Genomic DNA, 144,179 nt, shown 5'->3' with positions numbered 1-144,179 from the left:
ACCTGCTGGCTTTTATACAATTTTTGGGCAATTTTTAGCCATTTTGTCAAGGCACCCCTGAAGAACCGTAAAGGAACCCCAGTATACCTGGACACCCTGGTTCAAAAAGGCTGATCTATACTATACTATACTTTACCATCCATTATTACTAATACAGTATATTGTAATATACTAGGTATAGTATAGTATAGTATAGTATAGTATAGTATAGTATGAATACAATTTAGTCTTGTTCTCCTCTCAGAAAAAGCACAATATACTTTACAATGAGTCTTCAGGTTTATCCCCCCTCACATTGCATGCACACCTCAAGTGTATTAAAAAATTAATAAAATATATATATATTTACTAGATCTCTGGAACACATTCACATTTCCCATGTTTTAATCACTTTATTTATTTTTTGTGGTTACAATATTTTTTTTATTAAGAAGATTAAGATAGAATACATAAACAGCGTAATACAGATATGTTATATAAAATAACAACAATGAATAAATAATTAAAATATATTGGGAATAGTTAACAATAAAAAATAACAAATGAAAAAATAAAAATAAGGGGGGGGAGAAGAACAGAGATAAAGAAGAGTAGAAGAAGAGGTGGATTGGGACATGCTGGGTTTAGGTGAGTGGTGGATATATCCATATCATTTAAGAGAGAAAGCAAAGAATTATTAATATTAAATACTAGCCGACTAGCCGTCGTCATTATACTGTGGCAGGTCAGCTCTCTCCCGCATGTCGGCCCTTTAAACAGTTAGAGCAGGCGCGTGCACCCACTGCACGATGGAGGAAGCCGATGTGCATGGCCGGTGGTTGCGATGACCGCCGGCCACGCGGGATCATGGGCACGAGAGACATAACGGGCATTTGTGTGTGTAAACACACAAATCCCGTTTCTGTCAGGAGAGGAGAGACAGATCGTCTGTTCTTACTAGCTAGGAACAACAATCTGGCTTCTCCTCTAGTCAATCACACCCCCCCCACAGTAAGAAACACACTGAGGGAACACATATAACCCCTTGATCGCCCCCTAGTGTTAACCCCTTCCCTACCAGTGACATTTACACAGTAATCAGTGCATTTTTATAGCACTGATCGCTGTATAAATGTCAATGGTCCCAAAAATGTGTCAAAAGTGTCCGATCTGTCTGCCGCAATGTCGCAGTCCCAATAAAAATCACTGATCGCTGCCATTACTAGTAAAAAAAAACAAAAACACATAAAAACCCCATAAATCTATCCCCTATTTTTGTAGAGGCTATAAATTTTGCGCAAAACAATCAATATACGCTTATTGTAATTTTTTTTTACCAAAAATATGTAGAAGAATACATATCAGCCTAAACTGATGAAGAAATTTGTTTTTGTTTTTTGAATTGGGGGATATTTATTATAGCAAAAACTAAAAAATATTGTTTGGGTACAGCGTCGCACGACCGCACATCAGTTAAAGCGACACAGTGCTGTATTGCAAAAAATTACCTGGTCATCACGGGGGAAATCCTTCCTGGTCTGAAGTAGTTAAGTGTGTTGGTAAAGTCAAGCCATGGATGCCAGATTTTTAAAAAAGTTATCAAGTAGGATAGATGTTAATTTTTGATGAATCATGGTGCCCATAATTATTTGCTTCGCTTCTCTAACATTCAGGGATGGAGTTCTCCAGGCTTTAGCAATAGTTTGTCGTGTGGCCAAAAAAAAAAAAAAAGAGATACATTTTCTCCCTGGTTTTCTAAAGCTCAGATGTGATTTATGTAGTAAGGCTTGTTTTAATCACTTTGAACATGCTGCAAATACATAAAAATAACTGTTGGTATCAGAAATATAGTATGCTCTTAAAGGTTGCAGGAGCAATCTCAATAACTAACAAAGGTGTGTGAATCATAAGAATGGCTAAAATTACAAATTTGTTAGTAATTGAAACAGGAAACATATATTTTTGAACTGTATACTTAGCTGTTTTACTGGAGTTCCACTTTAATACAATTCTGTTTATCCACTCTCTAATAAAACCTCCAAATGAAACTACTTAGATTTAACCAAAGGTCCCTCAAAAAATGTCTTTGTTGTTATTCAAACAAATGTTCTCTTTGGGTATAGGTAGGCATCAATGGACAGATCATTTTCCAGGTTAACTCCACAAATCACTCATTAAGCCTCGTACACACGGTACGATTGTTGGCCAACTGAGCGTCTGATTTTTGTCTTAAGGCCGTGTACCAGGATCTTGTCTTGCATACTAACGGTACACAATTATCGTGCCAGAAACGCGAATGTAGTGACATACTACGAGGAATTGCGGATCTTGAACCCCACTCTTTGGGCCCCTTCTGCTAATTTCGTGTTTGGTGAGCATTGATTCCGAACATGCGTGTTTGTACTTTTGACTTTTGTGTGACGGATTTGTGTACTGACCATATGAAAATCTGATGTCAAACTGATGTCCGCCTACAATTAAAACATTTGTTGGCTGAAAGTTGGACAACAATTGTAAAAAGGAGCGTACTAACGATAAGATTTTTGGACAACAGTCTGTCAACAGACAATCCCCTGCCAACAATCGTACCGTGTGTATGAGGCTTTAGTCTATAGCATTGCGTACAGATTTTCCAAGAAACAGGAACATTTCCACAGGCAATAATACTATCACCCCCTAGGCGTACCCCTAAACAGACCAGTTATTACCTGAGCATTGCATTGGGTCATCAATTTGGGGTGGGTTCATGCTGTTTATTGCCATTCTAAAGCCTCGTACACACGATTGGATTTTCCACAGACAAAACCTTGGACTTTTGTCCGAAGGCGTGTGCCTGGATTTTGTCTTGCATACAAACGGCAAGGAATTGTCGGCCAACAAACATGTGGTTTTTCAGCTTTTTAGCGCCACCCTTTGGGCTCCTTCTGCTAATTTCATGTTAGTAGAAGTTTGGTGAGTGTTGATTCGTGCTTTTCATTTTGTGCTTTTTGGTTTGCGCTTTTCATTTCATGCTTTTCAGTTAGTTTCTGAATGGCCGTTCATCAACCAGACATGTTGTGGAATCGGAGGAGATAACGTGTTATTTATTATTGGCCTTGGAGTTATTGCTTTGACTCAAGTCCAGTCCAGAAACAGGAGGAGGAGAATTTCTTGGTTGCTTTATTAATCTTGACCAATTATGTCGTATGCCTTTGCTGCGGGAGCTCCAGGAGAATAATCCTGCTGTTTTTCGGAATTATCTCCGGATGACAGACCCCTGCTTTCACCAACTCTTGGCATTGCTGACCCCCTATATTAAGACGCAGGACACATGCATGAGGCTTTTATTTAATTTTTTGGTTGAATAATAATGATTTGATTTGTTATAGTTTCTATATTTTTGGGTGCATAGAATGCACTTTTTGGTTAAGTTCTATTGGCATATAGCATGTCTAATTTTATTTGTTTTCTTTTTTTAATGCACAATAAAAAAATTGTAGAATAATACTTGGCTATGTGTTTTACTTCAAATGACAGTTTGGGAGTAGGCAGTTACTGTACATTTAAAAAAATACAATGTAAAATTAACAAGGGACACCAACATAGTTGTATCTTTGATCTTAAAAACTACGGGATAATGGTGTTGTGGTAACTTGCCCAAAAAAAAAAAAAAAAAGCAAAATAATATTATTCTTGATATCACTAGAAAAAAAAACCTTTGAAAATTAGTTTGCAATAACTCCATCAGTATCACCAGCAAAGCAGCTTCATTATTATCCCATTAAAGAAGAAGAGAATGTGCGCTGCTAGTTTACAAGACCGACCGCTTCTGGCTCGTCCTTGCTTCTGAGCATGCGTGTTTAGACTTTTGTCCGACAGACTTGTGTACACATGCTTGGAAAATCCGACAACAGACATTTGTCCGCGGAAAATTTTAAAACCTGCTATCCAACATTTGTCCGTGGAAAATCTGGCAAAAATTGTCCGATGGAGCATACAAACGGTCGGATTTTCCGCCAACAGTCTGTCATCACACAATTCCCATTGGAAAATCTGATCGTGTGTACGAGGCTTAAGTGATTGGGCAGGCTAACTGTCCCACTGAGCAACCTGAACAACCATACACCCACCAGTCAAACCCACATTTACATAGCCCCCAGTCCTCTAAGCAAGATAATCAGCAGATGCCAGGGGGCAACCTACAAGAGCTCTGTCACTTTGATCCACACTTAAAGTGGAGTTCCACCCACTTTTACAACTCTTCAGCATCCCTCACTAAACTGTGCACTGCAAACGAATTGGATATTTAAAAAAAAATGTTCTCAGCACCTACTGTATATATGCTGTATTCATTTTTCACTTCCTCCTCTCTAGCCGTGGCTCATCGCATCATTTCCTGTTTGCAATGCCTTTTGGGAAGGGGCGGCAACTTCCTCTGACACTGCCGTTGCTATGGAAACCCTGACCTGAAACCTATTACACTGCTTGTGCTGCACTGAGCATGTGCGAGATCTGCAAGGATGAGATCCAGGAAGAAATACAGTCTGGCTTCAGATGCCCACACTTAAGATGGCCACGGCCTGCTGTAAGTTTATAAAATAACAAACTACTGCTATAAACTAACAAAACAGACCTTAGTTTACAGACTAACTTTACTAGAATACATTAAGCTTGTGTATTATATGAGTATTTTTATTTAAAAACTATAATTTTGGCCGGAACACCACTTTAACACTTTTTGCAGTTTGCTAAATGGATGCTCGCTTCTCACTTTCAAATCAAGGTTATACATTTGCAACTAGACCACAGCTCTGGGGCATAAGCACACATCACACTAACCTCACTTACTTGCAATCCCGAAATCACACAACGGATGGTAGCAATCTGTCACATACCGCTTGGCAACTTGGCAGGAAGATTTGTTATTAATCCTGACTATAAGGCCTCAATGCACATGGAAGTTAAAAACACCATGTTTTTTTTTGTTTTTTTTGTTATGGATCTAGATATAAATGCATTGTTGTCTATGGAACCATACACACAGCTGTATAAAAATGAGTAATAAAGAAAAGAGCACAGAGTCATAAAATGTTACGTTTGAGTGCTTTAATTTATGGGCGTACGCATGTTTCCGCGCCTATATGTATGTTTTCGAGCGTGTATATACACAAATATTGCAATACTGGCAACGAAGAAGAATTTTTTGCTTCTATACACTTACATGCCTTTATGCTCCTTTACACACATTTATGCAAGGTCTTTACAGAACATTTTACTAAGGATCTTTTTGTCAACAAGATCCTGAGTATAAACCTCAATAAATTCTTACGTCCACGTGCAATTGACCTTAGAGAAAATTTCTTCATAAGGGATAATGGAAAGTATTGCAAGACAAGGTAATCCATATTCTCTTTGGAAGAATGTGCTAATATCGACATTCATACATTTTTTTTTCTGGATAATAAAACCAGCAAATATACAAGGGTTGGGTATGAAAGATTGAAATGTCCATACTTTTTTCTTATTTTTCTTTTGGTTTTTGTTTTATATTTTTAATATATTGGTGATCTGGCCAGTAACCTCCTGTATTAGAGTACCTCCACTCTGGATGAAAGAGCACAGGGGCAATTGTTAGTCTGGCAGTACTAGCAGATTTAAACACACTAACAAACTGGTGACAAACTCCTAACAATTTTTAGGCTGGGTTCACACCACTGTGAATTGGATGTGGAATTTTCCGCATCCAATTTGCAATAGCAGGAGATTTTGACCGGCTCTCTATGGGGACGGTTCACAAATCTCCGCAGCAGGTCTGGTGCGTTTTGCAGAAAAATGATGTGCGTCTTTTGGTCCATTTCAGGTGCGAATTCAGCCCAAAATTCGCGCTGAAATCGGACCTGAATCAGTGAACCAGCACATGCCGAACCCCTGCTATATGTGAACCGAGCCTTGAACTGGTTTAGCAGTTTACCTCCGTTAGAGGCTCTTTACCGAGATTGGTGTAGCGGTGTGTCAGACTGACACACCACACCACCGATCGCCGTGATGCGCGCCCCCATGGGTGCGCAGCGGCTGTTTTCCTGCTGGACGTCATATGACGCCCAGTCAGGATAACTGAACCACCGCCCAGCCGCCATTCTGCTATAGGCCGGACGGGAAGTGGTTAAACAAGAGCTGGGAAATAACCAAATAGAATATTTCTACTCTCTACTCTCTTAAAGAGAAAGGGAAGCAGCATTCATCAAAAGCATAGATTTACCAGCATGTTCTTGTGAGCAATCTTAAAGTATAACTAAAGGAAAAACTTTCTTGTTTATTTTGGATAGAGGGGTGAAGGATTAGAATACCTGTCAGTTTTTATTGCTGTCTGGTAAAAAAAATCCCAATAAGTGTATATTGATTGGTTTGCGCAAAGTTATTGTGCCTACAAACTATGGGATATTTTTATGCCATTTTTCTTTCTTTCTTTTTTTTTTATTAGTAATGGCGGCGATCAGCGATTTTTAGCAGGACTGCGACATTGCGGCAGACAAATCAGACACTTAACTGACACTTTTGACACTTTTTTGGGAACCAGTGACATTATTACAATGATCAGTGCTAAAAATATGCACTGTTACTGTATTAATGACACTGGCAGGGAAGGAGAGAGCAAAGAAACAAGTCCTGGATGGCCACACCGATAAGGCATCTTTATTGAAGATAAAATCCAATACATTCAGTTCATATTAGTAAAGGCAGGGATTAATAACTGACCCGTTTCACACCATGAATTGGTGCTTAGTCCAATTCATGATGTGAAACACTCTTAGTTATTAATCCCTGCCTTTGCTAATATGAACTGACTGTATTGGATTTTATCTTCAATAAAGATTCCTTATCGGTGTGTGGCCATCCAGGACTTGTTTATTTTCTCTCTGATTCATTGCAGAGCCTGCACCTGAGTGTTCTAACAGGGTGTATGCTTTGAGAGGATTTGGGTTTGGAGCGGCAATTATTTTCTACTGGTAGGGAAGGGGTTAACATCAGGGGTGATCAAAGGGTTAAATGTGTGCCTAGCTGGTGCTTGCTAACTGTGTGGGGGGTGGTCTGACTGGATGAAGACAGAGATCAGTGTTCCTGCTTAGCAGGAACACAAGATCTACCCTGTCAGAATGGCATTCTGCCTAGTTTACATGGCCAGATCAGTGTTTTAAATGCAAATAAATATAGTGCAGCGCTAACAATTTCTAGCATGTACTAGATATATATGTAAAAAATATATATAATACTAAATACACATGTGAAACAATAAGTATAACAACATACAAATGTGAAAAACGGGCAGTGCAACCTGTTAAAATTAATCAAAGTGTCTATAATGAAATATGGAACAGCAAATAGTGGAAGTCCATAAGATGTAGGGTAAAGGGATGTCTTCTCCAATAAGAGGGTACCATTAAACACTGGGAGGCATATGGGCACTCAAATGGGAAGGCGACAACCGATACCAAGGCACACAGATCTTCAATGGGAATAAATGGATACCCTTACCAGACCCGTAGGACGCACATACTGTACAGCAGTGCGTCAAATAGGCATGGGGGGATGATCTCCCGTGATGTCCAACCGGATGGTGTCCTATAGGCCGCGGTCACCGGTGAGGGGTAGTAGTCACAGGCGGAAGTTGAACCACTGTCGCACACGTTCTCCGGTTCCGGAGCAGAATGGTCCGAATGAAACAGTTCAAAATGGAGCCTTGTGTGTAAAAGAGCAATATGGGAGCTACACTCCTGGGTCACTAAGGAGGTCCACCAACGGTGGCCACCATTTCAGATAGCTGCAGCCATGGTGTCACCTCTGGGAGCAACCATGCATTTTTCGGAGTATCAATTCCAATGCCAGTCATAACACCCACGTTAAAAGCCTATTTAAGGGTCCACACAGTGGGGTCTGCACCTGGGGATCAACAGGGAGACAGCCACAAGTTTATTGCAGCCAGGTATTGCAGCCTTACCTGGCGAACGTGTGCGACAGTTCAACAGTGGTATAGGACACCATCCGGTTAGACATCACGGGAGATCATCCCCCCATGCCTATTTGACGCACTGCTATACAGTATGTGCGTCCTACGGATCTGGTAAGGGTATCCATTTATTCCCATTGAAGATCTGTGTGCCTTGGTATCGGTTGTCGCCTTCATATTTGAGTGCCCATATGCCTCCTGGTGTTTAATGGTACCCTCTTATTGGAGAAGACATCCCTTTACCCTACATCTTATGGACTTCCACTATTTGCTGTTCCATATTTCACTATAGACACTTTGATTAATTTTAACAGGTTTCACTGCCCGTTTTTCACATTTGTATGTTGTTATACTTATTGTTTCACATGTGTATTTAATATTATATATATTTTTTACATATATATCTAGTACATGCTAGATATTCTTAGCGCTGCACTTTATTTATTTGCATCTTTAGGGGACTTGGTTTGTTTGTGAGCCAGCTGCTTTTGTTGTTCCTTATTTTATTTTGTTTGGTTTAGCGCAGCATTTTCTATATTTTGCAGATCAGTGTTTTGCCTCTCTGGGGAGTGATCGCAGGTGGCTGGTGGACATCGGGTCCACCGGACCCGCTGATTGGCATCCCGTGTGTCCAATCAACGTGCAACACTTACTTTTTTGTGCAATAAACATTGTTAAACGAAGTCACGCTATGGGTACCATCATTGTCTTTCCATGATATCACTGGAGTGGAGGGGACCAAAGGAGATAGCCGTGGGGACTTCAGTTACAGTCATTGGTACTGTGGAGGCTTGCTACCCCTTGGTAGGTAGAGTTATCTGGTGAGTGCAGCACAAGAAGGTGGCACGAGTGTGACACGGAGCCACTGCTCGATTGCATTGACGTTTGGCAGCACCTACTTCACTTATTTGATTCGAGTTTATGGACTTTTTATTTGATGTTACCATGTAGATGTAATACCACTAATGCATAGTTGGTATGTATTGTAGCACTTTCATTGATCTATTGCACTATAGCACTTTAATACTTGGTATAGATACCTATGTGTCAGGAAAGAGGCAAGTACCAGTCTCGCCAATATCGATGCCTTCCTTCGCACATGTGCAGTAGAGCAGCACTCTGGCGCATCCCTGGGCACAATACAGCGAAATGGCTAATGCGCATGCGCAATTCGGCTAAGCGGCTAATGTTTGTGTGCAATTCAGTGAAACGGCTAATGCGCGTGTGCTATTCAGCTTAACGGCGTACGCACGTACGCAATAGCGCGCACAACATGAGCCTCTCACTGGCTTATAAAAGCCACTCTGTGTCATGACCAGATTGCTGGTTTGTCTTTCAGCTCCCCGTTTGTTTCCTGCTTTGTATCCTGATTCTTGATTACCTGTTGTGACCCGGATTGACCTTGAACTGCTCTGATCTCTACCTGCATCTGACTCTCGGCTTGCCTCTCGGACTTCTCCACTTGCTTACTGTGTTTGACCCTCGGCCTGTCTACGGATATTGCTTCCTGTCTCCAGTGATTGACCCTCAGCCTGCTCCTGGACTTTGCTATTGTCTTCAGTGCTCGACCCCTGGCTTGCTCACAGACTTTGCTTCCAATCACCTGTGTTTGACCCTCGGCCTGTCTACGGACTTTGCTATCAATCTTCAGTACTAGTCATCAGCCTGCTGACAGACCTGCTAACAGTCATTTGCACTAGACTGTTCTTGCCTATCTAGAGACTCTTACTAGTCAACGGTGTACGACCCCCATAATTTAATTCATTAGAGCCCCTGACAGTGGGGTTGATTTACTGAATCTAAAGTGCAAAATCTGGTGCAGCTGTGTATGGTAGCCAATCAGCTTCTAATTTCAGCTTGTTCAATTAAGCTTTGAACAAAAAAAAACTGTAAGCTGATTGGTTTCTATGCAGAGCTGACCAGATTTTGCACTCTCCAGTTTTAATAAATCAACCCCAATGTCTTTAAAGACAATGCGTAGGGCTGAGTTTGGACATGGGAATGTGTGCATGCTGCAAATGGAACCTGGTGTGAAAGGATGGATGCAGAACACGCTGTGAGTTCATTTGATTTTTAAACTTTTAAATAAAAAATACTTTTAAACAATATAATACTATTAAATGCTTAAAAACAATAACATACAGAAAAATAAACACAATAAAAACAGCGCTAAACAAGCGTCGGTCTGGCGTCAAATGTAAACAGCAATTGCACCATGCATGTGAGGTATCACCGTGAAGGTCAGATCGAGGGCAGTAATTTTAGCAGTAGACCTCCTCTGTAAATCTAAAGTGGTAACCTGTAAAGGCTTTTAAAGGCTTTTAAAAATGTATTCATTTTGTTGCCACTGCACGTTTGTGCGCAATTTTAAAGCATATCATGTTTGGTATCCATGTACTCGGCCTAAGATCATCTTTTTTATTTCATCAAACATTTGGGCAATATAGTGTGTTTTAGTGCATTAAAATTTTTAAAAAATGTGTTTTTCCCCCAAAAATGCGTTTGAAAAATCGCTGCGCAAATACTGTGTGAAAAAAAAAATGAAACACCCACCATTTTAATCTGTAGGGCATTTGCTTTAAAAAAATATATAATGTTTGGGGGTTCAAAGTAATTTTCTTGCAAAAAAAAATAATTTTTTCATGTAAACAAAAAGTGTCAGAAAGGGCTTTGTCTTCAAGTGGTTAGAAGAGTGGGTGATGTGTGACATAAGCTTCTAAATGTTGTGCATAAAATGCCAGGACAGTTCAAACCCCCCCCCCCCAAATGACCCCATTTTGGAAAGTAGACACCCCAAGCTATTTGCTGAGAGGCATGTCGAGTCCATGGAATATTTTATATTGTGACACAAGTTGCGGGAAAGAGACAAATTTTTTTTTTTTTTTTTGCACAAAGTTGTCACTAAATGATATATTGCTCAAACATGCCATGGGAATATGTGAAATTACACCCCAAAATACATTCTGTTGCTTCTCCTGAGTACTGGGATACCACATGTGTGAGACTTTTTGGGAGCCTAGCTGCGTACGGGACCCCGAAAACCAAGCACCGCCTTCAGGCTTTCTAAGGGCGTAAATTTTTGATTTCACTCTTCACTGCCTATCACAGTTTCGGAGGCCGTGGAATGCCCAGGTGGCACAACCCCCCCCAAATGACCCCATTTTGGAAAGTAGACACCCCAAGCTATTTGCTGAGAGGTATAATGAGTATTTTGCAGACCTCACTTTTTGTCACAAAGTTTTAAATATTGAAAAAAGAAAAAAAAATGTTTTTCTTGTCTTTCTTCATTTTCAAAAACAAATGAGAGCTGCAAAATACTCACCATGCCTCTCAGCAAATAGCTTGGGGTGTCTACTTTACAAAATGGGGTCATTTGGGGGGGGGGTTGTGCCACCTGGGCATTCCATGGCCTCCGAAACTGTGATAGGCAGTGAAGAGTGAAATCAAAAATTTACACCCTTAGAAATCCTGAAGGCGGTGATTGGTTTTCGTGGCCCAGTACGCGGCTAGGCTCCCAAAAAGTCCCACACATGTGGTATCCCCATACTCAGGAGAAGCAGCTAAACGTATTTTGGGGTGCGATTCCACATATGTCCATGGCCTGTGTGAGCAATATATCATTTAGTGACAACTTCGTGCAAAAAAATGTGTCACTTTCCCGCAACTTGTGTCAAAATATAAAATATTCCATGGACTCAACATGCCTCAAAGCAAATAGCTTGGGGTGTCTACTTTACAAAATGGGGTCATTTGGGGGGGGGGGGGGGGTTGTGCCATCTGGGCATTCCATGGCCTTCAAAACTGTGATAGGTAGTGAGGAGTAAAATCAAAAATGTACGCCCTTAGAAATCCTGAAGGCGGTGATTGGTTTTCGGGGCCCCGTACGTGACTAGGCTCCCAAAAAGTCCCACACATGTGGTATCCCCGTACTCAGGAGAAGCAGCTGAATATATTTTGGGGTGCAATTCCACATATGCCCATGGCCTGTGTGAGCAATATATCATTTAGTGACAACTTTTTGTAATTTTTTTTTTATCATTATTCAATCACTTGGGACAAAAAAATTACTATTCAATGGGCTCAAGATGCCTCTCAGCAATTTCCTTGGGGTGTCTACTTTCCAAAATGGGGTCATTTGGGGGGGGTTTGTACCGCCCTGCCATTTTAGCACCTCAAGAAATGACATAGGCAGTCATAAACTAAAAGCTGTGTAAATTCCAGAAAATGTACCCTAGTTTGTAGACGCTATAACTTTTGCGCAAACCAATAAATATACGCTTATTGACATTTTTTTTACCAAAGACATGTGGCCGAATACATTTTGGCCTAAATGTATGACTACAATTGAGTTTATTGGATTTTTTTAATAACAAAAAGTAGAAAATATAATTTTTTTTCAAAATGTTTGGTCTTTTTCCGTTTATAGCGCAAAAAATAAAAACCGCAGAGGTGATCAAATACCATCAAAAGAAAGCTCTATTTATGGGAAGAAAAGGACACAAATTTTGTTTAGGTACAGCATTGCATGACCGCGCAATTAACAGTTAAAGCGACGCAGTGCCAAATTGTAAAAAGTGCTCTGGTCAGGAAGGGGGTAAATCCTTCCGGGGCTGAAGTGGTTAAAGCGGGAGTCCGGCGACCAATCTTTTTTTTTTTTTAGGTCATTGAGACACATTGCTAACCCCAAAATAATACTCACAGTTTGGGTGTAATATTTCCACCTCTGTCTGTTTTCGTACTGAAGAATAACTTAAAAAATGTGATGCTGTCTGTTTCCATCTTGCTTGTGGGCATGTGAAGCCCACAAGCATTGATTTCCTGGATGCGGTGAATGCTGTTCATTCACAGCTTGTTCACGCGCATGATCATTGTTTCCGCACTGAATCTTGGGAAGCCTGACACTAAGCTCCCAGGAGACAGTGCAGCGCCGTGGAAAGGCAATAAACACGCCTACTCCAATGGGAGGAGAGACAGGAAGTGCCACAATAAAGTACAATATAAAGGTAATTACAGTGATAAAAAAAAAAATTGTGCGGCATTTGAACATCTATGCAATTAACTAAAGGGGGTAAGATTAAGTTAAAAATTTGAGTAGAACCCCGCTTTAAAATGTTTTTTCCAAACTCGTCAATGTGGTCTTTTAATAAATGCTCCAGTATCTTCCCGACTATAGAAGTTAAACTAACAGGTTTATAGTTACTTGGTAAAGACTTTGATCCCTTTTTAAATATGGCCACCACATTGGCCCTACGCCAATCCAGTGGTACTATTCCAGTCATTAACAAGTCCCTAAAAATTGGAAACAATGGCTTTGAAATGACAGACCTCAATTTTTTTTAGGATCCATGGGTAGATGTCATCTGGTCCAGGTGCTTTATTCACCTTTATTCAGTCTAAATATTTCTGGACCATATCACTTTTGAGCCATTGTGGATCATTTGGGGCTGTGTCCCTAACACCCCCAATATGGACATAAGCTCCCCCATGCTCCTTTGTATACACAGAGCTGAAGAAAGTATTTAATAAATTTGCCTTCTCTTTGTCCCCAGTCATCCACTCAAGATTATTTTGTAAAGGGCCTACATGCTCAGACCTGACCTTTTTACTGTTAAAAATACTTGAAGAATTTTTTTTTTTTTTTTCTACTATCCTTTGCAATCTGCCATTCGTTTTGAATTTTTGTATCCTTGTAGCATTTAAATTATGATAGTGTTATGATAATGTTCCTTCATTTTTATATTTTTTAAAATTAATTTTCAGACTAATCACACTCTCCATCTACTAGGTCCTCTTTCACACTCACTTTGGGATCACTTCTCACATAGAGGCAGACACCGCCACCCCTCCGTTGTACCCTGTTTTTCCGAAAGAGGGCATAGCCAGGAATATTAATAGCACAGTCATGGGAAGAACGAAGTCAAGATTCAGCAATGCCAATTAGATCGTAGCTCTCCTCATGCACCAGAACTTCCAACTCACATATTTTGATTGGCAGACTTCTAGCATTGGTGAACAAACGCTTTTATTCATTGTCACATTTTGCAAACGTATGTTGCATATTTTTCCAATGGTTGTTTGTAATATAGCTACCTTCATATCATCTGCCATAGCCCTACCCCTGTCTGTTCCCATTCCACCCACCAATAGGAGCTGACCCCTGTCTGACCTGTCTGCCCCATTATAATCTAATTCACCCTCCCCCCACAATCCTAGTTTAAATACTCCTCCAGCCTTCCCATACACACCAGGGGAAAAACCTCTGGGGGAATCAAGAATGAAAAAAGATCTGGGGGTCCTAGTTGATGACAAACTCAGTAATAGCATGCAATGTCAAGTTTCAGTGTGCAAGGCCAGTAAAATATTAGCATGCATTAAAAAGGGTATCTACTTAAGGGCTAAAACTATAATTCTACAACTTTACAAAGTTTGCCATTCAGTTCTGGTCACCAATCCTCAGGAGGGATGTGCTGGAACTGGGGATAGTCCAGAGCAAAGCAGCAAAGCTAATAAGGGGCCTGGTGGACCTCAGTTAACTTATTCTTTCTGGAGAAGAGACGCCTAAGAGAGGCTATGATAGCGATATACAAATATCTTAAACTCTTAACGCAAGCACCTCCCAGCCCTTTTTGAGGTTTATGATGCCGGGAGGCAGGGCTTAAGAGCATGTGACCGCTGTGATTGGCTTTCACATCGGTCACGTAATCCGAAAACTCCCGATCGCTGAGCTTTCCGTTAGGTGCCTGTAAATGTGTCAGGAGCGCGCGCTCTCAGCACAGCTGTATGGACAAAAATTCACGCAAATAGGTGCCAAGAGGCTGTACATTTGCATGCAGCCGGCACCAAGGGGTTTATGGTGCAGTTATCAACATTTATAGATCTCCTATGGTTTAGAGTTCTAAATTTGATGTGAGCATATACAAAGGAAAAACACTGATTGGCTGAAGGGGCTGTATTTTAGGGCCGGGTTCACACTAAAAATTGCATAGAAACACGATTTCTGTGTGATTTGAGTGCGTTACATTTTCATTTTCAACCCATTAATTTGAATCAGCTAAAATTGCACTGAGTGGCACCAAAAGTAGAACACGCCTAAAAAATATACTGCATACAGATCACATGGTACTTCTGTTTGTGATCTACATTTGGGGTGTCATTAGTATTGCATTGATACCCGCTGCAGATCGCAATTGCAGAGAAATTTGAACGTAGACAGAGCATGGGTTTCCCCACACCATGTTCTGGTGTGAACAGGCCCCTACATAGATTGTATCAAGGAAGAAGAATGATCATGCGGTGGATTTTTTAATTCTTTACAACATGTTCACAGTGGACTTTTTATAATTATTTGGACACATAAGTTGGTAAGTAACGCATTTTCCTCTTACATTTTGTCATGTTGAACAATTATTATAGTTATAGTATTAAGTTATGATAATTATTTATCATCTGATTTTATTACACGCACATCTATAAGAGTTTTGATTTAGTGTACACATGATTTTAATTCCATTTACATTTTATTGTTTACTGCTGCACAATTTTTAAGTGCTTAATGTGTTTTTATATATATTTTATAATTTTATATTTAGGGATATACTTTGCAGCCCAAATCTTCAAAATCATAAAAAAGGATAGTTTAAAAGGAAAAATCAGCCCTGGCTGCAATACCGACTTCGTTTAGCATTGTCCTGCACAGTAATTCATTTATGTCACTAGATGTCCTCAGTCTTCCAGTTTAAAAATGTCTATCATTATTCAGCTTGAAAGACTGAGGACATCCAGTGAGTGATGAGCATCATGTCATCGCATCATAACATGTGTTATTGAGAATCACTCTCTTCTAGAGAAGAACTCAAAAGTATGAGGAGCCTGAAGACATCTGAAAACAAAAAAGCAATACAAGAAGACATTAGCATTTCAGATGTTGTGAGCTGCAAACATTTTCTCCCTCTTGCTCTATTACTGTATAAAATGGGCATTTCCAAGCTGTGGAAGTGATTGCTATCTTGCAGCATGTTAAAAAACCTGAAAAAAGATTGAAAAGTTTGAGCCTTTTACATAGCTTGTGCCACAATACAGTTCTATTGTAAATAAAGATTGTAATGCATCTTGGCTTATAAGAGCATCACCTATTTTTCTGAACAAAAAATCTGTCCCTGCACGACCACTAGTTTTTATTTTGAATGTTAACCCATCAAAAGTCTGCATGGAGGTATAATAATGACCACAATCATTATGATATTTTTAATCACTTCCATACTGGGCCTTTTCTGGAACTTTGTATTTACAAGTTTAAATTAGTATTTTTTGCTAGAAAATTACTCAGAACCCCCAAACATTATATATGTTTTTCTTAGCAGAGACTCTAGGGAAAAAATGGCGGTCATTGCAACTTTTTATGTCACACGGTATTTGCGCAGCAATTTTTCAAACGCATTTTTTTCATGAATTAAAAAAAAAAACAGTAAAGTTAGCCCAATTTTTTTGTATAATGTGAAAGATGATCTCTCATCACTCATGGAATGGCACCAAACTTTGGTACTTAAAAATCTCCATAGGCGATGCTTTAGTTTTTTTTACAGGTTACCAGTTTAGAGTTACAGAGGAGGTCTTGGGCTACAATTGTTGCTCTTGCTCTAACGCATGTGGTGATATCTCACATGTGTGATTTGAACGGTGTTTACATATGTTGGCATGACTTACATATGCATTCGATTGTGTGCGCGAGCACGCGGGGACGGGGCGCTTTTTTTGTTTATTTTACTTTTATATTTTTATTTTTACAGTTTCTCTTTAAATTATTATTTTTTGATCACTTTTATTCCTATTACAAGGAATGTAAACATCCCTTGTAATAGGAATAGTGCGTGACAGGTCCTCTTTATGGAGAGATCTGGGGTCTAATAGACCCCAGATCTCTCCTCCAGGCTGGAAAGACCGAGATAAAAAAAAAAAACCTGTCTCGGGCTTTCCAGCCGCGTCCCCGGCATTGTTTACTTCCGCTGGCCCAGACGTGATGTCATAATGTCGGACCTGGGCCTCCGAGGATCATAGAGATGACTGGGGACCATCTGGTCTGCAGAAATCTCTATGCTCAACTTCCGGCGGCGACCGATTCATTCTCCGGCTCGCCAATCGCATGGGCGAGCTGGTAGAAGCACCGGAGGGCGGTGGGAGGAGGATATGTCCCCTCCTGCCACCTGTAAGAATGATCAAGCGACTGAACTATCGCTATGATTGTTCTTATGGTGCAGAGAATCGCCGGCCGAAAAAGATGATATCTAAATGATGCCTGCAGCTGCATCATGCAGATATCCCCACTCAAAGTCAATGACATCATATGACATCCTTGGGCTGGAAGTGGTTAAACAAATGAGTTAAGTGGGAAAAGCAAATAAAATTCTAGGATGGATCACTGGAGGGGTCACTAGCAGGATAAAGGAGGTCCTGCTATCACCTATATAGATCTTTAGCTAGATCTCATTTAGAATACTGGGCTGCATTCATGAAGCAATATCAACTGCTTTAAGAAACGCAGGTAAAATAGCACGTAGCGTTTTTTCCCCCAAATTTTTTTGCCATTCACGAAAAAACGATTCTAAAAATGCCGCATGCAGTATTTTTCCAAAATATGCAGTATTTATCTCATGAAACCATGCGGTATTTTATCTCATGCGATATCCAGTGGGATGGATACAGTGGAGAAGGATTAGAACCCCCGACAGGTTTCATTGCTAATAAAGAGATAAAATGGTTTAAACCGTAGAAATATATAACTCACTAAGTCAGTGCGGTCCCTGCATCATATGTGTTAAAACAAAAGAAAAAAGACGACTAGAATACCAGTCAAAGGGAAGCTGCTTTCACAGGAAACATTTTCAAATATTGAATGAAAATAGTATTAAAAAAAGAAGGGTATTTGTGTGATTTTTTATACTATTTTCTTTCAATATTTAAGTAAATACAAAACATCTTTGTAAGTGTTAAAGTATAACTAATGGAAAAACTTTTTTTTTTGTAAGTTTTGGATAGGGTGGACAGGTGTTAGAACACCTATTAGATTTTTACTGCTACCTGTGTCCTTATTGTCCTTATTATGGAGATTCCCCCTCTCTATTTGTCCTGTTTACTATTATAATTGAAAGTGGAACGAAAAGAAAATCCCAAATTTTGGGTTGTCCCCAGAAAAGTAATAGAGAGAAATTTTTCCAATAAAGACACTAATTTCGGTGACCTGCTGACCACAAGGGATTCCTTTAATTTGCAGGGATTTCCTCTCACTTGCTGTTTTGGCAATGGGACGGGAAGTAAAAGTAAACCTCCCCAATGGGACACAGATGGCAAAAAATTAAAAATAAAACTCACAGGGGTTCTAACCCTTCATTACTCTCTCCAAAATGAAAAATAAAGTTTTGCCTGTAGTTACACTTTCAAGCAGCCTTTCTCTCTGGTCAGTGGGAAGAATGCTCCTTACACTTGTGGTCACCCCCTTATAGAAAGATAAAAAGATTAACAATGTCAGTGGGAACTTGTCAGTGTGAATATATCACTAAAAATAGAAAATAGTTGTGAAAAAGTAAAGCATCCCCACTACATATGTTCTAACAAGGGATTAGACCATTGAGATTTGTATGTACATTGTATTATGTTTGGCATGGCTGGGCGTTTTTTTGCAGCAAATTATGTTTATGCTTGTAATTTAACAAAAAAAGCCTCTAAAAATCTGACAAAATTACAGGAGTAAACAAGTACATTTTACTCCATGAAATGGGGTGGATTTACTAAAGGCACAGAGACTAAGCACTGTGCAAGTCAAGTTGCTCCAGAGCTTAGTAAATGAGGGGAAGCTCTACTGACTTCCATCATCCAATCATGTGCAAGCAAAAATGCATTTTTTTTCCTTGCACATGATTGGGTTTTCTAAAGTGTAGCTTTACCTCAGCACAGTCTATTTGCCTTAAAGTAGAACTATAGGCAAAACTTTTTTTTTTTCATCTTACATAGAGTAAGGGAAGATCTGAGAGAGCCCCTGTCATTTTTTTTGCCATCTGTGTCCCCATTGGAAGATGTCCCCTCTATTATTCTTCTGAGAACAACCCAAAATTTGGAATTTCCTTTTACTTTCACTGATAATTGTAAACAGGACAAATAGAGAGGGTGAATCTCCCTAACGGGGGCGCAGACAATAATAAAAATATGACAAGTGTTCTAATTAATCTCCACTATATCCAAAACTAAAAATAAAATTTTCCTATATTTATACTTTTAGTAAATCAACCCCAATGATTTCCATATTTAGGTTTCTATGCATTACTTTTCAGTGAACTGATTCAAAAGGCAGAGACTACTCAAAATTGGTTATTATATTTTTACATTTCTTAACCGCTTGCCGACCAGTGCACGATGATATATGTTGTCACATTGGCACAGCTGCGCAAATGGGCGTACCTGTACGTCCCCTTTAAGACGCGCCCGCCGTGTACTCCTTGACCGTGCCCGCGGACTCGATGTCCGCCGGTGTCCCGCGATCATGTCACAGAGCGGCAGAACGGGGAAAAAAGATGCCTATGTAAACAAGGCATTTCCCTGTTCTGCCTAGTGACATGACAGGGATCTACTGCTCCCTGTCATCGGGAGCAGTGATCGGTGTCATGTCAATGGTAGCCCATCCCCCCCACAGGTAGAATCCCTCCCTAGGACACAATTAACCCCTTGATCGCCCTCTAGTGTTTAACCCCTTTCCCTGCCAGTGTCTTTTATACAGTAATCAGTGCATTTTTATAGCACTGATCGCTGTATAAATGACAATGGTCCCAAAATAGTGTCAAAAGTGTCCGATGTATCTGCCATAATGTCGCAGTCACGATAAAAATCGCAGATCGCCACCATTACTAATAAAAATAAATTATAATAAAAATGCCATAAATCTATCCCTTATTTTGTAGACGCTATAACTTTTGCGCAAACCAATCAATATACTCTTATTGCGATTTTTTTTTACCAAAAATATGTAGAAAAATACATATTGGCCTAAACTGAGAAAGACATTTGTTTTTTTATATATTTTTGGGGGATTTTTATTATAGCAAAAAGTAAAAAATATTGCTTTTTCTTCAAAATTGTCGCTCGTATTTTGTTTATAGCGCAAAAAATAAAAACCGCAGAGGTAATCAAATACCACCAAAAGAAAGTCCTATTTGTGGAAAAAAAAGGATGTCAATTTTGTTTAGGTGCAACGTTGCACGACCGCGCAATTGTCAGTTAAAGTGACAGAGTGCCGTATCGCAAAAAGTGCTCTGCTCAGGAAGGGGGTAAATTCTTCCAGGGGGTGAAGTGGTTAAATACTGCATGCCTGGACCACTACTTAATTACCACATGTATTTAATTGTTTCTTTCTTTCTGTGAATTAACCCCCTTTCGTGTGGTATATACCCAGCTCTTTCAGCGTTTCGCGGTAAATACCTCAAAACAGCATAGTGTATTGACAGTTTCAGGATTGCATGCGATATTTAGGGAAAATGTGTCCAGACACCAAAATACTGCATGTGATCTCCTTTAGTGAATGGAGTCCAGTGTGTCCAGTTCTGGAGACCTCACTTACAAAAAGATATTGATAAGATAGAATGTGTTCAGAGACGGACAACAACAATGGTGAAAAGTCTGAGGGATAAACCATCAGAAGAGACTTCGGGAACTTAATATGTACAGTCTGGAGAGAAGAAGGGAAAGGGAGACATGACTGAAACCTTTAAATACTTCAAAGGGGTGAATAAGATTCAGGAGGGCAGTATTTTCAATATAGAGCTAAGATCAAGAACACTGGAACATGACCTCAAACTAGCAGGAGAAAAATGTAAGACTTATCTTAGAAAGTATTATTTTACCTAAAGAGTAGTTGATGCTTGGGATTGACTTCCAACAGAGGTAGTGAGTCAGTCAACAGTAAGTAGATTCAAACATAGATCTATACATACAAACATATATATAAAAATAAAAAAAAATAGGTCAGGCTCAGTGGACCACTTGGTCTATGTTTCTATGAATCTAGGTATAAACAAACTTTCTCCTCTGGGGGTCATCTACCCTAACACTTATTATCACCCTTTAGCATCTGCCTCTCCTTAACACTTAACCTACTCCAACATTTAACATTTTTACCTGACCTTAAAATTTCCTACTTGACCTTAAAATAACACCCCCTGCTAACCCAGTGTTTCTTAACTGCAGTCCTCAAGGCACCCCAGTAGGTCATGTTTTCAGGATTTCCCTCAGATGAAATGGCTGTGGTAATTACTAAGGCAGTGAAACTAATCAAATCACCTGTGCAAGATAATGGAAAGTCTAAAAACATGACCTGTTGGGGCGCCTTGAGGACTGAAGTTGAGAAACACTGCCATAACCTAACATTGAATATAATTCCATAACACTTTGCCTATCTCTCTCTCTGCCAAACTTAGTTTTTAACTTATCCCTTGGATTTAAAGTACATCTAATGCCAATTTCTGATTCATTTTGTATACTTGAATAAGGATTCAAATTTATATGTCCCATTTGGGAGATTTCCATTAATTTCCTGTCCTGTATACACAACAGAAAACTAGAGGAAACTCCTCCAAAGATAGGGTAATTCCCTTTTTTAAACAGATGTTACTGGAAAATTTGTACATATTGGTAGATTTTCCCTCTATTCCTGTTCTGGTGACAACTACAAAAAATAGATCCCCTCTCACTTCCAATCCTGGTTCCAATCGTCACCAAGACAAATAGGAAGAATGTATTTCCCTAGTGTGGACACAGAGAGCAGTAAAAAATTGAAAGGGGTTCTATCCCCTCACCGTTCTATCCAAAACTAAAAAACGTTAGATATATTTAATTTGATGTAATTTTATTTAATTTAATTCCTAATCTCATTACCAAGGCAAAAAAACCTTGCAAGCTAATTTAGCACCAGAACTATTGTCCCTTGAATTCAATGTATTAGTGCCGAAACTAAAATTCCTAACCAAAATAAGCACACCACCACTATATACCAATGCATACAGTATATATTACTCTGGTTTTCAGTACACCCATCATTGTTCATGCTAGCACAAGGAAACTTCATGGCCCTCCATTTTATCAGAAGTCTCTCGAATTACTGTGCCTTGCTCTGCTACTTACCTTATGTCCCACAGCAGAGATCAATGGAAGTCAACTTGTCTGGTTGCAATTATAAGGCAGCCTCAAAGCAACCATTACTTTATAGAGGACATTTGAGAGCTTAGGTAAGTTTGCCCCAAACCCTTCCCCAGATTTAAGCTTCCATCTGCTTGAAGGCTTATGCCACTGCTAACCGGGATCTCATTATTCAGGTCTATTCATTATGTCTAGTTAGGTAATTTGGGACAGCCTTCCTGTATTTAAATGATGGTATAGACATATATCATAGTTTTAGAGGGTTTGGATTAATGCATAAGAGCAGTTTATCTTCAATGCAACAGTGAGCACTGAAAAAATGCTTGTTATCACAGAGATTTCTCCACAAGCCTGAAATCTTATTGATTGATGAGATATCATTCTGTTTTTGGCACTGAATAAAACTGTACTGACCATTAAACCAGTAAAGGTCTTGGCCTGCATAGCTGGAGACCTCTAGTGATAAGGACTGGAACTAGCTAGGAGAAGACAGTGATTATTGCTAGTGGCTATAGCTGGTTGTACCCATATTGATTGATCTACCAACTTAGTACATTCAGCCTGCCCACACACGGTTCCTGCTGAACCGGATAAAATTTGAACCATGTATGGCCTGCCTAAAAGTTACTTTTATGGCCTGTTCCCTACACTTAGATAAGGTAACATTATCTGATTAAAGAACAATTCCAGCAACAAGTGAAACCAATTAGCAAGTTGTACAACAAAAATTACAGTTGTCCTAAAATCACAATGTTTCTTTAGTACAACTTAGGACCCCATTTACACATAACACAGTTCACTGGAATGCACAAATTCTCACGTGTTGGAGGCATTGCTTTAGGCATCCAATTCCATTTTGATGGGACTGTCAAAATGGAAACAATTAAGTCTTGCATCTTTTTTTTTTTTCAGTGCAACACAATGTATATAAGAACGATTTTATGGACTTAGGAGCTAAATTGAGGAAAAGGACCTGCAAGGTAGTATTCTCAGGAATACTACCGGTACATCGAGCCACACCAGGAAGGCAGAGGGAGATTAGGGAAGTAAACAAGTGGCTGAAGAGCTGGTGTAGTAAGGAGGGGTTTGGGTTCCTGGAGGACTGGGCCAACTTCTCAGTCGATAACAGGTATTATAGAAGGGACAGACTGCACCTAAATGAGGAGGGTGCAGATCAGCTGGGAATGAAGATGGCCAAAAAGTTAGAGGGGTTTTTAAACTAGGCGATGGGGGGAGGGTCCAGAGGTAGATAGTCAGCGTGCAACATATTCTAGAGGGTAGTATTGGGGGCATTAGTGGTAGGTTGACCAAAGCACATAAACCCAAGGTAAGTATAGTAGCAAGTCCTAGTTGCAGTCTCGGAACACCCAATAAAAGGATAATATGTGACCGGTCTAAACTACGTGGCATGTTCACAAATGCCAGGAGCCTGGCGGACAAGATGGGTGAACTAGAGATACTGTTGTACGAGGAGGATTTGGATTTTGTGGTAATTTCATAGACCTGGTTCAACAGCTCTCATGATTGGCTGGCAAACATTCAAGAGTATACCCATTATCGCAAAGATAGAGAGGGTAAAATAGGGGGAGGGGTATGCCTATACAGTATATCAAGAATAATGTACAAGTGAATGTGAGAAATGACATCACTAAGGGAGCTAGGGAAGAGGTGGAATCCTTATGGGTAGAGCTCCAAAGGGATGAAGCTAAGGTGAAAATAATACTGGGAGTATGCTATAGTCCCCCTAACCTGAAGGAGGAAGGGGAGACAGATCTCCTATCACAATTTGGATTAGCAGCGAGGATGGGAAGTGTTATCATAATGGGGGATTTTAACTATCCAAACATAGACTGGGCGGAGGGAACCGCGCATTCATCTAAGGCTTGCCAGTTCCTAAATGTCTTGCAGGACAATTTTATGGGTCAGATGGTAGACGCACCAACTAGAAATAAAGCGTTACTGGATCTACTGATTACCAACAATACAGACCTGATCACGGATGTGGAAATATGGGGCAATTTAGGTAACAGTGATCACAGGTCAATTGGCTTCAGTATAGATCACACAAATAGGAAACATAAGGCGAATACAAAGACACTGAATTTCAAAAGAGCCAACTTCCCTAAACTACGAACCTTGCTAGAAGGCATAAATTGGAATAAAACCTTAGGAACAAAGAACATGGAGGAGAGATGGGTTTGCTTTAAGAGCATATTAAATAAGGGCATTATCAATGCATCCCATTGAGTAATAAATTTAAAAGAGCAAACAAAAGTCCTGAATGCTAATTTGTAGTCCTGTGAGCCTCCAGGTAATTGACCAAATCTGGTCTCCAAAATAGTGTATCTTTGCAAATGATCAGCTGCTAACGTTACGCATGTCTCATAACCATGCAAAATAGTTAAACCAAATAGTACACACGCTGCGCTTATCAAAATAAAATGTAAGAAATTTCTACTGGAATATTAATAAAGTGATATTGTGCTAAACATACAAAATATACAAAATCTATTAATACTATACATTAATGTGCAATAAACTTCAATGAATGAATAAATAGGTAAAAGTGCTCCAATCAGCCTGTGTATTGCAAATATTCCACAAAGCTTGAGCAATTTTCAAACATTAATAAATAATTCAAAACAAATATCCATGCGATTTAGTGTAGCATCCATGCATTTCAGTGCTGCATCTATGCAATATGGTGTTAGTGCAATGTTCAAACAATAAAAAGTTCAAAAATACAAAAAAACGCATCCATGCGATTTGGTGCTACATCCATGTGATTCTATGCAATTCAGTGCTGTGTTGCTGTGCAATGATCAAATTAACAGTCCACAGATCTTCCACAATCCATTCATGTGTTATTATGAACACAAACTAAAGTGCTGTGTGCTCATACAAGTGCCCCCCCCCCCCCCAGGTGATAGCCCCTCACCTTAGGGCGTGCGACCTTGCAATCAAGCTTGGTCAGAATGCGCCTTAGAACTTCTATGGGTTCAATGTTATATGCAGGGTCCTGGATCGATTTGCACTGGTGCGTCTGTTCCTCACAACAGTCCCGTTTGCACCTCAATATATCAACACAAAAAGGACTTCATGGTGCAGTATGTACTAAATTTATTAAAATCATAAACAAATCCCACAATGGGTACTCACAGTAACAAGGCGCTTAAGGGCGCCACACTAAAACAGCAGAGACGAATGGGCAACAGCGGCCGGTATAGGGTGGCGTGCTAATCTTTCCCAACAGGTTGTATGTATAACGTTCTGTCCTGTCTCCTTCCCCTACGTGTGTTCGATACAAGGGGTATTTCGTATCTTCATCAGGGGGTGATGAAGATACGAAATACCCCTTGTATCGAACACTGTTGCCCGTTCGTTTATGCTGTTTTAGTGTGGTGCCCTTAAGCGCCATGTTAATGTGAGTACCCATTGCGGGATTTGTTTATGATTTTAATAAATTTAGTACATACTGCACCATGTAGTCCTTTTTGTGTTGATATATTGAGGTGCAAACGAGACTGCTGTGAGGAACAGAGGCACCGGTGCAAATCTATCCAGGACCCTGCATATAACATCGAACCCAGAGAGGTTCTAAGGCGCATTCTGACCGAGCTTGTTCGCAAGGTCACACGCCCTAAGGTGAGGGGCTATCACCTGGGGGGGAGCACTTGTATGAGCACACAGCACTTTAGTTTGTGTTCACAATAACACATGAATGGATTATGAAAGATCTGTGGACTGTTAATTTGATCATTGCACAGCAACACAGGACTGAATTGCATAGAATCACATGGATGCAGCACCAAATCGCATGGGTGCGTTTTTTTGTATTTTTAACATTTTTTATTTTTATTGTTTGAACATTGCACTAACACCATATTGCATAGATGCAGCACTAAACCGGACTGTTAATTTGATTATTGCACAGCAACACAGCACTAAATTGAATAGAATCACATGGATGTAGCACCAAATCGCATGGATATTTGTTTTGAATTATTTATTAATGTTTGAAAATTGCTCAAGCTTTGTGGAATATTTGCAATACACAGGCTGATTGGAGCACTTTTACCTATTTATTCATTCATTGAAGTTTATTGCACATTAATGTATAGTATTAACCACTTACCAACCGGCTCCTGTACATATACGTCGGCACTTTGAAGATGGATATCTCGGTAACGGCAGCAGCTGCTGCCACAACCGAGGTATCTATCTTTACAGGAGTCGGTTCTGTGTACGATAATGGTGGTCTCTGCGGCTGGTTCACTGCAAGATCACCGTTATCGGCGGCGGGAGAGGTGCCACCCCCCCTTCCCGCCGCTTACCGGAGCCATCGATAGCGGCGGAGGCGATCGGGACCTTTCAGTGCCTGGGTATGGAGACGAGTGAGGCTAAGATGGCCGCCAAACAGTGTAAAAATAAAAAAAATATTGTAAAATAAATAATTAAAAAAAAAAAATTTAAAACCCCCCCGTCCCGACGAGCTCACGCGCAGAAGCGAACGCATACACGAGTAGCGCCCGCATATGAAAACGGTGGTCAAACCACACATGTGAGGTATCGCCGCGACCGGTAGAGCGAGAGCAATAATTCTAGCCCTAGACCTCCTCTGTAACGCTAGACATGCAACCTGTAGAATTTTTTAAACGTTGCCTATGGAGATTTTTAAAAAAAATTGGGCTAACTTTACTGTTGTCTTATTTTTTTATTCAAAAAAGTGAATTTTTTCCAAAAAAAGTGCGCTTATAAGACCGCTGCGCAAATTTGGTGCAAAAAAAAGTATTTCAATGACCGCCATTTTATTCTCTAGGGTGTTAGAAAAAAAATATATAATATTTGGGGGTTCTAAGTAATTTTCTAGCAAAAAAAACTGTTTTAAACATGTAAACACCTAAAATCCAAAACGAGGCTAGTCCTTAAGTGGTTAATAGATTTTGTATATTTTGTATGTTTAGCACAATATCACTTTATTAATATTTCAGTAGAAATTTCTTACATTTTATTTTGATAAGCGCAGCGTGTGTACTATTTGGTTGAACAAAAGTCCTGGGTGGCTTAACTCCAATGTAAAAATGCATATAAAAGCAAAGGAAAAGGCCTTAAAAAAATTCTAGGTTGAGGGATCATCGTCAGCATTCTAACTTTATAAAGAATGCAACAAGAAATGTAAGGGTGCAATAAGGACGGCTAAGATAGAACATGAAAGACACATAGCAGAGGAGAGCAAAAAAAATCCCAAGAAATTCTTTAAGTATGTAAAGAGTAAAAAAGGAGGACAGACCATATTTTCCCCATAAAGAATGAGGAAGGACATCTGATTACAAAGGATGGGGAGATGGCAAAGGTATTGAATTTATTCTTCTCCTCAGTCTTCACAAGAGAAACGGCGGGGCTTCAGTAACCAAAACTGCAGTGTTCATCCTCATGACACATCACAGGATGCACCTCCATGGTTAACAGAGGACAGAATTAAAATTAGACTTGGGAAACTTAACATTAATAAATCACCGGGACCAGATGGCTTGCACCCGAGGGTACTTAGGGAACTCAGTCAACTAATTGCCAGACCATTGTTCCTAATTCTTACTGACAGTCTACTGCCTGGAATGGTACCAGCTGATTGGAGAAAAGCCAATGTAGCACCAATATTTAAAAAGGGCCCAAAATACATCCCTGGGAATTACAGACCAGTTAGCCTAACATCAATAGTATGTAAACTCTTGGAGGGGATGATAAGGGACTATACACAAGATTTTAGTAATGAGAACGGTATTATTAGCAGTAATCAGCATGGATTCATTAAGAATAATTATTGCCAAACCAATCTATTAACCTTCTGTGAGGAGGTGAGTTGCCAGCTAGATAAAGGAAGGCCCGTAGATGTGGTGTATGTGGATTTTGCAAAAGCATTTGACACAGTTCCCAATAAATGTTTACTGTACAAAATAAAGTCCATTGGCATGGACCATACTGTGAGTACATGGATAGAAAACTGGCTACAAGGGAGAGTTCAGAGGGTGGTGATAAATGGGGAGTACTCAGAATGGTCAGGGGTGGGTAGTGGGGTCCTCCAGGGATTTGTGCTGGGACCAATCCTATTTAATTTGTTTATAAACGACCTGGAGGAAGGGTAAACAGTTCAATCTCTGTATTTACGGACGATACTAAGCTAAGCAGGGCAATAACTTCTCAGCATGATGTGGAAACCTTGCAAAAAGATCTGAACAAATGAATGGGGGTGAGCAACTACATGGCAAATGAGGTTCAATGTAGAAAAATGTCAAATAATGCATTTGGGTGGCAAAAATATGAATGCAATCTATACACTGGGGGGAGAACCTCTGGGGGAATCTAGGATGGAAAAGGACCTGGGGGTCCTAGTAGATGATAGGCTTAGCAATGGCATGCAATGCCAAGCTGCTGCTAACAAAGCAAACAGAATATTGGCATGCATTAAAAAGGGGATCAACTCCAGAGATAAAACAATAATTCTCCCACTCTACAAGACTCTGGTCTGGCTGCACCTAGAGTATGCTGTCCAGTTCTGGGCACCAGTCCTCAGGAAGGATGTACTGGAAATGGAGCGAGTACAAAGAAGGGCAACAAAGCTAATAAATGGTCTGGAGGATATTAGTTATGAGGAAAGGCTGCGAGCACTGAACTTATTCTCTCTGGAGAAGAGATGCTGGAGAAGAGACGCTTGAGAGGGGATATGATTTCAATATACAAATACCATGGCCACTCATTAAAATTAGAAGAAAAGAGGTTTAAACTTAAACTACGTAGAGGGTTCTTTACTGTAAGAGCGGCAAGGATGTGTCATTCCCTTCCACAGGCTGTGATCTCAGCGGGGGGCATCGATAGTTTCAAGTAACTATGTAACTATGTAAGCTTTGCCCATTTAGGGCTTGGAATGCAAAATCAGGTTTTCCCCGAATGGGTGAAGAGGCGATGTTCAGGCTGAACTTTTGCTCGGCTCGAACTGTTCGCCCAACTCTATTTGAAAGTAAACTGCACAATAGCTTAGTGTATAAGTAGAAAACCTGTTGCGCTTCCCCTTTAAATATATGTGTATCAGCAAACGTGCAGTAAAGAATCAAATTGTGACACAACTCAATGCATAATCTTCAAATAAAGAGATAACAATAAAAAAATCTATAAAATACATTCATATGTATAATATTCCACAACATTCAAACCACAAACAGTTAAAATAATAGAAGTGAATAACTCCACAATGAAGAATAAAGTCCATCCACAGTGAAAAGTGCTGCTTAAATAACCTGGGGTCACTTCTGTGCTCCAACACCAAACACGAGTTCTTACTAAAGATATCAGACCTCTGAATGAAGGTCATAAACAAATGAAGACTATCCAAGGCAATTGTCAGATGATCCTCCAAAAACAGGCATCACATCTCCTCAAAGTATCATGTACAGAAAGTGGAACAGGACATATTCATAGCCCATTACTACCATTAATTGTAAAAAGATCCAATAGGCACTCACATGGGGATGACAAAATACAGCATGTACCAGCCAAAAGCCATCAGCCAGCATGTGTGATGACGTCAACCACCCAGGCTCCGCCCAACATGTTTTGTTGCAAGAGGACATCTTCAGGGGCCTATATTTCACATGTCTATCCTGGATCCTGGATTCTATGTAATACCTTATTGCTAAGCAAAAACACCAGGCTTTCTGACCTATTTGCTGGATAATAACCCTGACAGTTTGTGAGAAATGGCTTTTGAGATCAACTTGGACAGTCCATATACTGTATGTATGTACATTGCACACCTCTATAATTATACTGCTGCTGGTTACTGATTCAGTATGGAAAGGTGTCACAGATGTGACAGCATACAGATCTTCCTAGTTTAATCACCAAGTTGGATCAAACAAGTAAAAACCTAAGGGATGGGACAGAACATGAAGTACTGTAACTATAACAAAAAAACTTGTAAAAAAGGTCTACACTCTCCCTGGGCAACAATTTTACATTCATAGATTTAGAGAGATTGCATGATTAGATAGAAAAATAGATGGATAGATATTTTAAGATTAGATAGATAGATAGATAGATAGATAGATAGATAGATAGATAGATAGATAGATAGATAGATAAATTCAATTATTAGGTGGATTGATAGATAGAAAAGACAAAAATAGATAGAATTAGATATGTAGATGGATTTAGAGAGATTACATGATTAGATAGAAAGAGCGACAGACAGATAGATAGACAGATAGGGAGATACACAAATAGCTATAATTAAATATGCAGATATATTTAGAGGGATTACATAATTAGACAGAAAAATATATTGATAGATATTTGATGATTAGATAGATAGATACAGAGAAATTAGATTATTAGGTGGATTGATAGATAAAGACAAAAAATAGATAGAATTAGATATGTAGATAGATTTAGAGAGATTACTTGATTAGAGTGATACATAGATAGATAGATAGATAGATAGATAGATAGATACAAAATAGCTATAATTAGATATGCAGATAGATTTAGAGATATTACATAATTAGATAGATTGATAAATATCTAAAGATTGGATAGATATAGATAGATAGATAGATAGATAGATAGATAGATAGATAGATAGATAGATAGAAATGGACAGATAGATTAGATAATTAGATAAATAGAGATTATTGTGTTCCTTTTTTCCCCAAGGAGTGTATGACTAATTTTTTATGTATGTATGTATGCAGTATGTATGTATCTATCTCTTATCTATGTATCTATCTTACTATCTAACCTATTTCAGTTATCACAGTAACAGTTTACTACTTGATCTATCTATGATGTGATCATAATAAAGATCCTCTCATCTTGTATCCGGTATAGATTTACTGGGACTGTAGAGACAGAAACCAATTCATACCGAATATAATTTCTGACACACTGGGGTTGATTTACTAAAACTGGAGAGTGCAAAATCTGGCACAGCTGTGCATGGTAGCCAATCAGCTTCTAACTTCAGCTTGTTCAATTACACTTTGAAAAAAAAAACCTGGAAGCGGTTTCTGTGCAGAGTTGCACCAGATTTTGCGCTCTCCAGTTTTAGTAAATCAACTCCAAAGTGACTACAACCAAGCTGATAAGTCCCAGAAATGGTGACTACTATGAGGTTGATATGAAAATGGTAAGCTGTGTAGATGTGACAATGAGGGCTGTGTACTGTACAGTATAGATAAGACCCAGGGCCTGAGTGATGAATTGTAAAGTCTCCTGCCATTGTTAGGGGACTGTGTCCTGCCAACACGTGTAGACTGAAGAGGTCAGTGACAAGAGGTCCTCCAATGGGCTTCTCCCTTCACCTCTCCTATGCACAATGCACTTAGAATAGAATGGGTGTCCTAGGGGCTATTGTTTTGAGCAATCCGTTTGAACATGGTCAGGATAACACATCACTGATAACCTGATCAAACGGAGTGGATAATTGAGAAAACAATATTGGTACCCTGTATGACACTTTTCCTTCTAGATGGTTAATGCTTTCCTCTAGTAGAGTGATCTACTTTTCCTAATGCTTTCCTACAGGATGATCTACTTTCCCTAATGCTTTCCTATAGGGTGAGCTACTTTCCTTAATGCTTTCCTATATGGTGATCACTTTTCCTAATGCTTTCCTACAGGGAGATCACTTTTCCTAAATAACCCAAATAAACGGAAGGGTTAAATTATTTCTGTTCTATTCATAACCCGACTGGCTATTTGAAGTGGCTCCCGTTAGTAAATCTAAATGTTGATCGCTGTGCATTCTCTGTCTTCAGAATAAACGGAACTGGTTTACTAAAGGAGAAAAGGCTGTTCACTATGTGCAAGGTGAATAAATGTTCACTTCGAATTTTCACTTACCTTCGTAAATAGGGTGCTATGCTAACTTTGAATACCCAATCGTATGCAAATAAAAGTTTATAAAGCATGATATGTGCTCGCTTATGATTGGATGATTGCAGTGAACGCAGCTTCACCTTACTGACTACATAGATACATAAATATTCACTTTGCTAAAGTCTGTACTACTAGTTTTACTACTAAAAATTATATATATGTATATATATATATATATATATATATATATATATATATATATATATATATATATGTGTGTGTGTGTGTGTGTGTGTGTGTGTATATTGGGAATGTTTTATATGTTAGACATAATAATAAATATAATAACACTAAATACGTGAATACAGCTTCACAATAGCTATTCGAACATTTACTAAATGAAAAGTCTAAAGTATATACTCTTTTAGTATATCAACCCCATGTAACTACGAATTAAGTAGGTATTGTTATTTTTTAGACAAAATAATATTATTAATAATAATAATAATAACAAAAACCCCTATACTTCTACAACATCTTACATAAAAAGACATATACTGTATAGATAGATAATCACTATATAATATTAGATATAAGATCTATCTGTCTATCTATCTATCTATCTATCTATCTATCTATCTATCTATCTATCTATCTATCTATCTCTATCTGTCTAGAAAGAAATACAGATAGATAGAAAGATAGATAGATAGATAGATAGATAGATAGATAGATCTTATCTAATATTATATAGTGCTATCTATCTATCTATCTATCTATCTATCTATCTATCTATCTTTCTAGACAGATAGAGATAGATAGATAGATAGATAGATAGATAGATAGATAGATAGATAGATAGATAACCTCTCTCTCTGTATATATATATATATATATATATATATATATATATATATATATACAGAGAGAGAGGTTATCTATCTATCTATCTATCTATCTATCTATCTATCTATCTATCTATCTCTATCTGTCTAGAAAGATAGATAGATAGATAGATAGATAGATAGATAGATAACCTATAGATCTATATATATATAAAATTGCAGTGTGTATATATATATATATATATATATATATATATATATATATATATGCAAATGATTATTGGGATTATACAAGTAATTAATAACTAGGATCCTGACTATAGTGACACTTAGCTAGATCAAACACAAGGAAGCTAACACAGTCTAATATACATTTTATTGCATTAATGAATTATGTGCCTTTACATCATCAATCATAAGCATGTTGTTCCAGCTTTAATTGTAAACAGAACATATACACACAGAATATGGACCCATTTTCTGAACACTATTAGTAATATTTGTTAATCCTATAAACGATTGTAATACTAATATTTGCACCCAGGCATATGTTAGTTGTATGATCCCATTGTCACCAATGAACTAAATAACTTGCTTGAATGAAGTTGTAGCTCAGCTAAGAGCAGCAATGAGTTTTTTTTATGCTTTGTGCACTTGGTGGCTGGCTTCTGGCGTAACAAGTCCAAAGTTCACCTGAAAGTCTGACCAATAAACAGAGCCAATAAATGTGTTGTCACCAGCATAGACTGGGAGATGAGGCCAGCCTACCTTCTCCTCCTTCCCCTGCACTCTGGATGACTGGCTGCCTTCCCACTCATTTGCATGATTTATATTGCCCGATGGTGGAGAGCATGGCTAGTTAGAAGGAGCAGGCCCATTGTAGGAGCTTCCCTGGATCTTCAGTGGGCACCACAAAAACAGGTGCTCAGTGCCAAGAAGATTCTTTTTTCTCCCCCTTCTTCTCCTCTTTTTTTCCCTTCCTCCCCTTTTTCTTTGTAAAATGGTTTCCAAACTATCCTCACTACAGCAGGAACTATTAAATGCTCTCCTGAATTCTGGAATAACTAAGGAGGTGCTGATCCAGGCGCTGGAGGATCTCATTCCCTCGTCCAGCTTTGGTGTCAAGCTGGAGGACATGCAGATGTCCCCTGGGCAGGACCCTGACACCAAACCGGTTTTCCACACCCTCACCAATGGGCACCATAAGGGCAAGCTTTCTGGGGACGAGGGATCCGAGGATGGGGAGGACTTTGACACCCCACCAATTCTTAAGGAGCTGCAGTCCCTGAACACCGAGGAGGCGGCTGAGCAGAGGGCCGAGGTGGACAGAATGCTAAGGTGAGTGCCTACATACCCTGGCATTGACTTACCGTGTGATAGGGGTTAATTCTTAGTCACTTTGGAGACAGCGATTGCTGGCTTGGCAGGGATCCATTTTTATTTATTTTTATTTTTTTGCTACTTAAATTGAAGATCAATCATTGTACAATATTATATAAAATTATGGTGAACTACACTTGCTCTTATTTTAGCTCCAATACAATCATATTTAATTTAAAAAAACAAAATAGTCTTTATAGTGTTGAAACAGCACATTTTGCATAAGGCGCCCAGCGATGTCTTACTGCACCTCTTCTGTTTTTGTTTTATTCTAAAAAATATTGTTGACATCCTAGAAGTTAAATATCTAACAGGTTGTCTGATTAGGAGTTTTGATACATTAATCCCGACAATAAAACAATAAAAACTCTTTCTGTTCTCAATAACTTTCATAGAGTATCTCTAAACTTGTCAGGTTGTGTTCGTTACTTTTTTGTTTTAATGTATCGATTTTATTTTTATTTAAAAAATAATAATTTTCTGCTGTTTCGGTTCAAAAGTCCTAGCATAAAATAGTCATAGTATTTTACGATTCGGACCAGTGCTGTCTGTACAGGTCACTTTCCGAAGTCTTACTACTACCGCTGCAGTTATTAATATTCGGTGTTAATTTACGGTACAAAAAAAAAATAATATAATTTATGGAATAAATTTATGGAATATATATATATATATATATATATATATATATATATATATATATATATATATATATATATATTTATAATAATGTAATATATATACATGTATATATAGATATAATCCATAATATATATAATGCACTAGGACAATGGAGCTGATATCTATCTATCTATCTATCTATCTATCTATCTATCTATCTATCTATCTATCTAATATATAGTGTGTGTATACTTTTTGATAAACCAGGACAATGGATTTATATATATATATATATATATATATATATATATATATATATATATATATACATATATTCCATAAAATATATAAAATGCACCAGGACAATGGGGACAATGGAGCTGATATGTATCTATCTATCCATCTATCTATATATATATTTACTCCATAATATATATAATCCACCAGGACAATGGAGCTGATATCTATCTATCTATCTATCTATCTATCTATCTATCTATCTATCTATCTATCTATCTATCTATCTGTCTATCTGACTTATATATAGTGTGTGTATACTTTTTTGATAAACCAGGACAATTATACATATATGTATATATATATATATATATATATATATATATATATATATATATATATACTCCAAAGGCGTCCCAAACTATTATAAGTATTATAAGTTGTTTTTTTTTCTCAAAAGTTGCTGAACAATTTTACCAGAGTGTAATATTTGATGAATGTAATATTATCAGTAAGAACAAGTATCTGAATGTTCCTAAGAATATACATTTGTTTAGGCTATGTTCGTTGCATTGATAGCATCCAGAAGGTTTGTCTCTATCCTTTTTTTTTCTCTTCTTGCTGCTTTTTATTGTATAATATTCTTTTTTTTTTTCTAAATAAGCATACATTAATTATATTACAGACGAAAAAGTTTACCCTTAAATTGTAACTTTAAAAAACAATGGTGTGAGTAGTGAGGTTGTGTTGATTCTTTAGTAAATCAGCCCACCATTTGGAGTTTTTGTGTACCCTCCCAGCTTGCCCTCTATGTATTTTCTCTAAGTAATACTACATCAAAAAAAGGCTTGGCACTTGCAGACAGCCAGTCTGTATTAAATGACACCCACAGTCCAGAGATTTAAAAAAAAAAAAAAAGAATTCTTCAACTGTAAAAGAATAGTCGGATAACAAAAATAACTGCCGCCTCTTAGTGTAAGTAAGTGAGCATGTTTTGATGATGTTTACTCTTTCCTTTCAAATATTTGCTTAATACATCTACTTTAACCAGGAAATTCTCCTGCTCTCCAATAAAAGCCAGCAGATCCTGCTGAAGAGTATAAATGGTTGCTTTTAATTTAAAACAGTAATTGCAGTTTGTTAGGGTAATATCTGGGAAAAGATGAAAAAAATGAATGTATCCTACTAAACCTGAATTTTCTAAAGGAGTTAGTTAATTTTTCAAAGAGAATTAGTTGCTATTGGTGGTTAAGTTTTTTTTTCAAGAATAGTCCTGCATAGCAAAGCTGGATATGCAGCTAATTTCAAAGGGCATAAATCAGAGAAGATTTAGTGAACTCATTTAGTCCAGGGCTTGAGGGGTGCTGAGAGAAACTACATGAGCACATTATAGGGGGTGACTAATGGCTTGGCACTAAGTTATGCACAGAGGTGTACTGATCTCTCTACATATACCTGTGTGTAATGTGCCTGGGAGGACTCATGGGAACAAGGACGTGAGCCATACACCAACTGCACTGGCACACACCTTAGACAATGGTGTCAGTAACCTTGCTTTGTTCTAGTGGGAATTTAGGAAAAGATTATTTTATGTATTTATTTTGACCCCATAGAACCACAAATCTTGCAAAACTAAAAAAAGAAAAGCAAAAAAAAAAACAAAACAAAACAACTTTTTAGTAATTCATAGCTATAGCTGTATTGCTTTGTGTAGACAAGCACAAATTACCTTTTTTCTTTTAGATTCCAATGCACAAGACTGGGTGTTGGCAGTGAACACAGACTAGTACTACTTTAGTACATTTACTTTCTATACCGCAGTCTAAAAATGTGCCCAGTTCTTAAGTGCAAATTGCAGAACAATTAGTAAAGTTTCTACACTATTGCTGAACAATCAGACACACATGGGAAGGTCTTTTTAAGTTTTTTTTTTTTTTAATATTCTTTGTGTGGCCCTATTGTGTGAGGAGCACCAAGACAGATGCTGCAATATGATTGTGCAAACTCATTTAAGCTCACCACACACTTTACAATCTGAGTATACAGTCTCCTTTACCAACAATTATGTAGTGCAAGGAATCAATCAAATAATCACTAAGTATGTAAAGAACTAAACGTACTTAGCAATATATATATATATATATATATATATATATATATATATATATATATATATATATATATATATATATATATATATATAAATTAGAAATATCTGTACAAGTGGTTTTTTTAAAAAACTTATGATTTTTATATATATTTATTTGGTACTTTTTGTGCTGTGCATACTTAGTGATTATTTGTTGTATGTCCCTTATAATATCACTCAGCTGCCTTCAATTCATTTCATACAAGGTATGTGAATTAAGGATAATTTTTGAGAGCAGAGTACCTCATACATACAGTATATAATGTGTAGCGTAAGGGCGTGCCTAATTGGATACAAATTGATTGAATAGATTAGGCAGGTCCTGATTGTTTATGTGTTTAATAAATGCAAAGTTGAGTGTATACAGTAGTTAGATTGTAACATGCATGGTGAGCTTTAAATTTATCAAAAGCCTCATATTGTGGGCCAAAGTGAGATTTATAGAGAGTCGTCGTAATATAGGTAGTCAGTTCTACAATGACTGAGCCATGTAATGTCCCTGTCCTGAAAATATTAACTAGTATGTTCTAAGAGATAATAGTTAAGTTTTCCATGTGGAAAAGAAAGAACATATTTGAGTGAAGAAAGACAGCTAATTTTGTCAGTGATTAATCTTGCTGTCTCTGGTTATCCTCCAGCTGACTTTAGTTCTGCATATTCCTAAGGTTTTTTTTTTTAATATATATGCCCCTATAAAAATGCGCAAGTGCAAAGAGCTTCCATAATTTTAGCTTATAATTATTTATTACAGGTACTTAAATAGCGCCATCAATTTACATACATATTATACATTCACATCAGTCCCTACCCTTAAGGCACTTACAACCTAAGGTCCCCAGCTCAAATTCATAAATATTAGGACCAATTTAGACAGGAGCCAATTAACCTACCAACATGTCTTTTGGAGTGTGGAAGGAAACTGGAGTACCCGGTGGAGACCCACACAGGCACAAGAAGAACATGCAAACCCCATACAAGTAGTGTAGTGGTTGGGATTTGACGACCCTAGTGCTGCAAAGCAGAAGTGCTAACCACTTGGCCACTATAATTAGTGTGATATGTTCTTTATTATATTGGTAATGAAAGGATCATGTCCTTTTATTCAGGAAAAAAGGTAATCATTCAAGGGATCTTCATGGGATGGAAGCAGTCACTTCATATCCAGATTATCAATAGTGTTGTTCCGATTCATATCATGGGTATGTTTAACATATAATTCGATGTCCTACTGGAGTTTTTATAGGAAAGTGAATGTGTATTTATTTCTAGATTAAGCAGAATTAAAACTATAAAAATAATATATTCACTGGAGCTGGCCGTAGACACTAGAGGACAATTGGACACATGAGCATGACTTGAAAACCCCCAGGCATCTCTGGTGTATTGCAAATAGTTGTCATTGATAATCATTCATGAGGAGGACTGTTGCAGACGCCTGTGTTGCTGGCTCATCAGTGGCATAATCTTATGGTTGGGTAAAGTTTTCTACCCTGTCCAATGGCTATTCAGCCAGCTGAGCCATGGTTGGTGGTATCTGCAGCTATAGCTCATAGGTAAAATATCTTCATTGGACCCATCCAAAAACATCTGGAATGGGAGACTGCCATCTAATGTCTATGGTCATCAGAATGGCTATTTGATGATAACATACTGTTGGTCTGTAAGGCATTTAGCAAACCAACCAAGAAAATATATTTTTTCTCAGCATTATGATGTGTATTTTATCAGGGACTCCTGGCATGACAATTGAATTTTAAATAGCTGTGAGTATAGCATCAGGCATTTAGTAATCTACTACTATATGTAGTATTGGTGTCACTATTGAATATTTATTTCCATTGTGCGGGCAGAGAATAGTGTAGTAAATCCCCAGCTTTCCTGTGCTTTCTGTCATGTTGTCGGAAATAGAAGGTAATCTCTAACAAAACAGGATCATGGTGCTGTAGAACAGAGCATTTTAAAATGTTTGATATTATATACTCCTTTACTTTCATAGTTTTACTTAATAACAATATACCTCTGAAATACCTAGGAGAGCTAACAAACTAACAAGATGGTTAAGTAGATGATAAAACATTTAAGCCAGGGATAAATATAGAGGTAAAAAAGTCAAAAAGTCTTGTCAAAGTTCTATCTAAATAAAAAATCAGAATTTGTATCTATCTATCTATCTATCTATCTATCTATCTATCTATCTATCTATCTATCTATCTATCTATCTATCTATCTATCTCTATATTTATATACACACACGTTTGTATTTTTCTGTTTTTTACCTGTAATACTACCTGAACCTTGTAATTTTTAAAATATTTTAGTTAGTTAATAAAAGGTATCAGTTTGACAACACTTTAAACTCTAAACTAATATAATAAAACTGAAAAAGACAAGTTCTTCCTTTTTTTAAAAAAAAAAGTAAAATTAGAAAATAATAAAAATACATTATTGGACATTTGACACTGTACCCTTAAAATATCCATGCACGCAATGACAGTGGCCCAGTATAGATGGCTGTAGGTACCTGCTCTCCATTCCCCTCCTCTATAGTGAGGTTTTCAGACCTAAAACATGTTTATGGTACACTCCGTAGATAGCTTGCCATGACGGCAATCAGATTGTGTCTATATGCAAACCACCTATAAAGTCCATTTATAGTGCTTTCTGTTTAAATTCAAAGCTCTATAGCAGAAATGTACATGACGTGTGGGGCTCCATGTACATGCTGTCAAAAATGGCCACACCCTGTGCCCTCTCCCAAACCTTGTTAAAAAAAAAAAAAAAGTCCAAGTTCTACTTACCTTCTCCACATTCCAGTGCTGTACCCGGATTTTTCCTAGATCCGGCACTGGCAGTCCTCTTTGAGTAGAATGGCAGTCATGTTATTCTTTCTTGTGAGTCAGTCTGTCCTTTCCATGCCCCCTGAGGAGCCACACAGATTGGGCTCATAGTACTCCAGGACTGAGCGGTACTTACATGTCATTACATGAGAGCTGCTCAGCCAGAAAAAAATGCCCCCCTTCTCCACCACCACCCCCACAAGAAATATAAGCTGCCGTGACAATACCGGACTGGCTAGAAGACCGCAGGAAAATGTGTAGTTATCGGAAGGGGAGATTTGGGGTTTTAGATATTCACGTTTCAAAATTTTATTCAAAACCAAAATGTTTATATTATATATGGGAGCAATCAAACAATTTTTCCTAGTTCTAGTTAAAATGCGGAAGGTTTAGAGCCTCTGTCAGGTATGACTTGCTGTTTGTCGGCCTATTGGGAGAACTTTCACTTTAGAGTTTGAGTGTACAATCTTCTTTTGGACCAAAACTTAGGCTGGCCACATTTGGATCATTTTTTTTTCCATCAGCCTGTGAGATGATCAAAAAAAAGAACGGCTTTCCCATAGCCACACAAGCTAGGTGGATGGAGGAATCCCCCCCACTGTGCTACAGTATTTTGACAGCAGGGACTCCTTAAATGTCAGAATACACTGATTAGTGCTGCAGGCAATTGGCTGCAGGTGCTGATTGAATGGAAGTTTTCCAACGATCTTATCCGAGAGAAGTCCCCGCTGAACCGGATCAATTTTGATTGATTTATGGACAAGTTTAGAGTGAGAGCCTACTTGATTGAATATGAATTGATTGGATTGTTTAGATTGACTTTACTTATTTACCAAGTTTATTGTTGCTAAATCTAGCAAATTCTACTTGCCTTTTACAATGTTTAATTAGAAGGAAGGTATGTTGTGAATAGTTTGTAATTGTAAATTGCTTTATACACCGGGAAGAATTGTTCCCTGAGGAACACCCAGGCATGTATCTGAAAGTATTTTTACGCACACTGCAAAATCTCTACAACAAAAAGTTATAGCCATTTGTGAACACCTGTGTTCTGTCATACCTAAACTTAAAGAAACATTGGCGCAATCATTGTCTACCTGCTTTTGAGAATGTTAGTTGCCTGGCTGTTATGGGCTTTAATACTTTTTGAACATTTAAGGTTGATTTATAGTCGAACATGTATTGTTTGCAAAATGAGTTTACACTTAGCTTAGTGAATAAAGTAAAGCGTTGCCTTCAATCATACAAACCTATGAAAGCAAAATTCCTGTTTTATTTTTTTTTAATTGTCCTTGAAGACAGTTAGGTTTCTTTGCAAAGTGAATGCACACTTAAGTCTAGTACCCATGAGTCGAATATTGAGTGGCATCGGCCGGTTTCTAATGAACATTCAGCCCAAGTGTACTGCAGCTGGTCCGACAGCTTCTGTCAAAGGGGCATTACAGAAAAAGTTCTGCCGAAAGGCATCCAATCAGAGCTCTCAGCCAATGGCTGAGAGCACTAACCGGTGTGTTCTGGCGGGGGGGTTTACTGTACTAACATTGGATTGAGCGCTTCATTTTTTTCTCGCTCAGCCTGCTGGGTTGAATGAAAAAAAAAAACTACTAGTGTTTACCAGGCTTTAGGCAGCCCCTACAAGAGTATTTTCTTTTCTTTTTACCAGCAGGTTGAAAGAAAGAAAGTAAGTTATTTGATTCCTTCTTAGATTGTAAGCTCTAACGAGCAAGGCCCTCTGATTCCTATTGTATAAAAGTGTATTGTAAGTGTACTGTCTGCCCTTATGTCATAAATCGCTGCGTAAACTGTTGGCACTATATAAATCCTGTATAATGTGGGAGAGGGAATCCCCTCCACTGTGCTATTGTATTCTGACAGCAGGGAGATTGCCCTGCTGTCAGAATTCAATCATCAGAAGTGCTGGCTATAGCAGGTGGCGCTGATTGAGGGAAAATTTTCCAACAGGCTGGTTATACACAAGACGATTGAGAGATTGACTTGTGTACATCCAGCCTGCCCATACATGGAGCGAAATTCAGCCAGTCCTTGCTTTGCAAATTTCAATCCATGTATGGCTAGCTTTAGCATAGTGAATGAAGTGAAGCTGTGCTGGCTGCAATCATCCAAACCTATGCAAGCAAAAATCCAGACTTTTTGCCTTACTTCACCTCTTATACTAAGCAAAGTAAAAAAAATCATTTGCAAAGGGAAGATTCAGTTAGCAAAGTTAACACATTATATTCCTTTAATAAACAAACCCCACTTGACCTGAAAAAGCATGCAGCAACTAAAATCAGAATGAAGTGAAAATTGAAAGACTAAGGCTGGGCATAAATCAGCCAATCAGCCAGAAAAAAAAAGATGTATTCCCCCATCTACACATGGGAGGTGGATGGAGGAACTCTCCCCACAGTACTATTGTATTCTGACAGTGGGGATTCCTCTGATGTCAGAATACACTGATCAGCGTTAGATCTGTGGCATGATAACAGTCATAGATGGACAGAAATTTGGCTGGTCCCTGCTGAACCAGCCGATTTATCTATGGGCAGCTTTGGGTTATTGAAGTCATTGGTTCAGCATGACAGCTGGACAATAAGTATATTCAGAGCCAAACCTTCTTGTTTCTCTCCTGAAAGGTTCCTTTAACCCCCTAGGCACTTATCACTATAAACGCTTAAAATGGGTGCATGGTTAGCAAATATTTGCCAGACTGTTAGCAGAAATTGATACTTCACACTTAGGGGGAGATGTAACAAATATTCTGTAGAGCAGTAAATCTGTATTCACAGTGAAACCAGTGCTAAAATGCAACTTAAGTTTCTCTAAATGAACCACTTTGTTGTGAGTTTTATTTTAAACTGCAGAATGTTTCATGGTGCTTATTTGTTGGTGTGTGCTAACGAGGCATACGTATGAGAACAAATATCTGATTTGCTGATGTAAAGTATGGTTCATTTACTCAACAGGGTGTGTGTACTTATACCATATGTTCACTCTACTCTTTTGTAAAGCTTCAAAATGGAACAAAGACTACAAGAGTGACCACACCAGCCTTTCCACCTGTTAGAGAAAAACAGTGACTTTTTTTTTATTGGCCATAGATTTATATAGTGATTCATAGATTTATAGTGATATATAGTGATTCCCAAAAGGATCACCCAAAACTAGTACATTATCTAAAGGTAATACCTCTGGAATGGTGATGAACCTGTCCAAGTCCCAGGTCTGCATACACCCGCTTTGGCAATTAAATGGAATGTCAACTCTCCCTCTTGGGTCAATAATCTATTTTATAATATGAAATATAACTAGGACAGGGGGAATGCCTTGGAAAACCCCTGAAGTAGTACAAAATCCAAAATGTAAACAGAGCCAGGAATTAAGCGTGAGAGATTTCCCCAGATCTTTCCTCTGCAGTCTTCAAGATATGTAAGAAACTAATGAGTTACATACATACAGCATGTGTGCTTGAACTTTCACACAAACTAAACATATATCTATCTATATATCTATCTATCTACACAATAAATTCATGCTGCCTTTATTTTATATAAAATACAGTTAAAAATTAGCAATTTGGGCAACTGCTATATAAAGGGATAGGACAACATATTTTTAGTGACCATATCATTTAAGTAATTATTGCAATGTTTGATGTGCCATCCATATTAATATATATTTACTCTAAAGTCTAGTACACATGATCAGAAAATTGTACAAAAAATACCGTTTTTCGAATTGATCGTACGATTGTTAGTACACAGCTTTCGTCCAAAATTATCCGAAGGGACAAACACAACATTTTTGCCAGGTAGTACGATTTTCGTTTAATCAGTACAGTTTTCGTCCGAAAATACAATACAAATATAATATAATACATTACATCACTTTTTATTTTTATTCTGTCGTAAGAGAATTTTTTTAACTTTAGTAATCTCTTTATTTTTGAGACTGGCATGCAAAAAACCCCCCAAAAAACGGACAATCATCCGATAATCTCATTGTGTGTACCAGGCTTTAAACACTTTGCTATTATATTCAGTGATTTATAGATTAGCCACTATAAAGAGAATAGATTAGCCACTACCATCTCAACAAGGCAGCAGTTTTGGAATGTTTTTTAAAATATCTTAAACTTTTGAGAGAGCAGCTTATGAGCTCCAACTCAGACTCCTTGATATTGGCCTGCAAAGAATTATTCCATTTGGAGATGATGGAAGTGAAGTTATTACTGCAATAAATAACAATCCAGACACTGATAGAGAGGAAATATGCTGCTGATTAGTCAATTGTTACTAGTGTAATTGTTGCTTTATAGGTGACAGTGAGCCATGTTTACTAAAGGAGTTATGTTCACTCAAAAAACAAAATATGAAATAACGAAGATTCATTTTAATTACCCAAATTACCTGAAAATCAGATGCTTGTTTGTAAATTTCATCTGTACAAAATTAGAGAAGTGAAGTGAGTTTTCACTGTTCTTTGAGCTAATATCCTCAGCTCCTCAGCTTCAGCCCCCCCCCCCCCAGCTTAAATTTTGTCTCAATCAGCAGGAAATGGATAAAATTCAAGCCATGTCTAGCAGACCTAAGTTGTATATTGTTATGCCTCAATCACACTGCCTAGATAAATGTAAATGAATATAAGGCCTCATGTACACTAGCAGCTCCTAAACTTGAGTTTAGAAGCTTTCGGAATTTGTTTGCCAAAGCTCCTAAACTCAACTCCAATAAAGCCTATGTGTCCATCTACACATAGGCCTTTACCAGAGTTTAGGAACTGCTGCATTTAGGGGAGCTTTAACCTCCCTCAACCTGCCTCTGCTGAACATGGAAGAATCGTGTTTAGGATGGGAACGTTTTGACTGCTGGGCGAGGGAAACTGCGAACTGCATCAAAATTGTGGCGCAATTTTGCTGTGTTTTGCATTTTCCTGTGGCTGGCGGTCAAAGTAGGCAGGGTGTACATGAAGCCTAAGTGCGAGTAGTGACTTTTCAAAAGTGTTATTCAAATTCAAAGTTTACCTGTGTTTAGGTTTATTCAGTTTGGCAGTGTTTAGAGCAAATACAATTTTGTGCATCCAACATCCGATAAGACATAGTCTAATCGGATGGTGGATACAGCTAAACGCAGCTAAACCCAGAGACATTTAAAAGCAAGAAAAGTGATCTGGGAGGCATAAAAGTTGTTTATACCTACCTGATAACGTCTCCTCAGAAAAGCTAAATACAGACTTTCTAGTGTGAATGAGGCCTTGCTTCATTGCAGAACTACAGTATGTGGTCCTAAATGCAAGACATGCTCCATTTATCCAAGGGATATTTTTAATAGAAGTCGGACACCATTTGCACAAATGCATCTTTTATTAAATCAAATTAAATTGTTTGGCATAGTAAGCCACAGTGTAAATCTTCACAAAGCAGTATTTATTGTCCAGCTTCATTCATCACTCTAATATACAGTAGCATGTTAAAATATTTATTACTCCAATCATTTGGAGGACAAGTTCCTATTTTTTCCTATTCTCCTGCATGTGATTGATTGTTTGAACTTGACTGTACCCTTTTCATTTCACTTTAGTAAATCACTCTTATGGAGTATATCCACCAATCCTTTTTAAAAGGCAAAACCAGTTATTTTTGTATTGTGTTGTCAGTGGCTACTGCCCATGTACTGTATATTGTCATTAAGGTGCACCTAAAGTCAAATATTGACTTTAGGTTCCCAGGCCCGCACTCTTCTCCCTAACTGGGCAACCTCATTAGAGCCTGAACATCCAGTTATGCTTCTACTTCACACAAAGCCCACCTTCGGCCACATCGAAGAGCTGGAACAAGTGGGGAATCTGCATTATGGTTAGACCTGGAACAAAATTGAATCAATGAACAGATTTTTCAGCACTCGTATTAAGATGTACAGTTGGATAGCAGCTTGTAAGTAAAATGATTGCAACTGCATTGAAGTGCTAGTACACTTTTAATATGTGCACCTTGACTAATCATCATCTGTATGTTAGTAGCTGCACTTAAAATGAGTAGGAATCTTAATATGGGGGTTTGCCATGGACATTTAAGGCCTTCCTTGCATGAACACTTCTGAAGTACATAGACAGTCAATTTTTGCTGTGGATTTACCTTAGCATTACTGTCAGAGTTTTGTACATAACTTTTTGAATAGGAGCTATAGCTTTACCTATCTGTGTGTATTTATTTAAAAAGAAGAAAGAAACATATATGTGTTGTGTATTAGGCGGACCTTGATGAAAAAACCCTACCTGTGTTGTTGCTATTTTCAGTTCATAGTTATCCTATAGCCAGTTTAGATTACAATCTCATGAAGAGCATATTTACCTAAGAAGTTTGCATACATGTTTTAGAATATACTGTATATTGAGCAAAACAATCTGAGTTTATTTACTAAAGAAGTGGAAATGTTAATTTGACTGAGTGAATAGAGTAAAGATATGTACATTCCAATTAAAGATATGTTAAATCCACCGGATTGGACATTCAAAAACATAGATTCGCGATAGGGGAAATTTACTACAACTGCAGCACTCAGAATCTGGTGCAGCTGTGCATGGTAGCCAATCAGCTTCTAACTTCAGCTTGTTTTTTAATTAAATAAGCTTTGACAATGAAACCTGGAAGCAGATTGGTTTCTAAGCAGAGATGCACCAGATTTTGCATGCTCTGATTTTAGTAACCCCCCCCCCATTATATGCTAAGCTAAGTCAACATTAATTTTCCTTGTGAACATTTTCTACTCCTTTAGTAAATTGGCATATTGTTTTCATGGATCAGTTAATAGCCTATTCTTACTGTGTTTCCCCGAAAATAAGCCCGGGTCTTATATTAATTTTGGACACCAAAAACACACTAGGGCTTATTTTCCGGGTAGGGCTTGCCATGCAGGAATCCCCCAGTATGAACATACCAGTAAAAGGATCATATAATGCAAAAGGTGCTGCTGCAATACAACTGTGTAAACACCCTTACCGTACATCGCTTCCATTGCCTGCCCCGAGCTGTCTTCTCCGCTCTGAACACTGTAGGGAGGGGGGCCGAGATGCCCCGCTGACACCTGGCACTTCCATCGCCTGCCCCAAGCCATCTTCTTTGCTCTGAACACTGCAGGGGAGGGGGGCCGAGATCCCCCACCGACACCCAGCGATTCCATCGCCTGCCCCAAGCCGTCTTCTCTGCTCTGAACACTGCAAGGAGGGGGGCCGAGATACCCCGCTGACAGCGAGGAGATCAGAGACACACATACACACTGCACACTGCCGTAACAAAGGATTGTTCCGTGTTTCCCTGAAAAGCACACAAGCATTTCAAACTAGGGCTTATTTTCGGGGAAACACAGTAGTTTAAGCATTTATATGTCTGATAATCCGAAAGGGTCAGTTCAACCAAAAATCATATTTGAGTCATTCGTAGATTTTGGTGAAATCTACTTTTATAGGTTTCTGGAAATTTATCTGTGCTTGAATTCCTGGGTTTGGACATTCATTGTTGTCATTGTAAGGGCTTAACAATCTTCCTGGTAAATCTTTGATTTATTTTATATTATAGATGATGCAACAAAATATTCAAAAACACACAAAGGTGGGCTTGGACAGGAACATAGTCAGGAACTATGACAGGGAGAGATTTCTTCCTGAGTGTCCAAGACATATAACATACCACATCATGACTCACCAGGTGATAACATCACTTTTGGGTGTACTAACCCTTTATTGTCCTTTATTGCAAAATGTCAATGTCTCCATAGGTTGCAATATGTTGCAGTTGTACATTTATTTTTATTTATTTATTACAGGTACATATATAGTGCCTACAACTTATGTAGCGTTTTAACATGTTAATAATTCTGTGCTGTATTGCTCTTAATTTAACAAATTGATTTAACATATTTTAAAAAAGAAATATTTTAGTTCTGTTTCATTTATACAAATCTTTAAACTTTCAGGACAGGATTATGTATCGCCCAGTCCATTAACATAGTCATTATTGGGGTTGATTTATGAAAACTGGAGAGTGCAAAATCTGCCGCAGTTATGCATAGAAATCAATCATCTTCCAGTCTTTTTTTTTTTGTCAGTGTTTTTTTGTTTTTTGTGAACAGGATGAAAGTTAGCTGATTGGCTACTATGCACAGCTGCACCAGATTTTGCACTCTCTAGTTTTAGTAAATCAACCACATTATGTTCTTATATTTTAGCTTGAGGAAAGGAAGTATTTATTTTTTTTATTTATTGTAAACGACGAACGAAAAATTCCCAGCAGTCTTTCTTTAGTTAAATGTAGTTTATTACAGGTGATTGGTTAATAAATACAAATTTGAACAATTTTTTTTATAAATTAAAAAATTGAAATATGTTGAAATAATGTATAAATTTGTAAAAATTGCTTAAAAAATTAGATATAATAATATTATAGACCAGGGTTTCTCAACCAGGGTTCCATGGAACCCTAATATTCCTCCAGAGGTTGTTAGGGGTTCCTTGAGAGCAATGAGCAATTTCTGCCTCTCAGATAAATTCCAACTGACACCATTGATCTTTTTAGATATGTGTTTAGGGGTAATTTATCCCAATGTCCACAAATGTGGCGAGCATTCTTCTCATTGACCATCACACTAATGAATCATGAGTTGTAGATATAGAAATTCTTAGCCGGGAAAGTTATTTTAAAGGTTCCTTTGTGCTGAAAAGGTTGAGAAAGGCTGGTATAGACCGATACACTCACCAACAAAAAAAAATGCATTTAAATAAACTTTAGTTTTTTTTGGACATATGTTAGGAAGCAGGTTGTTAGGTATGTGGTAGTATGTGCTTGCCTTTTATAAGGGTCTGGGTATAAGGGGGTACATTTCACATGATTGGATTTGTTATTTTTTTTTTTAAATTAAGGTTTGACATCCCTACTGTGTCACTGTAGACAGATCGCCAACTCGCAATTGAATGACCTTGGTAAATCAGTTTCCATGATTCACTTCTGTATATTTTAAGTATGCTCCTCTACATCGTACATACGCAGGACATCTACAAAGTCAGCAGTGTTGTTAGGTTGGCACCAAGGTTCCAGCAGCAACCTGTCTGTTCAGGGTGCTGTGGCTATGAGCGCTACTATTACATAAATACTTCTGACTCATTTGTTGGAGAAGAAATCCATCAATCCACTGGTTTCATCATGAGTCAGAATTCTAATTATAAACTCATACTCTGATTCAGCCTACTTAGTAAACTGGATTTCGTTGGGAAAGTTAAAATAAAACTAATTTTTTTTTTTTTTTTTAATTTATATGCAGATCAGGTGTGCTGACGTCTGTTTGATTTCATTTGCTGCATATTTGTTCCGTGTCAATGACTCCGAAAGCATAGGATTTTCAGAACATCACCAATGACAGCTTACATATTTGTCCTATGATACATTTCCTGAAGGCAATGAAAAGAAGGATGAGAAAGAGAACTAACCCCAGAAAAAACAAACAATAATTTCTTCTTTAAATTGATTTTAGTAAGCTCAAAATAGATTGGTGGTGCCATGGGCTTTTGCACTTTGCACATGCTCTTCACATTATTTTACTAGATAAGCCCTACAAAGAATTCTGTTTAGGCTCCATGCACACTTGTGCCACTTGTCATACAACTTTGGACATCATAGTCGCATGACAATTCGTTCCCCATGTTTCCCAATGATAACCATTTATATATGTGTGACTTAAAGTTGCATCGACTTCAAAGTAGTTCCTGCACTACTTTGGTCCAAATTTCATGCAACTTGAGGGCCATAGACTTTCAGTGTTAACCCTCAAAGGTTGCATGAAAGTTGTACCTGAATGTTATACAATGCAACATTTGTGCAACAGTTGTCTAATATCACTGGTCAAAGCCAAAGTCATATTCAAGTCACAAAAATCCAAATTTGTGTCAAAGTTGCACCAACGTTGCACTCCAAAGTCTGCACAACTTTTGGAGTCGTACAAGTGTGAATGGAGCCTTAATGGGAAAATATAATGCATTAAGGTCAATTTTATCAGATTTTTTTGAATGTTTACAAATTAAAAACAAATATTTTATACATCTGTTTAATTACTTTTATAAAACCTTCATTTTATAATTAAACATTTAATAAAGGGTGCTTCCATTACATTTGGTCTGCACATGCTAGATTTTCTAATTAGAAACCCCAGCGAAATCCATGCTAACAGACAGGGAGAGGGTGAGTGTGTGTGCTAGTAATAGATCTGAATAGGAGATCAAATTATAGAAGCTATTCAGGCTATTCACAGCATAGCACTAAAAAGTAAAGTGCAGCTGCTAGTGCTTGTCCTATTCCCCAAAAATAATTAATATAAAATAATCATTTCTAATACTTCAAGTTTAATTGACTTGGAAAATATATTATCTTTTTTTAGTCCCGAATATATAAATACAAAATGATTAAACATTCTTAACAGTCACTTTAAAATGTTAAATTCAGGGAAACAAATCCAGGTAAATGTTTTATATTTATATTATTATTTTTTATAACTATTTATAGTTATTTATTATATTATAATTTATGATTTTGTGTTTCAAACTTAATCATACCTGGGATGTGTACTAGAATCTTGTTCGGACAGATTTAAGTGTGTTATTACTAAGAATTACTGGCCCACAATATAAAATGCCAAATTTCTATGCAAAACAATCATACCGCCAGGGAGGTTAAAGTGATTGTAAAGGCTCTTTTTTTTTTTTTTAAATAACAAACATGTTATACTTACCTGTGCAGTTGGTTTTGCACAGAGGAGCCCGGATCCTCCTCTTCTCAGGTCCCTCTTTGCTGCTCCTGGCCCCTCCCTCCTGTCTAGTGCCCCCATAGCCAGCAGCTTCCTATGAGAGCACTGGAGCCGAGTCACAGCTCTGTGTGTCCATTCAGACACGGAGCTGAGACCCGGCCCCTTCCACTCTCTCCCCTTATTGGCTGACTGACTTTGATTGACAGCCGCTGGAGCCAACGGCACAGTTGCTGTGTCTCAGCCAATCAGTAGGAGTGTCCCGGATGACTTAGACATTCATGGACATTGCTGGAGAGAGATAGGGCTCAGGTAAGTAATTAGGGGGGTGCTGGGGTGGCTGCTACACACAAAAGGTTTTTGATCTTAATGCATAGAATGCATTAAGATAAAAAAAAATCATTCTGCCTTTACAACTTCTTTCAGGACTAAATATTGTAATAAACTGACCCCCTTTCTGAAAAGAGGCAGAAAGCATAAGAAAAATAACAAATCAAGGAATACATTTTTACATTTTACAATTATAAAATCTGTAGGCTGTATAATGGATTTGCCATGATAAAGCCAGTGAAATGTGGACCTATAATGTAATCACAATATACATATATATGGGAAATTCCTTTAAAATAAATACAAACAAAAGCTGCCATTACTTTCCTTCTTCCTAAAGTGCTAGTTGCCTGGCTGCTCTGGATGCAATACTTTCAGAAGCACTGGCCTGGAACAAGTAAGCAAATGAGGAAAATTAGACTTGTTAAAGGAAATGTAAAAGCAGAGGGTTTTTTATCTTAATGCATTGTATGCAACGCCATAATTACCTACCTGAGCCCCATCTCTCTCCAGCGATGTTCAGGATCCCTTCAGCCATCCAGGACACTCCTCCTAATTTGCTGAGACAGAGCAGCTGCACCATTAGCTCCCGCAGCTGTCAATCAAAGTCAGTCAGCCAATCAGGGGAGAGAGGGGACGGGGCCAGGTCGGGGCTCCGTGTCTGAATGGATACACAGTGCTCTAACTCGGCTTGGGTGCCCCCTGTAGCAAGTTGCTGGCTGAGGGGCACTCAAAGGAGGGAGGGGCCAGGAGCAGTCAAGAGGGATCTCAGAAGAGGAGGATCCAGGCTGCTCTGTGCAAAACCAACTGCACAGAGGAGGTAAGCATAACATGTTATTCTTATAACCTCCTCCTTGTTAAAACGAGCCTTTACAATCACTTTAACGTGCGTATTTTTTGCAGGTCAGCGACTAAGAAAGTATTGAAGGTACCAATCAGGTTTAGCATGACAGCCAAGAAATTTGTATTTTCTGTTGGAAGCCTTTCTTAATTTTTTTTTTTTATTAGGCACATGGTTTGTAACACAGTTGAGAAGCTGCAAAGTTATCCTTTGTGGTTGGTAAACCATGTGACCAGACGTTCCCTTCTGCTGTTTCCAACTGTAGTATTGTACACATTGTCTCCTGTCTCTGAGCACATAAACATATGAAAGAGTGAATTATAACACTGAATCATTCCAGAAAGTTAAGATCAGCATGGTCTGTGATATACCATTTAGAAAAATGTAAGTCAAACTTTGCAAATGGTCAGAATTTTGAAGGATTTGGGAAAGAATTAGAGGGGAATTATGAAAAAGTGTCTTCTTTGAAGTGTCTTCTTCTCAACATTGTGGTTAAGTGATAAGCATTCTTACTTTACAGTTATTTTTTTACATTATGAAGAATACAACACATGGAGCTGGAACACATGAAGCTAGATGTGAATATCCATAATTGGGCAGGTGGACATGTACAGAGTTGAAAATTGTGGCAGGGAAATCTCCTGGCTCCAACAATAGATAAACTATCACTTTAGAGTGGACTGTCCTTTAAATTGGCATTTGACCAATCTGGACATAACTTGTGTATATGTTGTTATGTGGCAAAGGCAGATACATTAGTATCTTCAATGTTCATACCTTTTTCTTTCAATAATGTTAAAGTGGAATGTCATACCTAACTTATCTTAAAAATGCTCACTCCCCCCTCCTAACACATATTATGACTAACCTGTGTAAGAAAGATGTATATGCTTACTTATTTTCAGGGTGCTCCAGTCAAGTCACGTGATTTCCCCTGTGTCAGCCAGTGGTGGCTGCAGGGAAGAGGAGAGAGTGCTCAACAATGCTAATGCCTGGATGTGGTGACATAGGTTCCTATTGCCCATCCATTGTTGGCATTCCCTCATGTCCCCTGCAGCCACTGCTGATACAGGAAAGATCACATGACTGGACTGGACTGGCTTAAAAATAAGTAAGTGTATACATCTATCTTACACAGGTTAGTCAGCATAGGTTTTTTGGGAAGGGTGCATTTTTAAGATTAGTTAGGTAAAGCCTGGAATTCCACTTAAAGTGGAGTTCCACCCAAAAGTGGAACTTCCACTCATCAGATTCCTCCCCCCCTCCGGTGACACAGTTGGCACCTTTCAGGGGGGAGGGGGGTACAGATACCTGTATATTACAGGTATCTGTACCCACTTCCGGCATAGATAGCCGCAGAATCTGCGGTTATTTATGCCACTTCCTGCTCCCTCCCCGCTGCCTGCTGGGAAACACACGGGTCCCAGAGGCAACAGGAGCCATCCGTATTGCGCTGCGCGACTCGCGCATGCGCAGTAGGGAACCGGGAAGTGAAGCTGCACGGCTTCACTTCCTGATTCCCTTACCGAAGATGGAGGCAGCAGCACCCGAGGACGGAGAGACGGTTCGGCCTCGGGTGCCGACATCGCGGGCGCCCTGGACAGGTGAGTGTCCATGTTTTAAAAGTCAGCAGCTGCAGTATTTGTAGCTGCTGACTTTTTAAAAAAAAATTTTCGCCGGCGCTCCGCTTTAAGGATGCAGTTAACCACATAAGGACAGGAAGGATTTGCCCCCTTAATGACCAGGCCATTATTTGCGTTACGGAACTGTGTCACTTTAACTGACAATTGCATGTTCGTGTGACGTTGTACCCAAACAAAATTGATGTACTTTTTTCCCACAAATAGAGCTTTCTTTTGGTGGTATTTGATCCCCTCTGGAGTTTTTATTTTTTGCAATATAAACAAAAAAGTGCGACAATTTTGAAAAAAAACCCAATATTTTTAACTTTTTGCTATAATAAATATCCAAAAAAAAATGTCTTCATCAGTTTAGGCCAATATGTATTCTTCTACATATTTTTGGTAAAAAAAATATCGCAATAAGTGTATATTGATTGGTTTGTGCAAAAGTTATAGCATCTACAAAATAGGGGATATATTTATGGCATTTTTATTATTTATTATGGCTGTTACTGATTAAAATTTTCGTGTTTGATTAATCGATTTTTTAAAATCGATTAATCGACTAATTTCGATTAATTATAACGCACATACAGATCCAACTACTTTTAGCTGATTCAGCACCGTTGTTATGGCAACGGCCGAAGCCGGACATAGCGGGGCATGGCTAGGACGTCACATGACATAAACTCAGCCTCACCGTGCCCATAATCTCAGCCTTACCGTGCCCATAATTGCAGCCTCACTGTGCCCATAATCGCAGCCTTACTGTGCCCATAATGCAGTCTCACCGTGCCCATAATCTCAGGCTTACCGTGCCCATAATTGCAGCCTCACCGTCCCCATAATGCAGTCTCACCGTGCCCATAATCGCAGCTTCACCGTGCCCATAATGCTGTCTCACTCTGCCCATAATCGCAGCCTCGCCGTGCCTATAATCGCAGCCTCACTGTGCCCATAATTCAGTCTCACCGTGCCCATAATCGCAGCCTCACTGTAGTCAGTGCTTGTGCCTGGATTACACAGTCTGCGGGCATCTCCCGCTGTGTGTCTCGAAGCTGAGTGTGAAAACTTTGGCTGTGCTGTGAAAAAAGTCCCGCCCTCCTCCTAGATCAGCTCGTGTGATAGACAGAACACTGTGTCCTGCGGAGGAGGAGGGAGCGGAGCGTTGCGCTGCAGCCACAGCTTGGCCCAAAGCGGCCCCAGGGCAGGCAGCCTACCGATCAAAAAAATTTTGATCGATCAAAAAAATTAACGATTAATCGAGGAATTAATCGTTAATTTCCACAGCCCTATTATTTATAGATTTTTTTTTACTACTAATGGTGGGGCGATCTGCGATTTTTAATGGGACTGCGACATTGCAACGGACAGATCGAACACTTTTGACACTTTTTTGGGACCTTTGACATTTATACAGCGATCAGAGCTAAAAAATAGCCACTGATTACTGTATAAATGTCACTGACAGGAAAGGGGTTAACACTAGGGGGAAGTCAAGGGGTTAAGCGCTGTTCCTGATCACTAGGAACAGCAGATCTCTCTCTACTCCCCTGTCAGAACGGGGATCTGTTTGTTTAATACACAGATCCCCATTCTGGCTCTCCGCGGAGTGATCACGGGTGGCCGGGGGACATCGCGGGTGCCGGCCACGTGCATCGCCTCTGGTGTCGCGCCCCCTATCTCTCTTAAATCGGCTGATGTACACCAACGGTGATTCACGCAGGGGAGCCTACCTGCCGCAGTATAAAGATGGCGGCTGGTCGACAAGCGGTTAAACCTATTTTTTGACGATCCTTATATATTACATGGATGTGATGGAAACTCTGATCTTGTAACAGACACATAATTTAGATTATCAAAGTTTCATGTCTTATTGTAGTTATGATTAAAGCCGTGTAGGCTGAAACGCGTCAACTGATTGCATTTGCTTACTGTACACTGTGGTTTCCTGAATAAAAAGCAAGCTTTTAGAGTAATAGCAGATCATCTTTATGGACATAATTTAGATTATACAGTTGTTTTACAGCTGGATCTTAGAAGTTTGCCACATGGGCAATTTTAGTGTGTGGAGCATAAAAAAGCCTTGGGAATATGGGGGTGTGAACATGGCAGAACGAGCTGTGAAATAAAGTATTTTAATATAGTCTTATGTGTATATGACTGTAAAATATATTAGAATCTAGGCACAAAATACCTGACTGGCTCTATTAATCAGCATCAGTTTTAAAGCCTCATGCACGCAGGAGGTTTTGCAAACTCTCCTAGAAGCCTTTCCTTCTGCCATCAGCTTTTACAGGCTTTTCGGCGTCTTTAAGAGCTTGGGCGTTAATTCATTTCATTGGCTAAAATGCTAAACGCGCCTAGCGTTTAGATGCATTTAGCAGCGTTAAGGCCCCTTTCATACTGAAGCGCTTCAAAACTGCCAGTAAAATACTGAGCGCTTTTGAAGAGTTTTCAGGTGCTTTTGAGGAGCTTTCTATTCATTTCAATGGAGAAGGGCGTTTTTTCACCACCCTGCCAGTGCACTGCCCCAGTGTGAAAGCATTCATTGATTTTAATGGAAATAGGTTTTTGTGAGCTTTTCAGGCGCTTTTTTAGCGTGAAAGCACCTGAAAAGTGCCTCAGTGTGAAAGCAGTCTTAAAACCCTTTTACACTGGGGTGCTTTGCAGGCACTACAGCGCTAAAGATAGCGCCTGCAAAGTGTCCTGAAAGAGCCGCTTCTGTCTCTTCAGTGTGAAAGCCCCGAGGGCTTCCACACTGGAACGGTGCGCTGGCAGGACGGTAAAAAAAGTCCTGCTTGCAGCATCTTTGGAGCGGTGTGAATACCGCTCCTCCACTGCTCCTGCCCATTGAAATCAATGGGGCAGCGAGGCTATACCGCCGGCAGCGCTTTGCGGGTGGTTTTAACCCTTTTTTGTTTTTAACCCTTTTTTATCCATGTGTGCATGGATATAGGCTAACATGCAGGGGAATTTAGAGGTAGGGAAAAAAAACTCAGCTATTTTTACACTGGGGCGGTGGGTGCGTCTGTGGCAAAGTGCCGCTATTTTTAGCGCCGCTTTACTGTCAATTTCACGGTGCTATTCAGCCGCTTGCGGGGCGCTTTTACCCCCCGCTAGTGGGCAAGAAAGTGTTAAAACCACCACAAAGCTCTGCTACTGCAGCGCTATGCCGGCGGTATAGCCGCGCTGCCCCATTCATTTCAATGGGCAAGAGCACCGCTCCTTCACCGGTCCAAAGATGCTGCTAGCAGGACTTTTTTTTAGCATCCTGCCAGTGCACTGCTCCAGTGTGAAAGCACTCTCACATTGGAGAGACAGGAGCGGCTCTTTCAGGGCGCTTTGCAGGCGCTATTTTTAGCGCTGTAGCACCTGCAAAGCGCCCCAGTGTGAAAGAGGTCTTAGGGGTGTCAGCTGCAAAAACGTCCAGTGTGCATGAGGCCTTATGAAGGCTAACAGTACCTGCCTGGCTAGTGAAGATTAAACTGCACATTCCAGAATAGTTTAGAGACGCAATTTAGGTGACCCAAAGTTCCATTGTAATAATGGTTCCTTTTTCAAGATAGATAAGCAAAACAATCAATTTGCTGCATGCCTTTGGAAACAATATATCGTTTAAACCAAGAGGACATTTCTTGATGGCATTAGGCGCTAGGTGATAAAACAAGGCAAATATTTGATCATTGTTTAAAATTAAAAAAACAAAAAAAAACAGATCTGATGTAACATTCCTAGTAAACAGAAAATCAGGTAGTCTAACACTAGTAACAGACTGTGAAGATCGCATGAATGAATTCACTGGAATACCGAGGGATCTTGGCAACTGACCATGCAATGGGTGTTTGCTTTGTTTCCCCTACGCTACATTAATTGGCGGTACAACTAGTGAAAAATAGGTAGCATTTTCTCAACCAGGATACAGAATAAAAGCTCAAACTTAAATACTTGTTGTGGGAATAGGCCTGCCCCAATTATGCAGCAGAAATCACTTTAGTAGTGGTGAACCCTTTCTCATGGATTTGGGGATGCTTATGCCTCGTACACATGATTGGACTTTCCGACAACAAAACCGTGGAATTTTGTCTGAAGGGAGTTGCCTCAAACTTGTCTTGCATACACACGGCCACACAATTGTTGGCCAACAATTACGAACGTAGTGATGTACTAGACATACTACGTGGTTTTCAGCTCTTTAGCACCACCTTTTGGGCTCCTTCTGCTAATTTCGTGTTAGTAGAAGTTTGGTGAGTGTTGATTTGCGCTTTTCATTTAGCGCTTTTCATTTCGTGCTCTTCAGTTCGTTTCTGAACGCCTGTTCGTCAACCAGACATGTTGCGGAATTGGAGGAGATAACGTGTTATTTATTATTAGCCCTGGAGTTTTTGCTTTGACATTATTTTTTTGGTTGAATAATGATTTGATTTGGTATATTTTCTATATTTTTGGATGCATAGAATGCACTTTTTGGTTAAGTTCTATTGGCAGATAGCATGTCTATTTTTTTTTTTTAATGCACAATAAAAAAAATTGTGTAGAATAATACTTGGCTAGGTGTTTTACTTCAAATGACAGTTTGGGAGTAGGCAGTTACATTTTAAAAGAATACGATGTAAAATTGACAACGGACACCAACATAGTTGTATCTTTGATCTTAAAAACCACGGGATAATGGTGTTGTGATAACTTGCACAAATAAAAAAAAAAAAAACTAATAATATTATTCTTGATATCACTAGCACAAAAAGCCTTTGAAATTTTGTTTGCAATAATTCCATCAGTATCACCAGCAAAGCAGCTTCATTATTATCCCATTAAAAAAGAAGAGAATTGTGCGTTGCATTTGGATAGTTCATAATTTGCCACGTCACGAATGTTAATTCTCCATTACGAACGCTACAAGACCGACTGCTTCTGCTTCTGAGCATGCGTGTTTGTACTTTGGACTTTTGTCCAACGGACTTGTGTACACACGATCGGAAAATCCGACAACACACATTTGCTGGCGGAAAATTTGAAAACATGCTAGCCAACATTTGTTGGCGGAAAGTCTGACAACAATTGTCCGGTGGAGCATACACACGGTCAGATTTTCCGCCAACAGCCTGACAGCCAACATTTCCCGTCTGAAAGTCCGATCATGTGTACGGGGCTTTAGAGTTGGTATCGCTATCACTTTATCCCTTAAGCTTTGTGTATAGGACAATGTAAAATAAATTAGAATCTAGGCACAAAATACTTGATTGGCTCTATTAATCAGCATCAGTTTAACTGAATTTGCACAATTTCAAACCTGCATTTCAGTCCGACTTCGGGGGGGGGCAATTTAACAGACATCTATGCGGGTTCCTGCACAGATGTCTATTCAAATCACCCCCGAAGTTGCCAAAAGTAGTGCAGGAACCACTTTTGGGAATCAGTGCGGCGCCGCAAAGTCGGCGTCGCATCAATTCGAATGGTGCCATTGCCGGCAATACCTGGCGATTTGACATGTTAAATCGCATGTCAAAATGGCCCGATGTGAACGTGGGCTTAAGGCCTCATGTACATAACGCAATACTGGAAAACACTATTCCATCACGTTTAGACTGTATACTTTTCTTACTAGCTAGATGGGTTTGGTTTTAAGCATGTTGACAAAATAAATGATTCATCTGATATCAATGGAATGCCAAAAGAAATGGCTTGTATAAACAGGTGTATACATTAGTTTTGAACTTCATTACCTAGTGCAGAACACGCATTCCTTTTGTTGGGGGGTTACTGCAGGGTTTTCAAAAAAGTAGATCACTTATTTAATCCCAGTACCAGTCCCCCCCTCCCCCGAACAGACTAAAACTGGTCTACTGTACTATATACCTGATTTACTACAAGCATGCTAGTAAGGGTGAAGCAGTGTTTACACTCTTTTGCAGGCAAGCATAATGCTCACCTGCCCATGCATTTCTGCACACACATGTGTTTGCTGGGTACAACAGCTGCTCTCAATAGTTGATTCCCTGGTTGTAACTCGCTATGGTTGACCAATTTGCAAATAAATAAGTGTGGATTGAATTTCTTCCATTCTACCTAAATTATATGATGAACAAATGTATAAGCATTTGTACAATGTACTTTTAACACTTGTGAAATACTGTACATAAATAAATCCAAAATAATTTTTCATCTTCAAATGTAACAATAAATATATGGCTGGTGACCAAGTCTCCAGTCGACGCACATGCACAATACCCAAACAGTAGCAGAAATCTTCTATATGTTTTTATTATATGTTCGTAACTTTTATACTGTATTGTACCACAAAAATATTTTAGCAAACAAATCTGCATAAAACACTTCAATGCAATACAAAGCAACAATAAAATACATTTCACTGTATATCTGCAATGCCAGTTAAGGCAAGACTGCATCATAGAGGGCACGTCATAGAAGCCATCATAGAAGGCATGTCTGAATTTTTTTAACCTATGAAATGTGTGTCTTTTGTGTGTGATAAATTGCCTCTTGGATTTATTTAGCTAGTGGTTCATTCTGAATGTAGTACCTATTTTTGAATTCCAGCTTACATCTAGCTAACCTTAAAATTACACCCCCCCAATAATGTCAATGCTGACTAATCTGTGCTAGAAAGATGTATATACTTACCTATTTTCTTCTCACTCAAGTCCAGTCACATGATCCAGCTCACCTGTGTCAGCCAGTAGTGGCAGTAGAGGAGAGGAGGGAGCGCCGACAACGGATGGGCCATTGGAGCCTATGGGTGACGTCACAGCTCAAGCTTTACCAGCCATTGTCAAGCTCTCTCTCCTCTCCTCCCCTGCAGCCAGTGCTTGCTGACCCAGGGAAATCATGTGACTGGACTGCAGTGGGCTGAACATAGGTAGGTAAGAACATCTTTTTTTTTACACAGGTTAATCAGCATAGGTGTAAGGAGGGGACATTTTTAAGGCTAGTTCGGTGTAAGCTGGAATTCTACTTTAAAACCCCTGACAGTTTTCTTTTGCTGTCTGTGTTTTCTTGTGGAAAATTTCCCTTCCTTTCTTATAAGCAAGAACTGCATGCACGGACTTTAGAGCATAAAAAAACAAAAAAATTGCCGCGCTATTAAAATGTGAGAAATATATAAAACAATATAAAATGAATAAATAAAGGTGAACAGTCCATAAAGTGTCCAAAACAAATTAACCACTTTAAGACCAGCCTCGTTTTGGATTTTAGGTGTTTACAAGTTTAAAACAGGTTTTTTTGCTAGAAAATTACTTAGAACCCCCAAACATTATATATTGTTTTTTTTCTAACACCCTAGAGAATAAAATAGCGGTCATTGCAATACTTTTTTTTGCACCGTATTTGCGCAGCGGTCTTCTAAGCGCACTTTTTTTTTTGGAAAAAATTCACTTTTTTGATTAAAAAAATAAGACAACACTAAAGTTAGCCCAATTTTTTTTATATTGTGAAATATAATGTTACGCCAAGTAAATTGATACCCATCATGTCATGCTTCAAAATTGCGCCCGCTCGTGGAATGGCGTCAAACTTTTACCCTTAAAAATCTCCATAGGCGACGTTTAAAAAATTCTACAGATTGCATGGTTTGCGTTACAGAGGAGGTCTAGGGCTGGAATTATTGCTCTCACTCTACCGGTCGCGGCGATACCTCACATGTGTGGTTTGACCACCGTTTTCATATGCGGGCGCTACTCACGTATGCGTTCTCTTCTGCGCGCGAGCTCGTCGGGACAGGGCTCTTTAAAAAATTTCTTTTTTTTTTATTTTTTTTATTTTACTTTATTTTATTTATTTTTTCACTGTTTTTTTAAAAAAAAATTTGGATCACTTTTATTCCTATTACAAGGAATGTAAACATCCCTTGTAATAGAAAAAAGCAGGTCCTCTTAAATATGAGATCTGGGGTCAAAAAGTCCTCAGATCTCATATTTAGACTAAAAAAAAAAAAAAAGTCGTTTAAAAAAATGACACAAAAAAAATTGTGCCTTTAAGAGAAGTGGGCGGAGCTGACGTAATGACGTCGCTCCGGCCGTCCTATGGTATGGAGACGGGTGGGGGCCATCTTAGCCTCACTCGTCTCCATACTGAGGAAGGGAAAGGACCCGATCGCCTGGGGGTGGCACCTCTCCCGCCGCCGATAACGGTGATCTCGCAGCGAACCCGCCGCAGAGACCACCATTATCGTGTACAGAATCGCCGGCCCTAAAGGTGGATACCTCGGTTGTGGCAGCAGCTGATATCCATCTTTAAAAAAATGACGTATATATACAGTGAGCGGTCCGGAAGTGGTTAAGAAATCCTTGAAGTTGTATCTCAAAGGATGATAAATGACAAAACATCCAAAGTGTACCTTCCAGTGCGATAATAAAAGATGTGCCCTTACCAGATAACTAGACTCCATGTTATAGGAGCCTAGTAAGACATAGATTCACACATCATGGAGGATCCATGCACTGGATATATCACCCCCGATGACGTCATGTATGACGAAACTAGTAGGATGTAGTCTATGCTCAATACACCACGCTAGTTTCTTTGTGATCTGCAGATTCTTTTAACCCTGGAGCTTTTAAATCCATGTTTTGTTGGACTTGTGGAAATCTTCAATAAACCACCACGGTTTTACACTATGTGTCTCTTCTTTTATATCACATTCATGAGAGAGAGGGAAAGGGAGAAACCAGCAAGGTTGGCTTCAATGCCATTCTTGTTTAAATTCAGTTGATGGATCCTCCATGATGTGTGAAGGTACACTTTGGGTGTTTTGTCATTTATCATCCTCTGAGATACGACTTCAAGGATTTCTTCATTTGTTTTGGACACTTTATGGACTGATCACCATTATTTATTCATTTTATATTGTTTTATATATTTCTCACATTTTAATATTGTGGCGATTTTTTTAGTTTTTTTATGTTTTTACACAAAGTGTTCTGTTGTGTGATTGCCAGCTGCTTTTTTTGATTATTCATCACTAATCTTCACCTGCACAATTACTACATTTCTTTCTACTATATGGATTTTAGAGCAGCATGGTTAATAAAACTTTAGAACCCACCATTGCCTTGGAGTGCTGCAGTCCAGGGTTTAATTATCATTAATACTGCTTTCTGCAGGGAGTATGTTCTCGTACGTTTTTCTCCACAACCCAAATGAATGTTAGAGTGCTTTCACACTGAGGCGTTGGGGACGTCGGTGGTAAAGCGCCACTTTACCATCATTTTAGCGGTGCTATTTGGCCGCTAGCGGGCGCTTTTAACCCCCGCTAGCAGCCGAAAAAGGGTCAAAACAGCTGCCCAATGATTTCAATGGGCAGGGGCGCTTTAGGAGCGGTGTATACACCGCTCCTGCTGCTCTGCATAGATGCTGCTTGAAGGACTTTTTTACCGTCCTGCAAGCGCACCACTCCAATGTGAAAGCACTCAGGCTTTCACACTGGAGTGAGAGGAGAGGGACTTTAGAGGCGCTATGCAGGCGCTATTTTTAGCGCTATAGCGCCTGTAAAGCGCCTCAGTGTGAAAGCAGCCTTAGGTCAACATCTACCAAAATAAGTTTGTGTCTTGTTAACTGAGGTGGAGACTTTAGGTTGTATTATTTCAGGGCAGCAATTAATGTGATAAGTCTAATGCCCTGCACACACGATAGAATTTTCTGACAACAAAATCCATGTTTTTTTTCCGATGGTTGTTGGCTCAAACTTGTCTTGCATACACATGGTCACACAAAGTTGGTCGGAAATTCCGAACGTCAAGAACGCGGTGACGTACTATGAGCCGAGAAAAATGAAGTTCAATAGCCAGTGCTGCTCTTCTGCTTGATTCTGAGCATGCGTGGAACTTTGTGCGTTGGAATTGTGTACACACGATTGGATTTTGTTGTCGGAAAATTTGAGAACCAGCTCTCAAATTTTGTGTGACGGAAATTCCAATGAAAAATGTCCGATGGAGCCTACACATGGTCGGAATTTCTGACAACAAGCTCCTATCAAACATTTTCCGTCGGAAAATCCTATTGTGTGTACGGTGCATTAGGCTCCAAGCACACTGGGCTTAAAAAAAGTCTGTTCTCTCGGGAGTAAAAAACGCTCATATAGAGCATTTTTTGTACAAAGTTTAGACAAGTTTAGGAGAGTGTTACCTTTTTTCTGCCTCCACGCTCTAATCAGAAACGCAAACCAGAAGGGTTTTTTGTTCTTCCTCGAAACTTTAAACTCAAAATATGCCTCTTAACGTCCTAATGTGCATGGACACATAGGATAACACTGAGCTGCTTCTACAGGCAGAACACATAACTCCCGTAGAAGCAACGTTTTTTAAGCCAGTGTGCATGGAGCCTAAGTGCACGCCAAAGAACTGTAGAATTTGTTGTTTCTATACAAGTGAATTTGTCTTCATATCAGCCTCTTGTAGTCCTTTGCACACTGGCACCCAGGCAGGGAACTGGAGGACCAGCATTCTAAATAGGTCAGACTCGTCTTGCACAGTACTGCCAGCAGACCTAGAAAGGAGGGGGAACACAGAGATTACATCATAACTGTGCTGTGACTTTATTGTCCAATTACAGGCTTTACTGGGTCTTGCATAGCTTAAAGTGGGGTTCCACCCAAAAAAAAAAAACTACATGAAAAATCCTAAAAAAAAAATACAAAAAAACATTTAGATTTTTTTTTTTTAACTTACCTCTAAATGCCTGTTGCTAGGGGGTCCCTCGTAGTCTGCCTCTTCCAGTGCCTGGGCTGGGGACATCACTTTCCCCTCGGCACAGGAAGGGCTCGGCTCTGCTCCCTCCCTCCTGTCAATCATCTGGGACCCATTAGAGGTCCCAGGTGACTGAGCAGCCAATCACGGCGTGCGGCGCCGCTCGCGCATGCGCAGTGGGTGCCAGGCTGTGAAGCCACAGCCCGGCACCCACAGTTGCAATGCCGGCGCCGCTGAACGGAGGGGGAGACGAGCGGGGCTTCGATCCCCCGCATTGCTGGACCCAGGGACAGGTAAGTGTCCAATTAAAAGTCAGCAGCTGCAGTATTTGTAGCTGCTGACTTCTAGTTATTTTTTTTTTTTGACTGGAACTCCTCTTTAACTGCACTGTAATCTGCAGAGAGGGCTGTGATGTTTGTAAGGAGTGTCTGGATCACAAGTGTTTGTGTTTTATTTTAGGGAATGGCAAAATATGTTGCCCACAACATTTAATCAAATTTCAATTGTCATATGTCCTATACAGTTTAGAAAAAAAAGAAGCATCTACTTGACAAAGTCATAACATTTTTTTTCTTCCATTTCTATTGTACACATCAGGCCTGGTGTGTTTCTTGAACAGCTTCTACTTTATCTGTACACCCCTATAGTTCTTAGGCTGCCCAAAATTGACTGGATAATATACAGTGATTATCTCAAGACATTAAGCAGCACATCAAACTGGAGGTGCTAGTTATACTACAGGGAGTTTTTCAAAAATTCTTCCATGTCCATGGTTCCTTGTTTTGTGTAGAAAAATGAAGGATTGGCCATTTGGTGAGGATTGGGGTAGTTTCTCAATATACAATGAGACATGAGAGCACGGACAGATAGCTTGCCACCAGCTGTTCTTGAAGCGATAACTACCTATCTGTGTCCAGTCTGAGGCCCTGTGTCAATAGAATTTTGTTAATGTCAACTGCTTCTCTACCCATACAAGTCTATAGAAATGCAAACGCAGGAAACAGAACAAGGGTGCACACACCGCTTCAGGCAAAAATAGACACACCCGGTCCAAGGTGCTTATACCGACTCATCACCGTAGGCAATATCAAGAAAAGAAGAAAAGATTGATCGCACACTTGAATCCAAAAGATACTGTAGAGATTTCTTTATTGTCATGAGCCAGACAAAATTGCAATGATGATCAATTAACGCGTTTCACACGAAAAGAACCGTGCTTGTTACAAGCACGGTTCTTTTCATGTGAAACGCGTCAACTGATTGTCATTGCAATTTTGTCTGGCTCATGACAATAAAGAAATCTCTACAGCATCTTTTGGATTCAAGTGTGCGATCAATCTTTTCTTCTTTTCTTAGGAATGCAAAAGCAGCTTGACACATTTCAAAAGGAGGTTAACTGTAGGTCAAATTCACCTGTCAGTAAAGTGTAAATGATTTCAGAATCATCCCAAACTGATGTCAAAAGCAAGCTGAAAGTCCAGGAACAAATGTTGTTGGACTAATTCTATAGTTGTTGGTCTTTGCAACCTATAAGGTGTGGCATGTATATTAGTAAATCATCTTATGCCATGACATTGACATTGACTTCTTTGTCTTTTCTTCTCTACAGTGAGGATCCCTGGAGAGCTGCAAAGATGATAAAGGGATATATGCAGCAGCACAATATTCCTCAGAGGGAGGTAGTTGATATTACTGGACTGAACCAATCACATCTTTCCCAGCATCTCAACAAAGGCACTCCAATGAAAACACAAAAACGTGCTGCCCTGTATACCTGGTATGTGAGGAAACAAAGGGAAATTGTCATACGTAAGTATAAAGGGGAACTTGACTGTTTCTTCTTTTTTTCTATGGCATGGTTCACTTTACTTAAATAGCAACATTTTTTTTTTGTAATAGTTGAAAAAAATCCTTTGACCACAGTGTGTATAGAGCAGTATGAGGTTTTCTACTGCAGAATGGAAACATTGTGTATTCTTTATACCTATACAGAGAAGTGTGTGTTTTGAAAAAAAATTAACAGGTGGATACAGCATCAGTCTGATACTGCACCTGTCCTCCGCTCCCTCTACATCAGTGGTTCTCAACTCCTGTCCTCAGGACCTAATAACAGGCCAGATTTTAAGTATTACCTTGGGGAGATGACTAGAATACTGCAATCACTGAGCAGCAAATGATATCACCTGTGATGTATATCTTGCAAACCTGACCTGTTAGTGGGTCCTGAGGACAGAGGTTGAGAACCACTGCTCTACATCCAGAACTGAGCGATCAAAGACTGCTGATCGCTCAGTTCTAAGTCTTCAGTGAGCAGAGAAATATAGAGAAAGAGATCAGTGCTAAAACAAAAAAATTGCTGCTGGCATTAGAGGAAACAAATAAAAATAATGTTGCGCTAAGTGTAACAAAGGAAACAAAAAGTGAGTCTATGAGTCACACAGGTCACACAGATGTAATGTCTGGATAGTTGATACACCAAATGAAATCTTCCACCATGTGATAAACCACCACCAATTAAGGATGTGCTCTTACCAGAGAGCATTGACCACCTATTACTGTGGGGTCAAAGAAGGCTTAGTATCTCAAATGCTCCATCGCCATTGGTAGGTCAAGATATGGTCATACATACATGCTTTTTTTTGTCAGCTGCCACGTAAGTGCATTACTTCTAATAAAAGCCCTGTTATTGATATTTTACACTATTGTGGTGTTTTATCTCTTGCTGGGGTGTGCTATTTGGTGCGTCCACTTGGAGCAAGAGGACCTGTGATTCTCTCCTTGCTTGCCTGGAATGATCTTCCCTGTCTTCTGTACGTTGACCTACCAATAACGATGGAGAATTTGAGATACTAAGCCTTCTTTGAGCCTCCGTAATAGGTGGTCAATGCTCTCTGGTAAGAGCACATCCTTTATTGGTGGTGGTTTATCATATGGTGGAAGATTTCAGTTGGTGTATCAACTATCAAGACACTCATTTACATCTGTGTAACCTGTGTGACTCATAGACTCACTTTTTGTTTCCTTTGTTACACATAGTGCAACATTATTTTTATTTATTTCCATTTTTTGATATCTCACTAGAGTGTTGCAGCTTATATTCACATTTTTATCACAAGCGCAGTTTATTTTTGTTTTTCATTCAATAGAGGAAGCACACACCGCTCAAATGAACAAAAAACCTCAAAATTGCAGCACTAATAGTGCATGAAAAAGTATAAGTGGTCAACAAACAAACAACTTATATGCAATAGTTCTTCATTGGACAATCGTAACATTGATAAAGACCCACAAAGTGTAGAAATAGTCCACAAATGATAGTCCATAAAAATGTGCAATAATCCTTCACATGTATGGATATGGAAGAAGTGGCCAATCACCGGAGATGAATGCTGTCTCAACTAAGAGAACACCTCACTCACTTTGTGCACTACTAGTGCCCATGTGATTCTTCAAAGGGAAGAAAGGGAGTCCACTCTTCTCTATCTCTATTCTCTATCTGCGCTTATTATTAGTGATGATAATAAGTAAAAGCTGTGAGTGTATTGCCCAGGGCTCCTAGAGTTCTCAAAAGGAATAGATACTAAATATGTGCAATGCCTAGTACACACAATGAGAAAATCAAAAGAAAAAACGCATTTGGAGCGATCGTCCAATAATCTATTCATTAGTACACAGCGTTCGAGAGCCAATCACAAGAGTTCATGCGAAAATATCCGAAGGGACAAGCACAAATTTCCCTTAAGATAACAGAACAAACGATTTTCATGTAATATAGTATTTGTACAAAAAAAAAGTCAAGTGACCAAGGCCGTGCATGCTCAGAATTGAAAGAATACAATACAACACAATACAGTACATCACTTCCGAAGTTGTATTCTGTGGTATGAGAACATATTACATATTAGACTAGCATGCAAAAAGAAAAAAAAATGGATGATCCTTCCTCCAATATTCTCATCATGTGTATGAGGTTTAAAAATATCTAAATCATTGAACAACAATTATCACAATTGAAACATTGAAATTGTAACAGTCATAATCAGCTGTAACTATATATATATTTAAATGCACAAGTTAGTTAGGCCTTGTTCACACTTGTAGTCAGGTGATTGAACCATGGTTTTACTGCCCCCAACTGCCCCCCTTAAGCTGCAAAGGCAGCTGGGCGGAGTTGTACACATTTTGCGGCCAATGCTTGTCAAGTGGTATTTCTGGCAAATGTGACCCATTCAAGTAAATAGGGCTCCACTGCAATCACTCTGCAACTGTATGCAATGCACATGGTTGAAGCAAAGTGGTGCAGCCCTACAGGATTAAAATACAGCCCAGCCACCTGTCAAACCATCTCTAAAAAGTGATCCACAACGGTTCACTCTTCAGAGGGCAGGTGTAAATGAACCTATACAGTATCTTATAAATTACTTTTTATTTATTTTTATTTTTTTTGTTTAAGGTATGCAACATCACATTACAGCATGACATAACAAATCATAGCTGGTGATACACGTTAATAGGAGCGCATATAACATGGATAACAAATTTATGGAAATCAATATAGTAACAGACAAAGTTCCAACACATCGATATAAAGTGTCTATTGACTTTAAACAGTAGTCTCCACAGCAAGTGTGTCTTATATTGTGGTGGAAGACATATAGAAACCAAATGACTCTTTACTCACAACAAAAAGTACCAATTTATCTTTTACATACTGTGTGTCAAATATTTTTTTAAAACATCTAGAATCACTGCCTATTATCCAATACTAATGTACTATATAACCTATTAAAATGGTAAAATATGTAGCAAAAATTCAGTAATTTACCAAATTGTGCTTGTTGAATCTACAAGGCCATTTCCAAGACCAGATAGAAAAAAAAAAGAATCGCAAATAAAAAAATCACAAATGTCCGTGTTCCCAAATTTAGGACGTAGAAGAAAGATGTGGGGTATTGGATCTCCTAAAGCAATACGCGTTCTCAGTCCGGTCTTACAGTAGTATTAAACCCATTAAACCCAAAACCAAAAATGTAATACAGTACATTGCAGCTTACCCGTCATTAGATAGTAGCTGCATTGATTTGCTTTTTTTTTGCCTTTTTCCCTCTGTTTTCCCCTGGTGGTCTGGCCAGTACAACACCTCCTGCTCCTAATCTGGATGAAGAAGCATTGGGGCACTGTGGACAGCAGCATTGTCAATATGGGAGGAAAGGAATGTTAGATGTACTAGCAGATTTAGAGCTAAACTCAAGATAACATTGACACCAGGTGAAAAAAAAAAAAAAAAATATATATATATATATATATATAAAGCCTAAAAAAGAAAACGAATGCAGCCACCAAATCTAAGTATTGGTAAGCTGCAATATGATAAAAAAATGTGCTCTTGGGTTTAATACTGCTTTAATCAGTATATATGGAATGTTTCCCCTTAGGCAGCTTTCTCAGGAGTGATGGCTGAAAGCTGGCTCTTTGCTCAAGTAGAGACTGGATGCTGTCTTAACTGCCACCAGGAGCAATCATACTAATTACCCATTAAGATCCCTCATTTTTTTCATTCAAGTGCACAGTTTGTTTAATAATACCAAGCACTGATGAAATGGAACCTTGGAACCTCTGAAATGGATTGGCTTTTTATGAACATAAGAGTCTGAAAAAAGTTTAAACCTGGATTTTATGTGTTCAGCAATAGGCACTTTCCTCCTTGCAAACCTAGTTACAGTGCTCCCAAAGCTTTTTTAAACCTTAGGTCTTTTTTGGCATCATACGTTGATTTTAAGACTTGGTCGATAAACATAGTACCATTCTTTTTAAACCTAATGATATTTTTCACAGAGTGGAGTAAACAACATGGAACACATCAAAACTTAAATGGAGAGGGACAGTAGGGCAATCATTAATGTTCACCAGTGCTAAGGTGGTTAAAGTATTCACACCTCTTGACATTTTCCACATGTTGTCATGTTACAACTAAAAATGTAAATGTATTCTATTAGGATTTTATGTGATAGACCAACACAAAGTGGGACATAATTGTGAAGTGGAAGGAAAATTATGGTTTTAAGAATTTTTTACAAATAAATATGTGAAAAGTGTGGCGTGCATTTGTATTCAGCCCCCCTGAGTCAGTACTTTGTAGAACCACCTTTTGCTGCAATTGCAGCCCTAATTCTGTTTGGGGATGTCTCTACCAGCTTTGCACATCTAGAGATTGACATTTTTGCCCATTCTTCTTTGCAAAATAGCTCAAGCTCTGTCAGATTGGATGGAGATGTCCGTGAATAGCAATTTTCAAGTCTTGCCACAGATTCTCAATTGGATTCAGATCTGGACTTTGACTGGGCCATTCTAACACATGAATATGCTTTGATCTAAACCATTCCATTGTAGCTATGACTGTATGTTTAGGGTCGTTGTCCTGCTGGAAGGTGAACCTCTGCTACAGTCTCAAGTCTTTTGCAGACTCTAATAGGTTTTCTTCCAAGATTGCTCTGTATTTGGGTCCATCCATCTTCCCATCAACTCTGACCAGCTTCTCTGTCCCTGCTGAAATAAAGCATACCACAGCATGATGTTGCCACCGCCATGTTTCACGGTGGGGATGGTGTGTTTAGGGTGGTGCAGTAGTTTTCCGCCACACATAGTGTTTTGCTTTTAGGCCAAAAAGTTCAATTTTGGTCTCATCTGACCAGAGCACCTTTTTCCACATGTTTGGTGTGTCCTCCACATGGCTTCATGCAAACAGAAAATGGGACTTCTTATGGCTTTCTTCCAATAATGGCTTTCTTCTTGCCACTCGTCCATAAAGACCAGATTTGTGGAATGCATGACTAATAGTTGTCCTGTGGACAGATTCTCCCACCACCTGAGCTGTGGATCTCTGCAGCTCCTCCAGAGTTACCATGGGCCTCTTGGCTGCTTTTCTGATTAATACTCTCCTTGCCCGGCCTGTCAGTTTAGGTGGAAGGCCATGTCTTGGTAGGTTTGCATTTTCGGATGGTGGATTGAACAGTGCTCCGTGAGATGTTCAAAGCTTGGGATATTTTTTTTATAACCTAACCTTACTTTAAACTTCTCCACAACTTTATCCCTGACCTGTCTGGTGTGTTCCTTGGCCTTCATGATGCTGTTTGTTCACTAAGGTTTCTCTAACAAACCTCTGAAGGCTTCACAGAACAGCTGCATTTATACTGAAATTAAATTACACACAGGTGGACTATTTACTAATTAGGGGACTTCTGAAGGCAATTGGTTCCACTAAATTTTAGTTAGGGGTATCAGAGTAAAGGGGGCTGAATACAAATGCACAAATATACTTTTCAGATATTTATTTGTAAAAAAATTTTGACAACCATTTATCATTTTCCTTCTACTTCACAACTATGTGTCACTTTGTGTTGGTCTATCATATAAAATCCTAATAAAATACATTTACCTTTATGGTTGTGACATGACAAAATGTGTAAAATTTCAAGGGGTATGAATACATTTTCAAGGCACTGTGAGATTGTTGTTTATAGATGTATGCTAAACCACCAACCATTTCAAAATAAAGAAAACATGTGGAAAGTGGCTGTTGACATGACATGCTTTGACATCTTTTTCTAAGATTTGTTTCACTAGTTAAGAACAAAAGCTGCATTGTAGTGAGCTAAGTGGGTAATTAAAAAAAAAGGGACTGATGATAGTGATAGTTTTCTAATGTATAAAATAGTGAGCTAAATTATGTTCAGAGGTTCTGCTCTCTAAAGTGGATCTGTGTCCAGACTATGGACAATAAAGCTGAACTCCAAGAATGTTTTAATTTTTTAAACTTACATTAGTCTGGCTTAGTTACATCTAATGCCACGTACACACGAGCGGACTTTCCGGCAGAAAAGATCTGATGAATCCGTCAGACATTCCGATCGTGTGTGTGGGCTTCATCGGACCTTTTCTGTCAAAAAATCTGACGGACCTTAGAAATAGAACATGTTTCAAATCTTTCCGACGGACTCGACCCCTATCGAAAAAAACGTTTGTCTGTATGCTAGTCCGACGGACCGAAAACGACGCAAGGGCAACTATTGACTACTAGCTATTGAACTTCCTTTTCTAGTCCAGTCGTACGTCATCACATTCGAAATGATCGGACTTTGGTGGGATTGTGTGTAGGCAAGTCCTTTCGTCGGAACTCCGTTAGAAAGTCCTTTGGAGTTCAGTCCGACGAGAAGTCCGCTCGTGTGTACACGACATAACTCTTCATATCTCACATCCGGAGGGCTGCTGGGGGTGTACAAATTCACTATAGTGGCCTGTGCTACATGCAGTCAGCGCTAGTCTCTTCTGGGTGCTGCTGGAGTGACTTGCCTTCTATATATTGAACACAGGAGGTTGCTCACTCAGCACTTCTGCCATTCAAAGAACATCTATTTTTTGTTTGCAACAATTCAAGATATTCTCTGATTTGATCATTTCAAATACCTCTCTCCGAGGTATGGTGTGTTGCTGAATATATCTCTTTATCATCTTTGCAGCTCCCCAGAAGGAAAAACAATGAAGTCAATGTCATAACATGAGATGATTCACCAATATACATGCCACACCTTATGGATTGCAGAGACCAAAAACTGTGAAATTTTTCCAACAGCCTGGGTCAATGGACTTGCGGTTTTTGTCAACGGACAAATGCAGCTTACTTCGGCATCAGTTTGAGATGCCCCTGAAATAATTTTGAATTAGGTGACAGGTGCTTTTTTTCTGCAGTTAGCCTCCTTTCCAATGAGAATTACAAAAAACATATGCCTAGTACACACAATGAGAATATAAGAGGACAAAATACTGCTTTCGAAGTGATGGTCTAATAATCTGATCTAGTACACAGTTTTCGAGAGCCGATCACAACAGTTCAAAAATCCAAAGTGATAAGCACGAAAACATTTCTGGTAGGATAATAGAACAAATGATTTTCATGTAATGTCATGTACAAATCATGTGACCAAGACCACACATGTTTGGAAATGAAAGAATACAATACAATACATGAAATCACTTCTGAAGTTGTGTTTTGCCATTACAAGGTTTTCTATATGAGACTAGCATTGGAAAAAAAAAGGGACGATCATTAGTCCGATATTCTTATCACGCGTATGAAGCTTTAGTGTATGGCCTGCATAATGGCTGCTATAGACCCCAGCTACCTGACTTTTTGTTTTTGAATGCCCTGGGCAATTACAGCCTCTTGGTGTTCTGAGAGCAGAATTTGATTACCCTGTGTCCTTTCTGTTTGTGCTGCTTTATATATGTTTGCTGTGGCTAGACATTTTTGCCCTTTCTTTACAGAATTCAACCAGACAGTCCAGGGTTGTGGAAATATGACAGACAAAAGCAGTCAGGATCAGCTGCTGTTTCTCTTTCCAGAGTTCAACCATCAAACTCAAGTCACAGCGCAGTCTGATGATTCCTGCTCAGAGCCTGCTAACAAGAAAATGAGACGGAACCGTTTCAAATGGGGACCTGCATCCCAGCACATTCTCTATCAGGCCTATGAAAGACAAAAGAACCCCAGTAAAGAAGAAAGAGAGGCTTTGGTTGAAGAATGTAACAGGTAACAGAGAAATGGAGAAATGGGAGCTCCTATGGTATATGTACAGTAAATTCACCTGTTTGAAAATTTAAAGTAACATTAAAGGTTTTCTTTTTTAAATGACAAACATGTTATACTTAACTACTCTGAGCAGTGGTTTTGCACAGAGCAGCCCTGATCCTCCTCAGGTCCCTCACCGGCGCTCTCGGCCCCTCTCTAAAAACTAAATCTGCTACCAAATTAAAGCCCAATCTGTCCCTAAAAAATATGTATAATGCATTAGGCTACAAATGCTAAAGAAGCATAATGAATGGAACCAACCATCACCAAAGCAAAAGTAATGCTCTGAGACTCAAAGGGATTTAGGGAGAAAAAAAGCATAAGGACTCAAGTTATCAAAGACACAAGAAATAGCATTCTTCATCAGGTATTATACATATTAGAAGCTACGTAATGTTTTCAAAAATTGTTGGGGATCCTGCCAACTTTACCAACCCCACTCCAGAGAGCCATCCTCTGTAAGCTCCACTACCCATATGGCCTAGATACTCGGCAGACTGTATGGTCTAACAAAAAACCATTATGGACCTTAGAAAACATTGCTTATAAGAAACGCAGCTTTTTAAGACACTTGTGATGGAATTGGTACCTCAGGGAGAAAAATTCTTGCAAAAGAAGTATTAGGAAGGTTATGGGTGATAAAACCCCTTAAAGTCTATCCAATCCTGTACAATCAGTTGTGAGTGGTTGTGTCTTTTACATTGGCTTTTTAGAAATATCCCTAGAATTCAAGGCATGGTTTGAACTCTGCAGCAGACAGCTTTTACCCAATGGATGAATTTTGCACAAATATTGACTCATTCATGGTTACTCTGCTTATAGAACAAGAAAAGAAAATAGTTCAAATGTTTTATGCTCTGTGCACTCTTTTGTTGCTTATGTTTACAGAGCAGAATGTTTGCAACGAGGTGTTTCACCATCAAAGGCTCATGGATTAGGATCAAATCTGGTCACAGAGGTTCGTGTTTATAACTGGTTTGCTAACAGGAGGAAAGAAGAAGCATTTCGGCAGAAATTAGCCATGGATGCATACAGCTCAGGATCCTCACATCCACACAATATGACTTCACTTATGTCACATGGCTCTCCGCACCATACTCAGTCAAGTTCTTCTCCTCCAAGCAAATTGCAAGGTAAGAATTAAAAAAAAAAAAAATAAATATTGGGTATAATAAAAGTTTAAAGTCTTTTGATGACACATTTAAAGATTTCTGTCAGAAAAATGAAAGGTAAGAGATTATAATGCCGTGTACACACGGGCGGACTTTTTGACCGTGTGTGGGCTCCATCGGACCTGCAGCGGACTTTTTCGGTCAAAAATCTGACGAACTTTAGATTTGGAACATGTTTCAAATTTGTCCGACGGACTCGAGTCCGGTCGAAAAATCCGCTCGTCTGTATGGTAGTCCGACGGACGAAAACCCACGCTAGGGAAGCTATTGGCTACCGGCTATCAACTTCCATATTTTAGTTCGGTCGTACTTCATCACGTACGAATCCGTCGGACTTTGGTGTGATCGTGTGTAGGCAAGTCAGCTCATTAAAAAGTCCGTCAGAAGTCTGTCAAAAGTCCGTCGGACCAGTCCGGTCGAAAAGTCCGCCAGTGTGTACGTGGCATAAGAGAATAGAATACATGCAAAAACTGCTCTTCTGTATTACACAGTATACAAAAAGAAATTCAATGTTGTGCAAAGCAGCAACTCAACTGTGAGATACTTAATACAGTGTGATAAATCATAGATTTCTGTGCTGCGTTATCAAAATTAATACAATATATCAGTGGTCATCAACCCTGCCCTCAGGGCCCACTAACAGGCCAGGTTTTATGTATTTCCTTGGGGAGATGCAGACTAGAATACTGCAATCACTGAACAGCAAATTATATCACCTGTGATGTATTTCAGTTATCCTGCAAACCTGGCCTGTTAGTGGACCCTGAGGACAGGGTTGATGATCACTGCAATATATCGAATACTGTTATGAATTGTTATGCACCCTAAAAATGAGTAAACAAGGAGGAGGAGCCAGGAGCGCCAAAGAAGAAGAATAGGAGGATTGGGGCTGCTCTGTGCAAAACGATTGCACAGAGCAGGTAAGTATGTTTGTTATTTAAAAAATGTTTAAAAAATTAGCATCTAATATCACTTTACGGCAGGAAAACATTGAGAGGGGAAAGCTTTCCCATGTCATTGAGTCAAATTTACTGAAATGCCAACATTGAAAATGACCACAAGTTCATTTTACTATGCATTACTATTTTATTCTGCAATGGTTGCTTTAGGCAAATTTTATTTTACTTGATACTAAGATTATTCCAGTGTTGTTTTTTATAGTTAGGTATTGCAGTATATGAGGGATGACTAAGATATAGCATGGAGCGCCATCAACATTTGCTCTTTGTAAACTGCCTGTTGCAATATTTGTAATTGCTTATAGAATTCTTTATTGAAGTGTAGACAACTATCAAATTATTTGCTATTGATGAAAAAGTCTCTGCGTATGGCCAGCGTTAGAAAATCGTAAAGTGACCCGAATTATAGCCCTGTGTAAAATATGCACCAGAGATGGCTTTATTTGGTAGCAGGAAGAAAGGGAATGAGTTGTTCAGTTCAGTTGAGTTGTGTAGCACGTTAGTGAATGCTAAAGAACAGCTATGGACATTTTTGCACTTAAGCTTATTAAATGAGACTAATGGTGTCCCTGCAATGACAGAATTCACTCTAATGCGCTCCATTAATCACTCCCCTTCCAAAGACTGATCACATCAAAATTAATAATGAAGAGGTTATCTTTATGGTCAGTTTGGAAGTCTATGGCTGGATTAAGGCTGTTGGAGATGTATTTCGCTTCATGAAGTAAGGAATGAAACTTCCCCAGCTTCGTGTGTTTTCGGAGGCGTGGTGCCTGTCTGGAATGTTCATTTGTGTAACATTGTTTAACCTTTTTGGTGCTGCTCACAATTTATATCATAGCGCATTGCTTCTTCCAGGAGGCCAGCAGGCGTTCAGTAACAGTCATTTCTATTGGAATGCACATGAGGTCATCAGAGGAACCAGAAAGTGTCAGACCAAGGGGGTAGAAAAAACACACAGCTAAAATGATTCACTGTTTTCATGGCTGAGAACTAGCAATGATATAGTCTTTGTTTTAATGATACCACAATTAAAAGGGCAGAAGGCTTTTGCTTTACTTGTGCTTAATAAAAGTAAGCTAAACCCAAGAACAAAAATCCAATATGTTGTAGCTTACCAGTTCTTAACTGCAGTGATTGCATTCATTTTTATTTTTTAGGCTAAGAACATTTTCAGCAAGTACACAAAATACCTGTCCTGTACCTGTCCTTGTCATTTCCTGTTAATTGAAAGCACAAACAACCTTATATTTTTCTGTAAGCTACTAATCCCATTGCCCCAATTGTAATGGAAATAAACAAAGGCTCGCCCCGTATATGCAGTGTGGAAGTGAGCATAGCCACCCAGAGACAATGAGTATGTTATTTGCATTACCAGGTGATAATAATGGAAAAAAAGCTTGAAAAAAGATAACAAATGCATTGTTTACAAGTTCAGATATGCTTCAAAAAGCCCATGGTCATGATACATTTCTTGCCAGATCTAGCTGAATGCCATTGACATTTTAAATCAGCTAATCTCAGGGAACTAGTAAATAGTTGAGATTAATCAGTGCCTGAGGGTATCTGACCAAATTCACTTTCCAGATTCCAATTTCATATGCATATGTGTTCATTTAATTCACTCTATTTTTAAAATATCAATAATGCTAGCATCCATTCTTATGGATCTCTATAGTTTTCTTTTTAGTTGGGTCATTCTGGTTTATAGTCTTGAAAAAAAACTGGATGTGCCTGACTTTAAATTAAAAGGAGCAGACTGAGAACATGTCTGCTCAAAAATGGACTGTGGCCAAATTTAGTTTAATGCAGACTAAAGCCGACCATAGATGGGTCGAAATTTGGCTTCAGGAGGGACTGGCTGAATTTTGATCCATGTATGACTGTTCCTGTTTGGGAAAAGTCGATCTAATGATTGACTTCTCACAAACAAGCTTGTTGGGAACTTTTTGTGTCATTTCTAGCTGTTATTTGTGTTATTTATATATGGGAATAGTTCAAGGAAGGATTGAGATTACAAATATTGTGTATAATTTTTGGTACAGGATCTGCATGTCTACAGGCAACCTAAACTGGTATATTAAACTCTAATGCCCCGTACACACGGACGGAATTTCCGACAGAAAAAGTCAGATGGGAGCTTTTCATCGTATATTCCGACCGTGTGTATGCCCCATTGGACTTTTTACGTCGAAAATTCAGACAGACTTAGATATATATTCTATATTTTTCCGATGGAACAAATTCCTATCGGGAAAACTGCTCGTCTGTATGCTGTTCCGACGTACCAAAAATGACGCATGCTCTGAAGCAAGTACAAGACGTCGTACGTGTTGTCCCGTCGTACAAGTTGTACATCACCGCGTTCTTGGCGGTCGGAATTTGGTGTGACCGTATGTATGCAAGACAGCTTGAGCGGAATTCCATCAGAATTCCGTTGGAAAAACCTTCAGAGTTTATTCTGACTGCAAAACTGGTCGTGTGTACAGGGCATAAGTAGTTCAACATAAGAGTCAAGTAACTGGCATTTTGTGAGAGGTGGCCAGCAATGACATCTGACTCCAGCACAACAACCTAGACCAGGCTTCTTAACTTCTATACATTTAGAAAATCCTTGAGATAGCTTCAAATAGCATTCAAGTCTTGAGGAACCCCTGCCAAAATGATTAAACCCATAGCTTATGATTCATTAATAAGATCAGTAAGTTGCAAAAAAATTTAAATAAAAGAACAAAGAATGTGAGCTTCCCACTGTATTTGACACCCAGGACAGATCATTTTTACCACCCCCACTCTATACAATATTTTCAGTAATAATCTTATGATGAAAAAATTGTCTTGTTCTCTTATACCAATGGTCAGTGTAGACGTGACCCCCTATATTAGTGGTTTGTGAGAAAATTCCCCTTTGTATTGGTGATCAGTGCAGGTGGGGGCATAAATTCACCTCTGCTCATTTCTCAAGGAATTCCTAGCAACCTCAAGAGGAATTCTATGGTGTCACAGGCTGTTTTAGGCTGGATACACACTAAAGTTTTTCTTTGTTCAACCCAGCGCAATGAACGAAAAAAACAGTAAAGATCGCCAAACTAACACAAGTGATATTTGTGTGGCGGGACTTTGTGTTTTGTCAGGGAGACTGCCCCCGCCAGAACACACTGATCAGCCTTTGAAGCCATTGGCTGACAGTGCTGATTGGATGCTGATTGGTCTCTGGTTTTCCAACATGCCCGTTCGACAGAAGCTGGTTGTAAGACTGGCTTCTGTAGAAAAGACAGCTGTGCACACAAACCGAAAGTTGCCCGGCTCCTGCCCAACTGATTGTTAATGGATGATTTTTAGCTTGTATGTATCCAACTTTAGACTAAAGACCTTGCAGGATGAAGGGTAGTGCTCCATAAAAGTATATGCTTCACTACAATTGTAGCCCAATATAGAGTGGTCTGCACTTGATGGTTCTGACCAAAAGTGGTCAGCCAGAAGTGTCTTTGGACACCTGGAAACATAAGTGTCATGTTATGTCTATGGGTTGCCTTCTGCGTGACATTTATTTTGGTGACTAGCAGCATCTATATGCCATTATTTTAGTTTGTCCAGGTGATAAGATTCCAGACTAGAGGTCTGAGATGAACAGTAGGTCAGGAGGTATTGTATGATAGCAAAGCCATTGTCCCTTTACCTGTAATCTAAACACCAGCCAAATGAGAAGTCAAACAAAGGAAAGCAGTCTGTGACAAGCACAAAGGTTAGCATGGGGTCAGGACAGGGTTACTACACACATCTCTCTGAAGAGCTGCCCAGTATATTCAAACATTTGTGTGTTAATTCAACTTCTCTACCCCTAGGTGGGTGTTCAGTGAAATGTAAATGAAATGAGGCTGACAAATGAAGAAATCCAGTCTACTGTCTTTACATGTGCACAAACATAGTTATTGATAATAATGGGAAATAAGTGGATTAACGTCACCAGAGATACACAAACACAGATAGTAGGCTCATCAAAACTTTTTTTGAACCCAACAATTACAGGAAACCTACACTGATAGAAATAAGAATACTCGTTGGCTGTGTCAGTACTTTCTCATTCACTGACCTGGAACAAGTATGCACATTAGAAAGCCAGAGTGAAGGCAGAACTACTCATCTACATATCTACATATACTTACTCAAGGTCAATGCCTCTGAAAGAATTGAAGACTGTGGTTTAGCTTCATGTGTAACAATGACAACCTTCATATTCTTTCAGTACAGGTCTCCTTTAAATACACCTTGCAGACATTTTGTCAACTTTGGTGTCCCTATATCTTTATGTTCTAATTACTAGTTCCCTACTCACTGCCATGTTATGTACAGTGCCTTGTATTCACCCCCCTTGGCTTTTACCTATTTTGTTAAATTACAGTCTTTAATTCAATATTTTTTTAATCTGTATTATATGTGATGGATCAGAACACATTAGTCTAAGTTGGTGAAGTAAAATTAGAAAAATATATTAGATAAAACTATTTTTCAGAAATAAAAAACTGATAATTGGCATGTGCGTATGTATTCACCCCCTTGTTATAAAAGCCATTAAAAGCTCTGGTGCAACCAATTACCTTCAGAAGTCACATAATTAGTGAAATGATGTCCACCTGTGTGCAATCTAAGTGTCACATGATCTGTCATTACATATACACACCTTTTTGAAAGGCCCCAGAGGCTGCCACAGCTAAGCAAGAGGCACCACTAACCAAACACTGCCATAAAGACCAAGGAACTCTCCAAACAAGTAAGGGACAATGTTGTTGAGAAGTACAAGTCAGGGTTAGGTGTTAAAAAAATATCCAAATCTTTGATGATCCTTAGGAGCACCATCAAATCTATCATAACCAAATGGAAAGAACATGGCACAGCACTGCCAAGAGACAGCTGCACACCAAAACTCACGGACCGGGCAAGGAGGGCATTAATCAGAGAGGCAGCACAGGGACCTAAGGTAACCCTGGAGGAGCTGCTGAGTTCCAGAACAGAGACTGGAGTACATAGGACGACAATAAGCCATACGCTCCATAGAGTTGGGCTTTATGGCAGAGTGGCCAGAAGAAAGCCATTACTTTCAGCAAAAAACAAAATGGCACGTTTTGAGTTTGCAAAAAGGCATGTGGGAGACTCCCAAAATGTATGGAGGAAGGTGCTCTAGTCTGATGAGACTAAAATTGAACTTTTTGGCCATCAAAGAAAACGCTATGTCTGGCGCAAACCTAACACATCACATCACCCAAAGAACACCATCCCCATAGTGAAACATGGTGGTGGCAGCATCGTTCTGTTGGGATGTTTTTCAGCAGTCGGGACTGGGAAACTGGTCAGCATTGAGGGAAAGATGGATGGTGCTAAATACAGGGATATTCTTGAGCAAAACCTGTACCACTCTGTGTGATTTGAGGCTAGGATGGAGGTTCACCTTCCTGCAGGACAATGACCCCAAACACACTGCTAAAGCAACACTTGAGTGGTTTAAGGGGAAACATGTAAATGTGTTGGAATGGCCTAGTCAAAGCCCAGACCTCAATCCATTGGAAAATCTGTGGTTAGACTTAAAGATTTCTGCTCACAAGTGCAAACCATCCAGCTTGAAGGAGCTGGAGCAGTTTTGCAAGGAGGAATGGGTAAAAATCCCAGTGGTAAGATGTGGCAAGCTCATAGAGACTTATCCAAAGTAACTTGGAGCTATGATAGCCGCAAAAAGGTGACTCTACAAAGTATTGACTTTAGGGGGGTGAATAGTTATGCACATTGACTTTTTCTGTTATTTTGTCCTATTTGTTGTATGCTTCACAATAAAAAAAAAAACATCTTCAAAGTTGTGGGCATGTTCTCTAAATAAAATAATGCAAATCCTCAAACAATCCATGTTAATTCCAGGTTGTGAGGCAACAAAACACGAAAAATGCCAAGGGGGGTGAATATGTTTGCAAGGCACTGTATAACCGTGACGAGATGTGGAAAATCCAATTAACCTATACTTATGAGGGCCACCATACGTGTTATAATCCGACCATACGATTTTTTACAAGCAACTTTGGATTTACCAAAAGTATATAGTATGAGGACCTACCTAACCTATCCAACCAATTTGTATAAAACCAGGCAGGACCTTGCGCTACATAGTTATTGGTAGATATAAAGGTTGTACAATTAGACTGTAATGTGTTTGGTGAGCTTAAGAACACTGTAACTATACAAAAACTCAGGGTAGGCTTATTTATCTTTGAACATGTATGATCACTTCCAGCTCAGTTTGATGTAAGTACCTTTCTGACATGACTTGTTTCTACAGTTTATTAATACATAATTGGCTGAAGAGGTATTTGCAATGTACACTGACCAATAACGACATAAACTAAATATCAATATTATTGATAGCCTAAGGTGTATCTCCACTTTTGAAAAAGTTCATAAAGGAATAGTGAAAAGTTTAGAATCTATGTCGAGTTTTTACTGTTGTCTCCATTGGAAATATTTACCCTCACTTCCAGTCTTTTTTGACTGGTGCCACCAGAACAGTAAGTGAGAGTAAATTTCTCAATTGGTGACTCAGTTTACAATAAATAAAAGTGGCAGAATCTCTAGCCCAGGGATCTCAAACTGGTGACCCTCCAGCTGTTGCAAAACTACATGTCCCATGAGGCATTGCAAGGCTGACAGTTACAAGCATGACTCTCACAGGCAGAGGCATGATGGGACTTGTAGTTTTGCAACAGCTGGAGGGCCGCCAGTTTGAGACCCCTGCTCTAGCCCCTATCCACATCATACAGTATAAAACTAAAGATACGTTTTGGCTGGACTTCCACTTTGATGGCCACAGAGAGGGATGCGCAGGCTTAGTCGGATCAATAGAGGTCTTTCTCTGAAGCCTTGTAAATATACAAATACCATAATGCAAGAAAAACAGGCTGCTTATGGACTGTTACCCTATTATTGCATCTTTCAAAAAAGCATAATTTGATCTCCCATATATTATTGAAAATATTGAATGGGCATTAATGACTTGTTTTGTATGATAATATACATTTTTATACATTTTATATAATATTAATAATAATAATATTGACTTGCCTTCTGTGCAGTGAAGGAGCTGCTTTTCAAAAGGGACAGCATGTAGCCACTGGACTGCTGTATTTAACGTTATATCTATAAATGAATATGAATCCAGTATAACTAACAATTTCAAATTTCACTTTACATACCATACTATAGTAAAGTATACTACTGTATATACTAAACTTTAAACACTACACTAGATAATTGTTTCACTTTAAATCAAAATCTAAAATCTAAAATCTAAGCAATGAGAAAAAAACCCAGTAGGATTGTTATCTATCAGACTTGCTATGGCATGTGACTTTTGCTGGCGTTTGAGTGGGTAAAATGAGCTTTTCATAGAAACTGACCTGTGAAGACCTGTTTTTGTACTTGGTAAAACACCAACACATTTGGAATATCTACTCACTACAGTTGTTTCTGATAACATTGCCACTATGGCTGTCTATTTTATATGTCTATTTTATATATAAAAAGCTTGAAAGCAGAGTAAAAAACAAACCCAAATAGCAACTCAATATGTTTGTAATGTGTAAATAGGGTAATGTTTTTTAAAGGTACTTTAAAGCCTTGTACATACCACTAGTTTTTTTTTTCATTCAACCAAGCAGGTTGAATGAAAATAAAAACTGACAGCTCGGGTCGGAGCCATTGTATTAACAATCTGATGTTAGTACAGCGATCTTCCCTGCTGTTCTATTGTGTTCTGACAAGGGGACCCCCTCTAGCCAGAACACCTCGGTCAGCGCTCTCAGCCAATGGCTGATCGGAAGACCTTTTTCGGTCATGAGCCTTCAACAGAAGCAATCTGAACAGCCAGCTTCTGTCGGACTGGCTGCTATATATACACAGGCCGAAGTTCGGCCGGTTTCTTTTGAACTGGCCGATGCAAGATGACATTCTGCCCATGTGTACAGGCTTTAGACTATTAGGAAACTGTTGTGTGATTTTGAGACTTTGGCTGGTGATACACTAGTAGATTTTTGTTTGAAATATTTAATTTTAAAAACATTCATTCGATTTTATCATTAGTGGGGTCAAATTGTTTTCAACAGCAATGAGGAGAAAATTCCAAGGAGCAGGATGGATAATTTTTCTTTCTGATGAATTTCTAACAGTGTATGTGCTTTTGATTCGGGGAAAGTCCATTCATTTAAAATTTAATTCTAAAGGAATGTAATCGAATGTACTGAAAGATATTGTACAAGTGTTTGTATCTACAAATCGACTGGTGTATGGTCAGCTTTTTTAGTGACCTTGCAACTGACACTAGGATAAGTCCTTATACATTGATAATTCGTGTGGCATAATTCATATGTATGATAAGCTCTACAGTATACTGAATAATTACAAGACTACATTTCACTGCTATTTAAACCATGTAAATGAATAGACAGTAATGTTCTATTTTGTAAGGCATGCAAAGCACAGTAGCCAAAATTTTTATCTGCAAAAGAGATGAGAAAGGTGCATGGCCTGATGCATGATTCCTTTTAAAGCATTTATTTCAAACAAAATAGGTATGTACAGAAAATATCATGTATTCATAGGTGGCTAGGTTACAAGAAAAATTGTAAAACAACATTTTTATCTTCAGTGGCTAAGAGCAGTTAATTGATGTCTGATTGTCTTTCATGGGTAAAAAATTCCAAAGTGGTAATGTGTCCCATCACTAAAGCTGGGTACACACAGGAGGCAATGGCCGGTTCAAAAAAAAAAACTGGACGACATTTGGCCTGTGTGTATGGCGGTCTGTCTGACAGACGTGCATGTTGGAAAACCAGCATTCAACCGACTCCCGGTTAGCGCTCTCAGCCAGTGGCAGAGAGCGCTGATCGGAGTGTTCTGGTGGAGGAGGCCATTACAACACAACAGCTCAGTGGGGGAGATCGCTGAACTAACCTCGCATGGGTTGCATGAAAAAAACTGTTAGTGCGTACCCGGCTTATAGACTGCTCTTGTGCATCCCAAAGAAGTAGGAAAGTTGCACTTTTTTTCTTGTGTGCCCAGTTTGCTGCACATGTGCCCTTTGAGCCCAGTTTGCTGCCCATATTATCTACAGGGGTTGATTTACTAAAACTGGAGAGTGCAAAATCTGGTGCAGCTCTGCATAGAAATCAGCTTTCAGTTTTTTTTGTCAAAGCTTAATTGAACAAGCTGAAAGTAGAAGCCGATTGGCTACCATGCACAGCTGCACCAGATTTTGCACTTTTCAGTTTTAGTAAATCAACCCCTCAGTTTGAACCTTAGCAACCAATCTTCATTTTCCCAATTAATTAATTCAATCTTATATTGCTTAAGCTGTATTATACGCCAGAGAAGAAATAACCCTTCTAGTATCATAGTTTGGTTCAAGTGATTTTATTACATTATATAAAAATGCGCATGTAATTTATAGTGACCCTTATCAGTTTTTCGGGTAAGAACATATTATAGAGTACAGGTGCTTCTGTTGCCTTTGCTGTCAGAGGTGTGTTTATGGCCTCTATAGTGTACAAGTATTTACTACATGTCATGAAGAGCAATATCCCTAATCCATTTCTCTTGTTGAATGTCTAGGTGTTGCATATTATTTTCTGTTAAAAATGTAAAAATGTATGTTCTTTGTTTTTTAACTGTTTGGGCCACACTTAGCCTAAGATATGGGAAAACATCTTTTGGCAGATCTTGGAATGACCAAAAGGTGACCTTAATTCAGGAATGTTCCACATAAAAGAATGACAGAAGAGAAGTTCTGCTCTCTGAGACAGATAGCTTTCAAGATTCCCCAAAACTGAGCACTGTCAGCAAAGTCAGCTGTTTTCAGTGTTGTTCACTCGCTGTGCTATAATACACCAGCATGTAGCCTTCTGTTGTCATGGCATTGTTGCCTTTATGCATAGTCAAGACAATTAAATGGCACCTTTGTACAAGTCTTGTAGTCTTTGATGTGCCCTCACTCTTCCATTGCGTACTCAGTCACACCATGACACCCTTTGTTTTGTTTCTCTTAAAGGGACTGCAATTACTGTACAAGTGTTCATTTATCTTTACCCAGAAGGCCTCTTAGACTCGTAGTTTATTTTACTGGCACTAGACTGAGACAGCAGGAGCTGTCCTAGGGTATAGGAGGTATAGTGGCAACCTATTCTGTGGCTCTCTTTCACCAGACAGGAGTGATGGTTACCTCCATAATACAGTTACCGAGGTCATGCTAGGTCGGGGTGAAAATTGATTGAATTAGCTGGAGACTGGTGCGCGCATTGATTAGATTCCATAAAAGAAGGACATTTACACAGGACATTTGTTTGTTTGACACTAAAGTGCAATGATATAAATATGGCTTCCTGGTAAAATAGGGCAAACAATTTTTCGAGCTTTTTCTTAATGTTAGGGATATGAGTAATATCAGTGATAAAGGTGAAAACTAAATAGGAGACAAAAAAGTTTAGAAAAAAGTGACATTCTACCAATAGTTGTGTAAAGTGTTATACATATAAAGAATTTTAGCGGTAATGACAAATATAATATTTGCATAGATATTGCAAAACAGTGTTTGCACATTTTAGGTGAAGGATAGGTTTGCTAACGTTAAACACATGATCTGATGTTTATGAGGATAGCATTTTAGGTTTGTTCATTCCAATGTGTTTTTCTGTGCCCTTTAAATACATGAAACTTGCATGTAAATTATTACATATAGGTATTATGATAGTTGTCACACCACAAGCTGCAATAAAGGCTTCCAAAGAGTAAGCACTTCAAGAATTCATTGTATGCTTTCCATTTACTTTTTTTAATCATTTGCTAGATCAAGCAGTAGTATTTTTCTAGGCTGCACTAGTTTCTCTGTGTATTTGTGACAGGAGACAGGTTTGACACCAACACGAGTTTTAGGCAGGAGCATAGACAAAACCATGTAGAAGATCCCTCTGCTGGAGACAGCAGATGATCAAACCTGCAGATTCCACCAGATACTGAAGGAGATTTGTATACCCCATTGCTAATGCTCCAGCCGATGTTTTTGTACCATTGGTATTATGGAACAGAACGCAAACTGGGCACAAAAGAAATAAAAGTGCAGTTTGCCTACTTCTTTGGGATGCACAAGAGCAGTTAATACAAAAGTGATCAGACCTAATTTTAGGGACCTGCATGCTACTCTTATTACCTTAAGATTTATATAATCTACTACAGAACATTTGTTCTACTTAAATATCTGATAAGAACATTGTTGTATATTATGTTGTAGCCAATGAAATTATGCTTCTGGATTTGTCAAAACAATAAAGCTTCCCTAATTTTGACAAGCTACCCCACTTAACATACCACTGGTATAATTCTAAGTGTTATAGTTAAACATATTTATATAGAGGATATATTTAAGAAACTTTATTCTTAAAGGAAGACAAATTTGTTGAATGCACAGCAGGTTTCCTGTTCATATAAAGAAGGAAGCCCGGTATTGTAAGTCTATTGAAGAACACAACAGGACATCACTTAAAGCTGGCTAGGGAGGAGTTCATAGGTCAATTGCTTATATGTTGCCAACCAGAAATAAGTATATAAATAATCACATTTTGGAAAACTATATATTCAAACCTCTGCCTTCATTTTTTTTTGGAATCGTTTACTGAACTGGAATGTCGCTTGATGTATTGATAGAATGTTTGTGCAAATGTTGTATAGTTGGAGAGGTGCCTATTTCACTCTAGAAAGAATTCTGACAGGTTAAGATGGTATTACCTATTTTTTGTTAAATAAGAATTTTAGTGAAAACAGAACATTTTACAAAGAAAAAAATGTCCAACAAAATTCAACTTCTGCTGCTGCCAGACAAATAAAAAGCCTTTACACACAATGATGTTTGACCGGTCAGTGAACTTCTCCCCACAACCCTATTCCTTGGTTAGGGGAATGTGTTCACTACTTCCGTGTAGAGATCTTTTATGCTTGCTAGTAATATTATTGTGACTGTAGATCTCCTGAATTCAGGTTAAAAGTAAGGCCTCAATGCACCACAAGAGTTCCCCTTCCTACAGAGTTGGGAGTGGGATTTAAACATAACTCTCTCTCAAAAGCAGAGGAAAAGAATCTTGCTCTTCGCCCACAAGAACTCCTTGGCCAGCAGATACCTGGAGGAAGGATACAAACTCCTCACGAGATGGTATAGGATGCCAGAGGTGCTTCATCGCATGTACTCCCGGGTCCCAAATACCTGAAGGCATTGTCTGACTTCGGAGGGGTCCAGAAAATACTCCCTATTTTCTGGGAGTTCTCTAAAATAAGAGATTTCTGGACCATGGTGGAGCAAATTATAAGAACTATAATGGGAGTGTTCCTTGGAGGAAATCCTGCAGTCTTTCTACTACATGATACACCACTCTCAAACAAGTGATGCAAAATTTATTATTGAAACATCTCGTTAAGGCAGCAAAAACCTGCATTCCAGCCCTATGGAAGAGTACGATGCCTCCCAATAAAACACACTGGCTTGCTCAAATTAATGAGATCCAAGAGATAGAAAACTTGATCATGATGCTACTGAAACAAGAAGACAAGTACTGGACCCCTTACATTTTTTTATAAAGATCACTAGAACTATACTAGCTTCCCAACCATAGGTTGAAGTGGGGCTTTGCAACAATCTGCTCAATCCTTAGAGACGCAAGGTTTCTCGAGGTGGAATGGGTGGGCTTCTTTTCCCTCCTACCCACCCCTTTGTGCCCCTTTTTTTCTCTTCTCTCTCTTCCCCCAAATTTCTTCTCCCGCTCTCCCTTTCCACTCTTCTTGTTACTAATCTCGACCCCCTAAATTTCTTCTCTTTTCTTCTGGGGTTTAGTGCTGCTTTTTTCGCCTTTATTGGGGGGGGGGGGGGGGTAATAAAAAAAATAGGCGTTTTTGAGCTTTTTTTCCTAACTCTAAATGCCCCTCCATGTTAGCCTAAGTGTCCATGCACACATAGGTATTTACAGGAGTTTAGTGACAACAAAAAAAAAAATCACTTGTGCATTCAAGAGAGGAGGGTTTTGGCAGAAAACGTGCCTAAACATGTGTAAATGCGTCAAAACAAGTCTAAACACACCTACACGCTAGATAGGTTTAGCATTTGAGCGTTTTTTTAAATTAAATAAACAAGCACCTAAATGCTCCTAAACGCATTTGTTAAAATGCAGCTTAGGCGTGTTTTTGGAAATGCTTTTCTCCGGGTAGGCCCCAGTGTGAATGAAGCCTAAAGTGTAATGTTTTTACATAAATGTTACATATAGTAGTTACATAGTAGGTGAGGTTGAAAAAAGACACAAGTCCATCAAGTCCAACCTATGTGTGTGATTATAGATCAGTATTACATTGTATATCTCTGTATGTTACGGTCGTTCAGATGCTTATCTAATAGTTTTTTGAAACTATCGATGCCCCCCGCTGAGACCATCGCCTGTGGAAGGGAATTCAACATCCTTGCCGCTCTTACAGTAAAGAACCCTTTACATAGTTTAAGGTTAAACCTCTTTTCTTCTAATCTTAATGAGTGGCCACGAGTCTTGTTAAACTCCCTTCTGTGAAAAAGTTTTATCCCTTTTGTGGGGTCACCAGTACGGTATTTGTATATTGAAATCATATCCCCTCTCAATCGAAAGGTTCGTGCAAGGGACTAACTAAAATATCTTATATCTCGTCAGGTAGGCCTTTGTACTTCATTGTTTAGGTCATTCTAAAGGATCAGATAGTTACATAGTTATTCTGGTTGAAAAAAGACACAAGGTCCATCCAGTTTAACCAATAAAGGGACAAAAACAAGTACAATCCTATATACACAATCCTATACCCACAGTTGATCAAGAGAAAGGCATAAAAACCCAGCAAAGCATGATCCAATTTGCTCCAGCAGGGGCAAAAATTCCTTCTTGATCCCCCAAGAGGCAATCGGATATTCCCTGGATCAACTTTACCTAGAAATATTAGTATCCAGTTATGTACATTTAGGAAAACAATCCAGGCCTTTTCTAAAGCAATACACTGAGCTGGACAGAACCAGGTCTTGAGGGAGTCTATTCCACATTTTCACAGCTCTTACTGTGAAGAAGTCTTTTTGTATTTGAAAATTAAATCCCCTTTCCTCCAGACATAAAGAGTGCCCCATTGTCCTCTGTGTTGAGATTAAAGCGAATAATTCAACACTAAGTTCACTATATTGACCTCTTATATATTTATCCATGATGATCATATCCCCCCTTAATCTCCTATTCTCAAGAGAGAATAAATTCAGTTCCTCTAATCTTTTCTCATAGCTGAGCTCCTCCATGCCTCATACCAGTTTGGTTACTCTTCTCTGCACTTTCTCCAGTTCCATGATATCCTTTTTGAGAACTGGTGCCCAAACCTGAACTGAATATTCCAGCTGAGGTCTTACTAATGATTTGTACAGGGGCAAAATGATATATCTAACTCTGGAGGCTTTACCTCTCATATAACAAGAAAGGAGTTTGCTCACTTTGGAAACTGCTGCTTGGCATTGCTTGCCATTATTAAGCTTATGATCTACCAGAACACCTAGATCCTTCACCAATAATTTCCCCAGTTGTACTCCCCCTGGTATGTGTGATGAATGCATATTCTTAGACCCCAAGTGCCTAACTTTACATTTATCAGCATTAAACCTCATTTAGTACATAGTTGCCCAATTAAACAGCGCATTGACGCCAGCCTGTAAGTTGGAGACATTCTGTAAGGACGTTATTCCACTTTATAGTTTGGTGTCATTTGCGAAGACAGAAATGGTACTTTCAATCCCAGACCCTATATCATTTATAAATATATAAAAAGTAAGGTTCCCAACACTGAACCTTGGGGTACACCACTGATAACCTTAGACCATTCAGAGTATGAATAATTAACAACTACTCTGTGAAAACAGTCTTTTAGCCAGTTTTCTATCCATTTACAAACTTATTTTTCCAAGCCTGTAGACTTAAGGTGTTTGTAAAGTCACATAGTAACTTTGCTGGTATCCCCTCTGGTTTTTTACAGTTATTACCTACAGCGTGTGTGTTTTTGTAAAATTACAAGCTAAATATCTTTTCTCACACTGCAGCTGTGCGGTCACATGATCCCCCTCCACTCTGCTTCCTCGATCTATAGAGAGCAGCGGGAGGGGCTGAGATTCCCCTCTGATGTCAGCCAACCAGCAGAGGGAAGTCACGTGACCACACAGGAATAGGGTTAACCAGGTATATTACAATATAGAGAGGGACAAATTACACGGCACAAGCACTGTGCTATAAATTATGCCTTAAAGAAACAGAATCTTTTTTAGGGTTACAACCACTTTTACCTTACATATTAGCCGGGTGGGAACTGTGGCAAATGCATTTGCAAAAGCCAAGTATACTACATTCACAGCCACTCCTTTGTTTGTGGTTTTACTTACCTCCTCATAAAAAGAAATTAAACTCTCCAGTATCTTCCCAACTATAGGAGTCAAACTAACAGGTCTATAGTTACTTGTTAAAGACTTTGATCCCTTTTTAAATATAGGCACCACATTGGCCTTACGCCAGTCCAGTGGTACTTTTCCAGTCATAAAAAAGTCCCTAAAAATGAGAAATAATGGCTTTGAAATGACAGAGCATGATTCTTTAAGGATCCATGGATGTATGCCATCTGGTCCAGGTGCTTTATTCACCCTTATGATGTCTGAATATTTCTGGACCATATCAATTTTGAGCCATTGTGGATCATTTGGGTATTTATTTATATATTTAGATAATATTGAAAAATTGTTTTTGTATTATTTTATCATATGGCTTGTTTCACCAGTTTCCTAATGTACGTGTTACTTTTGTATTCAGTAGATGCCCACTCAAATTCTTTATAAACTACAATATGTAGTCATATATAAAGTTACCAAAGAGAGTTGTTTAAAATGGATTCAGGGTTATCTGTACTTGGTCTCAAACCAGTTGACTGAGCTGGAGTGGCTATTGTTACACCTTGATATGCTTGCTAATGCATGAAGATTGTAAATCTGAAGAGCTGGAGGCTATTGCAGTAAATGAGAAATGCAATGTGATTGGAATTACTTAGACATAGGTGGCTGATTCACATGATTGGGCAACAAATGCTGGTAGTTTACTCTTGCAGAAGTAGAGTAAATGGAAAATAGCTATTTTCCTGCTTTGATAGGGATGACCTCACCAGCTATGGGTAAACATTCGAGACTAATAGACTTGTGGGGGCATTATGATCTGGAAACCTCAGTTTAAGGAAAGCTAACAAATGGCTGGTTCTGTAATTATTAAAGAAAAAAAATAATGTTTTTTAGCAAGTAATAATAGATTTTTTTTTAGCTAATTTAGTTACATCAAAAAGCAGGCCTTATTTATCACAGTGCATGAAAGAAGAATTCTCAAGACTGCAAACTTTAAGAATGAGAGGTAAAATCTGATTCATTAGGCCTCATGCATGCTTTTCACGTGGCTTTTAGGGGCGTCTGGCGTTTTTCTTTTCTGCCTCTACATGTTACCCCATGTGTCCATGCACACATAGGCATTTAGAGGCAGAAAAAACCCCCACGGTCAGCATGTCCAGGAGCAGTGGCGTTTTGGCAGAAAAGCAATTGACGCGTGCAAATGAGACTGAACTCATGTTAACATTAGGCTTGTTTAGTGCTTGAACCTTCATTCATTTCAATGGTCAGAATAAATTCTTATTCTGGTCAATAAATTGCATTAACGCCCAAATGCTTTACGTGCTTAAATGTTTACAAGTGTCAAGTGTTTTTACTGCCAAAATGCTGCTGTCAGGAGGAAAGGTGTCTGGGAGTAATGGCAAAATGTCCAGTGTGGGTGAGGTCTTACTGAGGACCACAAGCAGGCTATTTCAAAGTTGGATGTTTCATACAGTTGAAAAAAAAGACTTGATTGTCCAACATTTTAAATATAACTTAAAGCGGGGGTCCACCTATCTATCCTTTTTTTTTTTTGAGTTCATTCACAAACTTTTCTTCTCAGCATTACATACTCACATATTGTGTGTAATATGTCCGCCTGTGTCAGATTTTGTGGGAAAGAATAACTTATATTATTCACTGCAGGCGGTTTCCATCTTCATTGTGGGCATTTGAAGCCCACAAGCATTTATTTCCTGGATGTGGTGAATGCTGTGCTCCCAGCATTCACCGCTCGTTCCCGCACATGCTCAGTGGCATCCTGGGAAGCCAGAGACTAGCTCCCAGGAGTCTGGGAGAGGCTAGAAACACGCCTACTCCCACGGGAGGAGAACCAGGAAGTGCAAAGAAGAATAGAAAAATAAAAGGTAATTACGGCGATTTAAATTTTTTTAAACGGCATGTCAGCATCTAGGCAAGGAAGAGAATACATACAGATATTGTTCAAAATTTGGGTGGAACTCCGCTTTAATCATTACTGAAAACAGGGGCAATTATTCTTTTTTTTGCAATCTTTTTTCATATTAAAAGATTGATTTTACTCAGTCATCCTTTACCTTGCCTCTGCATCCTGATGTTTTTGGAAAATTGGGACTAGAAGCTGTGTAGAATAGAACAACCACAGTTCCTTATTTATTTTTTTCAAAACCATGATGGGACCATGAGGAGGACCTGCAAACGGCTACGTGCAACTCATGTACTGTAATTTAAAAATATATGCAGTACATATTGTGTGTAAGATGGTTTTAAAGTAGGGAAACAAGTGTACATGTGCAATAATGTTGGAAGTTATAAAAACCTCTATGATATTTTCTCACCCTTAAGCAATTGTTAAATATGAAATAATAATGTCTGTGATAGATAGCTACATGAGTATTATACATATTATTATACATGGGAATATATTATTTTGGTGTCAGAGTGGAATAAATTTGAAAAGTAATGTCATTAACCTTGAAATATTTAAGATCAATGCAAAAGTAAAATCTTACAATTCTATTCAGTGCAATGACATGCCACAGCATACTGATGCTGAAAATCTTTCAGTTTTATTGGGGTAATAAGTGCTTTGAAACCACTGCTGAGTGGGTTGGGTTGGTGGCAATAAACAGGTTTATGATGGAAATAAAAGCTACACTTTATAACGTTTTGTGACATAATAACTCTCAAGGAGCATGAATGTCAGGATATTGAAAGGGTTGCATTACTGAGAGCTAAGCAATCTTTTCAAGCAAACTTTTTCTTATAGCATCATACCAATGTCGTTGATTTATATTTTGTCTATGCATTATATGTATACGTGTCACAAGTGGAAGTTTCCCTTGGAACAGGCTTGTGTTCTTGTTTTGACAGATGTCAATGGGGTTTTTAAAATAGTTACTCAACTCTCTCACCCCTCCTCCATCTCAAACTTCTTATCTTTATTGACTTACTGATAAGGACACTTGGTTGCCTGGCACTGGAGAACAACGGTGGGATCACTTAATACATTTACTGCATACATTTACTGCACTTTTGCAAGATAGATCTTAGCATTTTCTTTTACCACCTTAGCATTTCTAGGAGAAGCTGGGTACAAGGCTATGTCAGTGTACCTCAGTCACTTTTAAGGACAAGTATATGGGTAGGAGCTGGTCTGAGTAAATCACAAGAAAAAATTGATTAGTTTTGGGAATGTACCAGATACCAGATAAAAGATGATAACTTTTTGTGCAGAAAACTGTACTCTTTCTTTTTGACCCTTTCCCCAGCTTGAAATGGCTGACCACAATTTCTTGCATTTAGCTACCTAGAAAAGGATGATACCGTATGAAAGCATCTTAACTTCTTTCAAGGAACAGTACTATTTACACAAATTTCTATATTTTACTCAGTAGCTGTTTAATCTAAGGCAACTGATGTGTATGTATATTACCCAGTGGCGTCGCTGGGGGGGGGGGGGGCGCGGGGTGCGGGCCGCACCTGGGTAACACCTGCCAGAGGCGTGACATCTGTGGGTAGCGACACCACCCCCTGCTTTACACTGATCTGCGCCTCTCTGGTCTCGCGACTGTGTCCCTCAGCGGAGCGGACCAAAGCCACCTCCCCCTCCTCTCTGTTTACATCCACACAGCAGGAGGAGGAGCCAGAGGGACACACACCGCTGTGCATATTCATCCACGCTGTTCTGAAGTCTGTAAACTTTACTATATGTAGATTGACATGTGCAGGGGGGGTGCTATGGGAGGGAAGAGGGGGTTCTATACTGATAGAGGGGGTCTGCACTGAGGGGGGTGTCTATACTGATGAGGAGGTCTGCACTGAGGAGGGGTGTCTATACTAAAGGGGGGGTTTGCACTGGGGGTTGTCTATACTGATGGGGGTGTCTATATTGATGGTGGGGGTCTGCACTGAGGGGGGGTGTCTATACTGATGGGGGGGTGGGGAGGTGTCTATACTGATGGGGTCTGCACTGAGGTGGGTGTCTATACTGATGGGGGGGTCTGCACTGAGAGGGTGTCTATACTGATGAGGGTGTCTGTACTAAGGCAGGGGGGTCTGTACTGAGGGGGAGGTCTATACTGATGGCGTGGGGTCTGTACTGAGGGAGGGGGTCAGTACTTAGTGAGGGGTCTATACTGAGGAAAGGGGGTCTGTACTTAGTGGGGGGAGTCTATACTGAGGAAAGGGGGTCTGTACTTAGTGCGGGGGTCTGTACTGAGGAAGGAGGTCTATACTGATGGAGGGGGGTCTGTATTGAGGGAGGGGAGTCTGTACTTAGTGGGAGGGGGGTCTGTACTGAGGAAAGTGAGTCTGTACTTAGTGAGGGGGGTCTGAACTGCGGGAGGGGATCTGTACTTAGTGGGGGGGGGTCTATACTGAGGGAGGGGGTCTGCACTGAGGGGGGTGTCTATACTGATGGGGTCGGCACTGAGGGGGGTGTCTATACTGATGGGGGGTCTGCACTGAGGGGGAGTCTATACTGATGAGGGGGTCTGTACTAAGGGAGGAGGGTCTGTACTGAGGGGGAGGTCTATACTGATGGAGGGGGGTCTGTATTGAGGGAGGGGAGTCTGTACTTAGTGGGAGGGGGGGTCTATACTGAGGAAAGGGGGTCTGTACTTAGTGGGGGGAGTCTATACTGAGGAAAGGGGGTCTGTACTTAGTGAGGGGGTCTGTACTGAGGGGGGAGGTCTATACTGATGGAGGGGGGTCTGTATTGAGGGAGGGGAGTCTGTACTTAGTGGGAGGGGGGTCTATACTGAGGAAAGGGAGTCTGTACTTAGTGAGGGGGGTTTGAACTGCGGGAGGGGATCTGTACTTAGTGGGGGGGGTCTATACTGAGAGAGGGGGTCTGTACTGAGGGGGGACTATAGTTGGTGGAGGGGGGATGGCACCATTTTTTTTTTATAAACTTAAAAGAAAAGATGGACTCATGTAAATTTAATTTAAACTATTTCAAATATTAATTTATGCACTATAATTTGAATGCACTTTTTTGAAGCCGAGCGCTGCACTTTTTTGTGACAATAACATTTTTTTGGGTTTCTACATGAATGGATGCTGGAAGTCAGCAGAGGTTCACCTCATTCACAAAGCTCTGGGGCAAATTTCCTTGCAAAGTGAACAGCATATTTGCCTTTAATAAGCTAACCCCTTCTGGTCTGCAAGCATCAGAACTCATTGCCAGTTTTCTTGGCTTTTACCTGAAAAATCTATATAATAATTAGTTCAGCAAGCATAGGTGACACTAAGCCTGATGAGTTAATGTATGTGTCCTAGGAATTGAAGATACTTCCATAAGCAACCATTCTAGTGCCCTGAGATCCCTTGTGACTTTGGTTGCTTGGTGCCCTACATATTATGGTATCTACAGACATAAAATAATTATCTACTGATCCTGCTGTTTAAAGCAGTGTTCATAAGAACCCTCTTGTATTGAATTGTATTGTAAGTGTACTGTCTCTCTTTCATTTGTAAAGTGCTGCACAAACCATTGTCACTATATACATCCTGAATAATAATAATATGTTTGTAGGATCCTTTATCACCCTGGCTAACATTTCCCTACTGAGCTTGCTCAGGATAGGATTTATTAGCTTGGGTGGCTTTTCCTAAATGCTCTTGCCTTCTTCATGGGTATGAATCAATGACCTGGTCAATGTAGCTTTGTCAGGTGGCATCTTTTGTTCCCAAAAAGAAAGTAAAAAAAATTATAGTCAGCCTTGTTCGTAAAATCTGCTATCCATCCAATAAGTATTACACTAGGAGATAATTAGTACAGTTGGAAAACAGTAAGATCCTGGGTCCCACTGGCAAATAATTCACAGAGATCTGCCAGTCTATGGCCATCCTAAAACTATCAACTATCTACAGACATTTTATTTTTCTTAGGATTGTATACCAAGCAATTACATTAATTGAGTAAAAAAAAGTACAATATGTTTTTATTTTTTTTAATATAGAGCATAATCAGATCTTTTTTATGACAGCAGTCCAGTTTTTTTCCCGCTGTGACAAATTGAAAGTAGTTAACACCGACTTTTTGTTTGCCTTGCTTGATCAACAGTGGGGTAATGTAGGAGAAGCTGAACTCTGTGGACTTGCCTTTTTCAAGCCTAATAACTATGCAGCTATGCATGAGGTTAAAAATACGGTAAAAGAATGTGTGTAACATTGCTTGGGTTAATTAATGTTTATGCTGCGTGAAGCTGGGACTCTAGCAAAGGCTTGCTTATTTGTGAAAATGCTTTACAAGTACAAGTAACCTTCATTTTGTTAGATAAAGATTTGATCAATAATGATGTCAATAGCAGTATAAATAATTTTATTTATAATACTAATTATTAATATTATTTTATTTTATTATTATGAATATTTGTGTAACCAACTAAATAACAAGTGTTGTTTAGGGAAAATTGATCTTCCCTGCAATTAGATTTTTCAATTATTCATAAACATTTAAAAAAACATGATCCAAAGTGTACTTGTCACCCGTAGTGACCTATCAGATTTTATTTTCTTGTATAATGAAACAAGGAATCTGATTTTAACCAGCTTTTCATCACAAAAGTTATTGAAGGGATTCAGGCAACCTGCCACCAATCATTTTCATATTCATATCTATATGGCTGGCATAGCGACAAGTTAAATCAATTTCCAATTTCCAGTCCCTGCACGACACTACAGGTAACTCCAATATTTAAAGTGCTCGCTCAGCAGATGGCCATGACCTCTTATAAAAAAGCTGGTCAAAATGCGCTTTTCACAGAAGAAACTCCTCTCCTCTTCAGCCTCCAACATCCAGGATGCTCAGAATACTGCGTTCCTTCTCCTCTCATCAGTCCCACAAAACCACAAAATTTTATTGTGCAGTGTTTATTACTAATATGATTTTCATAAATTCATGATTATTAATAAACATAAGGCAGCCCATTCACATTAAAAAGTGCCCGCTGAAGATCCAACTGAAGGCAATAGTAAGTATTAAGAGTCCTTTTTCTAGGGAGCTTTTATAGAATTTTTCTTCAAGCAAAAGTCACTTAAAAAGTGGTTGGATTTGCTAGGAGATTGACTTTTGTATTGGCACATACATGCTTAGAGATACCGAAAGGCTTGAATTTTGTTACTGTTTGTTGCTACTTCTTATAATTGAACTGGGTATGAACCAGGAAACAAAATCTCAGCTTCCATAATGCAAATGCAAGTTTTTAATTCTTTTGTGAAATGCCCACACACATTTTATCGCATAAACATGCTCCTAGGAATGGCCAAGACTTGGAAAAAAACTTTAAGGTCCCAACATACAGACATCCAATTATGAACTTCATTTCACAACACTTCAGTGCACATTGGCCATGAGCAAGGTACTATCTAGATCTCACAATGGAAAGCATGGGGAAAAAGTAGCAAAACTGGTAGTGGTTTCTAAATGTAATCTACTGTCAGAGTCTATACATAAAATAAATTAGTTATTACACGTGTTGAAATATTTAGGATATGATCAGTACTAGGACAAGGTCATCCAGCACCCGCGTCAAAGATGCCAAACCACCCATTCTTGTAACAGAATGAAAAAAAGAAGGCGCCCCATCCCTACAGTAAGCCATTGCAGCCACCCAGGGCAGCTGTCTCTCCCACCTACCCCTTGTCTCAGCCCTGGATATGATCATAATCATCTGCAGTGTATAATTAATATTGACAAAATAAATTACCTTTTTTTGGGCAAACAGAGCAGACAAGAAACCATCAATAGGACAGGAAGAAAAATCTCTCCCATGGAGTAACAGACAGAAATAATGAATCCTGATAGGAGGATCTAGCCTTACTCGTGTAAAAAATGTTCTGTCTGAAGTTGGTCTTTAATAAAATGGGAGTGCTTTTGTCTCCATATGGACAAAGTTTAAACATAACTGGACTGGTGCTTACAGTAAATGTCTTTATTTTTTATTTTAAATTGTCAATTGCTAGGGTATGATTTTATTGCATTAACCTCCCTGACAGTATTCCCGAGTGTGGCTTGGGGTGAAATTTCAGCACCATTAGCGGTAACCCCGAGCCACACTCGAGATTACATCTCAGGATCCTGGTGCAGGTTACTTACCTTGTCCCCAGGATCCTTCGATGTCCCCCTGTGCTGTCTGCGGGCTCCGTCCTCTGCCCGAAGCCTCTCTGTGCCAGGCTCTGTTCCCTGCGAGCGGCGCGATGCACGGAGGCGAAGCCTGGCAGGAAATTCAAAAAAATTTAAAAGTCATAACACATACAGTACTGTAATCTTACAGATTACAGTACTGTATGAAATCATTTCACTTCCCTTTTGTCCCCAGTGCTTTGGCCCATGCCCTGCATGCAGTTTTATATTACATATACCAGGGATATGCAATTAGTGGACCTCCAGCTGTTGCAGAACTACAAGTCCCATGAGGCATAGCAATACTCCGACAAACACAGGCATGACACCCAGAGGCAGAGGCATGATGAGACTTGTAGTTCTGTAACAGCTGGAGGTCCGCTAATTGCATATCCCTGACATATACTGTTCTTTCTGCCTAGAAATTTGAGATTGTCCATAGCAACCAAAAAGTGTCCCTTTACGTCAAAAGTGGCTTTAGACCAGATAGAAAACAGCGATAGTAAATTAGAACACTTGCAGAATTGAGCGATAGTGAATAGTGGGGAAATTTATTTTATTATTATTATATTATAATTTTTTAAAATTATTTATATTTATTTATTATATTATAATTTATGATTTTGTGTTTCAAACTTCATCATACCCGGGATTTCTACTAGACTCTTGGTGGATAGATCTAAGTGTGTTATTGCTAAGAATTACAGACCTACAATATAAAACGCCAAATTTCTATGCAAAATAATTGTACCGCTTTGAGACACAAAAATCTGAAATAATCATACCGCCAGGGAGGTTAACTAAATACTTCTATGGTATAAATAAGATACATAATAATGATAAATATTTTTTTCAGGTGTAAGATACAGTCAGCAAGGAAACAGTGAAGTCACGTCATCGTCAACGATTAATCACCATGGTAACAATGGCATGTTAACCAGCCAATCAGTTCTCCAGCAAGTTTCCCCAGCAGGCTTGGATCCTGGCCATAACATGCTTTCACCTGATGGTAAATTGGTGAGTACACCTGGCCTATTGTAGCTGCAGAGCTGATAAGATAAGAGAGACAAGCAAGCAAAACACACAGTATTCTTTTTTTTTTTTTTTTAGGTTCTCACAGGGTCAGCAGTAAACAAAGAGGCATTGTGGCTGAAAAAAATCATGAATGCACAGTTTGCTCTAAAAAGCATTACTCTGACCCACTTTAAGGCCTTTTTTGAAGCTGACCAATAAATGTAACAAAGAGCTGTTCACTTTTTATTGATTAAATACCTTACAAAGTAGGAAAGTGGGTGGAACAGTGTTTGTTTTTCCTCACAGATGACATGCACATTGATAAAACTGGCTCTCCTAAAGCCTTCTTGTCTAAAGACTTTGGCTAGGTGTAGACAGGACAGAACTTTTTTTCACTTGAGGCAAAATACTTTCCCTTTTCTATCTCAGTCATTGGCTACTTTATTTCACAGGGTGTTAGTAATCAGTAGAGAGGTGTCAAATGTGTCATTAATGAGATAATCACCTTGCCGTGCCTTAACACTTTATTTTCCCTTTTAACAGTTAATATCAAGGCAGGTATATAATGTAACAGTGGTATTTGTTGCCGTGTACAGTGCATGACTAATCTTGTATGATATTTTAACCACTACAGCCCCGGAAGCATTTGCCCCCTTAATGACCAGGCCATTTTTTGCGATACAGCACTGCGCCGCTTTAACTGACAATTGAGCAGTCGTGCAACGTTGTGCCCAAACAAAATTTACATCCTTTTTTACCCACAAATAGAGCTTTCTTTTAGTGGTATTTGATCACTTCTACAGTTTTTATTTTTTGTGCTATAAACAAAAAATGCCGACAATTTTGAAAAAAAAAAAAAAAAATTTTTACTTTCTGCTTTATTACATATCCCCAAAAAAATAAAAAAAACATTTATTCACCAGTTTAGGCCGATATATATTCTTCTACATATTTAAAAAAAAAAACGGCAATAGGTTATATTGATTGGTTTGCGCAAAAGTTATCACATCTACAAACTACGAGGTAGATTTAGGGACTTTTTTTAAAAATTGTTTTTACTAGTAATGGCGACGATCTGTGATTTTTAGTGGGACTGCTACATTGCCCCAAATGACACTTTTTGGGGACCAGTGACATTGTTACATTGATCAGTGCTTAAAAAATGCACTGATCAATGTAAAAATGACACTGGCAGGGAAGGGGTTAACACTAGGGGGCGATCAAGGGGTTAAGTGTGTTCCCTGATTGTGTTCTAACTGTAGGGGGGGTGGGCTCACTGGGAGAGATCGAGAGAGATCGCTATTCCCGATCACTGGGAACAAAAAATCTCTGACATGTCATTAGGCAGAATGGGGAATCGCCTTGTTTACATAGGCAGTTCCCTGTTCTGCCTCTGTACACCGCGATAGCGCACATCCAGTTAAATTAAAATATATTTAGTAAAACCCGCAGCAACGTGAGTAAAGTTGCTATGAGTCAGGTAAACTTATATTACAACTGGTTAATCTCCGAGGCTATTCACAGTTTTTTTTGCACTTTTACCAATTTTCCTAATGCATGTAAAAATTTTAAATTGTTTATAAATAGATTATGGACAGAAAAAACAACAACTTTTGCCTGCATCCATTCTTGAGACTGCCACTTAATTTTACATCCCAATGTCAAAGATTTCTTACAAATAGTACAGTACAGATAGTAGTACAGATACTATCACAATGAACATATAGAATAGTATTCCCACTGCTGAAGGGCTATGTGCATGCAGAACTCTCGCCATGCCAAAAGCAGTCTTTATACCCTTCAGCACTGGTAGGGAGGATCCATACATTTAAAATGTCCCCCTCCACTCCCCACTGTTCATTTTATTTCAACATTATGTGGAATAATCCAAGGGTATTCTTAATTTTCAATACCATGCTCCTTCTCCTCTTCTTCCAAAAATATGCAAGCTTTCCCAAGTTGACATTGTGGCTGCTAACATGAGCTAAATAATTATCTATTCTAAAAATAAACAGAATAAATCTGATTGTATGAATGAGTTTGGGTTGATTTACTAAAGGCAAATCCACTCTGGAAGTGCACTTGGAAATGTAGTCGCTGTAGATCTGAGGGGAAGATCTGAAATGAGGGGAACCTCTGCTGATTTTATCATCCAATCTTGTACAAGCAAAAATACTGTTTTTTATTTTGCTTGCGTGTGCCCCTCAGATCTACAGTGACTGCACTTTCAAGTGCACTTGCAATGCAAAGTGGATTTGCCTTTAGTAAATGAACCCCATGTGTAGATTTATGGTAGTAGTAGTGTTAAAAATATATATATATGTACTCAGTAAAAACAAAATTATTAACACTTTAAATTAACCTGGTTCGACGTAGACATTAAGACACTGATGTTACAAGCATGTGAACACCTGGTCTTTGTTATAGTACTATAGTCACCATGCTTATTTTCATCATTGTAGATGATGAGTAGTCCTAAATCTGGTCACATGATGACGTATCCTTGAGCCCACTCTACGCATTTCTGGGTTAAGTGTCCTAATGTATACGTTGAGCAAATGAAGAGGCAATTCTTTAGCACTGCCTCTTCATCCTTGCACATCATAGCTCCCATTCGGGGAAATGTCTAATTACTCTCTGTGCTGACCCAGAATCTTTGCCTCTTCCTATACGGCCTTTGCTTCATGCCTATAAGCATGCTAGTCAAAAGCTGCATTTTCTCTTCAAACATAGGCAGCTGTGTTCAAATGGAAAATGCAGTGCTTGACCAGAAACGCCTGAATTTGACCTGCTTTGTCAGCAGTATCAATGCACCTTAATAGGACAAGCTGCTTCCAAAGAAATGCAGCGCAATACAAAGCAGATCAAATTCAGCCCCTCAACTGCAACATGTATTGCTCAATTAAGGTCAATGGGATTTTGCTGACCTGCATTTGACTTGCATTCTAAACGCACATCGAAGTCAAGAAAACAGCACCTATCAACATGAGCCGTAAATGTAGCTGGCAAGGGAGGAGCAAAGAGGAACACTTAAGCCCCATACACACGATCAGAATATCGTACAAAAAAGACTGCTTTTGAAGCGATCATACGATAATCTGATTGTTAGTACACAGCTTTTGTCCGAAATTTTCTGAAGGGACAAACATGAACATTTTTATGGTATGATACCAGATTTTTTGTTTATTCAGTACAGTTTTTGTCTGAAAATACAATACACATACATTACATCACTTCCGAATTTTTATTATGTCTTATGAGAAATTTTCATAATTTAGTAACCTATTTGTTTTCGATATGGAGTCTAGCACGCAAAAACAAAATGGACAATCATTCGTCTGATAATCATATCGTGTGTACTAGGCTTTAGAGTTTTACTTAAGTGACAGTCTGCTCGGACCGCTGACATTACATCCAAGATAGTGACACCCAATAACATTCCCAGGGCTTAGGAAGACTCGGGTGTCTACATAAGATAGGCTTTTACAATAAATACAATAAATACATTTAGAGCACATATAATCTTATGGGAGGATTTTTGTTAAAATGAGTAGTCTGATGATAGGATCTCTTTGATTGTACATTTTCAAACCCATTCATCTTGGTAGTGTATTCTGCTACCTACTCAAGTATTTCTTACCCCTCTCAAAATAATTTTTTACAACACTTTTTTACTGAAATACACGTTATGAAAAGCAGCTTTTAAATCTGTCAAAGTAAGACTCTTTAAAAATTTGAAAATGTATTGCTTTAGCACATATTAATAATATTATAAAGCTGTCCTTCTAGGAAATGCCCAATTTATTCACACCAGCCCAGTCATAATGGCAGGAAGCATCATTGGATTGTGTGTGAAAAGCCATTGCTATACAAGCATTGCATTTGGATTTTGTAGTTGTGCAAATAACATTTTTAAGTTATACCATGGTATATTATGCAGGGCATTTAAAAAGAATAACATTTATTTTCCCTTATTCATATTTTTTCCCTGTGTATTTCTCTCATACTTCATCATTATTGAATGTTTCCTGCATCTCACAAACTTTTGTTATTAGTTCTTTTCTAATCACACCTTTTTCCTTTTTTTACAGATATCTGTGTCAGGAGGTGGCCTACCACCAGTAAGCACACTGACAAATATCCATAGTCTGTCCCACTCAGTCCATCACAATTCCCAACAATCACAAAACCTTATCATGGCACCCATATCTGGAGTCATGGCAATAACGCAAAGTAAGTTGGCAAGAGGATTTGTATCAAACTTGCCTTTTGCTTGGTGCTAGACTAGATATATCTCAGAGCGTTATTTTTTTTTACAGTTTCATGTTGTTTTCAGAAATATTTGAGTTGGAAAAATAAACCTTCACATACTAAGGCTGGCCATAGACGGATTGAAATTGTACCGGTTTAGCAGGAACCGTCCAAATTTCAATCCATCTATTGGCAGGCTGGTTGTACCAAAGATCGACTTCAGTACAGCCTGTTGGGTTTTTTTCATGCGATCACTGCTGGCGGTTAAAGCTGACAGCAGTGATCATTGTATTCTACTGGCTGAGAAACCTGTCAAATCAAGCATTTTTCTTACCTTAAACCTGTGGTTGTATGGCTTGGTATTGGTCTGTCAGTGCAGCATTGCCTTGCAGTAATGTGCAATTCTGATGTCCAGAACACAGACAATTTTAAATAACTTTTAACCAGCTTTGAAATGCTGCTGGATCAAGGAAACCTATCAACTCTTTTTCATATACATATACAGTAAATATACAAACTGTTGCTGGTAAATTATCTGAATCCATTAAACTATTTTTCTGATCTAATGCTGTGTCAAGTGGTGAAAGTTGATATAAAATTGCCCTGTTAATGGGCAGCAATATTCAGAGATTTTGATTAAAGGGTAACTTTAGCATGCAATATTTTCAGTAAGACATTTTGAGTTATTACTGTAATGTTTACATGACAATAACTTTGCTTTGCAGTTCACATGTGATTGTGTTTTGTATATACAGTGCTTTGAAAAAGTATTCATAACCCTTGAAATTTTCTACATTTTGTCATGTTACAACCAAACATGTAAATGTATTTTTGGGGATTTTATGTGATAGACCAGCACAAAGTGGCACATAATTGTGAAGTCGAAGGAAAATGATAAATGATTTTCCAATTTCTTTACGAATAAATATTTGAAAAGTGTAGCGTGCATTTGTATTCAGCCCCCTTTATTCTTATACCCCTAACTAAAATCTAGTGGAACCAATCGCCTTCAGAAGTCACCTATTTAGTAAATAGAGTCCACCTGTGTGTAATTTAATCTCAGTATAAATACAGCTGTTCTGTGTAGCCCTCAGAGAACCTTAGTGAAGGCCTCATGAAGGCCAAGGAACACTCCAGACAGATCAGGGATAAAGTTGTGGAGAAGTTTAAAGCAGGGTTGGGTTCTAAAAAAATATCCCAAGCTTTGAACATCTCATGGAGAACTGTTCAATCTATCATCCGAAAACGGAAAGAGTATGGCACAACTGCAAATCTACCAAGACACAGCGGTCCACGTAAACTGACAGGCCGGCAAGGAGAGCATTAATCATAGAAGCAGCCAAGAGGCCCATTATAACTCTGGAGGAGCTGCAGAGATCCACAGCTTAGGTGGGAGAATCTTTCCATAGGACAACTATTAGCCATGCATTCCACAAACTGGCCTTTATGGTAGAGTGGCAAGAAGAAAGCCATTGTTGAAAGAAACCCATAAGAAGTCCCATTTGCAGTTTGCAAGAAGCCATGTGGGGAACACAGAAAACATGTGTAAGAAGGTGCTCTGGTCAAATGAGACCAAAATTTAACTTTTTGGCCTAAAAGCAAAACGCCATGTGTGGCAGAAAACTAACACTGCACATTACCCTGAACACACCATCCCCACCGTCAAACATGGTGGTGGCAGCATCATGTTATTTGGATGCTTTTCTTCAGCAAGGACAGGGAAGCTGGTCAGAGTTGTTGGGAAGATGGATGAAGCCAAATACAGGGCAATCTTAGAAGAAAACTTGTTAGAGTTTGCAAAAGACTTGATACTGGGGCGGAGGTTCACCTTCCAGCAGGACAATGACTCTAAACATACAGCCAAAGCTACAGTGGAATGGTTTCGATCAAAGCATATTCATGTGTTAGAATGGCCCAGTCAAAGTCCAGACCTAAGAGCCCTTTTACACTGAAAGCACCCGGGCGTCGGCAGTGAAGCACTGCTATTTTTAACGGCGCTTTACCGCCATTTTAGTGGCACTATTCGGCTGCTAGCCGGGTGGTTTTAACCCCCGCTAGCGGGCGAAAAAGAGTTAAAACCGCCCGCTAAACGCCGCCGCAGCAACGATTTTCCAGCAGATCGGCGGGGCTGCCCATTGATTTCAATAGGCAGGAGCGCTTTAGGAGTGGTGTATTCACCGCTCCTACAGCGCTGCAAAGAAGCTGCTTGCTAGACTTTTTGTGACGCCCTACCAGTGCATCGCCCCAGTGTGAAAGCACTTGATTGCAGCTGGGGCTTTTTTTCAGGCGCTTTACAAGCGCAATTTTTAGCGCTTAAGCGCCTGAAAAACACCTCCAGTGTGAAAGGGGTCTAAATCCAATTGAGAATCTTTGGCAAGACTTGAAATTTGCTGTTCACAGACGCTCTCCATCCAATCTGACAGAGCTTGAGCTATTTTGCAAAGAAAAATGGGCAGAAATGTCACTCTCTAGATGTGCAAAGCTGGTAGAAACATCCCCAAAAAGACTTGCAGCTGTAATTGCAGTGAAAGGTGGTTCTACAAAGTATTGACTCAGGCCGACTGAATACAAATGTACGCTACGCTTTTTACATATTTATTTGTACAACATTACACAACCATTTATCATTTTCCTTCCACTTCACCATTATGTGCCACTTTGTGCTGGTCTAGCACATAAAATCCCAATAAAATACATTTCAATTTTTTGGTTGTAACATGACAAAATGTGGAAAATTTCAAGGGCACTGTAGTTTAGGCAGCCCATATACTCATCATGTTTTTTCATTCAGCCAGCAGGTTGAATGAAAAATAAAATATCAAATTCCCCTTCCACACATTCAATGTGGATGAGTTAATCCTCCAGCTATGTTATTGTGTTCTGATGGTGGGGAGCCGTGGCCACTGTCAGAATACAATGATCAGTGTTGCTGGCTATAGCTGGCGGCACTGATCGATTAGAAAAACTTGACAGGCTGCCCATACATGGACTGAATCGAAGTTGTTCAACCTGAACCTGAAGCTCATCCCTAGTCATTTCTTTGGGAGTTCCAGATCTTTCTGACTGGCCACAGTCAATTAGATAACCTGTCAAGGTGCTTTTGGTTCCCTTTGAGATAAACAGAACAACCACATATGTTCTCCCTTTTAGAATAAGGAATAAGAAAGGTCAAGGCCTTCTGTATTTAAAGGTCAATTCCAGAAAGGAAAAATGCTTCCTTAAAAAAAGCAGTTGTTCATAGCCAATCCTCCCCTGGCACTCTCCTCTACTCCTCTACACTCAGACAGTAGTATGTCCCTCAGAATCCTCATGTCCAATGCAGGGCTCTGAGCACTGCGTTGTACTTGATGATGTCAGATGACTTACAACTGCCTGAGCATAAGGGAGAAGATGCTGCAAGAACCAGTTTTATGGCCCAAAGGGAGCCTGCGGGAGTGGAGAAAAAGGTAAGTAAAACTGCTTTTTGTGGCCCTCTCGACCGCAAGCATTTTACCCTTGCAGTGTGAGGGCAGCCTTAATACCCCGTATGAAATGTATACAATCTTCAGTTGTATTTGACTGCAATCATTCTCATTTCAACAATATATTTTAATAATCCTGTGACATTCTTGTCTCCAGATTTGAACACTAGTCAGGCACAGACTGTTCCTGTCATCAACAGTGTTGCCGGAAGCCTAGCAGCTTTACAGTCGGTGCAGTTTTCAAATCAGTTGCACAGCCCGCATCAGCAACATATCATGCAAACATCTTCTGGTCACATGGCACAACAACCATTTATGGCCACAATGACTCATCTTCAGAATTCACACAGTAAGTACTGTGCTCAGACAATGTTATTGCCCTTTCTAGGAATTGTATTCATAAGCAGAACATTTGTACCAGATCTGCCTGATGTTTGTATTTTACTTTGTGCTTGCTTATTTGAGATACAGTGTTATGGCACGGAGTTCATGTAAAACAGGAGATAACCTATATTTATTTCTCAATCTTGTGGTGTTTGAGATCTACAGTGATCTTGCTTGTAACTAGAGAAGGGCGAACAGTTCGGCTCGGGCATAAGTTCGGGCCGAACTTTGGTTGTTCGGATATTCGGGCAAACACCAAACAATATGCGGGGTTCGGGGCAAATTCAAAAGCCGCCGGAACACCGTTAAAGTCTAATACGCTAATATGAAAAATCAAAAGTGCTAATTTTAAAGGCTTATATGCCAGTTATTGTCATAAAAAGTGTTTGGGGACCTGATTCCTGCTCCAGGGGACATGTATCAATGCAAATTTTTTTTCTAAAAACGGCCAGCAGTGATTTTTTTAATGCTTAAAGTGAAAGAATAAAAATGAAATATTCCTTTAAATATCATGCCTGGGGGGTGTCTATAGTATGCCTGTAAAGTGGTGCATTTTTCCCATGTTTAGAACAGTACTGCAGCAAAATGACATTTCTAAAGGAAAAATTGTCATTTAAAACTGATAGCGGCTGTAATGAATTGTTGGGTCTCTGCAATATAGATAAAACTCATTGAAAAAATGGGGTCCCCCCCCCAGTCCATTACCAGGCCCTTTGGGTCAGGTATGAAAATTAAGGGGAACCCCGAACCAAATTTTTTTTTTAAATTGCTTTGAGGTTTCCTTAAAATCCATACCAGGCCCTTCAGGTCTGGTATGAATATTAAGGAGACCCGCCAAATAAAAAAAAAATGGCGTAGGGGTCCCCCCTTTTTTTTAAACTTTTTTTGCATTGATACATGTCCCCTGAGGCAGGACCCAGGTCCCCAAACACTTTTTATGACAATAACTTTCATATAAGCCTTTAAACTTTTGATTATTTATGTTCGTGTTCGATAGACTTTAACGGTGTTCGTGTGTTCTTGCCAAATTTTTTGGCCTGTTCGGATGTTCTGGTGCGAATCGAACCGGGGGGTGTTCGGCTCATCCTTACTTGTAACTAGACATTGGTCGTAAAATGGTCGTACTGGGTGACAATGTTATTTCTGTACCGTATTTCCCTGCAGGCATTGGAAACAAACAATCTTTTGGGGGAAATAACTAGTGTACATATGATAGGTACATATCATGTGATTAAGGTGCCCAAGGGCGGCTGGATCATACCTATTTCTGGGTGCCTTGTATGAGCTACACTTTGTATATCAAAGAATAGTAAATGGCTTTATCAAAAGCATCTGCCATAAAGGATTGGGCAAGAAAAGGAATGGATTTGCCCAATCCATTTGAATTATATACTCTAAATATTTTGCAAATATCAGATCACATTTATCATGAGTATTAATAAATCTACAATATATACATTCAGTCTCAAATTCTTGTTCCTTTTGAACTTACATAACCTTTCAAAGACATAAAAAAGTGAATGTTTTGCATAGAGCATCTGAGATAAAAGGAAGACGCTGGAAAAATAGAAATTTCACTTACTAATATTGGTGATTATTTTTAATGTCAATAAGGCAACGATCCCTTAGTGACCCAAAATGTCACTGGCCACATTTAAAGTATAACTAAAGGCAAAACTTTTTTTTCTTTTAGTTTTGCATTAGAGTGCAGAAAGATTAGAGTGCTTGTCAGGATTTATTGCTGTCTGTGCTCCCATTAAGGAGATTCACCTTCTCTATTTGGCCTGTTTACCAATATCATTGAAAGTGAACGTAAATGAAAATCCTAAATTTTGGGTTGTCCCCAGAAAAGTAATAGAGGGGAAATCTTCCAATGGGGACACTAGTTCTAGTGACCTGGGGGGCCCTAAGGGATTCTCTTAATTTGCAGGGAATTCCTCTCACTTCCTGCTTGGCTAGGGGATAAGAAATGAAGGGAAATCTCTGCAATGGGACACAGATGGCAAAAAAAAAAAAAAAAATCTGACAGGGGTTATAACTCTCTCTTACTGTATTTAAAATGAAAGAAAAATGTTTTGCCTATAGTTCTACTTTAAGTCAGTTGGGCCAGGTTCACATATATCCATGTCTTTTTTTCTGTCTTTTCGCGCTTTCTTGAACATATGTTGTAGCACATTTTCATTCTTTTTTGGGAATGACAGCACGTGGAAATGCACAGAAAATCGGAAATGTCTTATTTTCATCAACGCACTACAAGAAAGCAAACAGATGTGAATTGCCTCAATGGATTAATCTAAACTGCACATAAAACCTCAAAGGTCTGAGTCAGGCCTAGAGCACATATTCACAATATACATTTATGAGCCATTTAGTTGCAAAGGATTAGTTACTATCTTTTTTGACATATATACAGTAGATAAATATTCTTCTCATGTATTTACTTTTTATTGATTAAAAACTATTAATTAATGACCAATAATAATGATCTAGGAAAAAAAGTTTTTTCAATAAACAGTGCTTATTTTAGCAGTGTTTACAGACAATATTTTTTTTTTGATAAAGACGAGTGAGTTGATTTCCAAATTTGGATTATTCGGGAAACCTCACTTTTTCTTTGGTGTATAGTGGGTTTTCATTTAGCCTGAATGTGTGTAGATTTGTTTCATCTGAGGAGAGCAGTTCCTAAACCCAAGACCACCAGGTTTTAGAAACAGTTGCTGAATTGTATAGATTCCCAAATCAGTTTGCTAATGATTTCCAGTGGCCTAGGTATAAAACAAAAATAAAATAAAAAACATTACAGATCTTCCATTTGTGCTATGAGTCTTTTATTAGCAAGATTTATTTCCGTGCAAACATTTTTATTTTAAAAATAATTCTGTCAATATGATAATTATTGGTTGGATCATGTGGGCAGTAAATAAAACATTTTACCCTATACTGTTTTATGCACAGCCAGGGATTCCAACATTTCCTGGGGTTTTCAAAATGTTGAAAACCCAAGTTGTGGCTCATCTTCAGCTGTACCACATTGCTTTAGAGAAAGGCTCCCTGGGGCATTTGTAGAAAATGACAGCTCAAGTAGGCCATGTCAATTTGAGGGAACCGATGGCTGTACACAGAAGAACTTTTAGAGTCTGTTTAAAATGTCTTTAAAAAAATGAGCATTTTAACTCACTGAAGGTAACATTTCTACTATTTTTTTATACTGCACCTTGTAGTGTGTTTGAGATTATTTTGATGTTTCTCATGAAGATATCTGTGTATTTTGATGGATGGGCTCACCCTTGTTCTTCTTGTGTCTTTTGATGTCCATAGTGTATGCACACAAGCAGGAACCTCCCCAGTATTCACACACATCCCGGTTTCCCTCAACCATGGTTGTCACAGATACTGGCAGCATCAGCACGTTATCAAGCATGTCTTCCAGTAAACAGGTGGGTTGCACATAGAGTTGGTCATGAGTTTTACATTCTTCTGAGCACTTGCTAATCGTTTTTTTTTTTTTTTTTGTGCAAAACTGAAGTACACATTAAAGCACAACTTCTGATGACTGTTTTTTTTATAGTTTTGGACATAGCTAGGATGTATTGGAACCTTTGTTTTAGTTATGTTTTTTTAGTAACTGAAACGGTCGCCAATAAAAAAACTACAGCATTGTAGGTGACTGAATACAGACAATGTTGTTTTACCTTGAGTTTTTGTATTTTCATTTGCATATTGCAAGTTGAGCAATATAGATACAATATAACAATTTTGATATAGAATTATAAAAAATGAATACATATCATCCCCTACAAACTAGAGGAATGAGAAGAGATTGGGAATTTTAGCACAGTTTTCCGGTGTTTTCTATTGTTATATGGAGATAGGCTTGCTGGTATTGGCTAAACATCAGGTTGTTTGGTCTAATTATTCACAGATTAGCAGCCGGTGGCAGGCATACATAGCTCTGCCATGGACATTATAGGGACTGCGCTGAAGATGGGCGTAGCTTGTAAAGAGTAACTTGTACTTGTCATTGAGTAGGGAATGTCAAAAACTTTTCAACCCAGTTAAACTTAATAAGGTACAGCATAAAATGTCAATAAGCTGATGTTGTCTAGACTACGAAGGTGGTTTATAGAAGTAGATGTTGTCTGTTATTTTTACCTTAAATATGAAGACAATTTAATTCGGCCTTAGCTGCTACACATTCATTGAAGCAGTAATTATTGGGAGTTGTGACATCTTAACGGGCTGAATCCTAATGTACTTGGATTAGATAATTATGTTCTGCATCTATAGGACTTGTTTCAACAAGCATCAAAGTCAGCTCGGGCAAGATGAATAATTAATCAGGCCTGGTTAGGGCTGAGCGCCCACCAGATGGATTGATAAGCTTTTTCAAGGAAATAGTATTCCATGGAGCCTTGATTTGCTTGATTGCCTGACTGATTATGATTTGTGGGGTTAGATAAATGTTTTTCTCTTGACTACAAAGAGTGGGAAATGCAAAAAGGAATCGACGAGGAATACATGGAATTACATTTTCATTACTGGCTCTGCCAGACAGGGGCAACATTAAATAAACCATCCTTTTATTATTCACCCATTATATTTGGGCATTTGGCCAAAATAATTTTTGTTAACTGATCCCAAGAACCATCAAATCCTTTCAGTGTTTAAATGTAAATCCCAACTCCAATCAAAACTTTTTTTTAGTTTGGAATAGAGTAGAGATGGTTTATAACATTTTTCATATTATTATTGTGCTCTGTGTCCCCAATGGGGGATTCGCTCACTTCCCATCCTAGGAACAACGGGACAGAGATATAAGAATAAATATCTCCCAACAAGAGCAGCAAAAACAGTTTGTAGTAGTGTGGAGAAAAGTTTAAACTAAAAGTCTGATAGAAGTTTTAACCCCAAATGGATTAAAAACTTAAAATAAAAAAAAATCCACTGGAATTGGGGTTTTATATCCAATGCTTGCATTGTTATATAAGTCAAAAACACATGATCATTACCTTTGTAAATACTTGATAACTATATTATTTACTTAAAGTCAATGTTCTTCTTGTTGGACAACTACTATTATGATCATGACCTCCCAAGCACATGACTATACTAGGGGCCTATTAGAGGAGAACTCTGTGTTTGAGTATCTCTTTCACGTCACTGCCTATTGTTTCACCTGAAAACAATGCATTTTTATAACTGTTCACAAAGTCCAATACATAAAGGAACACATTTGGAACTTAACTATGAAGTTTCATGAAATATTAAGTGATAACTAATGGCAACTGTAGGTCATATACAGTATTAGTCTTATGCCCTGTACACACGGTCGGACATTGATCGGACATTCCGACAACAAAATCCATGGATTTTTTCCGACGGATGTTTACTCAAACTTGTCTTGCATACACACGGTCACACAAAGTTGTCGGAAAATCCGATCATTCTAAATGCGGTGACGTAAAACACGTACGTCGGGACTATAAATGGGGCAGTAGCCAATAGCTTTCATCTCTTAATTTATTCTGAGCATGCGTGGCACTTTTTGCGTCGGATTGTGTACACACGATCGGAATTTCCGACAACGGATTTTGTTGTTGGAAAATTTTATATCCTGCTCTCAAACTTTGTGTGTCGGAAATTCCGATAGAAAATGTGTGATGGAGCATACACACAGTCAGAATTTCCGACAACAAGGTCCTATCACACATTTTCCGTCGGAAAATCCTACCGTGTGTACAGGGTTATTTTTTACACAACAAAAATGACTGACTGATTGCTACAAATAAAATGTTAATAACATCTTCATAGATACATTTCTCTTGGCTTTTTAAATTACTTTATCATAAAAAGCAACCACTTGTGTATTTGGTGTCGCCAACCTTAAGTGTTAAACAGACACAGTACAAACAGCATTTTAGCAAGTACAATCTTAGAAAGATTCATAATGACTACCAAAAGCTTAAGGCCAATGTACAATGCAGACTTTATTATATCTACAAATGTAGATCCCTAAATTTCTAATGCCGTGATAAAACGCATTTTTCTTATCTATGTTGACAATACAATGCAATATCATCCAGTGCAATTATATATTCAGACACTAAATACCATGTCTTAATGGTGTGCAATACTATATGTGTGTCTTCTTATCTTACTAACAATGTTTGTTCTTCATACACCAAAAATCTAAAAGTTTGCAGTTTTTTTTCTCTCTGCTTGATCTCTTACAGACTTTATTAGCAAATATTACAGATCACAGTCCCAAAGCAATAAAGTTTTATACCTAAAGTAAATTCTACATTTTGGTAATGCTTTTAAAGCTGTTTGTGTGCATATTATAGTTGTGCTGTTCAAAGCCTACAGGCCTTCGTTCTGTAGTTGTGTATACAGTAAAGGGTAAATGTCCATATTCCATGGCCAAGTAGCTCTGTCATAAAATTCATTTGTGGTGCAATAAAATTATTTTGCTAAATTAGGGTAATATATCATAATTAAATGTCGTTTCTGAAAGACTTTTTTTTCTGTTGCAGTGCCCTTTGCAAGCCTGGTGATATCCTGCTGCACTTAACTTTCTATGTTAGCAATATGGACATTTTCTCTGAACTTTACAAACAATGGTAACATCTCGGACTTTCAGTTGTTACTATATGAAATTGATTGAAGATCCATTTCAGATGTGAACCACTAAGAACTGGAGAGGAAGACTCTCTGAACAAGGGGAAAAGCCTGTGCATTCTCACTCATCTCATGACAATACTTGATTTTCAGTCATCTTCCCAGGTAATTTGAAGGCTTTCCTGAGTTGTGTGACCCAGCCATGACACGTAGATGGAGTGTGATAAAATGCAATTACTTATACATAGGAGAGACTGCAAACCTGTGTGGTGCATACAGACTGCTGCTGGAACATTGCCATAGAAACTGGAAATTCTGGAGCCGAAAACTGTGTACAAAGCTGAACTGAGCCATTGTAAATGTTTAAATAAGTGAACGATTGCTGTAGAAGTGAATTTGTTTAATAGCTGTAAATTGTAAAAAAAAAGTGCAATTATTTTGTACATAATGCATAAATATAATGTTTTGGTTGTTTTTAAAGGAAAGGTCAAACATCCAAGTAAAAGGAAGCATTTGATCAACATACACAAAGCCATGGGATGAATTTGCAGTGTTGCACAATAAAATGTATTCCAGTGTGGTATATTGTATGCAGTACAGTCCATGACATCATCCTGGGACTGATTTGTAAAAACAGGAGGAAAAGAAAAACGAAGGTTTGTAGATAGGGAAAAAAGATTTGGGACCTCCTTTGACTGGTTGTTATAACCAAATCTTTTCCTTTTCTCAGGTCTTTGTAAATCAGGCCCATTGCTATTATTGTAAACTGTAGGTGACACAAGGGCACACTGGGGAATTTACTTTTTTTTTTTATGCATTCATCAAACCCTACGTTGCATCAGAGAACAAGACATTTGTACATAAATACAACAAGCATAACATTAGTTTACCACTACAGGCAGTCCCCGAGTTACAAACACAATAAGGACTGTAGGTTTGTTCGTAAGTCGAAGTTGTTCTTAAGTCGCAACACTGCATTTGTAAGTGTAACTTCCGGTCGGAACACTGCATTCATAAGTGTTTGTAAGTGTAACTGCCGCCTGTGCATGGATGTGAGATGTTCCGGGCGCTTGTTATTTTATCTGGGGCATAGTACGGCAGTGTGGGATGTGTCCGGATGTGCTCGAAAGGTATCCAGGACCAGTGTGGCGCACAAGTGGCGGCATTTGAGGCCGTTCGTAAGTAGGAGTCATTTGTAACTCGGGTATTCATAACTCGGGGACTTCCTGTAATGTAAATAATCACTTTCCCATAAAAATTGAATGTAATAATCAATACTTGCTGTCACTGCCTTATCATACTCCCTTAAAAATTCTGTTAGATGAATATTAGTATTCTGGTCATGTTGATATTTTATTTCTTTACTTCTAAACACTAAAGGGTCAGTTCACACAGCTGAGCCCAATGAAATTTTAAAATTACAGTCACGTGACTAATATAAAGATCCTTCTCTAGTTATCCTTCTCAAAGTTAAAGCTTTGTGAAATGAGCCTTAAAGTGGTTGTAAAGGCTAAAGGTTTTTTTTTTTTTTTTTTTTTACCTTAATGCATTCTCTGCATTAAGGTAAAAAAACCTTTTACATGCAACTCCCCCCTTACACTCCCCAAATACTTACCTGAGCCCAATCTTGATCCAGCGCTGTTCCTGAGAGCAACAGCACTGCTCACACTTTCCCTCCCCCCTGGACTCAGTCAGAGCAGCCAGAGCCATTGGCTCTTGCTTACAAAGATATAAAGATAAGGCTGATTGGAGTATCTTGCAGAGTGCTAGCCCTGGCCCGCCTCCATGGGAAACTTGGTGCAGCCATTTCTTTCTTCTTTCCATTGGCTCTTGCTGTTGCAAATCAAATCCAGGGACAAGGGAGCCAGGGATGGGGCCGAGCCACACAGCACAGCTGGGGATTGAGCCCACATGAGTGCTTCCATAGCAAGTGGCTTGCTATGGGGGCACTTGGAAGGCAGGAGGAGCACCAGTGGGGGACCCCAGAAGGGAAGGATCAGTGCTCCTCTGTGCAAAAGCATTGCACAGAGCAGGTAAGTATAACATTTTTTTTATTTTAAAAGAAAAAAACCTTTACAATCACTTTAAGTCATCTAGCTGGAGAAGCTGGTCTATAATATATTAAAAATACTGAATGATGGCTTTTGTTGAAAGGGTGTTATGGAGAGTGAAGTTGTGTGGAAAATGATATACAATCTTTATAAGTGCTACAGATCTTTTTTTTTTTTTTTTAAAGAGGTTTGCCACTTTTATCATGAAAATAGAAAACCTTACCTCTCACTTAGATCACAGGGATTGATTGGCCTGCTGCAGAAACAGCCTAGAGGAGTGCCCTATGGTGCTCCACATCATGGAGCAAATGAATTGGGTTTATTATTTTTTTTTTTTTAGCTTAAAGTTCAAAACTCCTTCAGACCTGAGTTTAGATGTTCAGATGTTAAAGGTGAAACAGAAATAAAAAATAGGATTTGAATAATTATTTTCAATCTACGTCATCTAGCATATGCTTTCATTACTTCAGCAGTCTTCCACCAGAGCCATCACTATATCCATTCAAATTTTCTGAATATGTTGCCAAATTCCATTTAGATAATTGTAACCAGTAAATGCAGAACAATGAACTAAAAGTAAATGTACTATTGGAAACATTTTAAACTGTATTTATAGGAACTGTAACAGCTTTACCTGCTATGATGTACAACTGAGTTGAAATTTTGTGGAGAGTCAACACTAATGAATTTGTCCCTAGATAAGAGTGGCATGAGAAAGAGACCTCTGTAATTTCATGCCACCTGACCACAAAACACATGATTGCAACTGTGAAGTGGGCTTGTGTGTCATGTGACTGTTCTCATTAATGGCTATCCAGCCACTTCGCCTCATTAAACAAGGCAGCAACTTCATCCAATTGTGTTTAGAGGACCAACAGTCTATATACATCATCAAATTAGTGATTTGGAACAAAGGTCAGCTAAAGCCCCAGTTCACATGTCTAAGAGGAAGTGGGAAAGGAAGGGGGGAAATAAATATACACACCCATTACAAACTAAATTGTAGGCCGTTGGTGGTTGCCTTTGTCTACTGGATTTAGACTTTGTCAGACTACATGATACAACCATGTTCATTTAATTACAGACAGTATTATTTAAGATTTCCTTGTGATTTTTATAGCGCATTTGTAACTGTACCATACATGCAGATCATTTTTTATATACAGCAGTATTAATTTAATGTTAACTTTTTGTTTCATTGCAATATGTGATACAATTTATGTTTCCAATGATACATCAAACATAGTGTTGGCACTGGACAAATTCTTCCCAAGATAGATTTTTGGCTAAATTTATTCTGTGTTAAAGTGGCAAAGAACAAGATGTCTCAAAGTCAGCCCACCAAACGTACTGCCAAAGATCCCATTTTTTTAAGGGAAGGAAGAATTCACACAATGATTTTTTGTAATATATTGTTTGTAATAAATTACAGCCAATCCTTGTTTTTTAAATCATATTTATATTTGTTGTAAAGTCAATTTTTTTCAAGTAAACTGAAAAGATATATAAATTATTGTGTGTACACTTATTATTTTTAATGGTTGCTGGTGAAGTCCAAAAGTGGAACTAAAATGTTTATTCTCAATACATGACAAAAGCATTGGGAAATCAAATAATACATTTATTTAGAAATAAAAAAAATTAAATTGTTTTAAGAGATGATTTCCTTTTGTAAAGTAAAAGTAAAGAGTGCAATTTCTGGTGCATTTGTGCATGGAGGCCAATCGGCAGAAGCTGATTGGTTTCTATACAGAACGGCACCAGATTTTTGCACTCTCCAATTTTAAATCAACCCTGATATTATATTTTCAGAAGGCATAGATTTTAAATCATAATTTGAACATTTACCTACAGTATAATGTTGGATGTATTCTTTTCACTTGCTTACAGATATTGCAAGGCTTCAACACCTTTTCCAGTTTTTGATCTTTGACTATGATGCTCATATATACCAAACATCATTGTACATGAAACTGACTGCCATAGTGAAGACAGATTCCAAAGCACATATGATACGTTGCCTAACATTTCATAATTGTGTTGCAGTCACCTGCTTTGTCGCACCCAAAATCTGTTGTCTTAGATGTGTCATTGCCGTTGTAAACAGTTGTACTGCCACTTCACAAAATGGGAGGAAGGGAATGAAATATCATTCCTGTCCAAAGGAGATAGAATGACAGTTAAAGTGGTTGTAAACACTTACATCAGGGTTCCATGGAACTCTAGGGTTCCTCCAGAGGTTGCTAGGGGTTCCTTGAGCAATGAGCAATTTCTGCCTCTTAGATAAGTTCCCACTGACACCGTTTATCTTTTTTTTTGTAATTCCTTTATTTATTTTCAGAATGATGCAATTTAACAGACATAAACAAAAGACAGGGGTTATAATAAAAACAGAAATGGGAAACAAAGAGGGTTAGCTGTTATGCATAGCAAGGTCAAATATCGAATCCCCCGGCTATGCACTCTGTAGTGTACATGACGAGACCTAGCTGCGTGATGAGGTTCAAGCGTGCCCTGCTGGGGAGGCTTCCAGACAGTAACCTTAATAACTCAGTACAAATAGTATAGCCATTAGGGCCATACAGTAATATACATACTCACAACTGTTCGGGAGGCATGCCTCCCGAGAACCAGCTAGGCCCAGCCATGGGACGTAAAAACTTGGGTGATGCAAACCAGGATATTCACATTATCTGACTAAACCAGCCCATGACTGGGTACAAATTAGGGAAGGGAGAGTGGGGGGGAACTGGGGAGGGGGGAAGCAGGGCTCCCCGATGGGGGGAGAAGGGGAAGAGTGGGGGGGGGGAGGGGTGGGGAGGAAGAGAGGTGGAAGGGTAGCAGGGTAGGGTGGTGAAAGAGTGGAAAAGAAAGGAAGGCGGTGCCCCCCAACTGGGAATCACACCGAGCCCTAAGGATCAGCCAGGCTGTGCAACCTCCTGGAGGTATGCATCAGTATAAATGTAGTATTGCCATGGTCTCCAGGTCTCCCGAAAGGCCTCCTCCCTACCGTAAAATGTAGCAGTGAGATCCTCCATGTTTCTTAGTTCATTCAACTTGGCAAACCACAAGGTCATCGCCGGAGGCATCACCGATCTCCAACACAGGGGAATGCTTGCCTTAGCCACATTTAAAAGCTGGACGGTAAGGGAGGCTTTGTATTTCTTGATGGGTCGCTTTGAGAGGTGCAGTAAGCAAGCCCCGGGGTCCCCCTCCAGTGTAACATCAGTCAGGTGCTTGATCATGCGTGTCACCCCCAGCCAAAAGGGTCTGATTTTGGGGCAATCCCAGAAGATATGTAGCATCGTTCCCTCCTCTGTGCCACATCACCAGCAAAGACTGGGTACCTGCGGGAAGAAGCGGTGCAGGGTAGTAGGCACTTTATACCATCGGGTCATGATCTTATAGCAGGTCTCTTGAACTCTGGTAGCTATGGAGGACTTCTGAGCAAAGTGGAGGATCTTCTCCCTCTGTGGGTCAGTAAATCGGACTCCTAGATCCGCTTCCCACTTGAGGAGAAACGGGGGGGTGAACCCTTCTGCTGGTAGAATCAAGGAGGAGTAAATTAGAGATAGGTAGTGGCGGACTGGCTCTCTGCGGTGGCAGATTCGTTCTAGTTCCGTGAGCGGGTGTAAGATACCCGGAGCCTGCGAGCACCGGAGTAGGAAGTTACGTAACTGGAGATCACTGCAGAAGTCCAGAGGGGGGTCTGTAGCAGACACCCTGGCTTCTGCTAAGAGTTGACCGTCTCGCCCCAGAAAGTCATGAAGGCAAAGCCGTCCACCTGTAGTCAGATGCCTAAAAGTGGGATTCATACGGCCAGGTGGAAAGTCCGAGTTTCCCAAGACTGGCACCATAGGGGATGGTATTGGGGATATTAAAGAATGTCGGAAGGCATCTCTGGTCACCTGTAATGTGCTGCCTAATGTAGGATGGCTGGTGACTTCCCTCGGCAAGGGGGTGGTGATCCATGGCCAGCTTTTGGCCATTTCATCTGAGTCCTCCAGTTCCATGGCCACCCACTGTTTTGCCTCTGCATGGCAATGCCAGTCGACCACTCTGGTGAGATACGTTGCCCTGTAGTAGGCTTTCATATCCAGGAGACCAACACCACCCCTATGCCTTGCAAGGTGAAGAAGTTGCAGTCTGAGACGCGGTCTACAGTGCGACCAAAGTCACGAAACATTGAGTCAATTTGTTTAAAAAATGTAAAGGGGAGGCGAATAGGAAGTGCTTGTATCAAGTGCAATACCCTGGACAGGACGGTCATCCTAATGGCATTGCACCGTCCAAACCATGTTAGAGTAAGAGAATGCCAGTAGAGGAGGTCCATTTTAAGACATAGGAGTAATGGGGTGAAGTTTGCCTGAAACAAGTCAGAAGGGTCGGGAGTAATATCGACTCCCAGATAAGTAATAGTGTTGGTCGCCCAGCGTAGATGGTACTCCGAGCGCAGACATCGGACAGTGTCTCTGCCCACTGTAATGTTTAGAAGGGAGGATTTGGATAGATTGATTTGAAATAGAGAGAGGGCCCCGTACTCCTGTAGGCAGTGAAGTAGGTTCGGGAGTGAGGTAAGTGGATCTGTTAGGAAGAAAATTAGGTCATCTGCAAAGGCAGCTACTTTGTGGGACCCAGAAGACTTTTGATAATCCATAATGCCAGAGTTTGCTCTTATTCTGCATAGGAAAGGCTCCAGTGTGAGTATGAAGATCAGCGGAGACAGGGGGCAGCCTTGCCGCGTGCCGTTGCGTATGTTAAAGTAGCTGGACCTCGTCTCATTGACTTTAACTGCCGCTGTGGGGTGGGGGTAGAGCGATAGGATCCAGCTTCACCATTTATCTTTTTAGTCATCTGTAAGGGGATAATTCTTCCCTATAACCACAAGTGTAAGGATCATTCTTCCCACTGACCATCACACTAATGTATCTTGAGTTGTAGATATGGTAATTTTTAGCAGGGGGCCGGAAACTTATTTCAAGGGTTCCTCTATGTTGAAAAGGTTGAAAAAGGCTGCCTTACAGAAGTATACCCATTGAAGCGACTGGCCTCAGGTGATACATAGAGATGAAATAAATCCCCTTGCATAGGTTGTATATGTTTATCTGCAGTCTTCTCTTCTTTATATCTGTTCAAAATGCAGGATTTATAAAGGTTGTCTGAGCTGTCAAAAAACAGGGGGCAAGGACCTGAAATTACATACAGTAGAGCTCAGTGAGATGAGGGCTGAGAGCTGATTGGAGGGAAGGGACAAGCCCCCTTCACACAGCACACAGGAACAAAGCTTAGGTTGTCAATCAGATGGAGCTCCCACCCCTGTCACCTTTTTTCTCTTGGTGTCAGGAAAACTTGTCAGAAGTGATTTATGCTGATAGCAGAGGAATGAAGCAGTAAACAGAAATGTCACTTAGTGCTCTTAATTGAGACAAGTACACATTATAGCGTGATATGCTTTGTTCATATTTCATGTCTGAGGTTTAAAACCGCTTTAAGTTTGCAGTTGATGAATTACCAACAAATGGCTGGTACCTTGGAACCAGCTCTTCCTTGACTGCCCATGCTGCGCTACTTCCTTGGCCTGATGTGAAATCATTTGGTGACAAGCTGTCGCAGCCCTTGTGCATGTATGAGTGCAGTTCAGTGAGGTACAGCGTGCATGAGTACTGCTGCAGAGAAGATGGGATCTCTGTGCTGCTGTCTTGCTGCACTAAATTGTCACTTACTGAATACGGTGCACATTTTTAGGAGATTTGTTATGAAAATACAATAGTAAATACCAATGAGAATTATGGAGTGGACAACATAAATAGCAATACAGTTAATATGCATAATACGCATCTAAGTTACTGGCCATTTCTGTACAATTGCACACAAGCAAGGTGGATGCAGGAATCTACCTTTTTTTTTCCTTTTTTTTTCCTTCAGTTCGCTGGCTGAATAAAAAAAATATTGTCAGTGTGTACCCAGCCTTAAGCAGCCCAGCGACAGTCATCAGATCTGGTCAAGAATAAAGAATAAAAATCCTGCCCTGTTGTAATTGTTTTCTTCTGAGAAATAATTAGCACGAGCCATGTCTGTTGGTGCTTGTAACTCCTTTAAAGTCTATGGGCAACAATATGAACCTAGATATGACTTGCGATAATGTCATCATATGGGAAAAAAATCACATAGTAGGACATTAGTCATTCTATCCCGGTTGCCCTTATCCAATGACTGTTGATAGACTGAATTATCAGCACTATGAGGGCACATGTTAACCACTTCAGCCCTGGAAGATTTGCCCCCTTAATGACCAGGCAATTTTTCGATTTGGCACTGTGTCGTTTTAACTGACAATTGTGCAAGCGTGCAACTTTGTAAAAAAACAAAACTGATATCCTTTTTTCCCCACAGATAGAGCTTTCTTTTGTTGCTAATAGATCACCTCTGCGATTTTTATTTTTTGCGATATAAACAAAAAAACGACAATTTTGAAAAAAAAAAACAATATTTTTTACTTTTTGCTATAATAAATATGCCCCAAATTTAAAAAAAACAAAACAAATTTCTTCCTCAGTTTAAGCCAATATGTATACTTCTACATATTTTTGGTAAAAAAAAAATCACAATAAGGGTATATTTATTGGTTTGCGCAAAAGTTATAGCATCTACAAAATAGGGGCTATATTTATGGCATTTTTATTGTTTTTTTTTTTTTTTTTTTCACTAGTAATGGTCGTGATCTGCAATTTTTATCGGGACTGCGACATCGTGGGGGACAGATCGGACACTTTTGACATTTTTTTGGGACCATTGACATTTATATAGCGATCAGTGCTATAAAAATGCACTGATTACTGTATTAATGTCACTGGCAGTGAAGGGGTTAACAGTAGGGAGTGATCAAAGGGTTAACTGTGTGTCCTAGGGAGTGATTCTAACTGTGGGGGGATGGGACTGCCTGTTTGAGGAGACCGATCGTTGTTCATACTTAGTATGAACAACAGATCAGTCTCCTCTCCCCTGACAGCACGGAGATCTGTCTGTTTACATTGACAGATCTCCGTTCTGTCTCTGTGTGGAGCGATCGCGGGTGCCCGGTGGTCATTGTGATCGCCAGGCACGCGCATCAGCTCCGGCGGCATGCCGTGGACATGCCACGGGTGTGCGCGCCCCCTAGTGGTCTGAAAGCAAGCCGTTGGATAGCTACGACGGTTCACCCAGGGGAGCCAACCTGCCGCAGTATAACTGTGGCGGCTGGTCGGGAAGTTGTTAATTGCTTTTAATTTGCTAAATGGGCAAATGCAACAAGCTTTCAGGGTCTTTCTGTTTGTATTTCAGTTTGAGATACTTCTAAATTCATTCAGAATTTAAGGACATGTGCATTTGACCTGCAGTTGATTTCCTTCTGACCTGCAACTAAGATGCATCAGCCTGCTTCAAGCTGCTTTTGCATTCCCCTTGACTTGTTTGGGGAAAGAAGCAGTTCTGATATGAACAAATAGGAGAAAAATGATTGGTTAGGATGGATTTTCCAGGCTAATTACTATTATTTGCCGGTAACAAACATGCAATTTCACATAAGACACATTTGTATAAAGATCTTTTATTATTACATTTTTCAACAGTGCATTGATTATAAAACAACTTAAAGCTGAACTTTATGCAGATAGTGCAGATTAGGATTCATGAAGACATCAATAAATATATGTATTAAATGCAGGCTGAATTTGACTTTGTATAAGCCTCTTACAGTCCCTGTATAGCAGAGCTCAGACTGCACGCTCCTTTTCCTTTATTATTCTGCTACTTCACCTTTCAATGTACAGTCACAGGCTGGGGGAGGAACCAGACATGTAAGTGTTACTGAACTGCAGCAGAGAAAAATCAGGTCTTTTGCCTTAGACATGACTGTGCTGTGTGGCAGAGATGTGTATACACTATTTTGTCAAAAGTATTGGGACGCCAGCCTTTACACGCACATGAACTTTAATGGCATCCCAGTCTTAATTTGTAAGGTTCAATATAGAGTTGGCCCACCCTTTGCAGCTAGAGCAGCTTCAACTCTTTTTTGAAATTTTTGACCATTCTTCCAGAAGCACATTTGCGAGGTCAGGCACTGATGTGGTCGAGAATCCCTGGCTTGCAGTCTCTGCTCTAATTCATCTCAGGTGTTCTATCGGGTAGAGGTCAGGACTCTGTGCAGGCCAGTCAAGTTCCTCCACCCCAAACTTGCACATCCATGTCTTTATGGACCTTACTTTGTGCACTGGTCCAAATCATTTGATGGAGGGGGGATTATGGTGTGGGGTTGTTTTTCAGGGGTTGGGCTTGGCCCCTTAGTTCCAGTGAAGGTAACACTCATGCCCTGTACACACGATAGGATTTTCCAACAACAAAACCGTGGATTTTTTTCCGAAGGATGTTGGCTCAAACTTGTCTTGCATACACACGGTCACACAAATGTTGTCGGAAACATGTATGACGAGCTGAGAAAAATGAAGTTCAATAGCCAGTGTGGCTCTTCTGCTTGATTGCGAGCATGCGTGGACTTTTGTGCGTCAGACTTATGTACACACGATCGGAATTTCCGACAACAAGTTTTGTTGTTGGAAAATTTGAGAACCTGCTCTCAAACATTTGTTGACAGAAATTCCAACAACAAATATTCTATGGAGCATACACACGGTCGGACTTTCTGACAACAAGCTCACATCCAACATTTGTTGTTGGAAAATCCTATCGTGTGTACAGGGCATAAGTGTATAGAAACATAGAAGAGTGAAAGCAGATAAAGACCAAGTGGTCTATCGAGTCTTTAGTAATTTTTTTATAATTAATTTATTTTTGTAGCTTTTTTTTCATAGCTTTATATTGAAAATACTGCCCTTCTGAACCTCATTCACCCCCTTGATGTATTGAAATATTTCAATCATGTCTCCCCTTTCCCTTCTTTCCCCACAGACTGTAAATATTACATTCCCGAAGTCTCTTCTAATATGTTTTATCCCCCAGATCTTTCACCACTGTTGTGTCCATCTCTGGACATTTTCTATTGTGTCAATATCTTTTTGAAAGTGAGGTCTCCAGAACTGGACACAGTATTCTAAATGAGGTCTCACTAAAGATCTATATAGGGTGACCCATCTAGTGATGCATCCTAGAATTCTATTCACTTTTCCCACTGCCTGGCCACACTGTTTGCTCACTTTGCAATCATATAATTACCCCAAATTACCCACCTTTTTCCTCTGTAGTTTTGGCCAGCACTGTACCCCCCAATATTGTACTCTGCCAAAAATGTATTTTTCCTTAGGTGCATTATTTTACATTTAGAAACACTGAACTGCAGTTTCCACTGCTTTGACCAATCTTCCAGCAATGCCAAATCATGTTCCATGTTACAGACACCCCCAGGAACATCAACCCTATAACAAACCTTTGTATCATCAGAAAAACACAAAGATATGCAATGGGTTTGTAGGATTGTTTGCTGAATGTACAAGTGTAGTCACTTTTCATATATACTCTAATTTCATAGAAGATCACCGGAGTGGGCATAGGAATCCAAAATCAGCTCAGTTTAACTGACAAGAGAATATAGATAGAATGAAGAGGTCAAGGGTGATTTTAAAATTTTGTCTAAAATTAGTTTAAACATGCCTTAGTCCAAAAAAAAAATAAAATAAAGACCAATAATGATATTAAAATGATAATTGAGTACAGGCTGTATTTAGTTGCCAGTTAATAATACAGTTGTCTGACGGATTTTTTTTAGCAAGAGATGTGTTAGATTCAAGTGGCTATGTAATAACAATGTTACATTCAAAATCAGCCGCATGATTTTTTTGTCTGAATTGACATGTATGACCACAAGAAGAGCAGCCATATTTTAAAATAACTTTTTGTATGCCTGAAAGCATTTCAGTTATGTTCAGTGGTGAATAAAGCTGGTTACTATTGGTTTGATTCAGTTCACTTAGCCAAGTGAATCTCTGTTTACTTTCAATGCTCAGTCATATGTAGTGAGATTCAAAAAAAGAAAAGTTAATTTGCACCTGATCGGATGATTGAACACTGAAATGAACACTGATTCAATTGGCTAAAGAAAACATTATACCCCTCTGTATATGCAGAGAAGGTTTAAACATTATGCACAGCTATGTATATTACAAAATGCATACCACCTTAAACTGAAAATAGTTTCCAAATATATGTAACAGATTGCAAATTAAAACAACAGTTTACTATTTGTCACACTGACCTAGGTTACACTAGTATTAAAGTGTTCAATCATCAGGAGGATGCCATCATTTTTTTGGGGCTTGTAACTATTCCTGGGGCATACATGCTGCAGAATACGTGTAGAAAAAAATTAAAATGACTATCAGGCAAGAGTATCCTTTTGGTTTTGATACTACTTCAGGAGTAGCATGAATGTGGACCTGACTACAAAATGTGAAGATTACTATGCTATAGGAAACCTAGGGAGTCTAGAAATGTTAATTGTTCCTAAGCTGTACCATGAAAAGGTACTTTTTGTCCTTAATTCTTCCTGAAATATAGCAATATACTTCACAGAATGTGAGTGTGCCCATGCACTTTTGTTCCTATGTCATTAATGAGGATCATCTGTAGGGACACAACAGGCAATACTGGTGACTAGTCCTCTGCCTGACTGCCTTCCTTTTTTTTATACATAGCTTTGGCCTATCTTGGCCATTAAAAAAAATCTGGGGAGTACATTTTGCAGTGTTGAGTTTTCCTGGTTCCCTGTTTATTGAGCAGAACCAGTATGTGAAAGCTTTAGATATGTATAACTTAACATAAGTGGGATGCCTTTACAACCAGAACAGGGTAAATAGGAATGAGCCGAACACCCCCCGGCTCGGTTCGCAGCAGAACAAGCGAACAGGCAAAAAATTTGTGCGAACACTTTTAAAGTCTATGGGACGCGAACGTGAAAAATCAAAAGTGCTCATTTTAAAGGCTTATATGCAAGTTATTGCCATAAAAAGTGTTTGAGGACCCGGGTCCTGCCCCAGGGGACATGTATCAATGCAAAAAAAAGTTTTAAAAATGTATAGATAAAAATCACTGAAAAAAATGGCGTGGGTCCTCCCCCCCCCCAGTCCATTACCAGACCCTTTGGGTCTGGTATGAATAATAAGGGAAACCCGTGCCAAAAATACCAAAAAAAAAAAAAAAAAAGGCGTAGATGTCCCCCCAAAATCCATACCAGGCCTTTCAGGTCTGGTATGTATATTAAGGGGAACCCCGCACCAAAATGTAAAAAAATGGCATGGGGGTCCCCCAGGCACTATAAACTCTGAACAGCAGTATATACTATATGGCCTGCTCTATATACTCTGCAGAAAAATTGGGCCTTAGGTGTTGGTGGTTATAGTGCCAGAACATTGTAAGCCCTCACAGTTACTCTTGTTGGGCTCAAGGTACGGGTCCTGCTGTGAAATATTATATCAAAAATTGTAATTACATGCCCCTGTTAAACAGGGGCTGACAAAATTGGGCCTTGGGTGGTGGTAGTGCCACAACACTGTAACCCCTCACAGTTACTCTTGTTGGGCGCAGGAATGGGCCCTGCTGTGAAATATTATAATAGAAATTGTAATTACAAGCCCCTGTTAAACAGGGGTAGAAAAACTGGGCCTTGGGTGGTGGTGCCACAACAATGTAACCCCTCACAGATACTCTTGATGGGTGCAGGAATGAGCCCTGCTGTGAAATATTATATCAAAAATTTAATTACATGCCCCTGTTAAACAGGGACATAAAAATTAGGCCTTTGGTTTTGGTGGTGCCAGAACACTGTAAGCCTCACAATTACTCTTGTTGGGCGCAGGAACGGGCCCTGCTGTGAAAAATTTATCACATGCCCCTGTTAAATGGGCAGAAAAATTGGGCCTTGGGTGGTGATGGTGGTGCCCTAAACCAAAATATTGTTGGAAGCTGGCATCATCAAGATTGAGGAGGAATAGGATAGTCAGCATAGGCAGTCTTCAAGGGATCCCAGAGCCATAGCAAATTCAATCAGTTACATCAGCATCAGGTGCTTGATAGCTGCTGATCCAAGACTGATTAATTTTATAAATGTGAGCCTATCAACAGAGTCTGTGGACAGGCGCACTCTTTGATCCGTTACAAACCCTCCAGCAGCACTGAATGTGTGTTCAGAAAGCACGCTGGATGCAGGACAGGCCAGTAGCTTGATTGCATATTGAGCAAGTTCTGGCCAGTGGTCTATCCTCAAGACCCAGTAACCCAGTGGATGCTCTGTTGGAAAGGTCTCCAAGTCTGCTCTTGCCCCTAGATATTCCTGCACCATGTAATGCAGACGCTTGCGATGGTTGCTTGAACTGATCAAACCTTGGCGCTGGGGACTTAGAAATTGTTTAAAGGCATTGGTCAGCTGGCCACCTTCTCCACCGCTCCTCCTCTGACTGAACGAAGCCTCAGCAGCACGTTGTCTAGCACCAGGAAATGGTAACCTCCCAGGGTCTGGAAATGCGTTACACAAACCTTTCTTCAAGGCCTCCTGAAAGATGTTTCATCCTCTGCTCCCTCTGCGACGGCAGGGTGAGTTCTGCAACTTTAGCCTTGTAACGTGGATCAAGAAGGGTTGCCAGCCAGTAATGATCCCTCTCCTTAATACCACGAATCCTAAGGTCCTTTCACAGGCTTTTCAGAATCAGGGAGGACATGTAGCATAAGTTTGCAGAGGCATTCGATTCTGAGTCCTCTGGTTCACTAAGGATCACATTATCCGTAACTACCTCCTCCCAGCCATGTACAACTCCTTGGGTTTCTGGGAACTGAAAACTATCCCTTGAAGACTGCTGCTGAGTGTTATCCTGAGTGTTAGCCTGACTGCGTGCGTAGCCCCTTGAACGCTTTCGGAGCACTGCTGGTTCAGAGGACAAATCTGCAGAAGAGGCCATATAAGAAGAAAAGAGGAGGGGGTGAAGGAGAGAGCTATGGCAGAATCACCACTAGAATTTTGGTGTGGTGTGGTGGCGGAACAAGCTCCAACAACACTGAACCCTGTCCTGCATCCTTCCCAGCTGCCAGCAGAGTTACTCAGTGCACCATGAAGGAAAGGCAACGTCCCTGCCCATGCATTCTGGACCATGAGTCAGCGGTAATATGAACCTTACTGCTGACTGCCCTGTCCAACGAGGCTCAAATATTGCCTTCCACATGCCGGTAGAGAGCCTATATGGCCTTCCGTGAAAAGAAATGGCGTTTTGGAACCTGCCACTGATATACAGCACATTCCACAAATTCACAAAAGGGAGCAGAGTCTACTAGCTGAAAAGTTGCAGAGCCTACTAGCTGAGCATGTGGATGGCTGGGACCGAATTTCTTTTTACGGATTAGCAAATGGGGTAGGGAAATTTGCCCGCTAAAATCAATTGGTGCTGTACTGCTAGCAGATTGGCTGCAAGTACTTGGGATATCTATTGCTATGCCTTCATTCCTCTCAGTGTAGTTTTTTGAGAGGACTGGAGGTATAGTAGGGTTGGAAATCCCAGATGAGGAGGAAGTAGAAGTCCGCCTTTTTCTATGATGTGATTGTTTCAAGTGCTGTTGGCAACAGACTGCATGGCAGGTCGTCATATGTCTGCTGTTCTGGCCATGTTTGACTCGCTTCAGACATAGGTTGCAAACAGCAACGGTGCGATCTGCTGCACATGTGTCAAAAAAGGCCCACACCAAGGAACTTTTAAAAGTCAGCGGGGGAGTCAGCAGAGACCTGCTCCTGTGGAGCTCTGCGGTGTGATGCAATAGGGTGGCTGCCACCTAGAGGACATCCTGCCTCCTTGGAATTGTGCCTCCTCCTCCTCACTTTCCTCCGCTCTTCTCTCAGGCATTCAAGTACAATCACTGACCTCATCATCCCCTCCCTCCCTGTCACCGGAGCAAACTTGGCAGTATGCTACAGCTGGGGGAACATGACTGCCAGTTTCTTGTCCTTCTGTGGCACCCCCTCTCTCTAGGCTCAGGTTACTCCCTTCCTCAACCTGTGAACCAACATCAAAGCCTTCAAATTGCTGTTCATCCTCCAGCAGCATATAACCAGCACTGTGGTTGAATAATTCTGGGGACTCCTCCGTGCATGATGGTGGGGCTACGGAAGGAGTGACTGTGGACAAGGAGCCGGTGGAATAGGCCGCTTTGGCAACTGCGTTTGAAGGCAAACTACCCTGGGTGACAGAGGAGGAGGAGGATGAGGACAGCTTCGTTATTCACTCCACCAACTCTTCTGCATGTTGTGGCTCAATAACACGGCCAGCAGCAGCCAAAAAGGACAAGCGTGCCCCACGGCCAACTGCAGAGGATGCACCATGTCCACGACCACCACTGTTGACTGTAGACACAGAGGCTGCTTGCCTTCATTTAGTGGCCTGTAAGCATCTGTCTTTCCTTGGTGGCCTTCTGGACATGATGTATTTTTTGTTTTGCAACCCGACACTACACTGTATTAGATACTGTGTACACCGCCTGAAGTGTATTAGAAAGTATACACCATTGAATGCACTGTATATATAGGCTACACTGAATGCAGAGTATATATATATATATATATATATATATATATATATATATACAGTCTAATATATATATATATATATATATATACACAGTCTAATATATATATATATACAGTGTGTACAGTTTTCAATACACTTCAGGCGGTGTATTAATATATATACACAGTCTAATATATATATATATATATATATATATATATATATATATATATTAGACTGTGTATATATATTAATACACCGCCTGAAGTGTATTGAAAACTGTACACACTGTATTAGGAACTGTACAATGGCTGCACTGTATTGTTGTCATGGTTATACAGTAATGTGTGTCTGTCAGCTTACCTCTCTTCATGTGTTCCTTTAGAGGCCAGCCTCTCACCTGACTGCATATATAACCTTCCCTCAGCATAGCTCCAACTCAGCCTCTAATTAGGAACACTATATTAACCTGTGCATTGCAAGCCAACCTTGCTAATCAACCATTTGCTTGTGACCCTGACCTTTTGGCGTGTCCCCGACTATCCCTGTTTGCCTGTGATCCTGAACCTTTGGCGTGTACTCTGTTGTCCTTGTCTGCTAGTTGCCCCGACTTTGGCTTATCCCCTTATTAACCTTGTTGTTCCAGCCTGCTGCTTCCTTCATCTATCTCCTGTAGTCTACCTTGAGCGTGAGCTGTGAGACTCTGGAGGCCGCGACCTGGAGCCAGACTGCAGCACAGTCCATCCTCACCACTACAGGCTCTGGTGAACACCTGCTGGCTCTTAGACTCCGCACTCTGGGGAATCTATGCTCTAGTGCCCACTGGGATCTGTGTTAGTGATCCAGTAGACCTGCTTCCTGAACCTCCCAGGGTTCAATCCGCAGCAGTCAGTCCTAGGTTCCACTACCTTAGCGATGTACTCCTGTCTTCTACGGAGTGCATCTGTCACCTGGTCTCAGCTGACCTGACAGTTTGATCAGTCATGGACCTGGCTGACGTGCAGCTTCCTGCAGCTGATCCATTGCAAATCATAGTCCGCAGACTTGAGACCCAGGAATCTAATCAGACCCAGGTGATGCGAATCCTTCAGGATTTGTCCTCCTGTTTTGAACAGGTTCAGGCCTCATTAGGACCCCTGGTTCAACAACCTCAACCGCTATCTGCTGCTGCACCTATCACACCAGTCGCAGCCACACATTCATTACAACTGCCAGCTCTGGGCTGCTTCTCTGGGGACTCCAAGGCCTGCAGCAGATTCCTTAGCCAGTGCACAATTCATTTTGAACTCCAGCCCCAAAACTTCCTGCCTGATCGGGCGAAGGTAGCCTATATTATATCCCTCCTGTTCGGCGAGGCATTAGCCTGGGCTGCTCCTCTGTGGGAACTGAATGATCCAGTGGTTTCTAGCCTGTCTGATTTCTTGAAACTTTTTTGGAATATCTTCGAGGAACCGGGTCGTGGCCAGCACTCTTTTACGTCTCCATCAAGAGTCCGCTTCTGTGGGACAGTATGCTCTTTATTTTTGTACTTTGACTGCTGAGCTGAGCTGGAATAATGAGGCCCTAGTTGCAACCTTTTTACATGGCCTCTCTGATAGAGTGAAGGATGAATTAGCAGGAAGATCCCTCCCTGCTGATCTGGACAGTGTCACCACCTTGTGTAACCAGATCGATATTCGCTTTCAGGAGAGGTCCCTGGAAAAAAGACGCCAGCACTCCCCGTTCTTTAGGCAGCCTGAGCTCCCTGTCCCTTCTCTTCAACCCCAGGAGCACCTCTTGCCTGCTGAAGAACCTATGCAGCTGGGACGGACCAAGCTATCTCCCGAAGAACGCGCTAGGCGCAGAACTCTGGGCCTGTGCCTCTACTGTGGGGTCAAAGGTCATTTTCCTGACACTTGTTCTCTTCCTCCGGAATAATGCTCGGGGCTAATACATCTGGAAGGCGGAGTATCAGACCCTGAAATATCATCTTCTCGTCTTCTCCTTTCTGTGTTCCTTCATGTCAGCCCTTCCGCTCGTTCAGTCTCGGCATATCTGGATTCCAGAGCCGCTGGCAATTTCATGGACTGGGGAACTGCATCTTCCATGAGACTTAGCCTTTTGCCCCTCACAACGACATTGGTGGTCATGGCGATTGATGGCACCGTTCTCCCAGGGGGCCCTATGCGATTCCAGACCCTCCCTGTTAAGATGTCAATAGGGACATTCCACCAGGAGTGGATATCCTTTCTTGTCTTACCTAAGGCTTCATCTTCTATCATATTAGGTCTTCCTTGGTTACGGCTTCATTCTCCACACGTTGACTGGACTGCTGGACAGATCCTGGCTTGAGGTTCTTCCTGTTCCTCTTCTTGCCTACTCAAGGTTGCCCTAAAGGAGAAACTTCCTGTTGCCACCATCCCAGTATCTTCTGCTCTTCCCGCTGTATATAGGGATTTCTGGGATGTGTCCTGCACTAGTCGGACTGATACACTCTCTAGGTCATGTGGCACTCTGGATGAGGAGCCCACCTATGAACCTGAGCCGATCATTCTCTCCAGTTTGCATAACCACTTACCTTTACCTGTCCCTAAACTCCCTTGGACGCACACCCAGGTTAACGCGTCCAGCAGTTCCACAGTCGCTACATCCTGCAATGCGATTGTGGTAGTCACTACACCTGGCGATGCTATTCAGTCGGCCTCTGCACCAGTTATGCCAGTCCAGCCTATGCCCAGTGAGCTTCCTGCTTCCTATTCAGGACCTTCTGTAACCTGGCCTCACCCTACTACTACTACGTCCATTCAAACCTGTTTAAGAGGCTCAATCCATAATTTGGATAGACTGCCTCATTCGGCCAGGTGGGGTTTTCAATCTTTCTTTCTGGGCTCTCTGCATTCTGCTTGTGTTTCAGCTATCCAGCTTGACTCTTGTGACACGTCACCCTCTAATCAACCTGGCCTCAGGGATCCACTGACCTCTGCCCAGTCTGATGGTCCTGTGCTGGATGTCCAGCTCATCTTTAAGGTTCTGGGGGACCCTGCTCAGACTCCTGATGGTCTTCTCATGCCCTTACCCATTCCTAAGAAGCCTTTAGTCCTCAATAAGTCCTCTCATCCCCTCCCTACCTTCGGTCTCTGAGGATAATCTAAAGTACGAGGTTAGTCAAGTTCTGGATTCCCGGCTCCATAGAGGCATTCTTCAGTACCTCATACATTGGAAAGGGTTTGGTCCTGAGGAGAGGTCTTGGATCACTGCATCTGAGATCTTTGCGCCTCCTCTGTTGAGGAGGTTTCATCTGGAGTTTCCCTTTAAGCCTGGACCCAGGCTGAGGGGGAGGCCTCGTAAGGGGGGGGGGTACTGTCATGGTTATGCAGTAATGTGTGTCTGTCAGCTTAACTCTCTCCATGTGTTCCTTTAGAGGCCAGCCACTCTCACCTGACTGCATATATAATCTTCCCTCAGCATAGCTCCACCTCAGCCTCTAATTTGGAACACTATATTAACCTGTGCATTGCAAGCCAGCCTTGCTGATCAACCATTGTGTGTTTGGCTTCCTGTTTCCTGTTTACTGTGTGCTCTACATTTGTCTCTGTTACTGACCTTGGCGTGTTCTCGACTATTCCTGTTTGCTTGTGACCCTGACCTTTTGGCGTGTACTCTGTTGTCCTTGTCTGCTAGTTGCCCCGACCTTGGCTTATCCCCTTACTATCCTAGTTGTTCCAGCCTGCTGTTTCCTTTCTCTATCTCCTGTAGTCTACCGTGAGCGTGAGCTGTGAGACCCTGGGGGTCGCGACCTGGAGCCAGACTGCAGCACAGTTCATCCTCACTACTAGAGGCTCTGGTGAACACCTGCTGGCTCTTAGACTCCGCGCCCTGGGGAATCTATGCTCTAGCTCCCACTGGGATCTGTGTTAGTGATCTAGTAGACCTGCTTCCTGAACCTCCCAGGGTTCAATCCGCAGCAGTCAGTCCTAGGGTCCACTACCTTAGCAGTGCACTCCTGACTCCTATGGAGCGCATCTGTCACCTGGTCTCAGGTGACCTGACAATTGTATACTGTGTACACCACCAGAAGTGCAGTAGAAACTGTACACACTGTATTAGATACTGTGTACACCGCCTGCACTGTATTAGTATACAATACAGTGTAGCCGTTGTACAGTTTCTAATACAGTGCAGGCGGTGTACACAGTATCTAATACAGTGTGTACAGTTTCTAATACACTTCTGGTGGTGTACACAGTATATAATAAAGTGCAGCCATTGTACAGTTGCTAATACAGTGCAGGCTGTGTACACAGTATCTAATACAGTGTGTACAGTTTCCAATACACTTCTGGTGGTGTACACAGTATATAATACAGTGCAGCCATTGTACAGTTGCTAATACAGTGCAGGCTGTATTACCAACTGTATTAGCAATGCATTAGCAAAGTGTACAGTTTCTAATACACGTCAGGCGGTGTATTAATATATTTATATATACAGTCTATATCCAGTCTATGTCCATGCCAACAACACTACACACGGCCGCTATGTAAGCAGCCTTATATAGTGTGGGGCGTGGACTTAGTCCCCCTGAGCCGTGCCTTTGGCCAATTATAGCTCTCTCAGCAGAGCGCGCTGTGATTGGCCAAAGCATGCAGGTCAGGTGCATGCTTTGGCCAATCATTATACAACAATGCACTGCGATCTGGCAGTGCATTATGGGGCGTTCCACGGTGCTTGAATTTCTCGCGAACGCCACATATGTTCGGTTCATTTTAGAACAAACGAACACCAGATGTTCCAGTCGAATTTACGTTCGACTCGAACCCCGGTCTCATCCCTAGTAAATAATAAACAATAATTTTACTTGTTAATATTTCTTATATGATATCTCTGTCCACCAAGATTAACTGCACCTAAATATATACCCTTTTACTAACAAACAAGTCATAGTGTTTAAAGTGTTACTAACCCCAGGACCATGCATTCACTATATCTGGTCTCCCACAGTACACAGAACATGGAAATTATTTTAGTAAATGTAAACTGATAAATACCTTTTCTCATCAGCAGTATATAGCAGTCTTGTGACTTCTATCAGTGCCTGGTTAAAGTTTGTAGGAGGAGTTTTCATACTGCACTGAGCTGTACTATCAGGATGCAGGACCCCTGACCCTCTGTCTGGTCCTGTGCTGATCACATGCACTTCCCAAGAAAAAAAAACTCTCTAGCAATACACACCAAATTGAGCATGTGCAGCCTGACTCCAGTAATTCTGTCTTACCCAGACATGTTTTGGAGACTGCAAGAAGGGGAGGATCTGTGCATACAGGATCAATCAGCCTTTATACACAATGCAGAGGATTAACCCCTTAGGTTCCACAGTGAGTATAACAAGCATGCTTTACTGCATATACAGACTGATTTTATTGTTGTGGGATTAGTAACACTTTAAGTCTTTTATATCTTTATAGTGTTTTTTCTATTTCCTTTTTTTTTCTTAATAAAAATTATGTAGATTATCAAATGTTGGGTTTTGGATTATTGTCTTCCTCAAACAAAAGCATGTAAAATTATTTAAACAAATAAACCTGCAAACAAGTAAATAAGAAATGTTTACATGTGTAAGGTGGCCATAGACACTAGGGGGTTGATTTACTAAAGTGCCTTGAAAAAGTATTCATACCCTTTGAAATTTTTCAAAATTTTTTCATGTTACAAGCAAAAAATTTAATTTTATTGGGATTTTATGTGATAGACCAACACAACTAAAATCTAGTGGAACCAATTGCTTTCAGAAGTCACCTAATTAGTCCACCTGTGTGTAATTTAATCTCAGTATAACTATAGCTGTTCTGTGAAGCCCTCAGAGGTTTGTTAGAGAACCTTAGTGAACAAACAGCATCATGAAGGCCACGGAACACACCAGACAGGTCAGGGATAAAGTTGTGGAGAAATTTAAAGCAGGATTAGGTTATAAATATATATATATATATATATATATATATATATATATATATATATATATATATATATATATATATATATCACAAGCTTTAAACATCTCACGTAGCACTTTCAATCCATCATCCAAAAATGCAAAGAGTATTGAACAACTGCAAACCTACCAAGACATAGCCGTCCACCTAAACTGACAGGCTGGGCAAGTAGAGTATTAATCAGAGAAGCAGCCAAGAGACCCATGGTAACTCTGGAGGAGCTGCAGAGATCCACAGCTCAGGTGGGAGAATCTGTCCACAGGACAACTATTAGTCATGCACTCCACAAATCTACCCTCTATGGAAGAGTGGCAAGAACAAAGCCATTGTTGAAAGAAAGCCATAAGAAGTCCTGTTTGCAGTTTGCGAGAAGCCATGTGGTGGACACAGCAAACATGTGGAAGAAGTTGCTCTGGTCAGACGAGACCAAAATTTAACTTTTTGGTCTACAAGCAAAATGCTGTGTGGCAGAAAATTAACACTGCACGTCACCCTGAACATACCATCCCCACTGTGAAACATGATGGTGGCAGCATCATGTTGTGGGGATGCTTTTCTTTAGCAAGAAAAGGGAAGTTGGTCCGAGCTGATGGGAAGATGGATGGAGCCAAATTCAGGGCAATCTTAGAAGAAAACCTGTTATGCCCTGTACTCGGCCGGACATTGATCGGAAATTCCGACAACAAAATCCATGTATTTTTTCCGACGGATGTTGGCTCAAACTTGTCTTGCATACACACGGTCACACAAAGTTGTCAGAAAATCCGATCGTTCTGAATGCGGTGACGTAAAACACGTACGTCTGGACTATAAACGGGGCAGTAGCCATTAGCTTTCATCTCTTAATTTATTCTGAGCATGCATTTATTTATTCTGAGCATTTATAGCAAGCTCTCAAACTTTGTGTGTCGGAAATTCCGATGGAAAATGTGTGATGGAGCCTACACACGGTCGGAATTTCCGACAACAAGGTCCTATCACACATTTTCCGTCAGAAAATCCGACCGTGTGTACAGGGCATTAGAGTCTGCAAAAGATTTGAGACTGGGGGGAGGTTTACCTTCCAGCAGGACAACGACCCTAAACATACAACCAGAGCTACAATGGAATGGTTTAGATCAAAGCATATTCATGTGTTAGAATGGCCCAGTTAAAGCCCAGACCTAAATCCAACTGAGAATCTGTGACAAGACTTGAAAATTACTGTTTACTGGTGCTCTCCATTCAATCTGACAGAGCTTGAGCTATTTTGCAAAGAAGAATGGGTGAAAATTTTACTTTCTAGATGTGCAAAGCTGATAGAGACATCCCCAAAAAGACTTGCAGCTGTAAATGCAGCGAAAGGTGGTTCTACAAAGTATTGACTCGAGGGCTGAATACAAATGCACGCCACACTTTTCACATATTTATTTGTAAAAAATTTAGAAAACTATTTATCATTTTCCTTCTACTTTACAATTATGTGCCACTTTGTGTTTGTCTATCACATAAAATCGCAATAAAATACATTTATGTTTTTGGTTGTAACATGACAAAATGTGGAAAATTTCAAGGGGTATAAATACTTTTTTAAGGCACTGTAGATCTTATGCCTAGTATACACTGCTAGTTTTTTTTCCGTTCAACCCAGTGGGCTGAACGAAAAAAAAACTGACAATTCAGGTCGGAGCCGCTGTACTAACAATCCGATGTTAGTACAACTATCTCCCCTGCTGTTCTATTGTGTTCTGTCAGGGGGATGCCCCCCCTGCCAGAACCTCCAGTCAGCGCTCTCAGCCATTGGCCGAGAGCGCTGATCGGGAGTTGGTCGGAAGACCTTTTTTGGTCATGCCCCTTCGACAGAAGTTGGTCGAATGGCTGGCTCCTGTCAGACCAGCTGCAGTACACACGAGCTGAATGTCGGCCGGCTTCTTTTAAACTGGCTGATGCCGCCCAACATTCAGCCTGTGTGTGCTGGGCCTTAGTAAATTAGAGGAAGTTCTAGGATTTCCATCATCCTATCATGTGCAAGCAAAAAAGGCTGTTTTTTTTTACTTGCATGTGATTGAATAATCTTTGTGCAGTAACATTTCACCATATTTACTAAGGTCTGGGAAAATTCCCTGCAAAGCAAACAGTCTTTTTAGAAAATCAACCCCTAAAGGAGGTTGGATCATGCAGGCACAGGCATCTTTACTAGCCTTTGCACCACTAAATATAAATGGTTGTCTCAAGTAAGGCAGGTCATACATTATGTCATTTCTTGATTCCCACATTAACACAGTGTTGATGGAAGAATCCTTCCCGCAGCTTTGGGAGCGCCGAGATCCTTCCCCACTGGCAGAATACAATGATCACTGATAGTGGCTTTATCCACCAGCAATGATCGGGTGAAAAAAACCCGACAGGCTGCTTGTACTGAAGAACATCAATGAATCGACTTCAGTAAAACCAGCTTGCCCATAGACAGATCGAAATTTGGCCAGGTACTGCTGAACCGGCCAAATTTCAATCCATCTATGGCCATCTTAATTGTTCATGTTTTACTTACAGAGAGAGGCAGAAGCACACTAGTCTCATGTATGCTCCTCATATCAAGGGATCAACAATAGGTCAGACAATTTTTTTTAACATTTATCATCACTATTTAACTCAGCTGGTGGTACCTGCAGATAGCTCATGGACATGAGCTATCTGCCTGATCAAGACTGAAAAAGTGTTGTTTCAGGCCCACCAAAAACGGTGCAAATTTCTATTCTGCAAGCACAGGTAGTGCTAACAGGGGAATCAGCAATTTTCTTCTCCTGGCGGGGGGACGGGTGGGGGAAGCCATCCCCGCCAGAAAAAAAACAGTAATTATTGCTAGCTGCTATAGTGGCCGCTTGCGATAATCGCAAGCGAATCCGGCAGGCTGGTTGTACCCAAGTTGATTGATCAATTAACTTGGTACATTCAGCCTACCCATTAACCGTTCCAACCTCATCTGGTTACTGTTGAACCGGCCGAGATTCAAATCGTGTATAGCCGGCCTAAGCCAGCCATAGACGAGTAGAAAATTGAACATTCTGTCGATTGAAAAACACTTGTTTAATTTTTCCAAAAAAAGATCCAGCATGTTGGATCAGGCACTTTCGATTGCTGCACAGAAATTGCACGTCACAGCTGAAACACTAATGACGCAGAAAAATTAACAACCTGATGATTGACAAGAATGTTCGTACGACTTTCGGCTCATCTATGGTCTGCTTTTGTGTCTATTGGCACCTTTAGTTTTATCCGTGCTTTACCGCTGTTATAGCGGCGCTTTTCGGCCGCTAGCGGGGCGCTTTTAACCCCCGCTATTGGCCGAAGAAAGGGTTAATAGCGCCGGTGTTGTGGTGCTACTGAAGCGCATTGCAGGCGCTTCAACAGCGCGGCCCATTCATTTCAATTTCCCGTCCTGCAAGCGGACTGCCCCAGTGTGAAAGCACTCGGGCTTTTACACTGGGGAGGCATGAGAGGTGCTTTTCAAGCGCTTTACAGGCACTATTTTTAGTGCTTAAATGCCTGAAAAGCGCCCCAGTGTGAAAGGGGTCTTACAAAGTCTGTCCCCATTCTGATTACAGGTCTATTATATAATGGTAAAGCAAAATCATATAAATGTCATCTTGTCTTTTCTTGCAATTCATATAACTTTCAACCAGCTTTTAAATGATCAAAAGACTAACATAGAAACATAAAAGGCAGAAAATCAGACCAAGGGGTCCAACAAATCTAGCGTATCGGTTTTTAGTAAATATATATATATATATATATCTATATATATATAGATAGATATATCTATATATAAAGATATATCTATCTATATATATAGATATATCTATCTATATATAGATATATCTATATATCTATATATACACTGTATATGCACAACCTTTACTTTTAGATGTTTTAAGATCAAAAGCTGGTGGTTAAATTTGCTAGAACATTGCCGTTTGTGGTCAGCATTACACCACACAACTGGAATTTTATTTGTAAAAATTATACAACATTTCTCACTGGACACTGTAGGCAGCAGCTCCAATTCTGTGCTCATTCTTTTTTTTTTTTCAATTGTAATGAATTAGCCCCAAAGCCACCACCCAGTTGGAAGTTGTTTCACTGCTTCAAGCCATAGACAAGAAAAGCAAAAGTTTTCCTTTACTGTATAGGGAGTTACCTAAAAGGGTGGGAGGGAGCACAGGGTCAAGAAGTTGTGACCAGGTTACAACACAGGGAACAGAAGGACAAGACAATGCAACAGAAAGTGGAAATGGGCACATGAATAGAAGAGCATGTTTCTTTCCTGAAAGAGAATAGGTACTACATCAAGTCAAACTGAGATCTAAAGGACTCAAAGCCTGCTAATGGTTTGGAGAGCACAGCAGGGGTTGCAGGTCATGAGGCATAGCTAAGGCTCATTGCTAGTTAGGTGCATATTATCTAAGACAAAACAACATTAAACAGATTTACCCTTACATTGCAATAAATAAAATCAACAATAGAATTTGGACGATGTTCAGTGATTAAATTAAAGATTTGTCACCCTCTCCAAAAATAAAAAAATACAGCTATTAGAGAAAGGTTATGATTTATATGTACACTCTTTTGGGGTATTCTTGGTTATTATAAAAAGAGTGTGTGTAAAATTGGCTGCATACCGCTGAAATTGGCTGCATACCGCTGAACCTCTATTATTATTAATGTGACAAATTTCAGTAGCGCTTGTGTTAATTATGTTGTGTATGGAAGATGAAGAGAGCATGGCGTCTCTGTAACAGGTTATTTGGTCACTGTCAAGGATTGGGTTCCCCTCTGAAAAAATATGATTTTTAAGAAATTGAATATTTATGGACATGCTCCAACCTCTGCTGATGCCCTTTGCCCACCAGTCCCAAATGATTGCTAAAGTGTGCCTAAGATAAAGCTGATGCTGGGAATATCTGCTTAGTGCTCAAACATGTACATTCAACTACAATGATTTTACCTGTTTAAGGAACGATTTTTTGGTAAAAATCATATCTATGGCTGGACTAAGGATGGACACTATTGGGGTTATTTACTAAAACTGAAGAGTGCAAAATCTGGTGCAACTCTGGCTAGAAACCAGCTTCAAATGTTTTATTGCCAAAGCTTAATTTGTACAAGCTGAAGTTAGAAGCTGATTGGTTACTATGCACAGCTGCACTAGATTCTGAGTGCACCAGTTTTAGTAAATCTACCCCTATAGGTCACCAGTTTTAGGCATGTGCTCCCCCAAGGCACAAAGTCTAAACAGTGATTGGTTTTCACCTGGGGTCTTTGCATCTGATAAGCTGGCAAGCAACCCAAGCAAAGTAACAAATCATCAGGCAATAGTCTGTAACCTAGTAGAGATTGGAAGAATGGCCACTGATGGGCAAATATATTCTAAAGAACTCTGGGTAAAGAAACATCTACTCTTTGTTGACCCACTACGTAATTTGGACTCTGAGCCAGTATTTCCACACAAAAATGAAATATTGGCATGCAATTTTTCATAGATTTTCCAGCATGCTGGAATATCATTCTGTGTGATAAAGAGGTCTTCTGTTGGTCAGTGTCCCCTGTTTTCACCTCTAAGAGAACTATACATGGCCCAGTTGTCACCTAATCATCATAAGCAATGCCCAGGAGGATATATCACATGCAAAGTTAAGGTATATTATATGTTTGCCTAAAAGGGTAAGTTTTAACAATGTATGGAAGCAATAAAACTGATGGAAAGGATACGCCACACTGTCATGGACACTATGCATGTTTTACATCATAAATGAGTTTCCTAGTCCACTTACTAACAGGATGCATATTTTATATTCAAGATCAGCTACCTATCTGTATTTTGTCCAAAACCTCTGTATTAATTTATTTCACATATTTCACGATTGTATGTAAGAATATAAGGATATTTGATTTATTGTTCTTTTTTTTTTGTTCTTCTCCTTTTATACATTGTTGTACAAGGCACTGTATTATGTCTGATATATTGGGCGTCCCTGATTGTCTTTGCCCTTTCTCTGCCCAAACTCTGTTTGTACCTTTTTATTACCTTCAATAAAAAGCGTTTGTTATAAAAAATAACATAAAAAAAGTAAATTTTAGTGGTGCATTTGAAGGGTTGTAGACTTCCAAACAGCACTGTACAGGG

General features: G+C 39.6%; 1 protein-coding gene across 2 annotated transcripts; it reads left to right on the top strand.

The window, feature by feature from the left end:
- Window positions 1–33,647: 33,647 nt before the first annotated feature.
- On the top strand, window positions 33,648–119,026 carry HNF1B (HNF1 homeobox B). Of its 2 annotated transcripts, none has more exons than XM_073616055.1 (9): window positions 33,648–34,191; window positions 65,970–66,169; window positions 73,760–73,946; window positions 74,874–75,118; window positions 100,594–100,754; window positions 104,843–104,984; window positions 108,621–108,812; window positions 112,166–112,284; window positions 115,381–119,026. In XM_073616055.1, exons 1-9 carry the CDS (start codon window positions 33,854–33,856, stop codon window positions 115,399–115,401), a joined length of 1,605 nt encoding a protein of 534 aa, XP_073472156.1. In that variant the 5' UTR covers window positions 33,648–33,853; the 3' UTR covers window positions 115,402–119,026. The 2 variants fall into 2 exon arrangements, with proteins under 2 accessions (XP_073472156.1, XP_073472155.1); XM_073616054.1 differs by having other exon boundaries at window positions 73,682–73,946.
- Window positions 119,027–144,179: the final 25,153 nt, after the last annotated feature.

Source organism: Aquarana catesbeiana, linkage group LG02 (genome assembly GCF_042186555.1).
Source record: "Aquarana catesbeiana isolate 2022-GZ linkage group LG02, ASM4218655v1, whole genome shotgun sequence".
NCBI lineage: Eukaryota > Metazoa > Chordata > Amphibia > Anura > Ranidae > Aquarana > Aquarana catesbeiana.
Note: the sequence above shows the minus strand (reverse complement) of the source record. Positions and strands in the feature narration are given on the sequence as shown.

Coding starts and splice junctions, on each gene's coding strand:
- HNF1B (XM_073616054.1), top strand. CDS start 33,854: ATGGTTTCCAAACTATCCTCACTACAGCAGGAACTATTAAATGCTCTC. Junction 75,119..100,593: donor TCCTCCAAGCAAATTGCAAG/GTAAGAATTAAA, acceptor TATTTTTTTCAG/GTGTAAGATACAGTCAGCAA. Junction 108,813..112,165: donor TCATCTTCAGAATTCACACA/GTAAGTACTGTG, acceptor TGATGTCCATAG/TGTATGCACACAAGCAGGAA.